Below are 144,179 nucleotides of genomic sequence, written 5' to 3'. Positions count from 1 at the left end.
AACCCTTCAAATGCACTGTGTGTGGGAAGGCATTTTCAGATTCATCTACTCTTAAAACACCAGAGAACACACATGGGAGAGAAACCCTTCAGGTGCACTGTGTGTGGGAAGACATTTTCAGGTTCATTTGCTCTTAAAACACACCAGAGAACACACACAGGAGAGAAACCCTTCAAGTGCAGTGTGTGTGGGAAGGCATTTTCACAGTCATCTGCTTTTAAAAAACACCAGAGAACACACACGGGAGAGAAACCCTTCAAGTGCAGTGTGTGTGTGAAGGCATTTTCACAGTCATATGCTCTTAAAACACACCTGAGAACACACACGGGAGAGAAACCCTTCAGGTGCAGTGTGTGTGGGAAGACATTTTCAGATTCATCTACTCTTAAAAAACACCAGAGAACACACACGGGAGAGAAACCCTTCAAGTGTAGTGTGTGTGGGAAGGCATTTCCAGATTCATATCATGTTAAAACACACCAGAGAACACACACGGGAGAGAAACCCTTCAAGTGCACTGTGTGTGGGAAGGCATTTTCAGATTCATCTAATCTTCAAGGACACCAGAAAACACACACAGGAGAGAAACCCTTCAAGTGCAGCGTTTGTGGGAAGGCATTTTCACGGTCATCTGCTCTTAAAACACACCAGAGAACACACACGGGAGAGAAACCCTGCAGGTGCACTGTGTGTGGGAAGACATTTTCAGATTCATCAAATCTTAAAATGCACCAGAGAACACAGAAGCATCAGAAGATCCACAAGGAGTACAGTCTGAAATCAGCGTGTGAAAGTCAAAGTGCCGCAATGAGCCCATCCCTCATGAAACACGAACCAGAAGAAAATCCCAGCTTGGACACTTTTAAAGGTATCGAGGTGAAATGTGAAGAGGTGATGGTGAAATGTGAAGAAGTGATGGTGAAGAGGGAAGAAGTGATGGTGAAGAGCGAAGAAGTGAAGGTAAAATGTGAAGATGAAGATTCAACTCCAAAATGGTACCTTCACATCGATGGAGGCAACGTGAAGCAGGAGGAGAATTCTGACTGTGAGGCAGAGCGACGCAACTCCCAGCAGTTTGTGGAAGTGGAGGTGTGGGTGGACTTCCTCCGAGACAATACAAAGTCAAGTGGAGACCCGGTAGATGTGTAAGCTTGAGATGATGTCGCTCCAATAGATGCACCTTTGTCAAAGGCCTTCAATGACAAGAATGTGAAGTTGGACACTCAGTTGCTAGGTTCAACCTGCAGAGTAAGGGCGGCCAGTCTTTGTGGACCTGTGGGTTGGGTAGATCTTTAACCAGGAGCGAGAGACAGTAAGCTCCCAAGCATTCACTATGTTATAATAATTGCATTTACACAGTGCTTGTTTAATCGCCTCAGCAACTCGGAGTTTTGTGTCGTACCTCGTCTGAAACACTCGAAGAGCATCCCCAAGTAGCAGCTGCCCCTGTGCGGCACAAGGTGGTGGCCCTGCACCAGCCTGCATGTGGACAAGAGCCTGTCAGTAGGGGGCGATGATTGATGCGTCATCTCAGTTGTGTAGTTTGTAGGCAATCTTGATTCGAAGCTTTCGTGACTGCAGGAATCCACACTCTTGAGTTATTTCGGTAAAGTCATCACGTGGGTAGAAACATAACAGACCACGGCGTTTAGATCGCAACACAAGCAATCGTCATGAGGTGGGACAACCACAGCAAGAGAAACTGCTGAAGTAGTAGGCGCCTACTCCAGCAGTTTCTTCTTCTTGCTGCTGTGCTTGTCCCACCTGATGACGATTGCTTGTGTTGCCATCGAAACTCCGTGATCTATTATTTGTAGCGTAATGTTTAGAATTTGCTACATTTTGACGCAGACGCCAGCATGCAACGGCCTACTCGTTTTGAATGACGCAACAATAGTACGTTGTACATACACTCTTAAGCAGACGGTGCGTATTTGTAAAATAGCTTTTTGTTAATACGATGTAACGTGATGCAGTCAATTTCGCTGCAGTAATTCAATGTTGTTAATATGCCCGTCAATGATTTAGAATGCATACTTGTCTGATTGTGCGTGTGCATGTAACATTTTGTCTGAGGGTCAAACATTGAATAAGTGATGGTAGGACAAAGTGCGTGTGTGTTTTGGAAGTAACCTGTACAGAGAACTCGGGTGAGACCCGTTGTTCTTGTGATACAGGTCAAAGGGTACTTTTGTGTTTCACGAAGCGTTTGCCTCTGAAGCAACTCATCGTCTTTGAAATAGGGAGCACGCTCGGATCATTCATCAGTTACAAGGCATACCACTTGAAAGTTACACGTTTAGGAGGAGGTACATTCTCTACAACACGAATTGTAGTTTTGTCTTATGTGTTGATGTAGATTTTGTCTAACTGGGACTAGAAATGCTCCTTGCTGATTCACGTCTGGATGTTCGTACCTATCGGTTGAAGCAAACCCCACTGCTGTTGTTGAGACGCTGTGCACCAATAAGGGTCCAACACATTGACGGCCTTCAGGCCAGGAAAGTCACAACATTTGCACATGAAGGACGCATTCACGCAAGTACCCCATGCTCCGTTTTGAAGTTTTAAAATGAAACATCTTTGAATTGTGTTGTGTTTTGAATTAGATGATTTTATTTCTTCATTAAAAGCTTGTATCAATTTACATGTGGAAGACTTCATTGAAAAGGACATTTCGTGTGAATTTTCTCTCGTCATTAAGTAGATGGCCTTGCCGGGGGGTTCGGTTCAATGCGGACACAAACAGTGTACACACACACAGTGTACACACACACAGTGTACACACAGCGTACACACACAGTGTATACACACAGTGTACACATACACAGTGTACACACACAGTGTACACACACACAGTGTACACACAGTGTATACACAGTGTACACACACAGTGTACATACAGTGTGCACACAATGTACACACACATTGTACACACACAGTGTACACACACATTGTACATACAGTATATACACAGTGCACACACACGGTACACACACAGTGTATATATACACACACAGTGTACACACACACAGTGACACAGTGGCACACAGTGTAGACACACAGTGACACACATTGTATACACATAGTGTACATACACACAGTGCACACACACACAGTGTATACACAATACTGTCCACGTTGTTGTAGCTGAGCTCACACACCCAAGGGAGGGAGCAATGGAAAATGAATCTAAATCAACTTAAACTCCAACTCTGTGACGTCACCACTCTGCATTACCTCATCGGCGTGAAACGCCAGGGGGAGGTTTCCCTCCGTAGTGACGTCATGTCACCAAGGTATTCATCAGTCCACCGCGTTCTTGAGCGTGACGTCACCTCCACCTGGGTCGCTGCCGATATCGTTCCAGTGGCAATCCTCATTTGGGCAAAACTACGCCCAGTGACTGGTGGCTCATTAACATAATGTATTCGTTAAAGCCGTCGCGAGTTTATTGCGACGGGTTCAGCGCCCACGCCCCCATCGCTCGACATATGGGACGGCCTCATTAACATAATGTATTCAGTTACAGAGCCGCTCGTGGGAGGGAAGTGACGTCATACTACTTCCTGCTGTCGCTAGGCAACAGGAAGCTGCCGTGTGCGCGCTTGCACTGAAATCCGAGGTGAGAAATTCTCATCGTTGTGGTGGTTGTTGTGGTGGTGGTTGTTGTTTACCAAGGTAGAGCCTCTCTCTCGTAGGGATGTCAGTTGAGTAGCAGCGAGCATGGGAATCGATGTCCAGGTTGGAACTTTACAACGCGGGGCCTTGCCTCCTGCCCTCGCCTGATTGCGTTCACTTTAATTATCTCGCTTAAGTTTAATTTGTCTTCACCCGGCTCGCCACTTTGTAACTTTGTTTTATTGTAAATATTCACGCAGTTTTTATTTTCTTTTGTTGCAGGCCAAGCCCGCTTGAGCTGCTATACCGCTCTTGTTATCAGAAGCGACCTGCCCACAACAACACAAGGTGGGGCTTTGTCAACGTGTGTGAATGTTTTGACTTAAAACTTTGGTGACTGCAGGAATTATTATTCTTGGTTCTTTCGGTAAAGTCACGTAGATAGAAAATAAAATAAAAATAACAAAATAAAAAATAGTAAATAAAGCAAAAAAAACCCACGTTTTGATTGCAACACAAGTAGTCTTTATTAAATTTAATTGTATTATCTGTTATTGTTATTATCTGTTATTGTTATTTCCTATCTACGTAACTTTACCAAAAGAACCAAGAATACGTGTGTCAATGTTTATCGGTCAAAGACGATAGACGGAGAGACGCACAAACTCCAAATATACAGCAGGCATCAGGGTCGGGATCGAACCCACGACTTCCTGTATACCAGGTGAGGTAGTTAACATCTCACCACGGAGAGAGACACGCAAACTCCAGTTAGCCTCGGCTATGTTAATTGATCCTCGATTAATTATTTGGTGGAGTGAGGAAGCATTCATGCCAAACAGATTAAGATGGCCAGGCGTGATTCTAGACACGCCACCGCCTGTTTACCCAGTGACGGTGTACAGTTTGTGTTTGCAGTAACGTCTATTAACTCTGTTGAACACGGAGGTTATAGCATAACAGTAGTTTACTTTTGTTTTCCTCTGGAACTCTTTATAAGAATGGAAACTGGAGGTGAACACAGCACACACATTCAGCTGAAGTCGGAACTGTTCATCCCAGCATTCAAGGACATCTGACCCTGGATTCACACCTCTAAGTTGTGATTGAACATTAATTTATGAATTTCTGCATAACACAAATAGTATTGTTTTCAACACCCTTTGCTATGTCAGCTGAATTTAGCTCTCATAAATATTCCTTTTGTAGCCAGACAGCCGAAATTGTGTGCTCGGGGTTTTGGGTGAACATTCATTTTGAAGAATCGAGGGCTTCCATGCATGTTTATGACCATTTGCCCTCTCATTGTGTGCCATAACAGCCCTGTGATGAATTTGGGAAAGTTTTTACTGCATCATGAATATATGAATAAGTATAGACGTGTAAGTCACATGTGACTATATATGCATTCTTCTGTGCCTCGATACTGTCGTGTAGATGGTGTGGATATTATTTTTTTCTGTCTGCAGCTGACCTGCAGAATTGGTCTGATGGAGCAAAGGCGCTCGGCGCAGCTCGGTATGACGAGTCAACAATGCGACCAGTGTGCATACAGCACGGATCGTACTGGAGATTTCACACGGCACCAGAGAACTCACACGGGAGAGAAACCCTTCAAGTGCAATGTGTGTGGGAAGGCGTTTCCACGTTCATCTGCTCTTGTAATACACCAGAGAACACACACGGGAGAGAAACCCTTCAGGTGCAGTGTGTGTGGAAAGGCGTTTGCACAGTCATCTGCTCTTGTAATACACCAAAGGACACACACAGGAGAGAAACCCTTCAAGTGCAGTGTGTGCGTGAAGGCATTTGCACATTCATCTGCTCTTAAAAAACACCAGAGAACACACACGGGAGAGAAACCCTTCTGGTGCACTCCGTGCAGGAAGGCGTTTTCACAGCAACAACATCTTCAAGTACACCAGAGAACACAGAAGCATCAGAAGATCCACAAGGAGTGGAGTTTGAAATCAGCTTGTGAAAGTCAAAGTGCCACAATAAGCCCATCCCTCATTATACCAGAACCGGAGGAAAATCCCAGCTTTGACACTGAAAAGGAACCGAGGTGAAATATGAAGAGGTGAAGGTGAAGAGGGAAGAAGTGATGGTGAAGAGCAAAGAAGTGAAGGTGAAATGTGAAGATGAAGATTCAACTCCAAAATGGGACCTTCATATTGATGGAGGCAACGTGAAGCAGGAGGAGAATTCTGACTGTGAGGCAGAGCGAGGCAACTCCCAGCAGTTTTAGATTTGAAGCTTTCGTGACTGAAAGGATCTATACTATTTGGTTCTAATCGGTAAAGTCACGTAGGTAAAAAATAAAACAACAAAAAAGGCCACTTGTGTTGTGGCCGAAACGTCGTGATTTTTTTTTATTTTTTACCTACGTGACTTTAGCGAATGGAACCAAAGAGCATGGATCCCAGCAGTTTGTGGAAGTGTGGGTGGACTTACTCCTAGACAATACAACATCAAGTGGAGACCCGGTAGATGTGTAAGCCAGAGACGATGTCGCTACAATAGATGCACCTTTGTCAAAGGCCTTTAATGACAAGAATGTGAAGTTGAACACTCAGTCCCTAGGTTCAACCTGCAGGGTGAGAGCGAGCGGCCAGTCTTTGTGGACCTGTGGGTTGGGTTGATCTCTATCCAGGAGCGAGAGCCAATAAGCTCCCAAGCATTCACTATTTTATCAATTGCATTTATATGGTGCCTGCTTAATCGCCTCTACGTGACTTTACCGAAAGAACCAAGGAGTATGGATCCCTGCAGTCACAAACTTCAAATCTAGATTGTCTCAGCAACTCGGAGTTTTGTATCCCGTTTCAAACACTCGAAGAGCACCCCCAAGTAGCAGCTGCCCCTGTGTGGCACAAGGTGGTGGCCCTGCACCGGCCTGCATGTTGGCAAGAGCCTGTCAGTAGGGGGCATTGGTTCATGTGGCATCTTAGTTGTAGAGTTTGTAGGTAATTTTTCGATTTAAAGCTTTCGTGACTGCAGGGATTCATCTTCTTGGTTCTTTCGGTAATGTCACGTAGAAGGGAAATAATAAGGTAATAAAAATAAAACATGAAATAAAATTCTCACGACGTTTTGGCTACTTGCGAACGTCGTGAGAATTTATTTGATTATTATTATTCTCTTATTATTTCCCTTCTACGTGACTTTGTAGGTAATGTTTATAATGTTATTAATTTTTACCGAGACGCCAGCGTGCAAATGGCAATAGTACGTTGTACATACACTGTTAAGTAGATGGTGCATATTTTAAAAAAAATAGCTTCTTGTTAATACGATGTAACCTGATGCAGTATATTTCACTGCAGTAATTAAATTTTGTTAAAATGCCTGTCAATTTAGAATGAATGCTTGTCTGATTGTGCGTGTGCATGTAACATTTTGTCTGAGGGCTAAACATTGAATAAGTGATGTTAGGACAAAGTGTGTCTGTTTGGAAGTAACCTGTACAGAGAACTCAGGTGAGACCCGTTGTTCTTGTGATATGGGTCAAAGGGTACTTTTGTGTTTCACGAAGCATCGGCCTCTGGAGTAACTCATCGTCTTTGAAATAAGGAGCACGCTCGGATCATTCATCAGTTACAAGGCATACCACTTAAAAGTTACACGTATAGGAGGAGGTACATTCTCTACAACACGAATTGCAGTTTTGTGTTACGTGTTGACGTCGATTTGTCTAACTAGGACTAGAAATGCACCTTGCTGATTCACGTCTGGATGTTCGTACCTTTCGCTTGAAGCAAGCCCTACTTCTGCAGTTGAGACGCTGTGCACCAATAAGGGTCCAAGCATTTTCGGGCCTTCGGCCAGGAAAGTCACAACATTTACGGCACACGAAGGACGCATTCACGCCAGCGCCCCGTGCTCCGTTTTGAAGTTTTAAAATGAAACATCTTTGAATCGTGTTGTGTTTTGAATTAGATGATTTTATTTCTTCATTAAAAGCTTATTTCATTTTACATCCGGAAGGCTTCGTTGAAAAGGACATTTCGCGTGAATTTTCTCTCCTCGTTAAGTAGACGGCCTTGCCTGGGGTTCGGTTCGTTGCGGACTTTCACCTGGTTGTCATTGCGGGATCGAGATAAGGTGACACGGAGCTGCTGGCCGTCTGCAGATCGATTCCAACGTAATTGAACGTCTGTCCCTGTGCCTCCGTCGGTACAGGGGGTGCTGGATAATGTTTGGAATTACCCCAATTTTGACCGTGACACCAACATGCGTTGTGAATGACGCAACGTTATGTTTTACATCTGCCGTTTAGCAGACTGCGCATATTGTTTTGAATGTTACCGGGGTAGCCAGGTGTGCCCGTCCGTCGTTCGCATGCAGGGGGTGCGTGTAGGTTTACAGCACCCCATGCGTGAAAACGACGGAAAGTGCAGCGTTCATCACGGATAAAGTTGTGCGCTTATGTTTTAAATGTTATTCTTTTATAAGGTGATGTTGATATCGAAAACTGACACATAGCTGGCATGCCATAAATAGGAAATTAACTCTGCTTATTCGAATCAATGTATTCATATATGTTGATAAACTGTTTTCAAGCAGATTGTCTCTAACGGCGACTACAGGGACCACGTGATTGTTTAAAAATGTCTTTGATTATAACTATAATTGCCTACAATTCGTCATGTGTAGCTTATTTAGACTAATTTATTCACTACCCAAAATGTATTTACTTGAAAACATAGAGCTGATATTTATTCTTGGTTCTTTCGGTAAAGTCACGTAGAAGGGAAACAAAATAACAATTAAATTCTCACGACGTTTCGACTGCAACACAAGCAATCATCATCAGGTGTCACACACAGGCACACACACAGAGACAGGCACACAAAGATACAGGCACACACAGTGTGTACACACACACATAGTGTACACACACAGTGTACACACATAGTGTACACACACACAGTGTAGACAGTGTATACACAGTGTACACACAGTGTATACACATAGTGTACACACAGTGTGTACACACAGAAACAGTGTGTACACACAGTAATGTCCACGTTGTAGTTCCTGAGCTCACGCACCCAAGGGGTCTCTGTTCAAGAGATGGAGCAATGGAAAATGAATCTAAATCAACTTAAACTCCATTCCCGCTCTGTGACGTCACCACTCAGCATGACCTCATCGCTGTGAAACGCCAGGGGGAGGTGTGCCTCGCTAGGGACGTCATGTCTCCAAGGTATTCACCCCACCCCGTCCACCGCGCCACTTGAGCGTGACGTCACCTCTGCTTGGTCACTGGCGATATCTGTTCCGGTACAATCCTAATTTGGGCAAAGCGACGCTCAGTGACTGGCGGCTCATTAACATAATGAGTTCGTGAAAGCCGTCGCGAGTTTATTGCGACGGGTTCAGCACCCACGCCACCATCCCTCGACATATGGCCCAGGCTCATTAACATAATTTATTCAGTTAGCCGCTCGTGGGAGGAGAGTGTCTTGTACCCCGGACTGACGTCATGTCACCTGCTGCTGCCGCGTGACGTCACGAGGTAACAGGAAGCGATCGCTTCGCTCTTGCACTGAAATCCGAGGTGAGAAATTTTCATCGTGTTGGTGGTGGTCGTTGTGGTGGTGGTTGTTGTTGTTGTTTACCAAGGTAGAGCCTCTCGCTCTCTCTCGTGGGGATGTCAGTTGAGTAGCAGCGAGCATTGGAATCGATGTCCAGGTTGGAACTTTACAACGCGGGGCCTAGCCACGCGGGGCCTTGCCTCCTGCCCTCGACTGATTGCATTCACTTTAATAATCTCGCTTAAGTTTAATTTGTCTTCACCCGGCTCGCCACTTTGTAACTTTGTTTTATTGTAAATATTCACGCAGTTTTTATTTTCTTTTGTTACCAGGCCAAGCCCGCTTGAGCTGCTATACCGCTCTTGTTATCAGAAGCGACCTGCCCACAACAACACAAGGTGAGGCTTTGTCAACGTGTGTGAATGTTTTGACTTAAAACTTTGGTGACTGCAGGAATTAATATTCTTGGTTCTTTCGGTAAAGTCACGTAGATAGAAAATAAAATGAAAATAAATGGAAAAAAATGTAAATAAAGCAAAAAACTCACGTCGTTTTGATCGCAACACAAGTGGTCTTTATTTAATGTAATTGTATAATCTGTTATTGTTATTTTCTATCTACGTAACTTTACCGAAAGAAACAAGAATACGTGTGTCAATGTCTATCGGTCAAAGACGCTCAGCGGAGAGAGGCGCAAACTCCAAATATACAGCAGGCGTCAGGGTCGGGATCGAACCCACGACTTCCTGTATACCAGGTGAGGTAGTTAACATCTCACCACGGAGAGAGACACGCAAACTCCTGTTAGCCTCGGCTATGTTCGTTGATCCTCAATTAATTACTTGGTGGAGTGAGGAAGCATTCATGCCAAGCAGATGAAGGTGGCCAGGCATGCATGATTCTAGACACACCACCGCCTGTTTACCCAGTGACAGTGCACAGTTTGCAGTAACGCCTATTAACTCTCTTGAACACGGAGGTTATATCATAACAGTAGTTTACTTTTGTTTTCCTCTGGAACTCTTTGTAAGAATGGAAACATGAAGTTAACACAGCACACACATTCAGCTGAAGTCGGAACTGTTCATCCCAGCATTTAAGGACATCTGAGCCTGGATTCACACCTCTAAGTTGCGATTGAACATTAATTTATGCATTTCTGCCTAACACAAATAGTATTGTTTTCAACACCCTCTGCTAGGTCAGCTGATTTTAGCTCTCATAAATATTCCTTTTGTAGCCAGACAGCCGAAATTGTGTGCTCGGAGTTTTGGGTTAACATTCATCTTGAAGATACGAGGGATTCCAGGCATGTTTATAACCATTTGCCCTCTCATTGTGTGCCATGACAGCCCGTGTGAGGAATTTGGGAAACTTTTTTACTACATCATGAATATATGAATAAGTATAGACGTGTAAGTCACATGTGACTATATATGCATTCCTCTGTGCCTCGATACTGACGTGTAGATGGTGTGGATATTTTTTTCTGTCTGCAGCTGATGCTGGTCTGATGGAGCAAAGGCAGTCAGCACAGCAGCTCGGTACGACAAGTCAACAATGCGACCAGCGTGCATACAGCACGGATCGGACTGGAAATTTGACACAGTACCAGAGAACTCACACAGGAGAGAAACCCTTCAAGTGCACTGTGTGTGGGAAGGCATTTGCTTGGCCATCTGTTCTTCAGACCCACCAGAGAACACACACAGGAGAGAAACCCTTCAAGTGCACTGTGTGTGGGATCGCGTTTGCACAGTCCCCACATCTTCTAGTACACCAGAGAACACACACGGGAGAGAAACCCTTCAAGTGCAGTGCGTGTGGGAAGGCATTTGCACAGTCATCTCCTCTTGTAGCACACCAGAGAACACACACAGGAGAAAAACCCTTCAAGTGCAGTGTGTGTGGGAAGGAGTTTGCACATTCATCTGCTCTGGTAACACACCAGAGAACACACACGGGAGAGAAACCCTTCAAGTGCAGTGTGTGTGGGAAGGCGTTTGCACAGTCATATGCTCTGGCAACACACCAGAGAACACACACGGGAGAGAAACCCTTCAAGTGCACTCTGTGCGGGAAGCCGTTTGCACTTTCATCACATCTTCAAGTACACCAGAGAACACACACGGGAGAGAAACCCTTCAGGTGCACTCCATGCGGGATAACGTTTGCGCAGCAACCACATCTTCAAGTACACCAGAGAACACAGAAGCATCAGAAGGTCCACAAGGAGTGGAGTCTGAAATCGGCTTGTGAAAGTCAAAGTGCCACAATAAGCCCATCCCTCATGAAACACGAACCGGAAGAAAATCCCAGCTTGGACACTTAAAGGTATCGAGGTGAAATATGAAGAAGTGATGGTGAAGAGCGAAGAAGTGAAGGTTAAATGTGAAGATGAAGATTCAACTCCAAAATCGGACCTTCACATCGATGGAGGCAACGTGAAGCAGGAGGAGAATTCTGACTGTGAGGCAGAGCGAGGCAACTCCCAGCAGTTTGTGGAAGTGGAGGTGTGGGTGGACTTCCTCCGAGACAATCCAAAGTCAAATGGAGACCCGGTAGATGTGTAAGCCAGAGACGATGTCGCTACAATAGATGCACCTTTGTCACAGGCCTTTAATGAAAAGAATGCGAAGTTGAACACTCAGTTCCTAGGTTCAACCTGCAGAGTAAGAGCGAGCGGCCGGTCTTTGTGGACCTGTGGATTTGGGAGATCTCTGACCAGGAGTGAGAGCCAAGAAGCCCCCAAGCATTCACTATGTTATAATAATTGCATTTACTCGGTGCTTGCTTAATCGCCTCGGCAACTCGGAGTTTCGTATCTCGTCTGAAACACTCGAAGAGCATCCACAAATAGCAGCTGCCCCTGTGTGGCACAGGGTGGTGGCCCTGCACCGGCCTGCATTTATTATTTTTTCCGCCTGAGGACGACCGCTTGTGTTACGATCGAAACGTCGTGATCTATTATTATTTTGTCTACCTACGTGACTTTACTGAAAGAACCAAAGAGAATGTGAACAAGAAGCTGTCAGTAGAGGGCAATGATTGATGTTTCATCTCAGTTTTGTAATTTGTCGCTAATGTTTAGAATTCGCCAGCATGCAATGGCCTACTCGTTTTGAATGACACTACAATAGTATGTTTTACATCCACTGTTAAGCAGACTGTGCGTATTTTTTAAATAGCTTCTTGTTAATACGATGTAACCTGATGCAGAATATTTCACTGCAGTAATTCATTTTTGTTAATATGCCTGTCAATAATTAAAAATGAATACTTGTCTGATTGTGCGTGTACATGTAACATTTTGTCTATGAGGGTCAAACATTGATTAAGTGTTCAAATCTAGATTGATTAAGTGATGTTAGGACAAAGTGCGTGTGTGTGTTTTGGAAGTAACCTGTACAGATAACTTGGGTGAGACCCGTTCTTCTTGTGATACAGGTCAAAGGGTAATTTTGTGTTTCACGAAGCGTCGGCCTCTGCAGCAACTCATCGTCTTTGAAATAGGGAGCACGCTCGGATCATTAATCAGTTACAAGGCATACCGCTTAAAAGTTACACGTATAGGAGGAGGTACATTCCCTACAACACGAATTGTAGTTTTGTCTTACGTGTTGACGTAGATTTTGTCTAGCTAGGACATGAAATGCTCCTTGCTGATTCACGTCTGGATGTTCACGACCAAGGGTTGAAGCAAGCCTGACCGCCAGCGGCGCCCCTCATAACCATTTGCGGCCTTGGGCCAGGAAAGTCACGAAAGAAATTGCACGCGAACAACGCCTCCACGCAAGCTCCCGATGCTCCGTCTTGAAGTGTGAAAATGAAACAGCTTTTAATTGTATTATGTCTTGAATTGTATAATTGTATTTCTTCATTAAAAGCTTATTCATTGAAAACGATATTTGGCGTGAATTTTCTCTCGTCGTTAAGTTAGACGATGGCCTTGCCGGGGGTTCGGTTCGATGCGGACTTTCACCTGGTAGGGGATTGCGGGATCGAGATAAGGCGACACGGAGCTGCTGGCCGTCTGCAGATCGATTCCAACGTAATCGAGCGTCTGTCCCTGCGCCTCCGTCGTTGGTACAGGGGGTGCGTGTCTCCGTTGTGGAGTTTCTGGGTAATGTTTGTAATTGCCACAATTTTGACCGTGACACCAACATGCAATGACCTGTGCGTTGTGAATGACACAACGTTATGTTTTACATCTGCCGTTTAGCAGACTGCGCATATTGTGGTGAATTACTGGGGTAGCCAGGTGTGCCTGTCGGATTTGAACCTCGGCAACGGATAGAGAATGCGCTACCATATTCCTGGTTCTCTCGGTAAAGTCACGTAGATAGAAAAATAAAAGATAAAAATAATAAATTAAAATTTCCATAATAAAATAATAACAAATAAAAATAATTAATTGAAAATAAATTGATGAAAAGATGCCATGGGTCGACTGAGATGACTGGCCTATGCACCACCTGTGCCCCCCACTACACACAGTGTACACACACACAGTGTACACACACAGTGTACACACACACAGTGTGCACACAGTGTACACACACACATTGTACACACACAGTGTACACACACACAGAGTACACACACAGTGTACACACACAGTGTGCACAGTGTACACACACACACAGTGTACACACACACAGTGTACACACACACACAGAGTACACACACAGTGTACACACACACACAGAGTACACACACAGTGTACACACACACAAACATAGTGTACACACACAGTGTACACAGTGTACACACACACACAGTGTACACACAGTGTACACACACACACACAGTGTACACACACAGTGTACGCACACATTGTGTACACACACATTGTACACACACAGTGTACACACACAGTGTACACACACAGTGTACACACAGTGTACACACAGTGTATATACAATAATGTCCACGTTGTTGTTGTAGCTGAGCCCACGCACCCAAGGGAGGGAGCAATGAAGATTAATCTAAATCAACTTAAACTCCAATCCCGCTCTGTGACGTCACCACTCAGCATTACTTCATCGGAGTGAAACGCCAGGGGGAGGTGTACCTCGCTAGTGACGTCATGTCACCAAGGTATTCCACCGCGCTCTTGATCGTGACGTCACCTCTGCTTGGGTCACTGCCGATTGAGTTCCAGTGCCATTCCTTATTTGGGCAAAGCTACGCCCAGTGACGGCAACTCATTAACATAATGTGTTCGTTAAAGCCGTCGCGAGTTTATTGCGATGAGTTCATTGCTCACGACATATGGGACGAGTTACATTAACATAATTTATTTATTCTGTAATTTATTTAGTTACGGAGCCGCTCATTGTGGGAGGAGCGTGTCTCGTACCCCGGATGTGACGTCACGTCACCTGCTGCTGCGTGACGTCACGAGGTAACAGGAAGCTATCGCTTCCTGCACTGAAATCCGAGGTGAGAAATTCTCATTGCGATTGTTGTTGTTGTGGTGGTGGTGGTTGTGGTGGTTGTTGTTGTTTACCAAGGTAGAGCCTCGCTCTCTCTCGTAGGGATGTCAGTTGAGTAGCAACGAGCATGGGAATCGATGTCCAGGTTGGAACTTTACAACGCGGGGCCTAGCCACGCGGGGCCTTGCCTCCTGCCCTCGCCTGATTGCATTCACTTTAATTATCTCGCTTAAGTTTGATTTGTCTTCACCCGGCTCGCCACTTTGTAACTTTGTTTTATTGTAAATATTCACGCAGTTTTTATTTTCTTTTGTTAGCAGGCCAAGCCCGCTTGAGCTGCTATACCGCTCTTGTTATCAGAAGCGACCTGCCCACAACAACACAAGGTGAGGCTTTGTCAACGTGTGTGAATGTTTTGACTTAAAACTTTGGTGACTGCAGGAATTAATATTCCTGGTTCTTTCGGTAAAGTCACGTAGATAGAAAATAAAATAAGGATAAAATTAAATGAAAAATTGAAAATAAAGCAAAAAACCCACGAGGTTTCGATCGCAACACAAGTGGTCTTTATCTTATTAAATTTAATCTGTTATTTTTATTTTCTATCTACGTGACTTTACTGAAAGAACCAACAATACGTGTGTCAATGTATCTATCGGTCAAAGACGCTAAGCGCGTGCCGCTGTTGACTCTGAATGTGTGGAGGGGAACACCTTCACCACGGGGAGAGAGAGACAGAGACACGGATAGCCTCCGCTATGTTGATTGATCCTCGATTCATTACTTGGTGGAGTGAGGAAGAATTAATGCTGAGCAGATGAAGGTGGCCAGGCATGGTGCTGGTCACACCACAACCTGTTTACTCATGCCAGTGTGTGACAGTGTCAAGTTTGTGTTTGCAGTAAAGTCTATTAACTCTGTTGAACACGGAGGTTATATCAAAACAATAGTTTATTTTTGTTTTCCTCTGGAACTCTTACTAAGAATGGAAACAGGAGGTGAACACAGCACACACATGCAGCTGAATTCGGAACTGTTCATCCCAGCATTCAAGGACATCTGAGCCTGGATTCACACCTCTAAGTTGCGATTGAACATTAATTCATGCATTTCTGCAAAACACAAATAGTATTGTTTTCAACACCCTTTGCTATGTCAGCTGAATTTAGCTTTCAGAAATATTCCTTTTGTAGTCAGACAGCCAAATTTGTGTGCTTAGAGTTTTGGGTTAACATTCATCTTGATGATATGAAGGCTTCCAGGCATATTAATGACATTTTCCCTCTCATTGTGTGCCCTAACAGCCCGTGGAGAGAAACCCTTCAGGTGCACTCTCTACGTGAAGGCGTTAGCACGTTCATCAAATCTGATGAATTTGAGAAACTTTTCATTACATCATGAATATATTAATAAGTATAGACGTGTAAGTCACGTGTGCATTCCTCTGTGCCTGACGTGTAGATGGTGTGGATATTCTTTTTTTCTGTCTGCAGCTGACGCTTCCTCTGCAGAATTGGTCTGATGGAGCAAAGGCACTCAGCGCAGCTCGGTACGACAAGTCAACAATGCGACCAGCGTGCATACAGCACGGACCGGACTGGAAATCTGACACGGCACCAGAGAAGTCACACAGGAGAGAAACCCTTCAAATGTACTGTGTGTGGGAAGGCATTTTCATGGTCATCTGCTCTTAAAAAACACCAGAGAACACACACAGGAGAGAAACCCTTCAAGTGTACTCTGTGCGGCAAGGCATTTTCAGATTCGTCTAATCTTAAAACACACCAGAGAACACACACGGGAGAGAAACCCTTCATGTGCAGTGTGTGTGGGAAGGCATTTTCAGATTCATCTGCTCTTATAAAACACCAGCGAACTCACACAGGAGAGAAACCCTTCAAATGTACTGTATGTAACAAGGCATTTGCATGGCCATCAGTTCTTGAGACCCACCAGAGAACACACACAGGAGAGAAACCCTTCAGGTGCAGTGTTTGTGGGAAGGCATTTTCACGGTCATCTTCTCTTAAAAAACACCAGAGAACACACACGGGAGAGAAACCCTTCAAGTGCAGTGTGTGTGGGAAGACATTTTCAGATTCATATAATCTTGTAACACACGAGAGAACACACACGGGAGAGAAACCCTTCAGGTGCACTCTGTGCGAGAAGGCGTTTGCACAGTCACCACATCTTAATATACACCAGAGAACACACACGGGAGAGAAACCCTTCAAGTGCAGTGTGTGCGTGAAGGCGTTTGCACATTCATCTACTCTTGTAATACACCAGAGAACACATACAGGAGAGAAACCCTTCAAGTGTACTCTGTGCGGGAAGCCGTTTGCAGATTCATCAACTCTTCGAAGACACCAGAGAACACAAAAGCATCAGAAGATCCACAAGGAGCGGCGTCGGAGTCTGAAATCAGCTTGTGAAAGTCAAAGTGCCGCAATAATCCCATCCCTCATGAAACAAGAACCAGACGAAAATCTCAGCTTGGACACTTTTAAAGGTATAAAGGTGAAATATGAAGAGGTGATGGTGAAATGTGAAGAAGTGATGAGCGAAGAAGTGAAGGTAAAAAGTGAAGATGAAGATTCAACTCCAAAATGAGACCTTTACATCGTAAAGCAGGAGGAGAATTCTGACTGTGAATCAGAGTGAGGCAACTCCCAGCAGTTTGTGGAAGTGGAGGTGTGGGTGGACTTGCTCCTAGACAATACAAAGTCAAGTGGAGACCCGGTAGATGTGTAAGCCAGAGACGATGTCGCTACAATAGATGCACCTTTGTCACAGGCCTTTAATGACAAGAACGTGAAGTTGGACACTCAATTCCTAGGTTCAACCTGCAGAGTAAGAGCGGCCAGCCTTTGTGGGCCCGTGGGTTGGGTAGACCTCTAACCAGGAGCAAGAGCGAATAAGCTCCCAAACATTCACTATGTAATAATAATTCCTTTTACACGGTGCTTGCCGAATCGCCTCAGCAACTCGGAGTTTTGTATCTCATCTCAAACGCTCGAAGAGCATCCCCAAGTAGCAGCTGCCCCTGTGTGGTACAAGGTGGTGGCCCTGCACCGGCCTGCATGTGGACAAGAGCCTGTCATCTTCTTTGGTTCTTTCGGTAAAGTCACGTAGAATGATAATAAAGTAATAAAATAACACAAAAAATTCTCACGACGTTTCGGCCACAACACAAGTGGCCTTCAGGTGAAAGGAACAAACCTGTCGGGACGACAGACCTACAATGAACGCTGCTAAGATTCTACGTGACTTTACCGAAAGAACCAAAGAAGATGAATCCTTGCAGTCACGAAAGCTTTAAATCGAAAAAAAGAGCCTGTCAGTAGGGGGCGATGATTGATGTATCATCTCAGTTGTGTAGTTTGTAGGTAATGTTTAGAATTTGCTACATTTTCACTCAGATGCCAGCATGCAATGGCCTACTCGTTTGAATGACACAATAGTATGTTTTACATACACTGTGAAGCAGACTGCAACTTTTTTTAAAAGCTTCTTGTTAATACGATGTAACGTGATGCAGTATATTTCACTGCAGTAATCGAATTTTGTTAATATGCCTGTCAAGAATTTAGAATGTATACTTGTCTGGTTTTGTGCATACTTGTAACATTTGATCTGTAAGGGTCAAACATTGAACAAGTGATGTTAGGACAAAGTGTGTGTGTGTGTGTGTTTGAAAGTAACCTGTACAGAGAACTCAGGTGAGACCCGTTGTTCTTGTGATACAGGTCAAACGGTGTTTTTGTGTTCCACGAAGCATCTGGAGCAACTCATTGTCTTTGAAATAGGGAGCACGCTCGGATCATTCATCAGTTACAAGGCATACCACTTGAAAGTTACACGTATAGGAGGAGGTACATTCTCTACAACACGAATTGTAGTTTTGTCTTACGTGTTGACGTAGATTTTGTCTAACTAGGACTAGAAATGCTCCTTGCTGATTCACGTCTGGATGTTCGTAACCATCGGTTGAAGCAAACCCCACTGCTGTTGTTGAGACGCTGTGCACCAATAATGGTCCATCACATTGACGGCCTTCAGGCCAGGGAAGTCACAACATTTGCACACGAAGGACGCATTCACGCAAGTACCCCATGCTCCGTTTTGAAGTTTTAAAATGAAACATCTTTGAATTGTGTTGTGTTTTGAATTAGATTATTTTATTTCTTCATTAAAAGCTTGTATCAATTTACATATGGAAGACTTCATTAAAAAGGACATTTCGTGTGAATTTTCTGTCAAGTAGATGGCCTTGCCGGGGGTTCGGTTCGATGCGGACTTTCAACTGTTTGGGATAGCAGGATCGAGATAAGGCGACACGGAGCTGGCCGTGCGAGAAGACCGCCGTCTGCAGATCGATTCCAACGTAATCGAACGTCTGTCCCTGCGCCTCCGTCGTCCATGCAGGGGGTGCGTAGGTTTGCAGCGCCCCCTGCATGAAAACAACGGAAAGTGCAGCGTTCATCACAGATAGATAAAGTTGTGCGCTTATATTTAAAATGTTATTCTTTTATAAGGTGATGTTGAAATCGGAAAGTGTTTAGCCAGTTGATGATTTCAATCAGATTGATTCATTTATTATTTATTATGCACCACATATCTGAGCTTTTGTGGTCCTGTTGAGCTAAAGTTGGAAAGAGTCCGTGACTATAACTTCGCTCAATATTGTAAACGTGTTTCTATTATTTAGTTATTGTTTAATACAAAGTACTTCAGATAAATGTTTCAAGATGTACTTGAATGGCACGTTCGTTCTTCCGGCGTTTAATGGCTTGGACGTCGTGGCAAATGGCTTCCATCGATGTGGAAGTCAATGGTGGATGATGATTTGACATTTCGGTGTTGATTTGGAGTAGATTGTTTAACTGTTGCATACCGGGTGGTGAAATGCTTTGCCAAGCACCTGAACTGTTTGACCTAGTGAATTCATGAGGAGTTCGATACGAGTTTGAGCATTAATATTCTTGCGGAACGACAAAGGTCGCATATAAATTTTGATTTAAAGCTTTCGTGACTGCAGTAATTCATATTCTTAGTTTTTTCGGTAAAGTCACGTTGAAGAGAAACAACAAAATAATAAAATATATATAAAACAATAAAAAATTCTCACGACATTTCGACCATAACTCAAACGGTCATCTTCAGGTGTGTTGGTTTGCATAAATTTATTTTTAAACAGCGCATTTTTTTTATATATATATATAAAAAACGTTAGCGTCACGCACAGCGATTTGGCAGTTTACCCAGGACTAGTCCATCTATATTTTGAAAAGAGGAGGGGGGAGACGATTTTTTTTATAATGTATGCTGTCTGAAAGCCACTATAAGCGTGAACAATCAATTAAGAACTGAAATGGTTTATCAAATCTTTCCAATGATTGCTAAGATAGAATCCATCTTCTCGGTTGAAATTGTCTCTGTGCTTGTATATGTGGATAGCCTCATGAACGAATCTCTCATGGAAGCCAGATGGCTTACAAAGAACCTCTGTCTTGGAAAAGTCAATGGCATGTGAGCCTACTGAATTAGAACAATGATCTGCTACGGCCGAGGTGTTGGTCCTACCGTGTTTAAGGTCTGCTTTGTGTTCACGAATGCGGTCCGAGACATGGCGTTTGGTTTCTCCAATGTAACTACTACCACAGAGGCAACTTAGTTTGTAGACCAATTCTTCGACCACATCAATTCCATACACCCAGCCATCAGATTTACCATGGAAGTCGAAATAGATGGCAAGATACCTTTTTTGGATGTCCTAATTAAAAAGAGACCTGATGGTCTCTTTGTTAACAACACGCTTGCGTAATGGATTAATATTCTGCTGGGGTTTTTTTTTGTCCTCCCTCCTTTACCAGCCCAGCCAACTCACTCTTTCTCTCTTCCCTTATGTGGCAACTTCTAATTTATACAATTATACTTCCAAATGTGCATATCTTGTCTCCCGCTTTTTTTTCATGTGTTCCAAATAAAGACCAATTACAGTTGGAAAAAAGGAGCGAATGAAGGAGGTGGTGAGGGAATGATGAGCAGAATGAAGAGTCTTGTGATGAGTAGTGGTGGTAGTGTGAGTAGTGGTGGTGGTAGTGTGAGTAGTGGTGGTGGTAGTGTGAGTAGCAGTGGTAGTGTGAGTAGTAGTAGTGTGAGTAGTAGTATTAGTAGTGTGAGTAGTAGTATTAGTAGTGTGAGTAGCAGTGGTAGTGTGAGTAGTAGTGGTGGTAGTGTGAGTAGTGGTGGTGGTAGTGTGATTAGTAGTGGTGGTGGTAGTGTGAGTAGTGGTGGTGGTAGTGTGACTAGTGGTAGTGTGAGTAGTAGTAGTGTGAGTAGTAGTAGTATTAGTAGTGTGAGTAGTGGTAGTGTGATTAGTAGTGGTGGTGGTGGTAGTGTGAGTAGTTGTGGTAGTGTGAGTAGCAGTGGTGGTGGTAGTGTGAGTAGTGGTGGTGGTGTGAGTAGTGGTGGTGATAGTGTGATGAGTAGTAGTGGTGGTGGTTGTGTGAGTAGTGGTGGTGGTAGTAGTGGTGGTAGTAGTGGTAGTACTAGTGGTAGTAGTGGTAGTAGTAGTGGTAGTAGTAGTGGTATTAGTGGTGGTAGTCGTGGTGGTAGTAGTGGTGGTAGTAGTGTGAGTAGTGGTGTGAGGCGGCCTGTGGTGATAGTCCACGGACTGAGAGATGGACCTGGCAACTACCAGACCCTGGCACGGAGGGTGAGGGAGGTGAGTGGTGGTGGTGAGTGTGGCGAGTGTGGGGTGAGGGTGGTGAGTGTGTGGTCAGTGAGTGGTGTGTGTGCTGTGTGTGGTCTGTGTGGTGAGTGTGTGCTGGGTTTATGGATCTCTGTGTGATGAGTCTATGGGTCTCTGTGTGATGAGTCTGTGGGTCTCTGTGTGGTGAGTCTGTGGGTCTCTGTGTGATGAGTCTATGAGTCTCTGTGTGGTGAGTCTATGGGTCTCTGTGTGGTGAGTCTATGGGTCTCTGTGTGGTGAATCTATGAGTCTCTGTGTGGTGAGTCTATGGGTCTCTGTGATGAGTCTGTGGGTCTCTGTGATGAGTCTGTGGGTCTCTGTGATGAGTCTGTGGGTCTCTATGTGGTGAGTTTATGGGTCTCTGTGATGAGTCTATGTGTCTTCGTGTGACGATTCTATGGGTCTCTGTGTGATTATTCTATGGATCTTTGTGTGATGAATCTATGGCCACTCAAGCTAATTAACACTGGGACTCACCCCTTACCAAGATGGCCTCTACAAACTCATAGTTCATAGTTCATTTATTTGGTATAGCCCTGTCCCTGTAAGCCATTCGGCTCTTGAATCGGGTGCAACCGCAACAAACAAAAAACATGAACAAGAAAACATCTTAAAGTGATTTTGTGACTGTGCAAACAGAAAATACAGGAAAAAAAATCAAAATATTCCTGAAATAGCACCGTACACCAACGCTGTGTGCAAAAATCCCAGTGGGATGCAAGTCAAACAACAACAACCACAAGACAACTAAGATTAAGGCCATCAGTCTTACTCCGTACTACAATAAACAAAAACATGGTCAAAACAAAAACACTTTTCGAAATCACCAAAATAAAAGCCATAAATGCAATGTAACAGTGATCATAGGGACTGTGACCGAATTTTTAACAATAAACTACATAAATAAATTATAACACCAAAATCTAGGGCCATAATTTAGGCCACTGAATAGCAGTGGCAGCTAGGGTTGTACAACTCCTCTAGAGCAGTTTTGAGTGAAGATCTCATAGGTAGTGATTCAAGTTGCAGTTTATTGGCAATAGCATTCCAGACCCTGAGGGCATCAATAGCAAAAGCTCTTCCTCCAGTTTTTGTACGGCAATAGGGAATGTGAAGCTGGTAAATGAGCGAAGACCTGAGGTCAAATTTGTTCTTTGAAACAGAGAGGAGATCCAGTAGGTAGTCTGCGGAATTTTTTGTAAGTACATCGTGAATAAATAAGATCTGGTGCACAAGCCGTCGAACATTAAGAGATGTTAAGTTTGACCCAATGTAGAGATCACAGTGGTGAGTCCTATATGGGCAGTTCAATGCAAATCTTAAGGCCGAGTGATAGATGGAATCAAGCTTCTTCAGTACAGTACTTGGGGCTGATTTATACACGATGTCACAGTAGTCAAGTAGAGGCAGTATGGTAGCTTTTATCAATTCCAAACGGAACATTCGGGGGAAGCAGTGCTTGTGTCGATACAGAAAACCAATTTTTATTTTTGTCTTTTTACCAATATAGTCAATGTGATCTTCAAAACTAAGTTTTGAATCCAGGATGACCCCAAGATACTTATAGATCTTGACTTGCACATTAACATTGGGACTCACGCCTTACCAAGATGGCCTCTACAAGCTAATTAACATTGGGAATCACCCCTTACCAAGATGGCATCTACAAAGCTATTAACATTGGGACTCACCCCTTACTAAGATGGCCTCTCCAAGCTAATTAACATTGTGATTCACCAGGATGGCCTCTACAAGCTAATTAACATTGGGAATCACCCCTTACCAAGATTGCCTCTACAAACTCATTAACATTGGGACTCACCCCTTACTAAGATGGCCTCTCCAGGCTAATTAACATTGTGATTCACCAGGATGGCCTCTACAAGCTAATTAACAGTGGGAATCACCCCTTACCAAGATGGCCTCTACAAACTAATTAACATTGGGACTCACCCCTTACCAAGATGGACTCTCCAAGCTAATTAACATTGTGATTCACCAGGATGGCCTCTGCAAGGTAATTAACATTGGGACTCACTCCTTACCAAGATGGCTTCGTGACGTTAAACAGCCAGCAGCGGCACCTCCCCTACTACCTAGAATGACGTCACGGCCGTCCACACATTGAGTCGGGATTAACGACGTCACGACTCTCCGAGCATTGACGCCTCCCCTACTAAACATGACGTCATGATCCGTATCAATAAACATTGAGACTCCCTCTACTAAAGATGACGTCATGACGCCCGTAAATAAACATTGACCCCAACCCTTCCGAGCGCGGATTAATGACGTCATACAATTACTATCGACAACCCCACCCTCCGGCTCGAGTGTTAATGACGTCATACAATGAACATCGACAGCCCTGCTCGAGTGTTAATGACGTCATACAATTCCTATCGTTACCCCCCTCCGGCTCGAGTGTTAATGACGTCATACAATGAACATCAACAGCCCTGCTCGAGTGTTAATGACGTCATACAATTCCTATCGTTACCCCCCTCCGGCTCGAGTGTTAATGACGTCATACAATGAACATCAACAGCCCTGCTCGAGTGTTAATGACGTCATACAATTACTATCGATACCCCCCTCCGGCTCGAGTGTTAATGACGTCATACAATGACCATCGACAGCCCCGCCCCACCTGGAGTCGACTTCCGCGGTTTGTTTTTTTGACAGCGGCCGCCTCGCTCCGCCTGGATAATTTATCTTTCATTCTTAGCGAGTCGACGGGGGAACGAAAGCAGGAGGGAAGGAGGGAGAGGGGAAGGAGGGAGGGAACGAAAGAAGGAGGAACGAGGGAAGGAGGGGGGACGAGGGAACGAAGGAGGGAGGGAGGGGGAAGGAGGGAGGGGGAAGGAAACAAGGAGGAACGAGGCAAGGAATGAAATGGAGAGAACGTCAGGGGCCAGAGTGGTGGTGGTGGCTGCGTTGTTGTTGTTGTTGCTTCCGTTCGTTCCTTGGCTCGCAGCGGTGGCGAGGGAAGGAGGAGGAGCGAATGAAGGTGGTGAGGGAATGATGAGTAGAATGAAGAGTCTTGTGATGAGTAGTGGTGGTAGTGGTGGTAGTAGTGGTGGTAGTAGTGGTGGTACTAGTGGTAGTAGTGGTGGTACTAGTAGTAGTGGTGGTAGTAGTGTGAGTAGTGGTGTGAGGCGGTCTGTGGTGATAGTCCACGGACTGAGAGATGGACCTGGCAACTACCAGACCCTGGCACGGAGGGTGAGGGAGGTGAGTGGTGGTGGTGAGTGTGGTGAGTGTGGGGTGAGGGTGGTGAGTGTGTGGTGAGTGGTGTGTGCTGTGTGTGGTGTGTGTGGTGACTGTGGTGAGTGAGTGAGTGGTGTGTGTGCTGGGTTTATGGGTCTCTGTGATGAGTCTATGGGTCTCTGTGTGATGAGTCTATGGGTCTCTGTGATGAGTCAATGGGTCTCTTTGATGAGTCTGTGGGTCTCTGTGTGATGAGTCTATGGGTCTCTGTGATGAGTCTATGGGTGTGGTGAGTCTATGGGTCTCTGTGTGATGAGTCTATGGGTCTCTGTGTGATGAGTCTATGGGTCTCTTTGTGGTGAGTCTATGGGTCTCTGTGTGATGAGTCTATGGGTCTCTTTGTGGTGAGTCTATGGGTCTCTGTGTGGTGAGGCTATGGGTCTCTGTGTGGTGAGTCTATGGGTCTCTGTGTTGTGAGTCTATGGGTCTCTGTGTGATGAGTCAATGGGTCTCTGTGTGATGAGTCTATGGGTCTCTTTGTGGTGAGTCTATGGGTCTCTGTGTGGTGAGTCTATGGGTCTCTGTGTGGTGAGTCTATGGGTCTCTGTGTGTGGTGAGTCTATGGGTCTCTGTGTGATGAGTCTGTGGGTCTCTGTGTGGTGAGTCTATGGGTCTCTGTGTGGTGAGTCTATGGGTCTCTGTGTGATGAGTCTATGGGTCTCTGTGTGGTGACTCTGTGGGTCTCTGTGTGATGAGTCTATGGGTCTCTGTGTGGTGAGTCTATGGGTCTCTGTGTGTGGTGAGTCTATGGGTCTCTGTGTAATGAGTCTGTGGGTCTCTGTGTGATGAGTCTGTGGCTCTCCGTGTGATGAGTCTATGGGTCTCTGTGTGATGAGTCTATGGGTCTCTGTGTGGTGAGTCTATGGGTGTCTGTGTGGTGAGTCTATGGGTCTCTGTGTGACGAGTCTGTGGGTCTCTGTGTGATGAGTCCATGGGTCTCTGTGTGGTGAGTCTGTGGGTCTCTGTGTGGTGAGTCTATGGGTGTCTGTGTGAGTGAGTCTGTGGGTGTCTGTGTGACGAGTCTGTGGGTCTCTGTGTGATGAGTCTATGGGTCTCTGTGTGATGAGTCTATGAGTCTCTGTGTGATGAGTCTATGGGTCTCTGTGTGATGAGTCTATGGGTCTCTGTGTGATGAGTCTATGGGTCTCTGTGTGTTGAGTCCATGGGTCTCTGTGTGGTGAGTCTGTGGGTCTCTGTGTGTTGAGTCCATGGGTCTTTGTGTGGTGAGTATGTGGGTCTCTGTGTGGTGAGTCTGTGGGTCTCTGTGTGGTGAGTCTATGGGTCTGTATGTGATGAGTCTATGGGTCTCTATGGGTCTCATCATGATGATGATACTACTGATGATGATACTACTGATGATGATGATGATACTACTGATGATGATACTACTGATGATGATGCTACTACTACTGATGATACTGATGATACTACTGATAATGATGATGATACTTCTGATGATGATGATACTACTGATGATGCTACTGCTACTAATGCTGCTGCTGCTGCTGCTAGTGCAGGCCCTGCCTGGGACCCCAGTCGTGGTGCTTGGCGCCTTCAGCGATGACGTCAGCATCATGGCTCTCTGGAGGCAGCTCAGGTCTTTCTGGAGGGAGATGGAGCGAGTCAACTCCAGCCACGGACTCACCATCATCTGTGTATCGCAAGGTGGTGGTGGTGATGGTGATGGCAGTGGTGGTGGTGGTGATGGTGGTGATGGCAGTGGTGGTGGTGGTGATGGTGGTGGTGGGGGTGGTGATGGTGGTGATGGTGGTGGTGGGGGTGGTGGTGGTGATGGTGGTGGTGATGGTGGTGATGGTGGTGATGGGGGTGGTGGTAGTGATGGTGGTGGGGGTGGTGGTGGGGGTGGTGATGGTGTTGGTGGTGATGGTGGTGTTGGTGGTGATGGTGGTGGTGGTGGTGGTAGCAGTGGTGGTGGTGATGGTGGTGATGGTGATGGTGATGTCGGTGGTGATGGTGATGGTGGTGGTGATGGCAGTGGTGATGGTGGTGGGGGTGGTGGTGGTGATGGCAGTGGTGGTGGTGGTGATGGTGGTGGCAGGGGTGGTGTGGTGGTGATGGGGTGGTGGTGATGGTGGTGATGGTGATGGTGGTGATGATGTCGGTGGTGATGGTGGTGGGGGTGGCGGTGGTGGGGTGGTGGTGATGGTGGTGGTGGTGTCGGTGGTGATGTTGGTGATGGTGATGTCGGTGGTGATGGTGGTGGTGGTGGTGGTGATGGTGGTGGTGTTGGTGGTGGTGGAGATGGTGGTGGTGTTGGGGGTGATGGGGGTGGTGTTGATGGTGGTGTTGGTAGTGGGGGTGGTGGTGATGGTGGTGGTGGGGTGGTGATGGTGGGGGGGTGATGGTGATGTTGATGGTGATGTTGACGGTGATGTTGATGGTGTTGATGTAGGGGCGATGGTGTGTCGAGCTATCCTCTCCATGGTTCACCATCACAGAGTTCACACCTTCATCTCCCTGGGAGGTCCACTGATGGGAGTCTATGGAGGAGGTGCGGACACACAGACACACACACACAGACACACACACATACAGACACACACACACAGACACACACACAGACACACACACACATACAGACACACACATACATATACATACAGACACACACATATACAGACATACACACACACAGACACACACACATACAGACACAAACACATACATACATACAGACACTCACAGACACACACAAAGACACACACACAGACACACACACAGACACACACAGACACACACAAAGACACACACACAGAGACACAGACACACACATAGAAACACAGACACTCACATAGAGACACAGACACATAGCCACACACAGAGACACTCGCACATAGATACACAGACACACACACAGATAAACAGACAGACACACATACACTCGCACACACACAGATACAGACAAACACAGACACACAGACTCAGAGACACAGATTCACACACAGATACAGACAAACATACACAGCACTCACACATACACAGAGACACAGACAGACAGATTCACACACAGATACCCCGAGATATACTCATACAGAGAATTTGTGTCTCACCGTGTATCTGTGTCTCCCCGTGTCTCACCGTGTCTCCCTATGTCTTCCCGTGTCTCAACGTGTCTCCCCCTATCTCCGTGTGTCTCCCCGTGTCTCCACGCCTCTCCCCGTGTCTCCCTGAGTCTCACCGTGTCTCCCCGCGTTTTTCCGTGTCTCCCCATGTCTCCCTGTGTCTCCGTGTGTGTCTCACCCTTTCTCCCCGTGTCTCCCTGTCTTCCTGTGTCTCCCTGTGTCTCCGTGTGTGTCTCACCCTGTCTCCCCGTGTCTCCCCGTGTCTCCGTGTGTGTCTCACCCTGTCTCCCCGTGTCTCCCCGTGTGTCTCCGTGTGTGTCTCACCCTGTCTCCCCGTGTCTCCCTGTGTCTCCGTGTGTATCTCACCCCGTCTCCCCATGTCTCCCTGTGTCTCCGTGTGTGTCTCACCCTGTCTCCCCGTGTCTCCCTGTGTCTCCGTGTGTGTCTCACCCTGTCTCCCCGTGTCTCCCCGTGTGTCTCCGTGTGTGTCTCACCCCATCTCCCCGTGTCTCCCCGTGTCTCCGTGTGTGTCTCACACCGTCTCCCCGTGTCTCCCTGTGTCTCCGTGTGTCTCACCCCGTCTCCCCGTGTCTCCCTGTGTCTCCGTGTGTGTCTCACCCTGTCTCCCCGTGTCTCCCTGTCTCCGTGTGTGTCTCACCCTGTTTGCCCGTGTCTCCCTGTGTCTCCGTGTGTGTCTCACCCTGTCTCCCCGTGTCTCCCTGTGTCTCCGTGTGTGTCTCACCCTGTCTCCCCGTGTCTCCCTGTGTCTCCGTGTGTGTCTCACCCCGTCTCCCCGTGTCTCCCTGTGTCTCCGTGTGTGTCTCACCCTGTCTCCCCGTGTCTCCCTGTGTCTCCGTGTGTGTCTCACCCTGTCTCCCCGTGTGTCTCCGTGTGTGTCTCACCCTGTCTCCCCGTGTCTCCCCGTGTCTCACCCTGTCTCCCCGTGTCTCCCCGTGTCTCCGTGTGTGTCTCACCCCGTCTCCCCGTGTCTCCCTGTGTCTCCGTGTGTCTCACCCTGTCTCCCTGTGTTTTCGTGTGTCTCACCCTGTCTCACCCTGTCTCCCTGTGTCTCCGTGTGTGTCTCACCCCGTCTCCCCGTGTCTCCCTGTCTCCGTGTATGTCTCCCTGTGTCTCCCCGTGTCTCCCTGTGTGTCTCCGTGTGTGTCTCACCCTGTCTTCCCGTGTCTCCGTGTGTCTCCGTGTGTGTCTCACCCTGTCTCCCCGTGTCTCCCCGTGTGTCTCCGTGTGTGTCTCACCCTGTCTCCCCGTGTCTCCCTGTGTCTCCGTGTGTGTCTCACCCTGTCTCCCCGTGTCTCCCCGTGTGTCTCACCGTGTGTGTCTCACCCTGTCTCCTGTGTCTCCGTGTGTGTCTCACCCCGTCTCCCCGTGTCTCCCTGTCTCTGTGTGTGTCTCACCCTGTCTCCCCGTGTCTCCGTGTGTGTCTCACCCTGTCTCCCCGTGTCTCCCTGTGTCTCCGTGTGTGTCTCACCCTGTCTCCCCGTGTCTCCCCGTGTGTCTCAGAGCCTCTGTGGGTTCAGAGCGCCTTCCCCTGGTTGCTGTCCGTGATCTCCGCCCTCTGCTACTGGCGTCTGGGACAGGAGGTGTCCGTTTGTAACTACTGGCACGGTACGCGTGGGGGGAGACTTGTGGGGGGGAGACTCGTGGGGGGGAGACGCGTGGGGGGAGACACCGGGGAGAGATGGGGAGACATGGGGAGACGCGTGGGGGGAGACACGGAGATACGGGGGAGACATGGGGAGACGCGTGGGGGGAGACACGGGGGAGAGATGGGGAGACATGGGGAGATGCGTGGGGGGAGACATGGGGGAGACGCTTGCAGACGCATTGGGGGAGACGCGTGGGGGGGAGATGCATGGGGGGAGACACCGTGAGGTGAGGGGGGAAGAGACACGGGGGAGATTCTGGGAGATGCGAGGAGACACGGGGGAGACACGGGGGAGACACGGGGGAGATGCTGGCAGATGCGTGGCGGGAGATGTGTTGGGGGGAGACGCAGGGGAGACGCGGGGAGATATGGGGAGACATGGGGGAGACACGGGGGAGACGCAGGGGAGACACGAGGGAGACACGGGGGAGACACAGGGGAGACGCGGGGAGATATGAGGAGACACGGGGAGACACGGGGAGATGTGGGGACACAGACCCAGTGATCCATGCTCATGTCTCTCTCCTCTCCCACCCCAGACCCAACCCAGCAGCAGCGTTACCTGCAGAAGAACCTGTTCCTGCCCATCATCAATAACGAGACGCCTCACCGCATGGCTCACGGTGATGGGCACACACACAGACGCCATCTTGCTTAGGGGACGGGCTGCCATCTTGGTCAGGGGATGGGCTGCCATCTTGCTCAGGGGACGGGCTGCCATCTTGCTCAGGGGATGGGCTGCCATTTTGCTCAGGGGACAGGCGGCCATTTTGCTCAGGGGACACGTGGCCATCTTGCATCGTGCTCAGGGGACGGGCTGCCATCTTTATAAGGGGCGGGTTGCCATCGTACTCGTCAGGATCGGGAGATCGAACCCACGACCTCTCGTGTACCAGGTGATGTAGTCAACATCTCCTAGCCACTGTGATGATGATGAGACAGAGATGCAGACTTGGTCTTGGATCGAACTCACATACCAGGCGAGGTAGTCAACATTTCACCACAAAGAGAGCGAGAGACGCAGACTCGGGGTCCGGGATCGAACCCACGAACCTCCCGCGTACCAGGCGAGGCAGTCAACATCCTCCCTCCTCCCTCTGCAGTGTTCAAGGGAAACTTTGTGCAGCTGAGGCGTCTCGTGCTGGTGGGAGGCTCGGGGGACGGGGAGCTGAGACCGTGGCAGACGAGGTGAGGTCCCTCTATGGGCTTTGTCCGCTGCTGGATTGAAGGCGCACCCGGTGCGGTGCCGGTACGGTGCCGGTGCGGTGCTGGTGCGGTGCCGGTGACAGTGCGGTGACAGTGCGGTTCGGTTGCTGATGTGGTAGTGGCGGTGGTGGTGGGTTCATTGTTAAAACGGTATGAATAGGCTGAAGATGATGGTTATGATGACGGTGGTGCTGATGATTCTGATGACGGTGGTGCTGATGATATTGATGATGATGTTGATGGTGGTGCTGATGATGATGGTGGTGGTGCTGATGATGCTGGTGGTGGTGCTGATGATGGTGGTGGTGCTGATGATGATGGTGGTGCTGATGATGGTGGTGCTGATGATGATGTTGATTATGATGATGTTGCTGCTGATGATTCTGATGACGGTGGTGCTGATGATATTGATGATGATGTTGATGGTGGTGCTGATGGTGGTGGTACTGATGATGATGGTGGTGCTGATGATGATGTTGATTATGATGATGTTGCTGCTGATGTAGATGATGATGTTGATGATGCTGGTGATGGTCCTGATTATGTTGATTATGATGTTGGTGATGTTGCTGTTGCAGTTTATTTGGATTCTTTGACAGCAACGCTTCTACAGTTATCGACATGGTCAATCAGCCTGTAAGAGACTCACACACACACTTACATACACAACAACAACCGCCATTCGCCATTACATACACACACACTCATACACTCATACACACACACTTACACAACAACAACAACCGCCATTTGCCACTAAGTGGCAGTGACGTCTCTACGACACTTATGCCAGGCTATGTGCACCTTGAGGCCACGTGAAGTGTCGAACGCCTGCTGGCAGGAGGTCACGGGGCAGACCCAGTTGCCACGGGTCGACTGACTGAGATGACTGGCTGATGCACCACCTGTGCCCCCTACTGTGCCAACTTGCTGTGCTTTTGCCACCCGGCGCTCCGCTCGTTGTTGTGAGCGTCGCTCCTCTCCCCTACGTTGTTGTTGGAGGGCGACTGCCTCCAACTGCCCAGTAGCGTCCTTCACGAGCCTCCTCCACAGAGGCCGATCTTCACACCGCTGGTACCAGTCATTGGCAAGTCCACTCAGCTCCACGTCCTCATGTACCACATCACTCCATCTCCTCTCTAGTCCGTCCCGCGCCCGTTTAGCCCCCTTTATCCGGCCGAACAAAAGCTGTTTCGGCATGCGGTGGCTGGGCATGCGGGCTACATGACCCAACCAACGCAGCCTTGCCTGCCAGAGGAGCTCACCGATGGGACCTTGCCCAGCTCTTTCAAGGATTTGTGAGCTCCTCACACAATCCAGCCTGGTTAAACCCAGGATGGATCGTAGGCAGGCCAGCTTAAATGTTTCTAACCGGTGAAGATGTTCCATTAGGGGGTTCCACGTTTCGCAAGCGTAGAGAAGGGAGGGAATGACTCTGGCCGAGAAGACCTGAAGCTTCGTGCGGAGCGACAGACCAAGTAGCTTCTACACAGCATTACGCAACCGATGAAAAGATAATGCCGCTCGACTGATTCGGAGTGAGACCTCTGCTGTTAAACCTTAAAGAGGGGGACCACCAGGGCATCCTTCCAGTCCTGTGGAACCCGTCCAGTGGTCCAGACTGTTGTTATGATGTCATGTAGGGCAGTCTTTGCACAAACGCCACCCTCCCTCAGCATTTCGCTTGGGAGATCATCTCTGCCCAGTGCCTTTCCTGGTCTTAGACTCTGGATCGCCTTCAGTACTTCCTGAACAGATGGCACCTCAGACAGCCACTCACAGGGGGTGACTTCTTCCGATATTTGAGGCACCGCAGCCTTGGCTGGGTCATGCCCACTTTGTCCCATGGTATTATCCTGGCTGAGGGATGTCCCCTCCCCCAGGACCTCACAGCAATGCTCATGAAATCTGCAAACCTATTCCTGGGGGTCGGAGATTGGATCACTGTTCTTTCCTCTGATGGTAATAGTTGTGGCTCTGCAGGTTACTTTTTGATGGAATTAAAGAGCGATTTGTGATCGCGGGCCACTGAGGCAGACTCATCTCCTCAGCAACCCGCGACCACCACCCGTCCTTGCAGCGCCTCATGGCTCTCCGAACCTCTGAGCAAAGGCTGCGGTAAGCCTCCTCATTCTCCCGACGTGGGATGCTGTAGCCGATGAGAGTGGGCCTGTCGCTTTTTCTCAGCCAGCTTGAACACCTCCTCTGTCAGCCAGGGTCTCTGGGGAGGTCTGGACCGTGTACCCAAAGCAGCCATTGCAGCCTCATGAGTCACAGTTCTAAACCTCGCCCATTTACCCTCGACATCAGGAGGAGTGGGAAACGATGCCAACCCCAGCCTCAAGCGATGATGAAATTCTTGCTTGCAACTTTCAACAACTAGCTGAGACCATGCCACTAAGGGTTTGAATGGGGTCCTGGGTGAACCCCCACCACTAGAGTGGAAGAATGGCAGGCACATCTTACAGATGACAAGTCGATGGTCAGTGGGCAGATCAGCTCCACGGTAGGTCCTGGTGTAAAGGACATGGGCCCGCATCTGCTGTTCCGTCACGATGTAGTCCAGCAGATGTTCTTGCTTGGACCCGGCATGCATCCATGATGTTGTGTGAATGCGCCGATGCCGGAACAGCGTGTTGGTAATTACAAGACCATGAGCTGCACCAAAAAACTAGCAGCCTCCTGCCGTTATTGAGCTGATCTGGCCCATGCCTTCCAATCACTCCAGACCAGGTGCCAGCATCATGACCAACTCGGTCATTTAAGTTTCCCAACAAGATGACTCTATCCCGAGGGGCCACTTTAGCTAGCACCTGTGACAGGAGGTCATAGAAGGCATCTGACTCATCGGCCTTGCCTGCATCCCTCCACGGATGTTCGTCTTCAGTGGGGGCATAAGTAACCACGACCAACTCTGGTTGATGGGAAGGCGAGCCCAAAGTAGCCTGGGGATTACAGGTTCCCACACCTCACCGCCACGCTCCCACGCCCCCTTCATTCTTTTATTCAGAAGAAGAGCCACAACCTGTTGTTTGGCAGTCTCCTGCCCCGAGTAGAGGACTGTCCACCCTTCATGGTGGCATGAGCCAGAGCTGGTCCACCGGACCTCCTGAATACCACAGAGATCCAGACGGTACCGGTCCAGCTCCCAACAGAGGAGTGGCAGCCTCTCATTTGCAGTGAGCGTTCGAACATTCCATGTGGCCACACGTAGTGGCTTTTTGTTGTTTCTAGAGGAGCCCTGAGGGTAAATATTCAATCTCCTGGCTCCGCCAAATGGGGTTTGGCCAGGAGATGTCATAGACGCTTGTCCACCCGGGGCCTCCGGCACAAGCTTATTAATAAATAAATAAACACATAAATAAATCCCCCGTGGTTTAACGGTAATTAATTGAAGGTGGAGGGGTTACCAGCCCCTCGCACCCGTCCAGAGCCCCCATTTGGCCGCTGTGGTGGTCACAAATGCCATGAGGGGAGGAGCCAATCGGAATTGGCAGCGTTGCCCGTCCGGCACCACGAGGAGGTAAGGGGTTGATTTGCCAGACATACACACACACTTACACACTCATACACTCACTCACACACTCGCAGACCCACTCACACACTCACTAACTCTGTATCTTTGTGTATCTTTATCTGTGTGTATGTGTCTGTATATATAATATATCTGTGTGTCGCTGTATATGTGTGTCTGTGTGTGTATGTGTGTACCTGTGTGGGGAGCGATAGTGTAGCGGTTAGCGCTACGCTGCGCTATGAACCTGGCGACCCGGGTTCGATTCTCGCTCACAACCAACACCAGTGTCGATTATCTGAACCGGTCCTGGGCTTCCCCTAGATCGACTCAGCCTGAAATGAGTACCTGGTGCGGTGTGTAAACATTGCCACTAGGGAGACAAAGGCGGTCGGGCGTGGTGCTGGCCACCCACCCCGTGTACCGTTTCGGCCTTCATAGGTGCTCGCTAACAGCACTTGCCCCTACAGTCTGTTAAGGCTATATGGGGGATCTTTGTCTTTTATCTTTGTGTGTACGTGTGTGTATGTATGTGTGTATGTATCTGTATTTATAATATATCTGTTTGTATCTGTGTGTCTGTATGTGTCTTTGTATCTGTGTGTCCGTGTCTACGCATCTGCATATAATGTATCTTGCGTGTATGTGTGTATCTGTATATAATGTGTGTATCTGTGTGTGTCTCCATGTGTTGTGTGTGTCCGTGTGTACGCATCTGCGTATAATGTATCTTGTGTGCATATCTCCCAAGCGCCACTTGCCGCTGGTGGCCTGCTTACACTACCTGGGGTACCTTTACCTGTGCCCCCCTCTTCCAGGTCTACGTCCAGGATCTGTTTGGCCTGCGGACGCTGGACAGGAGGGGAGGTCTGGTCACCTGCTCCGTGCCAGGGGTGGTGCACAAGGCGTGGGTCCATAGCGAAACGGCCTTCGTGCGATGTATACAGCCTCACCTCACGTAGACAGAGACCCGGGGAGAGAGACACGGGCAAGCAGACGCGGGGAGAGGTAGACACGGGGAGAGGGAGACACGGGGAGAGAGAGAGACACGAGGAGAGAGAGACAAGGAGATATGGGGAGACACGGGGAGAGAGACACGGGGACAGAGACACAGAGACATGGGGAGAGAGACACGGGGAGACACAGCGAGAGAGAGACACAGAGAGAGAGAGAGACACGGGGAGGAAGACAGGGGTAGTATGTGTCTGTGTGTCTGTCTGCATGCCTGTCTGTGTGTGTCTGTGTGTCTGTCTGTGTGTCTGAGTGTCTGTGTGTGTCTGTGTGTCTGTCTCTGTGTGTGTCTGTGTGTATGTGTGTGTAGAGATAGGGGTAGGAGTAGAGCGTTCATTTTGCTTCAGATGTCTCAATGGGGTTGCTGTAAATTCCCCCCCTGGGTAGAATCCACGTCAGTTACTGTCACGTCACGGCCATTTTCATAACGTTACAGGAACGCACGCACACACATACACACCCACACACACGCACCACGCACACACACACGCACCACACACACACCACACACCCACACCCCTCACACACCCACACGCACCACACACCACACACACGCACCACACACACACCACACACACGCACCACACACACCCACACACACGCACCACACACCCACACACACACGCACCACACACACACACACGTACCACACACACGCACACACATACACACCCACACACCCCACACACACGCACCACACATACACACCCACACCCCTCACACACCCACACCCCTCACACACCCACACACACGCACCACACACACCCACACGCACCACACATACACACGCACCACACACACACACCACACATACCTAACCAGTCCGTGTGGCCGCGTGTAAGAGCCTGTCCTGCAATAAAGTTAACTATAAATACTTGCCGGTCCGTTTCATTTTTATCTAAAACGCTGCCCAGGTCACCAACGACTGCACAAAAACAAAACATTTGGGTCCACGTTAAGAATGACCTGCGTCACCGTCATGTAATCAATATTACTGGCCGCAGAGCGGGGGCTGAACAGTGCTGCCCTTGCCTCTTTGGACCAGAGGTCACTGCAAGGGATGTGTCAGAAGTAGCTCTGTGGTATCCAATTCCGTGGGCCAGCCAACGTGAAAACGAAAGGTTGCACTGCTTTGCGAGAGATTGGAATACTTAAAGTCTCAAGATACCGATCGAGATAAAATGACATTTCATCTAAAGCTGTGCTAGTTTTGAAAAAAAGAAAAAGATTTGCCAAACACAAATGAGGGACTCCTGAATTAGCTTCTTGTCATCCAACTGCCGTCTGTACCCTGTCTTTTGGAAGACCAGCAGGCACTTGCTGTTGCCTGGCAATTCCACCTGAATAGAACGGGGGTAAGAAAAAGTTAAAGTACATTTTTAAAGATGGACCTCGTTCATACTGGTCAGTGCACACACCACACCTGATGTATATAACCTATATTCGCATTCTAATGTTACATTTCAGATAAACGGAGCAAAGAAACGAACACCTGCAATACAAAGGTTTAAAAAGATAGTATGCTTTTGAAATTGAATCGGCGCCACAAATTGCAGCAACTGATCAAACTGCCCAAGGTGCAAGGGGTGGGTGAGTAGCTGAACTCGGACTCGCCATCCTCTGGAGACGCAAGCCATTGGCGAGCGCCAGCTGCTGGAGCATGCTGACATCCTGCAGTCCCCACTCCGGGTTCCTGGCACGACAACCACAGGGGCTAGCAATCCTCACCTGCCATCAACGCCCATCCACCCACCCCGCCAGCGATGTGGCCCGCGTGGAGCTAGCTCTGAACACAAGCGCCATGACCAGCTAGAAGGACCCCATGGGGCAACCACCAAGCACATCGCTACCGCCTCCAAACACATCACTCGCATGGATTGGTTAACTGTGTGGAAACGCCTATAGACTTCAGCAAACGAGGCTGCTAATCACGATGCGGTGGAACGTTTGACATTCATATATTTTATTCAATAACTATAGTAATTTAAAGCCACTGCTAGACGAAGCCATTGCCACAGTATGTGTATTATGGTTGTTTGCCCATCTTCACCACACTACTGGCCAGTGCGGGATTGACGGAGTGAGGCCCAGGACCGGTTCTGATATCACTTGCCACCGATGTTAGCCATGGCCTGGAATGGAACTCGGGTTGACGGTTCTAAACCGCAGTACGTCGACCGCCGTGCCATCAGTCCACCCGCCAATCGTGGAGTACAATTTTAACCCCGTTATTTCAACAAGGTCCATTCTGCATGCATACATTAAAATATTTAATAAAATATTCAATGGAGTACAGCCTAGGCGTGGCCAAGAGCCTTGGAAGACCACAGACGGTAGACAGTGGATATCAGCACCCATACCGGTCGCGTACTTGGCCAGAGGCGAGACAATGTGCTCCCTTATCAATCACCCACCAGCATGGTGAGGTATGGTCAAACAACAACAACAACAACCACCGTGTGACACTCCTCAACTACAACCCCCGGTACCCAGAAGCTCTGAACCCACCAGCCGTGGCGTTGGTCACGATGTTGATGGCTCTGCTGGATGAACGAAAGCTTTGCCGAACCGCGAGCAGAATCGGCGAGGGAATGCTGAGCTCACCTCTCGCGCAAGACGGCGTCAAGATCCGCGTTGCTCTGCGGGAAGACGATCCCGTTCACTTGCGTAAGGCTGCGTGAGGAGGAGTTCAAACAGCCGTGAGCGCCTCTGCTCTTGTTTAACCCGGTGAGAACTAAGGCTGCTGCGTGAGGAGTGAAAACCGCTGTTGGCAAGCGTCATTTTTATGAACCTGCTGAGAACACCAAGCGATCAGGATGAGTCTCGTCTGCACGGGTGACCTGCGGCAGAAGTCTGCCAGTGGACCAGTGCCCGCCACGCGTCATCCCGATTTGAGCAATTTGCCGGCGATTCTCTGATTTGCAGCGTGCGGCGAGCACGCGGCCCTACTCTTGTTTAGAACGACGTCACGGGATCTTTGCCTTCCACTGTGAAGCAGGCGGTGCACATCTATGGTCTATACACCCGCAGTATTAACCAGGGTGGCTGCGTGTAGGAGGGGAGGGGGGGGGAGTGGTTTAAACGATGGACCTCTGCAACAAAAACAGCAAATCCGTTAGCGCTCGGTCACGCTCGGTAGCGGACGTACCCCTTGCAGAGCCAGGAGGCCGCTGGGCTTGAGCAGAACACCAGCATTGCTGAACAGACCCTGGAGGAGCACGCAAAGACAAATATTCCCCATGTATGCTACACGGAGTGTTAAGGCAAGCGCTTGCTGGAGAACGGCAATGAAGGTGGGCACGGCGCATGGGGGTGGTGTTGTGGCCAGCGCCGCACGCACGTGTGCACACGTGTGCGTGTGCACACGCACGCATGCATGTACATGCATGGCACGCGCAGTGCGTACACACACACGCTTGTGCGTGCGTGCACACGCACGCGCACATACGCATGGCACGCGCAGTGCGCACATACACACGCTTGTGCGTGCGTGCATACGCACGTACATGCATGGCACGCGCAGTGCGCACATACACACGCTTGTGCGTGCGTGCATACGCACGTACATGCATGGCACGCGCAGTGCGCACATACACACGCTTGTGCGTACATGCACACGCACACATGCATGGCACGCGCAGTGCGCACATACACACGCTTGTGCGTGCATGCACACACACGCACAAGCATTTAACCAAATGAGAAATCACGAGTGCAGGACACAGTCTGCGTCACGAAAATTAACAAAAGCTAAAATAAAAAAAACTACAGCTTGGAAACAAATTTTAAAAAATCGGAGAGAAATTTACTTCCACATGAGAAATGGAACAAAAATTACACGCACATAAATATATAAGTAAAGTAATAAGTTGCAACATCAGTTGACTCGGGCAGATTAGACTTATAATTGTAGAATGACGCGCAAAGACCCCCCCCCCTTATAAGGTCTTTAGCAGCCTGTCGGGGCCAAGTGCTGTGAGCCAGCACCTACAGAGGTCAGCACTGCGCACGAGGGAGGAGTGGAACCAAGACCACGGCCGCCTTTGTCTTCCCAGTGCCGATGCCGACACAAAGGACGGCCAAGGCACCGCGCTCAAGGCCGAGTAGACCCGGGGGAGGCCTAGGACCACTTCAGGCGTTCCTCACCGATGTTGGCCATAAGCCACAGCCGTGTGTACGTAGGCACGGACACATTCTCCAATAGACACGCAATCAGAGCAGTGAGCAGGGTGGCCATTGCCAAACTAAACACTGGAGCTCCGTGGCACAGGGCAATTAACGTGAAAGTCACGCAAATGACGAGCTGATCATTTGGTCAAACCTAGAGTCGCCGTGACCTGGCGATGCTGCGATGTATCGCGACAATATAAGTTCCGTTTTCATGACGGTAGTCATTCGGTGATTATCTTTGCGCGTATATTTTGTTCTAAAACATCGCATTTCCTGACGAAACGTTTATGAAATAACAAACCCAATGGTTAATGAAGCAAGCAAACATTCTATTATCCGTGAAATTAATGCTGTGTAAAACGTTTTCATGGGTATATGACGTGGCGATTCAATTATGTAATCAACTTCCGTAGTTAATTTACCCCTTCTGTTACTGTCCGTGTAACTGTCAGCACGTGTTTGCAGCATTACGGCGGGCACAGGCTGAGCGAACTGTAGTTGAATAACTATTGTGCAATCTCTATTCGCACCGAGACCAAAACGAAGTTTTAAAAAGGCGCAAGATAAAAGCGAAGCTACGAGTAAAAGTGACGTTGCGAAAAAACTGTCATCGCAAAACGTGTCACGTGGCACTGCCATCTGTCCGCCACATTGAATCCGCAGCTGAATTAAGGCTTCCCTGCGATGTGTCTGCTGCACTCGTCGTGACAAAGAGCTCACAGCGAATTGCGGGGTGCAAGGCAGCTTGAGTGTCTTACGGATCTGAACACCTACGTAGTTCTAGATTTAAAGCTTTCGTGACTGCTAGGATCCATACTCTTTGGTTCTATTGGGTAAAGTCACGTAGGTGAAAATAAAATAACAAAAAATCACGACGTTTCGGCCACAACACAAGCGGCCTTCATCAGGTGAAGGGACGAGACTGTCTGGAGGACAGCGCTGGAGTGGGAGAAGCCACGCTTAGATCGCGACCTTTAAGCTGTGTGAGAAGAAAAACACAAAGCGCCTTGACAAAGGAATTAGCATATAATTTAGCATTGAAATGGCTCATTGAAATAGCTAAGTTAAAGTATACACATCCGCAGAGGCACCCCTTGACAAAGGAATTAGCATAGAATTTAGCATTGAAATGGCTCATTGAAATAGCTAAGTTAAAGTATACACATCCGCAGAGGTACCCCTTGACAAAGAAATTAGCATAGAATTTAGCATTGAAATAGCTCATTGAAATAGCTAAGTTAAAGTATTTATTTTCACCTTCGCGACTTTACCCAATAGAACCAAAGAGTGTGGATCCTAGCAGTCACGAAAGCTTTAAATCTAGAATCGCAAAACGTGTCACGTGGCACTGCCATCTGTCCGCCACATTCAATCCGCAGCTGAATGAAGGCTTCCCTGCGATGTGTCTGCTGCACTCGTCGTGACAAAGAGCTCACAGCGAATTGCGGGGTGCAAGGCAGCTTGAGTGTCTTACAGATCTGAACACCTACGTAGTTACTTTAACTTGACGCTTGTTTACCCAGGAGCGTGTAACTTGAGTGCGAATACTGTTTCAGGAAAGCCCTGCCAAACTCTTTGGTTCTATTCGGTAAAGTCACGTAGGTAAAAAATAAAACAACAACAAAAATCATATCCTTAGCTCTTTCGGTAAAGTCACGTTGAAGGGAAACAATAATATATAATATATTTTATTATTTTATTGTTTCCCTTCAACGTGACTTTACCAAAAGAGCTAAGAATATGAATTACTGCAGTCACGAAAGCTTTAAATCAAAACAAAAAAATCACGACGTTTCGGCCACAACACAAGTGGCCTTCATCAGGTGAAGGGACCGTGCTGTCATGAGGACAACGCTGTCCTTGTGACAGCGCAGTCCCTTCACCTGATGAAGGCCACTTGTGTTGTGGCCGAAACATCGTGTTTTTTTTGTTGTTTTATTTTTTACCTACGTGACTTTACCGAATAGAACCAAACAGTGTGGATCCTTGCAGTCACGAAAGCTTCAAAGCCCTGCCAAGTTTCGCACAGTTGGAGTGCGATGCAATCATTGCGTGCGATTGAGTAATTTGCAGGCAATTTTGTAAAACTCGCAGGTATGTTTTTTAAGCATTCAGATGTTTGGCCAATTGAAGGTGGATGGTGGTGGAGAGACAGGATCGGAATCGCAATGTTCATTCTTCGCTGGAGGAATCCGATTGAGCTACAAAGCTCTTTTTTTCACAGATGTACGAGACGGGGCAGGTCAGAACGCTTCAACAATAGGCAATATAAAAACACATGATAGGAGTGCAAAGTGTAGGAAAGGTAAACAATAACTTACACAAATATAGACAAATACAGTAAAAACCTTGGATTGCGAGCATAATTCGTTCCCGAAACGTGTTTGTAATCCAAAGCACTACGTACATCAAAGCACTCGTAGTATATCAGTTGTGTGATCACGTGACGCTCGGCAGACAAAGCATCTACACGTGCTGCTCGTATTGCAAGACCCTCGCTCGTTTATCAAGTTAATATTTATTTATAAATTTTGCTCGTCTTGCAAAACACTCGCAGACCAAGTTACTCGCCATCCAAGGTTTTACTGTACAAGTTGTGTTTTTTCATCTTACCAGGTACGGCCCACTGAGCTATGAGCTTCCATTTCAGAAGCGACCTGGCCAGTCAGAGCAACCGCACGTAACGTCATCGTTGCCTTCTTCTCCTCTCACCAGCGACAGGTTCACGCTCATCTCTCACCGCCCCGATGCACAGACCACATTCTTAGCTACAAACGTGGCATTCCGTTTTGTGTTGCTTTTTCTTTCGTCTTGTCATTGGCTCAAGCCACACGATTCCCCGATAACTGACATTACGATGTTGCTTTAATATTTCTGCTGCTACAATGAGCCGGTTGGGCTATCATTCGTGGCCCAGATAAGTTAATAAATAGGCTTTACCTGGTAGGATGGGGATGGTTTGTATTTGTATGTTCATCATCAGGTGATTGCTTCTTGTGTCGCAGTCGAAACGTCGTGAGAATTGTATTGTTTTAATTTGTTTATTATTTTATTGTTTCCCTTCTACGTGGTGACTTTACCGAAAGAACCAAGAATATGAATCCCTGCAATCACGAAAGCTTTAAGTCAAAACATAGATGGACTCGTCCATCTGAACAACTGCCAAATCGCTCTCCGTGGTGCTGACGTCAAAAAAAACGCCACTTTTTTCAAATTTTCTTGCTGTGGTTTTCACACCTGATGATGATTGCTTCTTGTGTTGCTGTCGAAACATCGTGAGAATTGTATTGTTTTATATTTTTATTATTTTATCGTTTCCTTTCTACGTGGTGACTTTACCGAAAGAACCAAGAATATAATTCCGTGTTGTTAAGGTACTGCTCTGCGTGCGGGAGGGAGACGGAGTGACCCAGAGAAAAAAAAAAACTCGAGCGGACGAGGGGATTTCACTCTAAGTGGCACGCAGATCAATTAGCCAATTTGCTGCACTGCTTTCTCTTGGCCACCTTGCAGTCGGGCAGATTTGGGCATTTAACAAATCTGCGATCCACCAACCGTTGCTTCAAAACCACAGGGATGCGCCACAATGCCCGGTTGCTTAACGTGGCCTTAAAGTGCACGTAGCTTGGCACAAGAGTCGTGGTGACATCACCGCCGCGCAGTGGCGAATGGCGGGCGTAGTTGTTGGCAGCTTAATGCCTCAGCACGATTTCAGTTTTTCTTTCCTAACAAACTGTAACAGTGGAATAGGACTGTGGATGTCATTATTGTTTTGAATTCTGTACGTAACAAGCAATTGCTTTTTCACTCATACATACGCCATGGTGGAGCGGTGGGGCACTGGTTGACGTACTGAATTTTTTACCCGGTGACCAGACTCGGATTCGCTGCCACGGCTAACTGGTCCTCCGCCTTTACCAGCCCTTACTGACCATTGTGGTGAAGTATGGTCAAACACACCCCCAGAACTGTACGTACGTGTGATGAACTTCTATTCGCACCGTACGTAGCCAACCGCGCTAATCGAACACGCCATGGGGAGGCTTTCATCCATCAGGGAATTTACAGATGGCTGAAAATTATTATCATGGTTACATACTGCATGTTATTAGTTCTTGTAAATTATGCAGCCACTGTAAACTCCACATACACCACTGGCGCCAACTAAGACTTCAAGGATTACTTCTCATGCGAATTGCTGAACGTGTGAATGGCATCACTTCCCAACGCACGGCCTGGCGCTTGAACATATTCTTGAGACTCAAGGAGGTTTTCCTGAATGCATCAACATATTGCTGGGGGTGTAAACGATTCATCCATTAACGCGTGTGTGTGTGAAAATCGATTTTTTTAAATCACATTCGTTGTATGTCAGTTGGTCACGTGACCCCTGCTGCCACCAGAGGCGCGACATTCAGAGGCTTTAAAAAAAATGTGTTGAGTGCAATCGCAACCTCGAATCGCAAACAGGGCGAATGTTCATGTTCAAGGTGAATGCCCTGATGATGGCACGATTGTGGTGAGTAAAATCTTCCCCGATCTAAATGCGTGCTTCGGATCGAGTAGCAGGAGACCTCGTTGACAAAACACCGCAGTTTATTTCGGTTTTGCGCTCGATTTATCAAGATTGCAGCTCTTAAGAATGTAAATCTTCGGTTTGACTGCCATGCAACAATCCCATTGCAATGCATAGAAAGTGCGCCCCCTACTGTGTAAAGGTAAAAAGGGCACACGAAGGTTTCTTTGGTGAAAGTCCTGTAAAAATATCAATTCTGCAACTATTCTATGACACATGGGGTACACTGCTCTAACATTCTCTTACATGATCCTGTGTCTCAAGGCATTGCTGCCAATAGCACACAGGAAGAACGCTAAACTAAACTATTGTTTATTAAATTTTGATTTAAAGCTTTCGTGACTGCAGTAATTCATATTCTTAGTTTTTTCGGTAAAGTCACGTTGAAGAGAAACAACAAAATAACAAAATATATATAAAACAATAAAAAATTCTCACGACGTTTCGACCATAACTCAAACGGTCATCATCAGGTGTGTCGGTTTGCATAAATTTATTTTGAAAACGGCATATTTATTTATATAAAAATAACGTTTGCGTCACGCGCAACGATGGCAGTTTGCCAGGACTAGTCCATCTATTTTTTGAAAAGAGGAGGGGGGAGACGAAATTTGTTTTTATGTATGCTGTCTGAAAGGCACTGTAAGCGTGAACAATCAATCAAGAACTGAAATGATTTATCAAATCTTTCCAATGATTGCTAAGATAGAATCCATCTTCTCGGTTGAAAATTGAAATTTTGTCATCTGGCCACATGGCCGGCCTGCTCTAGACAAATTCTTCGACCACATCAATTCCATACACCCAGCCATCAGATTTACCATGGAAGTCGAAATAGATGGCAAGATACCTTTTTTGGATGTCCTAATTAAAAAGAGACCTGATGGTTCAATGAGCCACTCTGTCTACAGGAAAGCTACCCATACGGATGCTTATCTGAAACCGGATTCCCACCACCATCCATCACAGAAGAATTCTCTCATCAAGACTCTGTATCATAGAGCCCAATGCATATCCGACCAGGAACACATAAGCAGTGAACTCAAGCACGTACACCAAGCTCTTAGGGCTAATGGTTACTCCGACTATACAATCCGCAAAGCTATCACTCAAACCATGAAGAAGAACCCTCTTGAGGAGCCTTTCAAAACCATCACTTTACCCTACATTGCTGGGATCACAAAAAAGATCTCCAAAATCTTGAATAAACACAAGATCCAGGTCCGTTTCAACACATTACATAAAATCCGTGATCTGGTTCCGTCTGTAAAAGATGTGATTCCGGACATACAATACCCTGGTGTCTACAAACTAAGTTGCCTCTGTGGTAGTAGTTACATTGGAGAAACCAAACGCCATATCTCGGACCGCATTCGTGAACATAAAGCAGACCTTAAACACGGTAGGACCAACACCTCGGCCGTAGCAGATCATTGTTCTAATTCAGTAGGCTCACATGCCATTGACTTTTCCAAGACGGAGGTTCTTTGTAAGCCATCTGGCTTCCATGAGAGATTCGTTCATGAGGCTATCCACATATACAAACACAGAGACAATTTCAACCGAGAAGATGGATTCTATCTTAGCAATCATTGGAAAGATTTGATAAATCATTTCAGTTCTTGATTGATTGTTCACGCTTACAGTGCCTTTCAGACAGCATACATAAAAACAAATTTCGTCTCCCCCCTCCTCTTTTCAAAAAATAGATGGACTAGTCCTGGCAAACTGCCATCGTTGCGCGTGACGCAAACGTTATTTTTATATAAATAAATATGCCGTTTTCAAAATAAATTTATGCAAACCGACACACCTGATGATGACCGTTTGAGTTATGGTCGAAACGTCGTGAGAATTTTTTATTGTTTTATATATATTTTGTTATTTTGTTGTTTCTCTTCAACGTGACTTTACCGAAAAAACTAAGAATATTGTTTATTAAACAAGCAACGTGTCTTTGTTTATTTTACCAGGTGATTCCCACTGAGCTACGTAGCTCTTTTACAGAAGCAACCTGGCCACACATAACAGGTCGACGAAGTGGCTCCTCAGGTGGGAATTTATAGCGGCCAAATACTCTAAACGCGTGTTTCTAAATGCGGAGGCGAAAACCGGAGGGCCTGGTGAGAATTTCACGCGACCACGGGGAAAACATGCAAATTCTAAACATCCAAGTGTAGTGCATCAGGATTGGGATCGAACCCACGACCTCTGACATACCAGGCGAGGGGGTTAACATCTCTCCACCGTGGCAATACTGAGGGAGCAAGACCAAAACTGTGAACAAATAGAAACGTTCTTTGGTTCTATTCGGTAAAGTCATGTAGGTAAAAAATAAAACAATAAAAAATCACGACGTTTCGGCCACAACACAAGCGGCCTTCATCAGGTCCTCTGGACAGTCCGGTCCCTTCACCTGATGAAGGCCACTTGTGTTGTGGCCGAAACGTCGTGATTTTTTATTGTTTTATTTTTTACCCACGTGACTTTACCGAATAGAACCAAAGAGTGTGGATCCCTGCAGTCACGAAAGCTTCAAATCTCTTTAAAGAAACGTTTCTTGATTCCATGAGGTTGAACTCACGTGTGCATTTGGATGCCGTCTGTCAGCGAGTCGGGCAACCACATGTGTGCAGTGCGGCAGGTGCAGCGAGTGAGGGTCGAGCGAGGAGGAGGTGGGGGAGGAGGACTGTGGGGAGACCCTCGCATCCATCTCAGCTGACGGTCGTGTCACCCGCTAGGCCGTCCGCAGAGGCCTTGACTGCCAGGGTGAGACGCGCACACACACACACATGGCGGTATCGTGCGGCATGTGCGCGTGTGGAATTATCGCCGTCAGTTGAGCAACGGTCTTTTCAGTTGTGTTGTAACGCGCAGTTAAACCTAATGTCTAACACGCACACACACGCGCGCGTCAGATCTGACGAGGCTGAAGCGGGGAACGTAAGGATGAGGATGAGGCGCTCATTTGGAGGCTGGCTCGTGGAACCTGCGTCGACTTCCATCCTCAGGGTACGCATGCCTAATTGAATCCAGTTCAAATACTAAACTATTAATGAATTTTCTTACCACGCAAGGTCCACTGAGTGTGGAAATTTATAGCAGCCAAACACTCTTAAACAAGTGGTGACGTTGATCCCAAATGCGGAGGGAAAAACCAGAGGACCCGGAGAAAAATCCACGCAACCACGGGGAGAGAGAGAGAGAGACACCGCAAACTCCAAGCATACAGCAGCAGCAGGCATCATCAGGGTTGGGGTCCAACCCGCGACCGCTTGTGTACGAGGCGAGGCAGTTAACATCCTAGTGGTCATCATCACCACTGAGGCCACCGCGCCTCACCATCACTCTCCTCCTCATGCCGGTTATGCGACCGGACATTTCGTTGACGAGCCCTACCGTCGACGAATGCAAGCGAGGCAAGCGAGCGGCCCCCACATTGAAGCGTCTGCGTGTACGCGTGTACACGCACGGACGCACTCACCTGCGTGTACGCGTGTACACGCACGGACGTGCTCACCTGCGTGTCTGTGTGTACGCACAGACGCGCTCACCTGCGCGCGTTTATCTCTGCGTGCGCTCGCGCTCATGAGCGCACGTGCAAGGAGGTCGACGTGCACCTGGCCCGGGCACGGAGGAGGGCTCCGTCCACAGGTGCAGGTGCTCCTGCAGCGAGCGGCACCTGCGCAGCGGCTCCGCTCACCAGGTGAGGCATACGCCCCCACAACGCCACGCGCCGGGCTGCGCACGGCCACCATTTGCTGCGTCCGCTGCCATCTCTCACGTTCCAACGCTCTTTCCCTCGTTGCGCATTTCAACTTTTTTTTTGTTATCCGAAATATCCATTGGCTCACGATGTAAGTCACCTACGTGACTTTACCGAATAGAACCAAAGAGTGTGGATCCTTGCGGTCACGAAAGCTTCAAATCTAGAAGAGATGTAAAGCGCTTCAAGATATTTGATCTATTTATCCATTAATTTTAGTTTCGCGGAAAAGTAATCGTCAGTGACATCACGGTGCGCATTTTTTTGCTATCCGACATCGTATTTTATGGTGCGACGTCACAATGGTCATCGTCCTCCGTGCTCATCGTGTGCTATTCTCTACGCCGCGACTGCGCCCTTTGCCACCACATCAGAAACAGTCGAGGCAGAGGGTGCGCGTCACGACTGCTGTGTGTCACATTGCAAGCGAAACACCGATGTCGTTCTGGGTGGTGCCATGGCCCAGCGGTAACACGCTCGCTGCTCGGTGCAGAGGTTCGCGGTTCAAATCCAGCGGGGGCCACCCTGGTTATATTACTGTGGACGTATTATTACTACGCGCCATCGGCTACACCATGTCACGGTCAAATCCCGCGACATCATTCGCAAGAGGAGGCCATTGTGTCCCATTGGCGTCATGGCCCCGCAAATCACTCTGTCGGAATAGACGCAGCGATCATCGCCCCCTACGGCAAGAACTTGGCAAAGGAGGTCTAATGATGTAGATGCTCACCCCGAGCCCTCATTACTTTGATAGCGGCATTGTCTTTGAGCTGTGTGACGTCTTCTGGCGTCATCTGGTCGAGCACCAATTGGGTCGAGGCTCAAAAAGAAAGCCGTCACTTGGTGTGGACCAATCAGTTTCAAGGACAATGCATCATATATTATCATAGTGTGTTTTTTGTTTGCATTTTGACTGCAGGTATTGTGGTTAATGCAGTGACATGAATCCTTGTAAAAAGGTTTCAGCTTTGTTGCCAGAAAAAAGGGGAAAAACCCTCTTATTATTACAACTTGGCAGGATCTTCCTATGCAAGTCACACGGCACTCGGTGAACACAAGTGCAGCAGTAGTAGTAACAATAAAATGACGAGCTGAATTTCTACCGGGCCTGAAGCAATCAGACCCACGCCGTGCAGATCCGTTCCTGAGAAGGCCAAGCCCAGCTCAGGTTTCTACCCCGGGCCACTGGCTCGACCCCTCCCTTCCGCCCCCCTCCTCGCCATCACGGCGGAGAAGTGATCAGAATTGAAGGTTCAATGCATGTTTGGGGTTAGCCGGTGTTACCCCCGCCCCCCCCCCCCTCAAAGCTTTCGTTTTTTTAGCTCTTTCGGTAAAGTCACGTTGAAGGGAAACAATAAAATATATAATATATATAAAACAATAAAAAATTCTCACGATGTTTCGACCATAACACAAACGGTCGTCATCACGTGTGTCGTTTGTGTTATGGTCGAAACGTCGTGAGAATTTTTATTGTTTTATGTATATTTTATTATTTTATTGTTTCCCTTCAACGTGACTTTACCGAAAGAGCTAAGAATATGAATTACTGCAGTACGAAAGCTTTAAATCAAAATTTCGTTTTTTTACGTCGCTTTCGAGATTTTTCCGCATTCACTTTTTTGAACGTTGAAAAACGCGGATCCGTGAGTCGACATAACCGACAGACGCCGTTAGCAAACGCGCATCTTTGCCGTGAAGCCACGAGGCTTTCCGAGGGTCGGGCCCCGCTCAGAGTGGCTGGAGCCCCCCGCCGTTGGCGAAGTGGGCCATGCGGCCCACGTGAAATGATGACGCCGAAAATTACTCGGGCAGAGCTCGCGGACTTTCGTGGGAATTTGTGATTTGCGACTGTGCGTTCGTGTCTGAACTTGCCTGCATTATCACCAGCTGTGGTCTCAACAGGGGTTTCCCCCTGGGTGTGTAATAAAGTAAACCTGTCAACCTAAAATAACCATTTGTCACGTTAGACGTGGCTTAAAAACGTGCGTTGACGGAGACAAACTTGTACGCACGCACGTTGAACTTCTTTAGCACCGTACGTAGCCAACCGCGCTAACCGGAGGCGCGGTCGGCTAAATCGCCACCCGACGTCCGTGCGGCACAGGGCCCAGTCTACCGCGTGCCGCGGCCTCCCTTCGAGCCGGGAATCTTCCCGAGCGGCTCCTCCGACGGGAGCGTGCGGCTGTGGGAGGGTGGACCACGACGTCCCCCCGTGCCCACCCTGCGGTGCGGCGGTCAGGCTGCGCTGGACGCCGCCTGGTCCCCCCACAGCTCCGCGCTCGCTTGTGGCCGCGCTCGCCGCGGAGGCTTCGCGCGCGCGGGAACTGTCCAGCGGCACGTGCGTCAGGCCGCGTGCACGCCGCAGTGGCCGGGGTGTTAACCACACCTCGCCCGTTATGCAGCTCGCGGTGCGATCCCGAGGCCTGCGTATTTGGAGTTTTGCAGGCCTCTCTCCCCGCGTGGTTGAGTGGATTTTTCCTCCGGCTCCTCCGGTTTTTCCCTCTGCACGTAGGAAACATCGCGTCGGTCAGCTTCACAGTGGAACAGACTTCAGCAGCAGGCCACGATGCCAAGGAGCGTGAAAGGCAGCAGCGGAGAGGCCAGTCGTCGCCGTGCCGGTTTTCTGTCGACGCTAGAAGCTAGCCGCTATGAGGGCGCTGAAGGCGACGGTCTGTCAGCAGCGGCCACGGCCGGTTCTGGATTCTGGCTCGTTCGGGAGGCAGTTACGGGTCGATGATTGGGGTCAAGTCTAGCGAGCAATGGCACGATCCATCGGCTTGGAGGTGGGCATCAAGCGGGACAGCCATGGCCGACAATTACCCCGATGGATTTAACCCTGTACGGTAATATACTGAACATGCATGGGCATACCAAGTACTTGCACCATATATTGATAGACGTTATGCTGTTTTAAAGCGTGGATTCTTGGGGACTTTTTTATGCGCCATCAGCCATCACGACAATTTCCGTCTGCTTATGACAGCGTAACGTGCCGACTTATCCCGAGATCCACAAACAAAAAATATTTTGCGATCCACCCATGAATCACGATCCACGCATTGGCCACCGCTGACCTGCTCGCGCAACAGAATTGTTAACCGGTATGAAGCAGGAGATGTTTTGTGGACCACTCAAAATCCAGGGCCCCGAACGGCAGCCCCGGCTGCCCCTGGCGATTGTTTACGTACAATCCTTTTCACTTCAGTCGTAAAATTAAAGATTTTTTGTTAAACAATGGGCAGTGCCACCCGTTCCCAAGTTTGGTGTTTCCCGACTCCAGGGCGGTGCGGAGCGATCCTGAGAGATGCTGACAGATGCTGAGACACGTACCGCGTCGCCCTCTACCCTGTCCGTGCATCAATCCTGAGAGACGCTGGCAGATGCTGAGACACGCACCGCGTCGCCCTCTACCCTGTCTGTGCATCGATCCTGAGAGACGCTGACAGATGCTGAGACACGCACCGCGTCGCCCTCTACCCTGACCGTGCATCGATCCTGAGAGACGCTGACAGATGCTGAGACACGCACCGCGTCGCCCTCTACCCTGTCCGTGCATGTCTCGACATCTTAAGGCGTGAAAATTATTTCTAGCCAAGGGGGGGGGGATGGTTTGGCACACAAAGTACGTAGATTTATTTATCCCACATATGCACAATGTCTTAACAGCTGCAAAAAAACTGTCAATTTGTAATGAACGCCTTTTCAAAGGAGAAGTTTTTCATCAGCAAAGAAATGTCCATAATACAGGTTAACTCTCCAATGAGTGACACTTTTTGACAATACATTCAATGTGTATGTATTATACAGTTTTTCAGTACAAACAATGTTAGAAATAACATTTTTTTTTGGCGTGACATCAAACGTGCAGTGTGCAAATGTGTGACCGTGTGCGTCTATGGATGTCCTTTGTGGTTTCACGTCACGTGGCCTCAACGTGCACATAGCCTGGCACAAGCGCCGTGGTGACGTCACCGCCACTTAGTGGCGAATGGCGGTTGTTGTGTTCTATGTTTGTACGCGTGGCTCTGGTTCTGTGTCTTTTGATGTCCTTGTCTGTGAGTGCAGAAATTGTGGCACTGTCGGATGTCATCGGTACCATAACGACCTCCCACAATGAGCAAACAGCAGCGATGGGGGAAACGTCGTGAACCAACCGCACTGCATCATCATACCTCGTGACGTTATGCCCTGTGGCAGCTTGTCATTACACTTTGGCTGGGGCCTAGACTTTGACTCAAAATTGACAGAAATTATTTACAATGCGTATTTTTATTCTTGGTTCTTTCGATAAAGTCACCACGTAGAAGGGAAACAATAAAATAATAAAAATATAAAACAATAAAATGTATCACGACGTTTAGACTGCAACATAAGCAATCATCATCAGGTGTGAAAACCACAGCAAGAAAATTTCAAATTGTTCTTGCTGTGGTTTTCACACCTGATGATGATTGCTTCTTGTGTTGCAGTCGAAACGTCGTGAGAATTGTATTGTTTTATATTTTTATCATTTTATTGTTTCCCTTCTACGTGGTGACTTTACCGAAAGAACCAAGAATATGAATCCCTGCAGTCACGAAAGCTTTAAATCAAAATTTAATGCATATTTTGTTTTTCTGAACAAAAATACGAGCGTGTTGTGTGTTGAATCCTAGGGTCAGAGTCTATGCCACACGTGCAGTCTCAAGTTACCTATTGACAACTTTTACTCAGCCTACCCTGTCAACTCCCATCGTTCACTTTACTGGACTTCACCCAAGCTCGACTGCCAAGGTCTACACAAGTCTCACAATTTATCGATTTAAAGCTTTCGTGACTGCAGGGATTCATCTTCTTGGATTATTTCGGTAAAGTCACCACGTAGAAGGGAAATAATAAAATAATAAAATAAAATAATATTTTATTATGTTTTATTTGTATTACTTATGTTTTATTTGTATTATTGATGTAGTGGAGTAGATAATGCGCATGGGAATTGGCCGTGTACAGTACATACAGACAGACAAGGAGAACGGGTCACACGAGGGCGAACAGGTGGTCGAGTCGCAAGTGCCGTAACCAAACCCAAGTAATTAAGAGAGTTGTGACACGAGGGCTGTGATTGGTCGAGAGGCTGTTAGCGTTAAGTGGTGGCGTTGGAATGTCTGATGAGGGGGACAGGTGCGGGCTGGCGGGAAACGGCCAGCGAGCCACGTGGCAATTAATTAAGGCTAATGCGAGAGGGGATAAAACGCGAGGTGGTTTGAACAGAGGGGGGTTGCTGTTGGGGAGTTACGGTTGGAGAGTTGCTGCTGGGAAGTTGTTGCTGGGCAGTTGTTGGCGAGAGGTGAAGAGATACGGAGAAGACAGCTGGAAATGTTCTGGAAGAATAGATAGAGAGCCGGATCCCAAAGACAGTAAATAGCGATAGGGAGAGTCAGCGTTAGCGGAGATAGATAGAGTCACTGTGTGTGGATAGATGGAAGTCACTGCGTGTGAAGAGATAGCAGCGATACTGTGTGTGAGGAGATAAAAGGTGAACCACTGTGTGTGGAAGAGATAGAAGACGAACCACTGTGTGTGGAAGGGAAGACACTGTGTGTGAAGAGATAGGCGAAGAAACACTGTGTGTGGAAGGAGATGCACGGACGATGCTGAAGTAAATCGGAGCGTCCGAGTTGGCGGAGCACGGAGAGAATTACTGTGTGTACGGAACGATGGAATAAAAGTGACGGCGGAAAAAGAGACGGTTGTCGTCCGGGTGAATTCACGGCACTACATTTGGTGTCAGAAAAAGTACGGAACACGCCACAATGTCAGGAAAGCGGCAAAGAAGAGAAATGTGCCAGTGGACTCGAGCGGCGACAGCGACAACAACGATTTGCAGCCCGGCCAGATGGCCGGCAGTACTCCGGACGGTGACAGCGGTTCGGGTGGTGCTGAAGGCCCGGGATCGCCGGAAGATTGGGTGAGTCCTCATGACCCAGTGGGAGGCCAGAATGGAGAAGTTGTTGGAGGAATTCCAGAACTTCTTGACGGAGAACCGCATTCAACTACCCGTACCGGGTCCACCGCCGGAGGTTGCCGCTCAGCCGGAGCGGTTGGAAGAATCTGACGACGAAGACGACCCGTCGGAGGGACCGCCACGACGGCTACACGTACAACGATTTGAGGCCAAGGTGGGAGATTGGACGGCCCCTGCCGGGGCTGCGAGCACGGTGGCGGTGGTGGTGGACGAGGCGCCGCCGATGGCAGCGGTGGCCGGGGTGTCGACCGGAGACCGACGGCGTCGTCCCGGGGCATATGGAGATGGCGTGCATCGGACATGCTACGAGTGCGGGCGGAGGGGTCATCTCGCCCGCGACTGCTGGAGATGAAGAGGTTGTCCTCCATGGGCGCCGAACTACTACAGCGGGCGGTTCCCCCAAGACCAAGGATCCCGGGTGAGTCGAGATGCATTCAATACAGGGCCGCCCTATCCACATCACTCATCCGCGTCATCTCACCCGTATTCATCGGGTTCGGATACAACGCATGGCCGGGATACGTGGGGCGCGTTGGTACATCGTGTGTTGGGGGCCGCGCCAGGATCGTTGGATGTGATGGGGCGTCGGCGACTCTCATTTCGTTGCAAACTTTTCGGTCGCTGCCGACGTCACCTGGCTCGTTAGCGCCAGTGGAAGGGCCATGCGTAGCGGCAATCGGGGGTAGTTTGGGCATTATGGGCTGCGTGGTTGCGACAATTCAAATTGGGGAGGTGATTGTGACGGGAAGTGTTTTGGTTTCAACGGCCTTGGCGGTACCGTGTTTGTTGGGCACAGATTTCTTGCAAAAGATGCCAATTAAGATTTCAGTGGAAAGAGGTTGTTTGGAATTACCGTCGGGGAGATGTATGAAATTTTTGGGGACACCTTCGAAATTTGCGGTGGCGAACGCTGTGGTGCAGGCCGTGGTGAGCCGCACCGTGCGTGTCCCACCTGCATCGCAAATATTGATACCTCTACGGTTAAAGAAGGAATTGCCTTGGGATGAGCTGCAGGAGGGATTGCTGTTAACACCCTCAAATGCTGTATCGAGAATGCCCACCGTGGTAGGGGCTTTGACCACAATGCCAACGTATTGCGATCCTTTCATTCAAATTGTAAACACGGGGCACGAAGAGGTTGTTATTCAAGAGGGCACTACGTTGGCGCACGCGATGGGTGCGCCGGGTCCAGAAACGAAAACATGCTTGCCTAGGGGACAGGATGAAATGTTGTCAAGGGAGGAAGACGATCCGGAATGGTTAAGGGATCTTTACAAACAAAACCCAGAGTTATTGCCTGTGCAGCAGTCGGGTTTGCATGCGTTGCTAGTGGAATTTAAAGATGTGTTCAGTTCAGGGAAATACGACGTGGGTCGAACGACGTTGTTGCAGCATCGTATTGACACGGGGAACGCACCCCCGATCAGGTTAAATTCGCATCGTGTAGGTCCTCTTGAGAAAGAATGTATTCGGCGATCTGTTGATGAAATGCTAGAGCACGATATTATCGCCCCATCGTCCAGCCCCTATTGTCCTCGTTAAAAAACGTGACTGAACCATGCGATTTTGTTTTGACTATCGGAAATTGAATAAAGTTTCGGTGGCGGAAGCGTACCCGCTTCCATGAATTGATGATTCGCTGGACGCCCTGTCCGGCGCCAGAATCTTTTCAACCCTCGATTTGTTGTAGGGCTTTTGGCAATTGCCCCTGGATAAAGAGTCAAAACCTAAAACGGCATTTCGGACACCACAAGGATTGTATCAATTTAACGTGCTCCCGATGGGACTCCACTCAGCGCCGGCGACCTTCCAGCGATTAATGGAACTCGTGTTGTCGGGCCTGCAGTGGGAGTCGTGCTTGATATATTTAGATGATGTGATTGTTTTCAGTAGGAATTTCGATGAACATTTGCAACGGCTGCGCGCCGTTTTTGGCAGAGTGCGGCGCGCTGGATTGAAATTTAAACCACAGAAGTGCCAATTGTTGAGAACATCGGTGAAGTATTTGGGGCACGTCGTTAGTGCGTCAAGAGTGGCCACTGATCCGGAAAAGACGAGTTGTGTGCGTACATGGCCAGTGCCGAAAACAGCAGGGGAAGTGCGTAGCTTTGTGGGCTTTGCATCGTATTATCGGCGGTTCGTTAAGGATTTTGCCACGATTGCTCGACCATTGCATACGCTGACCGGGAAAGGTGTAAAGTTTCAATGGGGGATTGCTGAACAAAAATCGTTTGAAGCGTTGCGGGCCGCACTGGCGGACGCACCGCCGTTGGGATACCCGGATTTTACGAAGCAATTTATACTTGACACGGATGCCTGTGATACGGGCATAGGCGCGGTTTTGTCACAAATGGTTGATGGCGTCGAGAGAGTGGTGCCATATGGCAGCCGGGTGTTATCGCTGGCAGAGCAAAAATACTGTGTGACGCGTAGGGAATTATTGGCGATTGTCCATTTTGTGTGCCAGTACCGACCGTATCTATACGGCAGGGAATTTTTGATCCGCACTGATCACGCGGCGCTACAGTACTCGCTGCGCATAGGTCAGCCATCGGGGCAAATGGCTCGCTGGATTGAGACCCTCCAGGAGTACTCTTTCACGATCCAGCATAGGAAAGGGACGCACCATGTAAACGCGGATGCTTTGTCGAGGTTGCCGCGACCGGCTGAGACGTGTCGGTGCAAAGAGGGCTCGCTGCGTTGCGGCCCGCCGCTGCAGGAGGTTCCGCAAACGGTCGCTGCAGCGGGTTCGGGGGTGCCAGGGATAATCCCTGGAGCAGAAATTGGACTGTTGGGGTTGTCATTGAAGCAGTGGAAGCAACTGCAGGTGGAAGATTCCTCGCTGACCAGGATGAGGCTGCGTGCCTCTCGTTCAAGGGAATCGGAGGATCGCCCATTTTTGATGTTAACGGAGGGGTTGCTTGTTTGCTGGGATGTGGAAGCACAAAAATTTTGTATTGTTGTCCCGAAGGTGTTGCGGGGGAAACTGATTAACGAGATACATGAGAAATTGATGCATCTGGGGGAGAAGAAGACCGCGTTGATGGTGGGGAGTGAATTTTACTGGCCGGGAATGTTTAACGATGTGAAACAGCATGTAAAAGCGTGCCAGGAATGTGCACGGAGGAAAGCGCCGGCACGGCCATATCGTGTCCCTTTGCAATCGATTCAAGTTTCGAAAGTGAACGAAATTGTGGCACTGGATATTTTTGGTCCGTTTCCCGTCACCCCTCGAGGGCACAGATATTTGCTCGTCGGGGTGGAATATTTAACTTGTTGGCCGATGGCATGGCCACTAGTAGACCAGTCAGCGACGTTGATCGCTGAGGCTTTCTTGAATGGATACATATTAGATAAGGGGGCCCCGGAACATTTGCTTCCTGACCAAGGCAGAAATTTTTCATCGAAATTGATTAAGGACGTGTGTGACTCGCTGGGGAGCAAAAAGATTCGGACGTCCCCGTACCACCCGCAGACTGACGGGATGGTCGAGCGGCGGCATAGGACGCTGACGTCCATGCTTTGTCACCAAGTAAACACCACTCAAGATGATTGGGATCTGCATGTTGCAGTGACGCTGGCCGCGTATAGATTGGCCCCGCATGCCTCAACGGGGTACTCGCCATTTTTTCTGATGTATGGACGGGAACCGGAATCGCCGGCTATTGTGAAATTGGGAATTCGAAAACGGGAGAAATCTACGACGGTGCCTGCTCCGATGCAGGTGGCTTTGGACCGTCTAAGAGAAGCCGAGAGGCTGCATTGAAAAATACGGCACGATGACAAGCCGCTAACGAAAGATTGTTCGGCAGGCAGTGGCCACGAGAGCCGTGGAGTGTTGGAGATAAAGCCTGGTTGCACTGCCCCATGGTGCCGGTGGGAACGTCCCCGAAATTTCACCGCCCCTGGCAGGGGCCCGTTGATATTGTGGAGGTTTTACGGGATCAGAGTGTGCGAATAAAATTCGGTCGTCGGACATGGTTTGTTCACCCGTCGCGCCTGAATAAATTTGTGTTACCATATGATGCGTCATCCCCCATCCGAGAGCGGCCTGTATTGGATGTGTCCGACGAACCTGTGGGGAGGTCACAAGTGCGCGTGTCCCAGAAATCTGCCCCCCGTATGCCTGCAGGATCGCCCTTTTTGGGCAGGGTTACCGACCGGACGCCGATTGAACAGCCACAGATCCGGACCAATGGCCGTCCCGACCATGAACGACGGACAGCCCCACCAGCTGAGTGTCGCGGGGACAGGGATGGGCGCAGGGTTCATTGGCAAGACGAGCAAGGCCCTCCCTTACCGAAGAGATTCCCGTGCAGAGGAGATGGACCGGCAGCGGGAACCCGTTCCAGGAGGAATGCAATACATTGACTTTGGGGGTTGGGAATTCTGTATAAAGGTCTTGTGTGCTTGTCGTTGCGTGAGTGTACAAAATGGTTGTATATTGCAAATGCGTTATGTATATATGTTGTCATCGTTCCGTCCGCTTCACTCCACTACTCCAATTCGAGTATATCGTAGCCGGGGACGGCTAGGTTCTTTCATCACGGGGTGGGGGGGGGGGGGGTGATTTAGTGGAATAGAAAATACACATGGGTAAATTGGCCATATACAGTAAATACAGAAAGACAAGGAGAACGGGTCACACGAGGTCGAACATGATGTCGAGTCACGAGTGGCGTAAACAAACCCAAGTAATTAAGGGAGTCGTGGCACGAGGGCTGTGATTGGTCGAGAGGCTGTTAGCGTTAAGTGGTGGCATCTGAATGTCTGATGAAGGGGACAGGTGCGGGCTGGCGGGAAATGGCCAGTGAGCCACGTGGCAATTTATTAAGGCTAATGCGAGAGGGGATAAAACGCGAGGTGGTTTGAACGGAGGGGGAGTTGCTGTTGGAGAGTGGCTGCTGGGGAGTTGTTGCTGGAGAGTTGTTGCTGGGCAGTTGTTGGCGAGAGGTGAAGCGATACGAAGAAGACAGCTGGAAATGTTAGGGAAGAATAGATAGAGAGCCGGACCCCAAAGACAGTAAATAGCAATAGGGAGAGTCAGCGTTAGCGGAGATAGATAGAGTCACTGTGTGTGAATAGATAGAAGTCACTGCGTGTGAAGAGATAGCGGCGATACTGTGTGTGAGGAGATAGAAGACGAACCACTGTGTGTGGAAGAGATAGAAGACGAACCACTGTGTGTGGAAGGGAAGACACTGTGTGTGAAGAGATAGAGGAAGAAACACTGTGTGTGGAAGGGGATGGACGGACGATGCTGAAGTAAATCGGAGTGTCCGAGTTGGTGGAGCACGGAGAGAATTACTGTGTGTACGGAACGATGGAATAAAAGTAAAACTTTTATAATATCACAAAATACACAACCTCAATCCAGATTGTATGTTACATTTCCATATTTAGTAAAACTTTTATAACATCACAAAATATACAACCTCAATCCAGATTGTATGTTACATTTCCATATTTAGTTAAACTTTTATAACATCACAAAATATACAACCTCAATCCAGATTGTATGTTACATTTCCATATTTAGTTAAACTTTTATAACATCACAAAATAAACAACGCCAATCCAGATTGTATGTTACATTTCCATATTTATTAAAACTTTTATAAAATCACAAAATATACAACACCAATCCAGATTGTATGTTACATTTCCATATTTATTAAAACTTTTATAAAATCACAAAATAAACAACGCCAATCCAGATTGTATGTTACATTTCCATATTTATTAAAACTTTTATAACATCACAAAATACACAACGCCAATCCAGATTGTATGTTACATTTCCACATTTAGTAAAACTTTTATAAGATCACAAAATATACAACGTCAATCCAGATTGTATGTTACATTTCCATATTTAGTAAAACTTTTATAACATCACAAAATACACAACCCCAATCCAGATTGTATGTTACATTTCCATATTTATTAAAACTTTTATAAAATCACAAAATATACAACACCAATCCAGATTGTATGTTACATTTCCATATTTATTGAAACTTTTATAACATCACAAAATACACAACGCCAATCCAGATTGTATGTTTCATTTCCATATTTAGTCAAACTTTTATAACATCACAAAACAAACAACGCCAATCCAGATTGTATGTTACATTTCCATATTTATTAAAACTTTTATAACATCACAAAATAAACAACGCCAATCCAGTTTGTATGTTACATTTCCATATTTAGTAAAACTTTCATAACATCACAAAATATACAACCTCAATCCAGATTGTATGTTTCATTTCCATATTTAGTTAAACTTTTATAACATCACAAAATAAACAACGCCAATCCAGATTGTATGTTACATTTCCATATTTAGTTAAACTTTTATAACATCACAAAATAAACAACGCCAATCCAGATTGTATGTTACATTTCCACATTTAGTAAAACTTTTATAACATCACAAAATATACAACCTCAATCCAGATTGTATGTTACATTTCCATATTTAGTTAAACTTTTATAACATCACAAAATAAACAACGCCAATCCAGATTGTATGTTACATTTCCATATTTAGTTAAACTTTTATAACATCACAAAATAAACAACGCCAATCCAGATTGTATGTTACCTTTCCATTTTTAGTAAAACTTTTATAACATCACAAAATACACAACCCCAATCCAGATTGTACGTTACATTTCCATATTTAGTAAAACTTTTATAAGATCACAAAATATACAACGCCAATCCAGATTGTACATTACATTTCCATATTTATTAAAACGTTTATAACATCACAAAATACACTAACTCAATCCAAATTGTATGTTACATTTCCATATTTAGTAAAACTTTTATAACATCACAAAATATGCAACCTCAATCCAGATTGTATGTTACATTTCCATATTTAGTAAAACTTTTATAACATCACAAAATATACAACCTCAATCCAGATTGTATGTTACATTTCCATATTTAGTTAAACTTTTATAACATCACAAAATAAACAACGCCAATCCAGATTGTATGTTACATTTCCATATTTATTAAAACTTTTATAAAATCACAAAATATACAACACCAATCCAGATTGTATGTTACATTTCCATATTTATTAAAACTTTTATAAAATCACAAAATAAACAACGCCAATCCAGATTGTATGTTACATTTCCATATTTATTAAAACTTTTGTAACATCACAAAATACACAACGCCAATCCAGATTGTATGTTACATTTCCACATTTAGTAAAACTTTTATAAGATCACAAAATATACAACGTCAATCCAGATTGTATGTTACATTTCCATATTTAGTAAAACTTTTATAACATCACAAAATACACAACCCCAATCCAGATTGTATGTTACATTTCCATATTTATTAAAACTTTTATAAAATCACAAAATATACAACACCAATCCAGATTGTATGTTACATTTCCATATTTATTGAAACTTTTATAACATCACAAAATACACAACGCCAATCCAGATTGTATGTTTCATTTCCATATTTAGTCAAACTTTTATAACATCACAAAACAAACAACGCCAATCCAGATTGTATGTTACATTTCCATATTTATTAAAACTTTTATAACATCACAAAATAAACAACGCCAATCCAGTTTGTATGTTACATTTCCATATTTAGTAAAACTTTTATAACATCACAAAATATACAACCTCAATCCAGATTGTATGTTTCATTTCCATATTTAGTTAAACTTTTATAACATCACAAAATAAACAACGCCAATCCAGATTGTATGTTACATTTCCATATTTAGTTAAACTTTTATAACATCACAAAATAAACAACGCCAATCCAGATTGTATGTTACATTTCCACATTTAGTAAAACTTTTATAACATCACAAAATATACAACCTCAATCCAGATTGTATGTTACATTTCCATATTTAGTTAAACTTTTATAACATCACAAAATAAACAACGCCAATCCAGATTGTATGTTACCTTTCCATTTTTAGTAAAACTTTTATAACATCACAAAATACACAACCCCAATCCAGATTGTACGTTACATTTCCATATTCAGTAAAACTTTTATAAGATCACAAAATATACAACGCCAATCCAGATTGTACATTACATTTCCATATTTATTAAAACGTTTATAACATCACAAAATACACAACCTCAATCCAGATTGTATGTTACATTTCCATATTTAGTAAAACTTTTATAACATCACAAAATATGCAACCTCAATCCAGATTGTATGTTACATTTCCATATTTAGTAAAACTTTTATAACATCACAAAATATACAACCTCAATCCAGATTGTATGTTACATTTCCATATTTAGTTAAACTTTTATAACATCACAAAATAAACAACGCCAATCCAGATTGTATGTTACATTTCCATATTTATTAAAACTTTTATAAAATCACAAAATATACAACACCAATCCAGATTGTATGTTACATTTCCATATTTATTAAAACTTTTATAAAATCACAAAATAAACAACGCCAATCCAGATTGTATGTTACATTTCCATATTTATTAAAACTTTTATAACATCACAAAATACACAACGCCAATCCAGATTGTATGTTACATTTCCACATTTAGTAAAACTTTTATAAGATCACAAAATATACAACGTCAATCCAGATTGTATGTTACATTTCCATATTTAGTAAAACTTTTATAACATCACAAAATACACAACCCCAATCCAGATTGTATGTTACATTTCCATATTTATTAAAACTTTTATAAAATCACAAAATATACAACACCAATCCAGATTGTATGTTACATTTCCATATTTATTGAAACTTTTATAACATCACAAAATACACAACGCCAATCCAGATTGTATGTTTCATTTCCATATTTAGTCAAACTTTTATAACATCACAAAACAAACAACGCCAATCCAGATTGTATGTTACATTTCCATATTTATTAAAACTTTTATAACATCACAAAATAAACAACGCCAATCCAGTTTGTATGTTACATTTCCATATTTAGTAAAACTTTTATAACATCACAAAATATACAACCTCAATCCAGATTGTATGTTACATTTCCATATTTAGTTAAACTTTTATAACATCACAAAATAAACAACGCCAATCCAGATTGTATGTTACATTTCCATATTTAGTTAAACTTTTATAACATCACAAAATAAACAACGCCAATCCAGATTGTATGTTACATTTCCACATTTAGTAAAACTTTTATAACATCACAAAATATACAACCTCAATCCAGATTGTATGTTACATTTCCATATTTAGTTAAACTTTTATAACATCACAAAATAAACAACGCCAATCCAGATTGTATGTTACATTTCCATATTTAGTTAAACTTTTATAACATCACAAAATAAACAACGCCAATCCAGATTGTATGTTACCTTTCCATTTTTAGTAAAACTTTTATAACATCACAAAATACACAACCCCAATCCAGATTGTACGTTACATTTCCATATTTAGTAAAACTTTTATAAGATCACAAAATATACAACGCCAATCCAGATTGTACATTACATTTCCATATTTATTAAAACGTTTATAACATCACAAAATACACAACCTCAATCCAGATTGTATGTTACATTTCCATATTTAGTAAAACTTTTATAACATCACAAAATATGCAACCTCAATCCAGATTGTATGTTACATTTCCATATTTAGTAAAACTTTTATAACATCACAAAATATACAACCTCAATCCAGATTGTATGTTGCATTTCCATATTTAGTAAAACTTTTATAACATCACAAAATATACAACCTCAATCCAGATTGTATGTTACATTTGCATATTTAGTACAACTTTTATAACATCACAAAATATTCAACCTCAATCCAGATTGTATGTTACATTTCCATATTTAGTAAAACTTTAATAACATCACAACACGTACCACACTCCAGGCTTGTTGACACCCCAGGCTGTACACGTTACATCTTCACGTTGTGTGGTGAGCGCCGTGTCCTGGCCATGGCAGGAACCACCTGACAATCCCACACCACCCAATGGGGGTGAGTCAGCTGTGGGTAAATCACCTGGGGGGGTGAGTCACCTGGGAGGGGGGTGAGTTAGCTGTGGGGGGTGAGTCAGCTGGGGGGGTGAGTCAGCTGTGGGGGGTGAGTCAGCTGTGGGGGGTGAGTCAGCTGGGGGGGGGTGAGTCAGCTGTGGGGGTGAGTCAGCTGAGGGGGGTGAGTCAGCTGTGGGGGGTGAGTCAGCTGGGGGGGGTGAGTCAGCTGTGGGGGGTGAGTCAGCTGGGGGGGTGAGTCAGCTGTGGGGGGTGAGTCAGCTGGGGGGGGGTGAGTCAGCTGTGGGGGTGAGTCAGCTGGGGGGGTGAGTCACCTGGGGGTTGAGTCAGCTGGGGGGGGTGAGTCAGCTGTGGGGGTGAGTCAGCTGGGGGGGTGAGTCACCTGGGAGGGGGGTGAGTCAGCTGGGGGGGTGAGTCACCTGGGAGGGGGGTGAGTCAGCTGTGGGGGGTGAGTCAGCTGTGGGGGGTGAGTCAGCTGGGGGGCGTGAGTCAGCTGTGGGGGTGAGTCAGCTGTGGGGGTAAGTCAGCTGGGGGGGTGAGTCAGCTGTAGGTAAATCACCTGGCGTGGTTGAGTCAGCTGTGGGGGTGAGTCAGCTGTGGGGGGTGAGTCAGCTGGGGGGGTGAGTCACCTGGGAGGGGGGTGAGTCAGCTGTGGGGGGTGAGTCAGCTGTGGGGGGTGAGTCAGCTGTGGGGGGTGAGTCAGCTGGGGGGGTGAGTCAGCTGAGGGGGGTGAGTCAGCTGGGGGGGTGAGTCAGCTGGGGGGAGGTGAGTCACCTGTAGGTAAATCACCTGGCGTGGTTGAGTCAGCTGTGGGGGTGAGTCAGCTGGGGGGGGTGAGTCACCTGGGGGGGTGAGTCAGCTGAGGGGGGTGAGTCAGCTGAGGGGGGTGAGTCAGCTGGGGGGAGGTGAGTCACCTGTAGGTAAATCACCTGGCGTGGTTGAGTCAGCTGTGGGGGTGAGTCAGCTGGGGGGGGTGAGTCAGCTGGGGGTTGAGTCAGCTGGGGGGGTGAGTCAGCTGTAGGTAAATCACCTGGCGTGGTTGAGTCAGCTGGGGGGCGTGAGTCAGCTGTGGGGGGTGAGTCAGCTGTGGGGGGTGAGTCAGCTGGGGGGGGTGAGTCAGCTGTGGGGGGTGGATCACCCAGTGGTACTGGATCTGGGGGTTCATCATCCAGGGGTGACTCAGCTGCTGAGCCAGCTGTGGGCGGCTCACAAGCTGGGGGTGACTGACAGGAGCCTGGCGATACACCGCCTGGGAGCGACTCCCCCAGGGGGGGAGATTGACCCCAGGTTGAGTCAGGCCGCGTTGACTCCTCACCGGGCGGTGAGTCAGCTGGGAGGGGAGTGGGGACAGAGGGGGCAGAGAGAGAAGATGAACATCAGGTAGGTCACCACCACACTCACCACCACACTCACCACCACACTCACCACCACACTCACCACCACCACACTCACCACCACCACACTCACCACCTGCTTCTGCTGTTGGCGCTCTCCTTCTTGTCCTCCCACGGTGGTGGTGGCCCCCAACCCCCCCACCTCCTCTAGCTCCTCCTCCTTCACCTCCTCCTTCATCTCCTCCTTCACCTCCTCCTTCATCTCCTCCAGCTCCTTCACCTCCTCCTCTTCCAGCTTCTTCACCTCCTCCTTCACCTCCTCCTTCATCTTCTCCAGCTCCTTCACCTCCTCCTCCTCCAGCTGCTTTACCTCCTCCAGCTCCTCCACCTCTTCCACTCCCTCCTCCTCCACCTCCTCCTTCACCTCCTCCTTCATCTCCTCCTTCACCTCCTCCTTCATCTCCTCCAGCTCCTTCACCTCCTCCTCCAGCTGCTTCACCTCCTCCAGCTCCTCCACCCCCTCCTCCTCCACCTCCTCCTTCATCTCCTCCTTCACCTCCTCCTTCACCTCCTCCTCCTCCTCTTCCAGCTCCTTCTTCTTCACCTCCTCCTTCATCTTCTCCAGCTCCTCCACCTCCTCCACCCCCTCCTCCTCCACCTCCTCCTTCACCTCCTCCTTCATCTCCTCCTTCACCTCCTCCTTCATCTCCTCCAGCTCCTTCACCTCCTCCTCTTCCAGCTCCTTCTTCTTCACCTCCTCCTTCATCTTCTCCAGCTCCTTCACCTTCTCCTTCACCTCCTCCTCCTCCTCCAGCTGCTTCACCTCCTCCAGATCCTTCACCTCCTCCCACGTCTCCCCCCTGCACCTGCTGGTGTCTCTGTAGCACGTCACCGATCGTGGCACCACCATAGACACCAAATAGCCACCACCAGAGACACCTCCGCTATAGCTACCACCATGGACACCACCATAGACACCTCCGCTATAGCTACCACCATAGCCACCACCAGAGACACCTCCGCTATAGCTACCACCATAGACACCACCAGAGACACCTCCGCTATAGCTACCACCATAGCCACCACCATAGCCACCTCCGCTATAGCCACCACCAGAGACACCTCCGCTATAGCTACCACCATAGCCACCACCATAGACACCACCATAGACACCTCCGCTATAGCTACCACCATAGCCACCACCATAGACACCTCCGCTATAGCAACCACCACCACTGCCATCATAGCGCCACCAGGCCCCCTCTCTGGCAAGTGCACACCACCCTCCCCAACCAGCCCACATCCACGCCCAAGCTTCTTCACCTCCTCCAGATCCTTCACCTCCTCCTTCACCTCCTCCAGATCCTTCACCTCCTTCCACGTATCCCCTCTGCACCTGCTGGGGTCTCTGTAGCACGTCACAGATCGTGGCACCACCACCACCTCCACCACCACCATAGACACCTCCACTATAGCCACCTCCACCACCACCTCCACCACCATAGCCACCACCATAGCCACCACCACCACTGCCATCATAGTGCCACCAGGCCCCCTCTCTGGTAAGTCCATGCCACCCTCCCCAACCAGCCCACATCCTCGCCCAAGCTTCTTCACCACCTCCACCACCTCCACCACCTCCTCCACCACCTCCACCACCTCCACCACCTCCTCCTCCTCCCCTTCCTCTCTGATGGTCGCCACCTCCGGCCCTCCTCATCTCCTCCTCCATCCTCGTGGTCCGAGGGGCACCTGGGAGCGAGACAGAGAGATACAGACTTCAAACATTCAGTAGCAGCAGCAGAAGGTGTCGCCAGGGTCGGGATCGAACCCACGGACCTCTGTAGACCAGGCGAGGGAGTTAACATCTCCTAGCCAACCGCGTGGCGAGGATCTCTCACATTGCTACATTTTAAGTTGTCGTGACGTAAAAGGTAAAAAAACAACGAGCCTACTTTTTTCCTACCTTTTACCTTACCACAATACAATCACTCTATCTACCTTTTACCCTTCAGCAGGTAAGGAAAAAGGTTAAAAACAACGAGCCTACCTTTTCCCTACCTTTTACCTTACCACAATACAATCACTCTACCTACCTTTTACCCTTCAGCAGGTAAGGTTAAAGGTTAAAAACAACGAGCCTACCTTTACCCGACCTTTTACGCTTACCCCATACAAATGACCCCATTACAGGGTACTAATTACTGGGGTACTACTACACATGCAGGTACATGCTAGGTAGAGTGCTTTATTCATATAGAATACTCTCAATGATACTTGAGTTTGGAGCTTTCGTGACTGCAGGAATTATATTTAGTGTGCTCCCACGTTTCTCTCTCGCTGTATCCCCTGTTGTATCTGTGTCTGTACATATATCTGCGGTTACGTGTCTCCTCGCTCTCGTAAATTTAGCTCTTCTGTACCTGATGATGATTGCTTGTGTTGCAATCGAAACGTCATACACTATTATCTTATGTTATTATTTCTACGTGACTTTACCGGAAAAACCAAAGAATACTCTCAATGATTCCAATTGTACACGCTTTCTTTTAACTCACTCTGTCTGTCGTTGTATCTTCAAATCTTGTAACTCAATTTTAACCCACTTCCCAATGTGGTATCGACTGCAAGCTCGGTATACTTATGTCATACTGATGACAATACCATATTCTATCATTAAAAATAAAATAAAAATATATCTTAAACATTATTTTGTACATGTTATGTTTCGGCTTGCGTCTAATTGCCCACGGCCCCTTACGTCGTGGCGAGCTCGGGCCCACTGCCCGGAGTCGTGGTGGAGTTCTCATAGTTAGTTCATAGTTTCATTTAGTTTGGTATAGCCCTGTGAGCCATTCGGCTCTTGAATCGGGTGCAACCGCAACAAACACAAAAAAACATGAACAAGAAAACATCTTAAAGTGACTTTGTGTGACTGTGCAAACAGAAAATCCAGGGAAAAAAAAGCATCAAAAATATTCCTGAAATTGCACCGAACACCAACGCTGTGTGCAAAAAATCCCAGTGGGATGCAAGTCAAACAACAACAACCACAAGACAACTAAGATTAAGGCCATCAGTCTAACTTCGTACTACAATAAACAAAAACATGGCCAAAACAAAAAAAAACTTTTCGAAATCACCAAAATAAAGCCATAAATGCAATGTAACAGTGATCATAGGGACTGTGACCGAATTTTTTTACAATAAACTACGTAAATAAATTATAACACCAAAATCTAGAGCCATATGTTAGGCCACTGAATAGCAGTGGCAGCTAGAGGTGTACAACTCCTCTAGAGCAGTTTTGAGTGAAGATCTCATAGGTAGTTCTGACATTACTACTCGCACATTTCATTAAAGCGTGTTTTTAATAAAACATTTTTTTAATATTACTTATTAAATGTAGGCCACGGACAGGGCCACGGAGCTTTGTGGCGGTAAACAAGGCACCGTATTTACCGGGTGATACTTCACCTTTACCTTTACACTTTTACCCAGTGGCAAAGGTAAATTACCTCACCTTGCCCAAGCCAAGTCGCCAGTTTCGTAGCGCAACGCAGCGCTCACCACTACACCCACCGCTCCCCAAACAAAACAATGGATAATCGATTCGTGGAATCGATGATAGTTTCATATAATCGGTTCCACCGCCCCCTTTGTTGAACGGTGGAAGAATCGATTTATGTTTAATAGGAATCGAGCATCGATTACTAGTACGTGCTGGTGGACAGTACGTGCACCTAGCCTGGCACCTACAGTTGGACGTTCGGCCGAGAGCTTCCCACCCCCACACTTTACCCCCCCGCCCCCCTAACCAACACCACCGCCTGGCCCATCGTGGACTCTACAGAAATGCCTCTAGCAGCCCTTAACGTGAGCTACACCTCGCGGGGCGAGTAACAAGCAGCAGCAGCCCGGTACCTGCGTGTGGCGCCGAGAGAGACAAAGGCGGCCGGGCGGGAGTTGTCATTGTGGGTCCCCTTCCTGGTGGTGTCAACAGCTGGGCCATCTTGCTCAGAGCCACTTGCCACGTGCTCTACGGCCACTCCCGCCTCCACTCTAAGCCTCTCCCCCTCCACTCTAAGCCACTCCCCCCTCCACTCTAAGCCACTCCCCCCTCCACTATAAGCCACTCCCCCCTCCTCTCTAAGCCACTCCCCCCCGGGGGGGTCACTTGCCCACGTGCTCTACGCCACTCCCCCCTCCACTCTAAGCCACTCCCCCCTCCACTCTAAGCCACTCCCCCTCCCGGGGGTGGGGGGAGGGTCGAAATCCCCGGGCGCTGATTGGCCGAAGCAGCAATATTAAAAATGAAAGCAAAATCCCTAATGAAACGCAGCTGTCGTGAATGTTAACACACGGCAGACTGCATTTTGATCTGATTCTGGAGACTGCAGTACGTCCATTGCCTGGGCTACAGCCCTAAGAAGACACAGACACGTGCCTGCTAGCCTTCACGGCCTCAGCAAGGTGCTGTCTGACATGGCGTTCAAGGTCTGTTTTACCAATCCCCTTGTCACTGTTAACTCTGCACCGTCGCAGATTGAGATCCTTGGTGGAATTCTGGAATTGCAATCAGTTCAGTTTATTTTGGTATAGCCCTGTGAGCCATTCGGCTCTTGAATCGGGTGCAACCACAACAAACACAAAAAACAAAAACACGAACAAGAAAAACATCTTAAAGTGACTTTGTGTTGACTGTGTAAAAACAGAAAATCCATAGGGAAAAAAAACAGCAAAAACATTCCTGGAAAAAGCACCGTACACCAACGCTGTGTGCTATAATCCCAGTGGGATGCAAGTCAAACAACAACAACAACCACAAGACAATTAATTGTTATTTTTTTTGTTATTTTATTTTCACCTACGTGACTTTACCCAATAAAACCAAAGAGTATGGATCCTAGCAGTCACGAAAGCTTTAAATCTAGAAAAGACAACTTAGATTGAGGCCATCAGTCTAACTCCGTACTACAATAAACAAAAACATAGTCAAACCAAAAAACTTTTCGAAATCACCAAAATAAAGCCATAAATGCAACGTAACAGTGACCATAGGGACTGTGACCGAATTTTTAACAATAAACTACATAAACAACATGTAACACCAAATCCTAGAGCCATAGCTGGCTACATGAGTTACTCCACAAACAACAGGAGCATCGGTCGGAGTATCACATTTCTCAATGCACCTTTAAGATCGGCACGCTAAATCAAAACGCAGATAATACTTTGCGGCTGTTCATCCGGAGCGAAACATTTTATTCTTCGATTTAAAGCTTTCGTGACTGCAAGGATTCATCTTCTTTGGTTCTTTCGGTAAAGTCACCACCACGTAGAATGAGAATAAAATAATAAATTGATAAAATAAAATAACACAATAAAATTCTCACGACGTTTCGGCCACAACACAAGCGGCCTTCATCAGGTGAAGGGACGAGACTGTCTGGAGGACAGCGCTGGAGTGAACAAAGCCACGCTCAGATGCCGCGACTCTAAGGCGCTTTGTTTCTTCTCACACAGCTTAAAGGTCGCGATCTGAGCGTGGCTTTTTCACTCCAGCGCTGTCCTCCAGACAGTCTCGTCTAGAGCAGTATCCACGGGTCCATCACCACAGTGAATGAATCAAGAGATCGCGTGTGGTGGAGTAAACCGCGTGGTACTGCCACCGCTTCCAAGACATCTGACCAACGTGGAAGAGGCAGCTTGGGAATCCCCTTTAGAGGGGGTCTACAGAGCTCCACCCTCCATACTCTTTGGTTCTATTCGGTAAAATCACATAAAAGACAACAAAAAATAAAATAACAAAAAATCACGACGTTTCGGCCACAACACAAGTGGCCTTCATCAGGTGAAGGGGACCGTGCTGTCACGAGGACAGCGTTGGAGTGAAAACAGCCAAGCCCAGGACGCGTCCTTTAAGCTGTGTGGGAGGAAGCAAAACGCTTTGACAAAGGAATTAGCGTAGAATTGAGCACGATGTATGTAGGAGGTGCATGGGCCATGATGGACCAGGGGCGGGTGGGGAGCACGACGGACCAGCAGTAGCACGAGGGGCTGCACCCTCCTCCTCGAGTGAATCCACTGACACTGCGCTAAGGCGGGTGTGCCATCAACGTCAAGTGCCGAGAAAGCAGCGAGCTAGGCGTCGTCACTAAACTGTATTACACCTTATATATGCGTAGCGATGTATGACGTCACTGCCGTGTCGGGTCCGGTGCGCGCGTGACGTCACTGCCGTGTCGGGTCCAGTACACGCATGACGTCACTGCTGTGTTGTGTCTGTACACACATGACGTCACTGCTATGTTAGGTCTGTTACGCGTGACGTCACTATGTTGGGTCTGTTACGCGTGACGTCACTGCCTGTTCCGTGTGGAGGCTGTTGACAGTTAGGGGCCGTCCGTAAATGACGTCACGCACCTAGGGGGGGGGGTCAGACATTTGTGACGATGTGTGACAAGGGGGGGGGTGGGGGGTTTGAGAAATGTGACGTCACATCAAATTGCGCAACTTTAAATAGACAACACGTTCTACTTAATTAAATAGACTTTTTAATGTTTACACACTACACTATAGTACACACCACACTACAGTACACGCTACACTATAGTACACACTACACTATAGTACACACTACATTACACACTACACTATAGTACACACCACACTACAGTACACACTACACTATAGTACACACTACACTGTAGTATATAGTACACTACACTACACACTACACTATAGTACACACTACACTATAGTACACACTACACTGTAGTACACACTACACTATAGTACACACTACACTATAGTACACACTACACTATAGTGCACACCACACTACAGTACACACTACATTACAGTACACACCACACTACAGTACACTATAGTACACACGACACTATAGTACACACTACACTATAGTATACAGTACACACTACACTATAGTACACACTACAGTATAGTATATAGTACACACTACACTGTAGTATACAGTACACTACACTATAGTATACACTATAGTATACAGTACACACTACACTATAGTACACACTACACTATAGTATATAGTACACACTACACTATAGTACACACTACACTATAGTATATAGTGCACACTACACTGAAGTATACAGTACACTATAGTATACACTACACTATAGTACACACTATAGTATACACTACACTATCGTACACACTACACTATACACAACACTATAGTATACACTACACTATAGTACACACTACACTACAGTACACTATAGTACACACGACACTATAGAACACACTACACTATAGTATACACTATGGTATACAGTACACACTACACTATAGTACACACTATAGTACATAGTACACACTACACTATAGTATGCAGTACACACTACACTATAGTACACACTACACTATAGCATATAGTACACACTACACTGTAGTATACAGTACACACTACACTACAGTACACACTACACTATAGTATATAGTACACACTACACTGTAGTATACAGTAGACTACACTATAGTACACACTACACTATAGTACACGCTACACTATAGTACAAACCACACTACAGTACACACTACACTATAGTACACACTACACTGTAGTATATAGTACACTACACTATAGTACACACTATACTGTAGTATATAGTACACTACACTACAGTACACACTACACTATAGTACACACTACACTATAGTACACACCACACTACAGTACACACTACACTATAGTACACAATATACTGTAGTATATAGTACACTACACTACAGTACACACTACACTATAGTACACACTACACTGTAGTACACACTACACTGTAGTACACACTACACTATAGTGCACACCACACTACAGTACACACTACATTACAGTACACACCACACTACAGTACACTATAGTACACACGACACTATAGTACACAGTACACTATAGTATACAGTACACACTACACTATAGTACACACCACAGTATAGTATATAGTACACACTACACTGTAGTATACAGTACACTACACTATAGTATACACTATAGTATACAGTACACACTACACTATAGTACACACTACACTATAGTATATAGTACACACTACACTATAGTGCACACTACACTATAGTATATAGTGCACACTTCACTGAAGTATACAGTACACTATAGTATACACTACACTATAGTACACACTATAGTATACACTACACTATAGTACACACTACACTATACACTACACTATAGTATACACTACACTATAGTACACACTACACTATAGTATATAGTACACACTACACTATAGTATACACTACACTATAGTACACACTATAGTATACACTACACTATAGTACACACTACACTATACACTACACTATAGTACACACTACACTACAGTACACACTACACTATAGTATACACTACACTATAGTATACACTACACTATAGTATACACTATAGTACACACTATACTATAGTATACAGTATACACTACACTATAGTATACACTACACTATACACTACACTACAGTAAACACTACACTACTGTAGCGACTCACTCCGAGACGGGGTTCTTAAGACACCGCCTTCATTTCTACACGTAAGGGAACCCCAGACGCCCTGCGCGCTGACTGCAAGTCAGCCGCACGTCCATCGCGTGGAGGTACTGCCTCGCTAGCGCAGTCGGCAGGCTGCCTGGCCAGCCAGCTAGCGACGTCGCCTAAAGGTGGTCGAGACCTGGGACGTGCGGTCACGGGAGGCAGGGGAGGCAGAGCCTTTACCTGTCATGCCACAATGAAAATAAGCTGTTACTAAAAGTAAAAAAAAATCTGATCAAATAAAGATTACGTTTGTCCCACTGATCTGTGTTATGCCATTTCTGTATGACTACACGATCATTTTTTACAGTTAAAATCGCCAAATTTGCGGAGCTCCGCTGCAAATACAGGGAGGGGTGAGAGGTGAGGCAGCGACGAGCTCAGCCTCCCCTCTGATTGCGCAACCCCTCAATAACTGGATGGAGCGCGGGCAATAAGCGCGTGCCTGTTACTGTCTCAATATGTCACTAATGTAATGTTTGTAGACCCCTTCATTTCATGTCCTCGCCTTCCATAGTCCAGGTAACTTACTTCACGTATGTGTATAAAGATATTTAGACTCGCTGGTCTCATCGTGAAACTGCAATGAAAAAGCATCGGGGGAGGCAGCTATCACATCTGCCTCACTGAGGGGGACGTGTCTAACACGCCTCCTCAGTGAGGCCACGCCCCCTCTCAGTGAGGCCACGCCCCCCTCAGTGTGTGAATCTGGCTCTGACACTGGCCAGTGCCTGCCTAGCCATTGACCTCACCGCACGTCACTGGTCGAGACGAAGGGCGACACTGCCAGCAACGGCCCCGGGCCCCTCTCATATCCTGGCAAGGGCGGGGCGAGGTCACGCCCTAGCCACGCCCTACATAGCCACGCCCTACCTAGTCATGCACTACCTAGCCGTGCCCTACATAGCCGCGCCCTACATAGCCACGCCCTACACAGCCACGCCATACCTAGCCACGCCCTACCTAGTCGCGCCCTACCTAGCCACGCCCAACCTAACCACGCCCTACCTAGCCACGCCCTACCTAGCCACGCCCTACCTAGCCACGCCCTACATAGCCACGCCCCCCCTTCTAAAAGCGACTTGCGGGTTCTCAGCTTCCAGATGGACCCCTGTCCTGAGCTCCCCACGTGATCTCCTCACGCCAACGTGTGCACTGCCCCCTGCCGTCAGTGCCCCTTACACCGTCACAAACCCGCGTTATTACACTACACTATACACTGCAGTACATACTATAGTACATACTACACTACAGTACACACTATAGTATACAGTACACACTACACTATAGTATACAGTACACACCACACTACAGTACACACTACACTATAGTACACACTATAGTATACAGTACACACTACACTATAGTATACAGTAGACACTACACTAGAGTACACACTACACTATAGTATATAGTACACACTACACTGTAGTATACAGTACACACTACACTATAGTACACACCACACTACAGTACACTATAGTACACACGACACTATAATACACACTACACTATAGTACACCCTACACTATACGCTATAGTATACACTATAGTACACGCTACACGTATAGTTCCAACGTGCACACACACTGCAGTGTAGTGAAATATGCCGTGCGCACAGTTGGCCGAGGGGCAAGTCGATGCGCAGTGTGCAACACGTGAGGGTCGTTGATGTGGGTGGTGGTGATGATGGTTGATGTGGGTGGTGGTGATGATGGTTGATGTGGGTGGTGGTGATGATGGTTGATGTGGGTGGTGGTGATGATGGTTGATGTGGGTGGTGGTGATGATGGTTGATGTGGGTGGTGGTGATGATGGTTGATGTGGGTTGTGGTGATGATGGTTGATGTGGGTGGTGGTGGTGATGATGGTTGATGTGGGTGGTGGTGATGATGGTTGATGTGGGTGGTGGTGATGATGGTTGATGTGGGTGGTGGTGATGATGGTTGATGTGGGTGGTGGTGATGATGGTTCTTGTGGGTGGTGGTGGTAATGATGGTTGATGTGGGTGGTGGTGATGATGGTTGATGTGGGTGGTGGTGATGATGGTTGATGTGGGTGGTGGTGATGATGGTTGATGTGGGTGGAGGTGATGATGGTTGATGTGGGTGGTGGTGATGATGGTTGATGTGGGTGGTGGTGATGGTGGTTGATGTGGGTGGTTGTGATGATGGTTGATGTGGGTGGTGGTGATGATGGTTGATGTGAGTGGTGGTGATGATGGTTGATGTGGGTGGTGGTGATGATGGTTGATGTGGGTGGTGATGATGTGGGTGGTGGTGATGTGGGTGGTGGTGATGATGGTTGATGTGGGTGGTGGTGATGATGGTTGATGTGGTGGTGGTGATGTGGGCGGTGGTGGTGGTGATGGTTCATGTGGGTGGTGGTGATGATGATGGTTGATGTGGGTGGTGGTGGTGATGGTCGATGTGGGTGTATAGATGTTGTGTGTGTAGTGTATAGTGTAGTGTATGTGTTGATAGCTATGTATATAGATGTGTGTAGTTTATAGTGTAGCGTATAGTGTAGTGTATGTGTTGATAGCTACACTACACTATAGTACACACTACACTAGAGTACACACTACACTATAGTACACACTACACTATAGTACACACTACAGTACACACTACACTATAGTACACACTACACTGTAGTATACAGTACACTACACTATAGTACACACTACACTATAGTACACACTACACTATAGTACACACCACACTATAGTACACACTACACTATAGTACACACTACACTGTAGTATACAGCAGACTATACTATAGTACACACTACACTATAGTACACACCACACTACAGTACACACTACACTATAGTACACACTACACTGTAGTATACAGTACACTACACTGCACACTACACTATAGTACACACTACACTACAGTATACAGTACACTATAGTACACACTACACTGTAGTACACACTACACTATAGTACACACTACACTGTAGTACACACCACACTACAGTACACACTACAGTACATACTACACTACAGTACACTATAGTACACACGACACTATAGTACACACTACACTATAGTATATAGTACGCACTACACTGCAGTATACAGTACACACTACACTACAGTACACACCACACTACAGTACACTATAGTACACACGACACTATAGTACACCTTACACTATACACTATAGTATACACTAGAGTCTACACTATAGTACGCGCTACACGTATAGTTCCAACGTGCGCACACACACACACTGTAGTGTAGTGAAATACGCCGTGCGTACAGTTGACCGAGGGGCAAGTCGATGCGCAGTGTGCAACACGTGAGGGTCGTTGATGTGGGTGGTGGTGATGATGGTTGATGTGGGTGGTGGTGATGATGGTTAATGTGGGTGGTGGTGATGATGGTTGATGTGGGTGGTGGTGATGATGGTTGATGTGGGTGGTGGTGATGATGGTTGATGTGGGTGGTGGTGATGATGGTTGATGTGGGTGGTGGTGATGATGGTTGATGTGGGTGGTGGTGATGATGGTTGATGTGGGTGGTGGTGATGATGGTTAATGTGGGTGGTGGTGATGATGGTTGATGTGGGTGGTGGTGATGATGGTTGATGTGGGTGGTGGTGATGGTGTGATTGATGTGGGTGGTTGTGATGTGGGTGGTGGTGATGATGGTTGATGTGGGTCGTGGTGATGGTGGTTGATGTGGGTGGTGGTGATGATGGTTGATGTGGGTGGTGGTGATGATGGTTGATGTGGGTGGTGGTGATGATGGTTGATGTGGGTCGTGGTGATGGTGTGGTTGATGTGGGTGGTTGTGATGTGGGTTGTGGTGATGATGGTTGATGTGGGTGGTTGTGATGTGGGTTGTGGTGATGTGGGTGGTGGTGATGATGGTTGATGTGGGTGGTTGTGATGTGGGTGGTGGTGATGATGGTTGATGTGGGTCGTGGTGATGATGGTTGATGTGGGTGGTTGTGATGTGGGTTGTGGTGATGTGGGTGGTGGTGATGATGGTTGATGTGGGTGGTTGTGATGTGGGTGGTGGTGATGATGGTTGATGTGGGTCGTGTTGATGGTTGATGTGGGTGGTTGTGATGTGGGTGGTGGTGATGGTGTGGTTGATGTGGGTGGTGGTGGTGGTGATGATGGTTGATGTGGGTGGTGGTGGTGATGGTTGATGTGGGTGGTGGTGATGTGGGTGGTGGTGGTGATGGTTGATGTGGATGGTGATGATGATGGTTGATGTGGGTGGTGGTGATGTTGGTGGTTGTGGTGATGGTTGATGTGGGTGGTGGTGGTGATGGTTCATGTGGGTGGTGATGATGGTTGATGTGGGTCGTGGTGATGATGGTTGATGTGGGTGGTTGTGATGTGGGTGGTGGTGATGGTGTGGTTGATGTGGGTGGTGGTGGTGATGATGGTTGATGTGGGTGGTGGTGGTGATGGTTGATGTGGGTGGTGGTGATGTGGGTGGTGGTGGTGATGGTTGATGTGGGTGGTGGTGATGTTGGTGGTGGTGGTGATGGTTGATGTGGGTGGTGGTGGTGATGGTTCATGTGGGTGGTGATGATGATGGTTGATGTGGGGGTTGGTGGTGACGGTTGATGTGGGTGTATAGATGTTGTGTGTGTAGTGTATAGTGTAGTGTATGTGTTGATAGCTATGTATATAGATGTTGTGTGTGTAGTGTATAGTGTAGTGTATGTGTTGATAGCTATGTATATAGATGAGTGTAGTTTATTATGTAGTGTATAGTGTAGTGTATGTGTTGATAGCTATGTATATATATGGTGTGTATAGTTTATAGTGTAGTGTATGTGTTGATAGCTATGTATATAGATGTTGTGTGTAGTTTATAGTGTAGTGTATAATGTAGTGTATGTGTTGATAGCTATGTATATAGATGTTCTGTGTATCTTCTTTGGTTCTTTCGGTAAAGTCACGTAGAATGAGAATAAAATAATAAATTGATAAAATAAAATAACACAATAATATTCTCACGACGTTTCGGCCACAACACAAGCGGCCTTCATCAGGTGAAGGGGGCGAGACTGTCTGGTAGGACAGCGCTGGAGTGAGAGAGCCACGTTCAGATCACGGCTTTTAAGCTGTGTGAGAGGAACAAAAAAAATGTTCTGTGTAGTTTATAGTGTAGTGTATAATGTAATGTATGTGTTGATAGCTAAATAGAAGCATTGTTTCACTCTGTCCCATGTGTGTGTCTCTCTCTGTGTCTCTGTGCTGGCTCTCTCTGCTTGGATGTCAGTATACGTGTCTGTGATCTGTACTCTATCACTCTTAACCTATAATTTAGCAATCTTTGAAATAACTTAATCAGCCAGACCATGCGTTAATTGTGTTTTGACCGACCCTTTGTGCTGCATTATATTGTTTCCAAAATTTTACTAAATCTTGTTTCAATTTGATGTGCTTCTCCATCTCTCTGTGTTTCCTCTCTCCCTTAAATTTAGCTCTTCTATACCTGATGATGATTGCCTGCTTTGCAATCAAAACGTCGTATGCTATCATGTAATTTTATTTCTTTATTATTTCTACGTGACTTTACCGAAAAAAACAAAGAGTATTTTCAACCGCAAGTTCAAAAGTTCAAGTTTCAACCGCAAGTCCAAAATTTCAAGTTTCAACCGCAAGTCCAAAAGTTCAAGTTTCAACCGCAAGTCCAAAAGTTCAAGTTTTAACCGCAAGTTCAAAAGTTCAAGTTTCAACCGCAAGTCCAAAATTTCAAGTTTCAACCTCAAGTTCAAAAAGTTCAAGTTTCAACCGCAAGTTCAAAAGTTCAAGTTTTAACCGCAAGTTCAAAAGTTCAAGTTTCAACCGCAAGTTCAAAAGTTCAAGTTTCAACCGCAAGTCCAAAAGTTCAAGTTTCAACCGCAAGTTCAAAAGTTCAAGTTTCAACCGCAAGTTCAAAAGTTCAAGTTTCAACCGCAAGTTCAAATTTCAAGTTTCAACCGCAAGTCCAAAAGTTCAAGTTTCAACCGCAAGTTCAAAAGTTCAAGTTTCAACCGCAAGTCCAAAAGTTCAAGTTTCAACCGCAAGTTCAAAAGTTCAAGTTTCAACCGCAAGTTCAAAAGTTCAAGTTTCAACCGCAAGTTCAAAAGTTCAAGTTTCAACCGCAAGTTCAAAAGTTCAAGTTTCAACCGCAAGTTCAAAAGTTCAACTTTCAACCGCAAGTCCAAAATTTCAAGTTTCAACCTCAAGTTCAAAAAGTTCAAGTTTCAACCGCAAGTTCAAAAGTTCAAGTTTTAACCGCAAGTTCAAAAGTTCAAGTTTCAACCGCAAGTTCAAAAGTTCAAGTTTCAACCGCAAGTCCAAAAGTTCAAGTTTCAACCGCAAGTTCAAAAGTTCAAGTTTCAACCGCAAGTTCAAAAGTTCAAGTTTCAACCGCAAGTTCAAATTTCAAGTTTCAACCGCAAGTCCAAAAGTTCAAGTTTCAACCGCAAGTTCAAAAGTTCAAGTTTCAACCGCAAGTCCAAAAGTTCAAGTTTCAACCGCAAGTTCAAAAGTTCAAGTTTCAACCGCAAGTTCAAAAGTTCAAGTTTCAACCGCAAGTTCAAAAGTTCAAGTTTCAACCGCAAGTTCAAAAGTTCAAGTTTCAACCGCAAGTTCAAAAGTTCAAGTTTCAACCGCAAGTTCAAAAGTTCAACTTTCAACCGCAAGTCCAAAATTTCAAGTTTCAACCTCAAGTTCAAAAAGTTCAAGTTTCAACCGCAAGTTCAAAAGTTCAAGTTTTAACCGCAAGTTCAAAAGTTCAAGTTTCAACCGCAAGTTCAAAAGTTCAAGTTTCAACCGCAAGTCCAAAAGTTCAAGTTTCAACCACAAGTTCAAAAGTTCAAGTTTCAACCGCAAGTTCAAAAGTTCAAGTTTCAACCGCAAGTTCAAATTTCAAGTTTCAACCACAAGTCCAAAAGTTCAAGTTTCAACCGCAAGTTCAAAAGTTCAAGTTTCAACCGCAAGTCCAAAAGTTCAAGTTTCAACCGCAAGTTCAAAAGTTCAAGTTTCAACCGCAAGTTCAAAAGTTCAAGTTTCAACCGCAAGTTCAAAAGTTCAAGTTTCAACCGCAAGTTCAAAAGTTCAAGTTTCAACCGCAAGTTCAAAAGTTCAAGTTTCAACCGCAATTTGAAAGGCACCACGGGCGTGAGGTGGCGGCTCTCCCTGCTGGTGGAGTTGGCATGGTGGGCAGCTCTGCCAGTCGCCCCCCCACCCACCCAGTCAGTTGACCTCCCCACCACAATCCGAATTGTCTTGCGACCTCCTGCCGCGTGAGCTTCTGCCATTCCACTTTGGCTCCTCGCTCGTTCGTTCCGCCACAGGTTGCCATTGCGACGTCGCTCCGTGACATTGCCACTAGGCGGGGCTTCCCATGAAAGTGATAAAACTGTCTCATCTACCGGCGGCGGGCGCTTATAGACAATACTACTTTTTTTTTGAAACACGACAAAACAATTTGCGGGAAAAGTTAATTTTTTTATTAGAAAAGTAATTTGTCATCTCGAGCTGCTTTGTGGGGCGATGTCCCAACTCCCCCTTAGTGGATGAACCAACGCAGCAGCCCCCAGGTAGTGATTACATAAAGAGCCTCAACTCAGCGCACAACTCAAACGCCTGGAGACGTGGCAGCAGCAGCAGTCGAATCACGGCCGCACGCAGCAGCAGCAGTAACGGCGTCATCCAGCAGCGGAGAGAGGAGCTGACCAGGGATTGTGTAAGTCGTCGGCCCTGCCTCCACTATAGTCTGTGTGGTTAGTAAAGAACACGAAGAGACGATGTGATGCAGCCACGACCGTCAATTACCCCTACAGGCCGGCAGGTGTCACCCTGTCATTACACAAGTTAAGGGATCAAAGAGGAGGCACGCGAACAACAAACGAGCACGGGGAAGACGCAGGTCGTCGCGAGCGGGGGAAAAACAATAGAAAGTGTTAAAACCGACGGGGGAGCGCCGTGAGAAAAACCCAACGGGACACGAGAGGCAAACGCTGAGACCCCGAGTGGAGGACGCGCCAGCGAACACGACTACAACCGAGTGGGAGGAGACGGCGGCGGAATCGGCGTTGGCGTTGGCGGTGAGAAGGCGTCGCCGTGAATGGAGGCCACCGCCGCCGGAGACGACAAGCTGGGCAGGGGGAGAGAAGGGAGTGGAAGGTGACGAGGGTGGAACACCGACCACCGGGCAGACCCTCATTGGGACCGTGAGAAGGCCAAAGTGGTCGCGAAGTTTGTGCCGCCCGCTCTCGTTTCCTGTTTTTGTTTTACCGGGAAGCGGTGCGCGTCATCATCACGTCGCCCCAGTGCTAGCGATGCTTACTACACAACGCACCGGGTACTCGTTTGAGGCCGAGTCGACCTAGTGGAGGCCCAGGACCAGTTCAGATAATCGTCATTGGTGTTGGCCGTGAGCGGGAATCAAATCCGGTGTCGCCGGGTTCGTAGGGCGGCGTGCTGACCACTATACCACCGCTCCCCACACGCACACACACACATACACACATACAAAGATCAAAGATCCCCCATATAGCCTTAACAGACTGTAGGGGCAAGTGCTGTTAGCGAGCACTTATGAAGGCCGGAACGGTACACGAGGGGGTGGGTGGCCAGCACCACGCCCGACCGCCTTTGTCTCCCTAGTGGCAATGTTTACACACCGCACCAGGTACTCATTTGAGGCTGAGTCGACCTAGGGGAGGCCCAGGACCGGTTCAGATAATCGTCACTGGTGTTGGCCGTGAGCGGGAATCGAACCCGGGTCGCCAGGTTCATAGTGCAGTGCGCTAACCGCTACACTATCGCTCCCCACTACATACACACACACATACACACACATATACACACACACATACACTATCGCTACACTATCGCTCACACATACACACATGCACACACACACATACATACACATGTACACACATACGTACACACATACATACATACACACATACATACATACACACATACACACACATACATACACACACATACACACACACATACACACACACATACAAACATACATACAAACATACACACACATACACACATATACAAACATACATACACACATACACACACACATACACACACATACACACATACATAACAACAACCGCCATTCGCCACAAAGTGGCGGTGACGTCACCACGACGCTTGTGCCAGGCCATGCGCACCTTGAGGCCACGTGGAGTGTCTAACGCCCGCTGGCAGGAGGTCACGGGACAGACCCAGCAGGTGCCACGGGTCGACTGACAGAACATGCTCTTCTGTCACTATGTAGTTCAGCAGATGTTCTTGCTTGCATCCATGATGGTGCGTGGATGCGCCGATGCCGGAACAGCGTGTTGGTAATGACAAGCCCATGGGCTGCACAAAAATTTAGCAGCCTCCTGCCGCTGTTATTGAGCTGATCTGGCTCATGCCTTCCAATCACTCCAGACCAGGTGACAGCATCATGACCAACTCAGGTGAGCACCTTTGACAGGTGCTCACCTGACTCATCGGCCTTGCCTGCATCCCTCCACGGATGTTCGTCTTCGGTGGGGGCATAACTAACCACGACCACCACTCCTTGCCTCCGGTTGATGGGAAGGCGAGCCCAAAGTAGCCTGGGGCTTACAGCTTCCCCCACCTCACCGCCACGCTTCCACGCCCCTTTCATTCTTTTGTTTAGATAGAAGAGCCACTCGCTCTCTGTTGTTTAGCAGTCCCCTGCCCCGAGTAGAGGACTATCCACCCCTCATGGTGGCAGGAGCCAGAGCCGGTCTACCGGACCTGCTGAATATCGCAGAGATCCAGGCGGTTCCGGTCCAGCTCCCGACAGAGGAGTGGCAGCCTCTCCTCCGCAGTGAGCGTTCGAACATTCCACGTGGCCACGCGTAGTGGTTTTTTGTTGTTGTTTCTGGAGGAGCTCCGATGGTGAGGATTCAGTCTCCCGGCTCCGCCAAATGGGGTTTTGGCCAGGAGATGTCATAGATGCCTGTCCTCCGGCACAAGCTTATTAATAAAAAATTTCATTCATGATTTAGTCGTAATTAATTGAAGGTGGAGGGGTTACCAACCCCTCGCACCCGTCCAGATCCCCCATTTGGTCGCTGTGGTGGTCACAAACACCATGAAGGGAAAGGCCAATTTAAATTGTCCCTCCTCCCACGGCACCGCCCACGACAGCGTTGCAGTCCGGCACCACGAAGAGGTAGGGGGTTGTTTTCTTGCTCCCCACACACACACAGACACACGCACACACAGACAAACTCACACACACACAGACGCACACACACAAACGCACCTGGCCGTGTCGTGCAGCGCGTCAGTGACGGCGGTAACGAGGCGGCTGAACGAGGGCCGCCAGGAGCTCTCCTGCTGCCAGCAGCTCAGCATGAGGCGGCGGAGAAGCATGGGGCAGTCCATGGGGCACGGCAGACGCCAGCCGCCCTCTACTGCCTCCATCACCTGGGGGGTACGAGACCCATAGACTACTCACACAGAGACCCATACAGTACTACTCACACAGAGACCCATAGAGTACTACTCACACAGAGACCAATAGAGTACTACTCACACAGAGATCCATAGAGTACTCACACAGAGACCCATAGAGTACTCACACAGAGACCCATAGAGTACTACTCACACAGAGACCCATAGAGTACTACTCACACAGAGACCCATAGAGTACTCACACAGAGACCCATAGACTACTCACACAGAGACCCATAGAGTACTCACACAGAGACCCATAGACTACCCACACAGAGACCCATAGACTACTGACAGAGACCCATAGAGTACTACTCACACAGAGACCCATAGACTACTCACACAGAGACCCATAGAGTACTACTCACACAGAGACCCATAGAGTACTACTCACACAGAGACCCATAGAGTACTACTCACACAGAGACCCATAGAGTACTACTCACACAGAGACCCATAGACTACTCACACCGAGACCCATAGACTACTCACACAGAGACCCATAGACGACTCACACAGAGACCCATAGACTACTCACAGAGAGACCCATAGACTGCTCACACAGAGACCCATAGACTACACACAGAGACCCATAGAGTACTCACGCAGAGACCCAGAGACTACACACAGAGACCCATAGAGTACTCACGCAGAGACCCATAGACTACTCACACAGAGACCCATAGACTACTCACAGAGACCCATAAACTACTCGCACAGAGACCCATAGACTACTCACACAGAGACCCATAGACTGCTCACACAGAGACCCATAGACTACTCACACAGAGACCCATAGAGTACTCACACAAAGACCCATAGACTACTCACACAGAGACCCATAGACTACTCACACAGAGACCCATAGACTACTCACACAGAGACCCATAGACTACTCACACAGAGACCCATCGACTACTCACACAGAGACCCATAGACTACTCACACAGAGACCCATAAACTACTCACACAGAGACCCACAGACTACTCGCATAGAGACCCATGGACTACTCGCACAGAGACCCATAGACTCACCACACAGAGACCCATAGACTACTCACACAGAAACCCATAGACTAATCACACAGAGACCCACAGCCGCACACAGAGACCACAGACTACTCACACAGAGACCGCAGACACACACACAGAGACCCATAGACTACTCACACAGAGACCCATAGACTACTCACACAGAGACCCACAGCCGCACACAGAGACCACAGACTACTCACACAGAGACCCATAGACTACACACAGAGACCCATAGAGTACTCACACAGAGACCCATAGACTACACACAGAGACCCATAGACTACTCACACAGAGACCCACAGCCGCACACAGAGACCACAGACACACACACAGAGACCCATAGAGTACTCACACAGAGACCCATAGAGTACTCACACAGAGACCCATAGACTACTCACACAGAGACCACACACACACACACAGAGACCACACACACACACACAGGGGTGCCGGTGCTGAACTCACGTCCCGGTTGCTCATGTCCCAGTACGGCCGTTCGCCGTACGACGTCACCTCCCACATGACGATGCCGTAGCTCCACACGTCGCTCGCCGACGTGAACCTGAGCTGTGCGATGGCCTCCGGGGCGGTCCAGCGGATCGGGATCTTCCCCCCCTGGTGGGGAACATTCACAACGGGACCTCGCCCTCGGGTCCGGCACGCGGGGCTCTCGCGGCCCGACGTCGTCGGCACGCGGCGAAGGGTTTGCCGGGTCAAAGCCGGCGTCGCGAGTTCGCGCCGCCTCAACGCGCCGAGCGGCGCGCCGGACCGCCACCTCGCGAGCGACGGACGCCCCGACGGTGGCGTTGTCCTCGTGCCGTTCGCCCCTCGGCGTCGTTCCCCGGTGTGACGTCGGCGAGACGAGACCATCAAGAAACCCGTCTCCGGTGTGGACCCGTGAATCCCAAAGACAACGGCACCGTACGCTGCACGTTCACACTTTCACCGCGCGTGTGTGTGTGTGTGTGCGCGTGTGTGTGTGTGTGTGTGTGCGTGTGTGCGTGTGTGCGTGTGTGTGTGCGTGTGTGCGTGTGTGTGTGCGTGCGTGTGCGTGTGTGTGCGTGTGTGCGTGTGCGCGTGTGTGTGTGTGCGTGTGTGTGTGCGTGTGTGTGCGTGCGTGTGTGTGTGTGCGCGTGTGTGTGTGCGCGTGTGTGTGTGCGCGTGTGCGTGTGTGTGTGCGTGTGTGCGTGTGTGTGTGTGCGTGTGTGTGTGCGTGTGTGTGTGTGTGAGGTTAATGCATTTCGCTCGACGCACGGCGGCGGCAAGTACTTTCGGCGAAAAACGGAAGCCCCTTAGGGAGCGGTAACGCCGAGCCGACACACGCCGGGCCGGTGTGGCTTTGCCTTCTCCTCGACTCCGGCCGAACGTCGGCCGAACGTCGGCCGAACGTCGGCCGTTGACGACGCCGGCAGTTCTTTTTTCCTGCCCCGCCTTACCCGGGAGGTGTACGCTCCCTCGGGGTCGGCGTCCAGTAGAAGCGTCCGCGAGAGGCCAAAGTCGGACACCTTGCACGTCAGCTCGCCACTCACGAGCACGTTGCGGGCGGCCAGGTCGCGGTGCACATAGCCCCTGCGGGACAGGTACTCCATGCCCGATGCGACGTCACGCAGCATCCCGAGCAGCTGGGTCACCACAAGGTGCCCCTTCTTCATCTACGCCGTGCCCGGTCAGAGGGGGGAGGGAGGGAGGAAGGGAGGGAGGAGAGAGGAGGGAGGAGGGGAGGAGAGGGGGGAGAGGGGGGAGGAGAGGGGGGAGAAGGAAGAGGAAGGGAGGGAGAAGAGGAGGCGATGAGGAGCCGCCTGGGTGACGTTGTGCTGCTTGTGCGGCCGTCTGGAATGCTCTTCCGGGAGCTGCTATGTGCGTTTAAGTCATCGTTGTCTATACTAATTTGTTTAGAACTCTCGCTTGTTGTGTTTAGTTTGTCCCCCCCCCCCCCGCGCCAGTTGGCTACGTAAGGTACAAAGGAAGTTTGACGCAGACGCGTGCAGTTGTCACCACAAGCGGAGCCCCGGTTAGTAGGAACTACGGCACACACACACACAACAACGCCACCGTGTGCTCTCCATTTGTGGACAGTTACACACACAACCGCTGAGGAGTGTGAGACTGCAACACACCGATGATCGCATCATTTGGCATTGCCACTTCTTACCCTGAGGAATAAATCCAAGGAATGGTTTTCCATGAATTCGGTGATGATCATGACAGGTTTACCTTCGTCGAGAGGACAAGAAAACCAAACGTTAGCAATCCACGCACAGCATTCACGACTTATACCGTAACATCATCACTTGGTCACATACACACCTTGTATCTCTGACAAGATGCGTCGCTGTGGGTTCATACACAGGGACTCCTCTACTTACGAATGTTCCTCTTACGAACTCTCAGAGGTACAAACAAACCTGTTCGTACGTCCGGTTGCCCGTTCTGAACCGAGAGTCAGAGGTTCAACCTCTGCGCAATAGATGGTGGTGGCATCTGCATCTGCAGAACGTGAAGAACCAGTGGCATCTACATCTGCAGAACGTGAAGAACCAGTGGCATCTACATCTGCAGAACGTGAAGAACCAGTGGCATCTACATCTGCAGAACGTGAACCAGTGGCATCTACATCTGCAGAACGTGAAGAACCAGTGGCATCTACATCTGCAGAACGTGAAGAACCAGTGGCATCTACATCTGCAGAATGTGAAGAACCAGTGCATCTACATCTGCAGAATGTGAAGAACCAGTGGCATCTACAGCTGCAGAATATGAAGAACCAGTGGCATCTACATCTACAGAACGTGAAGAACCAGTGGCATCTACATCTGCAGAACGTGAAGAACCAGTGGTATCTACATCTGCAGAACGTGAAGAACCAGTGGCATCTACATCTGCAGCACGTGAGGAACCAGTGGCATCTACATCTTTAGAACATAAAGAACCAGTGGCATGTAGTGTATAGTAGTGTATAATGTAGTATAGAGGAGTGTAGTGTATAGTCGTGTATAGTGTTGTGTATAGTGTAATGTGCAGTGTGTATAGTGTAGTATAGAAGTACACCACACCGGTGTGTTGGAGAGCAAATCCACAACATTTCCAATCTGAGTACAATCACCAGTGATTACAACAACGGGCATAATCAGCTGGACAGCCAGCTACATAACAGACTTGCCAGTTTTAAACTTGGTTCGAAGCTTTTGTGACTGCAGGAATTAATCTTTGTTTTTTTCGGTAAAGTCACGTATAAACAAGAAATAATAAAATAACATAATAGCGTCCGACGTTTCGGTTGTATACATCTGGGGTTATGTATTTCCCCTCTCTCTTAAATTTAGTTCTTCTGTACCTGATGATGGCTGCTTGCGTTGCAACCGAAACGTCGTACGCTATTATGTTATTTTATTACTTCTTATTTATATGTGACTTTACCGGAAAAAACAAACAAAGATTAATTGCCAGTTTTTAGTTTGTTTAAAATGCGTGTGGCATCGATTGGACGTTCTCGAAGCTCACTCTTGGTGACGACGCCCTCCAGGCGGACGATGTTGTCATGCTCGAACTGGCCCATGATGCTCGCCTCACACAGGAAGTCCTGCTGCTGCTGCTGCTTGCTGGATCCGCCCTTCAGCGTCTTGATGGCCACGCGCACTGTCGCCGCCCCTCCGCTGCTGCCCTGGCGCTTCAGGTATCCGACGTGCACCTTCCCAAACTCTCCTGCGGGCCGAGGGGTCGATGACAGTGGGTAGCACGTAGAGCAGGTGTGAGGACCCCCCCCCCCCCCGTCCAGCTGCTAAGTAAGGTTCGTCACGTGAATAAAACGTGCCGATTGCTTGCTGGTTGTGCACTGGCCGGTCGCTGTGTGGTGCATGTGTTGGGGAGTGTGAACCCACGGCAAACGACGGGGTGCTGCAAAACAATGTTAACACTTTTCGATTTGAAGCTTTCGTGACTGCGAGGATTCATCTTCTTTGGTTATTTCGCTAAAGTCACCACCACGTAGAATGAGACTAAAATAATAAATTACTAAAATAAAATAACGCGGTAAAACTCTCACGACCTTTCGGCCACAACGCAAGCGGCCTTCATCAGGTGAAGGGGACGAGACTGTCTGGAGGACAGCGCTGTCCAGACAGTCTCGTCCCCTTCACCTGATGAAGGCCGCTTGTGTTGTGGCCGAAACGTCGTGAGAATATTATTGTGTTATTTTATTTTATCAATTTATTATTTTATTCTCATTCTACGTGACTTTACCGAAAGAACCAAAGAAAATGTTAACACTTATATTGGACTATTGGTTTTTCATGGAAAGAGAACGGATAATAATAATACTACGCTGTAACATGATAACAAATCCATAATGGAGATTTTTTTTCTCTGGTTAGTGCACGTAAATTTATAAATGTATGGTTAAACTCGCCACCACCCGACCCAGCCAACTAGTAAGGCTTGTCACGTATGGATGATCTGGGTTCGCGAAAGCCTACGTGTTAAACATGATAACAAATGTAACGTTAATAGCTTCCAAAAGTCAAAGAGTTTCTCCCACTCGTTCGCCGTCGTTGTCACCGTGCGCCTGGAACCTTCTCCAGGCGGTCTCCAGAGCCCCGGAGGCACAAACATTTCTTGCGGCGGCGTTGCAAATTCTCAGCAGTGTCAACATTTGAAGTGGGCGCCCTGTGAGTAAGTTTTAGTTAACGGGTACCACGGTACAGACGTGCCCGCCCCCGTCCCCCCCCCCCCCCCCCCCCCCCCGTTCACCTGCTCCGATGACGCGTCCAAGTTTGATTCGCGAGGCGTCGATTTCCGTCGCGAACTCGCGGAGAGCATCGCTGGGCTCGTCGTAGTCGTGTGGGTCAATGTACAGCCTGAAGCCCGGCATCTTCACTGTGGGTGGCAACGGCGAAATCAACCGTGCACAGGGTGTGTGTGTGTGTGTGAGTGTATGAGGGGTGGTGTGTGAGGGGTGGTGTGTGTGGGGTGGTGTGTGTGTGAGTGTCCGGCAAAACAACCCCCTACCTCCTCGCGGTGCCGGACGGGAAACTCTGTCGTGGACAGTGCTGTGGGGGGAGGGCCAATTCCGATTGGCCCCTCCTCTCATGGCGTCTGTGACCACCACAGTGGCTAAACGGGGGCTCTGGACGGGTACGAGGGGCCGGTAACCCCTCCACCTTCAACATTTTCACCACGAAACTACGAATAAAAAATTTAACTAATAAGCTTGTGCCGGAGGCCCCGGGGGGACAGGCGTCTATGACGTCTCCTGGCCAAACCCCAATTGGCAGAGCCAGGAGATTGAATCTCTACCCTCGGGTCTCCTCCAGAAACAACGAAAAGCCACTTCGTGTGGCCACGTGGAATGTTCGAACGCTCACTGCGGAGGAGAGGCTGCCACTCCTCTGTCGGGAGCTGGACCGGTACCGCCTGGATCTCTGTGGCATTCAGGAGGTCCGGTGGACCGGTTCTGGCTCCTGCCACAATGAGGGGTGGACAGTCCTCTACTCGAGGCAGCAGACTGCCAAACAACAGGGTGTGGCTCTTCTTTTGAACACAAGAATGAAGGGGGCATGGGAGCGTGGTGATGAGGTGTGGGAAGCTGTAAGCCCCAGGCTACTTTGGGCTCGCCTTCCCATCAACCGGAGACGAGGAGTGGTGGTCGTGGTTACTTATGCCCCCACCGAAGACGAACATCCGTGGAGGGATGCAGGCAAAGCCGATGAGTCAGATGCCTTCTATGACCTGTCACAGGTGCTGGCTAAAGTGGCCCCTCGGGATAGAGTCATCTTGTTTGGTGACTTCAATGCCCGAGTTGGTCATGATGCTGGCACCTGGTCTGGAGTGATTGGAGGGCATGGGCCAGATCAGCTCAATAACAACGGTAGGAGGCTGCTTGATTTTTGTTCAGCCCATGGGCTTGTAATTACCAACACGCTGTTCCGGCATTGGCGCATCCACACAACATCATGGATGCATGCCGGGTCCAAGCAAGAACATCTGCTGGACTACATAGTGACGAATCAGCGGATGCGAGCCCATGTCTTTGACACCAGGACCTACCGTGGAGCTGATCTGCCCTCTGACCATCGACTAGTCATCTGTGAGATGCGCCTGCCATTCTTCCACTCCGGTGGTGGGTGTACACCCAGGACCCCATTCCAACCTAAAGTGGCCTAGTCTCAGTTATCTGATGAAAGTTGCAAGCGAGAATTTCATCATCGCTTGCGGCTGGGGTTGGCATCGTCCCCCACTCCTCCTGATGTCGAGGGTAAATGGGCGAGGTTTAGGACTGTGACTCATGCAGCTGCATTGGCTGCTTTGGTTACGCAGTCCAGACCTCCCCAGAGACCCTGGCTGAAAGAGGAGGTGATCAGGATAGTTTAGAAAAAGCGACAGGCCCACTGTCATCGGCTACAGAATCCCACATCAGAGAATGAGGAGGCTTACCGCAGCCTTCGCTCGGAGGTTCGGAGAGCCGTGAGGCGCTGCAAGGATGGGTGGTGGTCGTGGGTTGCTGAGGAGATGGAGACTGCCTCAGTGGCCCGTGATCACAAATCTCTATTTAACTCCATCAAAAAAGCAACCTGCAGCGCCACACCTATTACCAACATTAGGGGAAAAAACGGTGATCCAATCTCCGACCCCCAGGAACCGGTTTGCAGATTTGCTGAGCATTTCTGTGAGGTCCTGGAGGAGGCACAAAGTGGGGATGACCCTGCTGAGGCTGCGGTGCCTCAAATATTGGAAGAAGTCACCCCCTGTGAGTGGCTGGCTGAGGTGCCATCTGTTGAGGAAGCACTGAAGGCGATCCGGAGTCTGAGACCAGGAAAGGCACCGGGCAGAGATGATCTCCCAAGCGAAATGCTGAGGGAGGGTGGCGTTTGTGCACAGACTGCCCTATATGACATCATAACAACAGTCTGGACCACTGGACAGGTTCCACAGGATTGGAAGGATGCCCTGGTGGTCCCCCTCTTTAAGAAGGGGGACCGCACAGACTGTAACAACTACAGGGGCATCTCACTCCTCAGTGTGCCGGGAAAGGTCCTGGCAAGGATTATTCAACATCGCCTTGCCAGGCACGCTGAGGAGAGGCTTGCGGAGCCCAAATGCGGTTTCAGGAAAGGGCGGTCCTGCACAGATGCGATATTTTCTGTCCGTCTGCTACAGCAGATGTGTAGGGAATTCCAGCAAGACCTACATCTCTGCTTTAGTGACCTGGTCAAGGCCAGGTCACACCGCCCTCTCCAGCTGCGACATGATTCCCAGTCGCACGCTCGTTGTCACGCGCTTCGCTCCGTCCCCGTTGCTCGAGGGTGAAGATGGCAATGGCGGTAACGGTGATTGTGGTTGGTGTGCTGGTGGCAGGTGGGGTTTTTGCCACCTCTTCGTGGGAAGAGGAAGAACACTGTCTCTCAATAGTGGAGATGCGGAGAGCGACTTGTGTATGCATCAATGTCTTGAGTGGCGTACCACTACCACCACCAACATCGGAGGGTGGAGGAGCGATACTCACAACAACGAGCGGAGCGCCGGGTGGCTAAAGCACAGCGGGTTGGCACAGTAGGGGGCACAGGTGGTGCATCAGCCAGTCATCTCAGTCAGTCGACCTGTGGCACCTGCTGGGTCTGCCCCGTGACCTCCTGCCGGTGGGCGTTCGACACTTCGCGTGGCCTCAGGGTGCACATAGCCTGGCACAAGCGTCGTGGTGACGTCACCGCCACTTAGTGGCGAATGGCGGTTGTTGTTGTGAGTGTATGAGGGGTGGTGTGTGAGGGGTGGTGTGTGAGGGGTGGTGTGTGTGTATGTGTGTGAGAGGTGTGTGTGTATGAGGGGTGGTGTGTGTGTGTGTATGAGGGGTGGTGTGTGTGTATGAGGGGTGGTGTGTGTGTGTGAGTGGTGTGTGCGTGTGTATGAGGAGTGGTGTGTGTGTGGGTGTATGAGTGGTGTGTGTGTGTGAGGTGTGTGTGTGTGTATGAGGAGTGGTGTGTGTGTGTATGAGTGGTGGTGTGTGTGTGTGTGAGAGGTGTGTGTGTATGAGAAGTGGTGTGTGTGTGTGTATGAGTGGTGTGTGTGTGTATGAGGAGTGGTGTGTATGAGGTGTGTATGAGAGGTGTGTGTGTATTAGAGGTGTGTGTGTATGAGTGGTGTGTGTGTGTGTATGAGTGGTGTGTGTATGTGTGTGTATGAGTGGTGTGTGTGTATGAGGTGTGTGTGTGAGAGGTGTGTGTGTGAGTGGTGTGTGTGTATGAGAGATGTGTGTGTGTATGAGATGTGTGTGTGTGTGTTTTAGAGGTGGTGTGTGTGTCTGTGCGCACGAGGTGGAGCAGCGTTTACCCCGCACGCTGTAGAAGCGAGGTCGTCTCTCTTCGCGAGGCTCCGACTCTGCTGCTTGCCAGTGACCACTCCTCCTCCTGCTCCTCCTCCTTCAAACGCAACGCGATGCACGCAGCCATCAAGGCGGCGGCGGCGGCAGTGCTGAAGAAGCGAGTTCGCTCTGGAGGATGCCGCCTCTTACCCAACGTTCAGGGAGATTGCCTCTTGGTGGTGCAGCCAGATCACGTGGGAACACTCAGAACGCCCGTGGGACCCCCCCCCCAGTGTGACCCCCCCCCAGTGTGACCCCCCCCCAGTGTGACCCCTCAGTGTGACCCCCCAGTGTGACCCCCCCCAGTGTGACCCCCCCCCCCAGTGTGACCCCCCCCACCTCTTCTTGACGATGATGCAGGCAGCAGCGATGAGCAGCATCAGCCCCACGAGGCCAGCGGACAGCAAGGAGGCCCAGAGGGTCACTTCCTGAGTCGCTTGTGCTGGGGGAGGGGGAGGGAAAGAGTTACAAACACATCCTTCACTTACTACAACAACCACAACAACCACAACAACCACAACAACAAACACAACAACTACAACAACACCACAATAACCACCAACACAACAACAAACAACAAGACAACACCTACAACAACAACCACAACAACTACAACAGACAGGAGGGGTGGGGTGGTGGTGCTGTTGGTGGGGTCGTGGTAGGTTGGTAGTGGGGTTGGTGGTGGCGTAGTGGTTGGGTGGGGATGGTGCTGGTGAGTGGTGGTGGTGGTGGGTGGTGGTCCTTGTGGCGTAGTGGTTGGGTGGGGATGGTGCTGGTGAGTGGTGGTGGATGGGTGGTGGTGGTGGCGTAGTGGTTGGGTGGGGATGGTGCTGAGATGATGGGGATGGTGCTGGTGAGTGGTGCTGGTGAGTGGTGGTGGTGGGGTGGTGGTGGTGGCGGCGTAGTGGTTGGGTGGGGATGGTGCTGGGGTGGTGGTTGGTGGTGGTGGGGTTGGTAGTGGTTGGTGGTGGGTGGGTGGTGATTGGTGGTGGGTGGTGGTGGTGCTGGTTGGTGGTGGTGGGGTGGTGGTTGGGGGTTGGTGGTGGTGGGGTTGGTGGTGGTTGGTGGTGGTGGGGTTGGTGCTGGTTGGTGGTGGGTGGGTAGTGGTTGGGTAGTGGTTGGGTAGGGTTGATGCTGGTTGGTGGTGATTGGGTGGTGGTGGCTGGTGGTGGTGGGTGGTGGCTGGATTGGGTGGTGGTGATGATTGGGTGGTGGTGGTGATTGGGTGGTGGTGGTGATTGGGTGGTGGTGGTGGTGATTGGGTGGTGGTGGTGATTGGGTGGTGGTGGTGATTGGATGGTGGTGTTGTTGCTCACGTGCGGGAGACGTCTGGAAGTGGAGTGTGGGGCTGTAGTCTCCGTAGCCGGCGGCGTTGCGAGCGCGGACCTGCAGTGAGTAAACCGCGGCATGCCGGAGCCCCGTCACGGTGATGCTCGGCACGCTGGAGATCAGCCTCATTACCTCTCTCTCGTCGTCGTCATCCTGGTGGGGGGGGGGTACAGATGGGGGGGGGGGTACAGATGGGGGGGGTACAGATGGGGGGGGGATGGGTTCAGACTCATCCCACAGAGACCCATTGAACCTGGGTCACGTGGTTCACAGCATATTGTTGTGTTAACTCTACTGCCCTCCACTTGCTAATGCAAAGACAAAGAACCCCCGTATAGTGTCAGCAGACTGTCGGGGCGAGTGCTGTTAGCGGCCACCTATGGAGGCACACGAGGGGGTGGGTGGTCAGCACCACGCCCGGCCGCCTTTGTATCCACAATGGTGATGTTGTTGTATACGGCCCTTTTTCCACAATTAATATCCATAAGAATATTTACGGATGCATACACCTAGATTTCTTTTTCCTTTCTTTCGTGACAAACAATTTATATTTTTTAATGAATAAAACCCGTAAGCCAGAAACACAAAAAACCAGATGTCGGTCATAAACAGGCCATATATATATAAAGAAATAATAAAACTCTCAAGGCGAGGATGTAACAGCTATCGGCAAAAATCTCCAGGTGAACAAGAGTTTGATGGGCCCTTAGGAAAGGTCCCTCCGAGGTCAGAACACCAAGAGAGTAGACACGGAGACGCCAACAGGGTAAATCGTATACATATTCTTTTCCTTATTTGCCAGTAAAAAAAAAGGCAACAACAAGAATAAGATAGAATTAGCGATCCTAACGCTCACTCCAATTAAGAACAGGCCACCAGACACATCAGTGAATTATTATCCAATGATTAATTCGCTATCAAATGATTTTCACCTTTAATACTTTTACTGTTAAAACAAAGCTTGGAGCAGGAATACCGAGTCACATCAAAGGTTATCGAGAAGGAATGAGACAATGGGTAAACTTGCAAAAGAATTTAAACAATATCCCAAGCAACCCCGACCACCTTTGTCCCTCTCACAGCGCGGAGAAGCAGGAATTACACCTTATCACAAGGGGCCATCTGGAAAAGCCAGCCGGGTTTGATGAGGAGACACACCCCACCCCACACACGGCAACCAGGCAAAGACAGTTTTAAAGAAAATTGCAATATAATATTAATAATAACGTGTTAACCTTACATGACATTCCATTATAGAACCTTACAGAACCAAGGGATATGGATTCCAACAATCAAGAAACAGACCTCTTAAACTCAGGATGATAATTATTTTTCTTTTTAATAATTCTATCATAACAATTCGAACCTCGGTAAAACTGAGAGGTGTCGGGAGGACGTAGTTACAAACACGAGTCTTGGCGAACATGGGACCAAATGGTATTTGAGAAATATAAGTCGAAAGTATAAAGAGGTGCTCCCGACCACCTTTGTCTCTCCCAAAGAGCACGAGAGAGGAATTTCACGCCAGGGCAAACAGATCGTTATCGCGGGGACCATCTGCCACACACGGGACTTAGTAGTGGCCCCCACCCCACCCTGCACACGGGCAGCAAAAGAGCGTATCTACTCGTTCACCAACGTCCGTCGAGTCCGAACCAACTACTGAAAGAAGAATCAACTGATACGTATGATACACTGCCCCCCACTACACGACAAACCAGACGTCTGCTTGACGCAAAGAATCGATTCCGAACATTGGCCTACTCTTTCACCACTCATACCATTCAACACACACACACACGGGTCATTAACAAAGCCTAAAACCTCAAGCCATTGAACCATCCGTGATTGTGGAAACATCGCAACGACCGAGTGAATAATCCATCGTTTTTAAGAGTGTTCATAATTTTCCTCTGTAATATTGTGCTGGGGCTGTACTTCTAACCGCATAAATTACCAACTGACCCATTAAGAAGGATTAATTCTTGGCACCTCACCACGGAGCGCCGCTCGCGGGGGTGAAGAGCGTGCTCAACCGGTTCCCTGTCAGGGATCTGGCCACAATTAATTAAAAAATTAGCCCGAGATAAGGATCTAAAAAGGAAACATCGCCACCCATTGAGTCGCGTTGAGAAGTCGATTAGAAATACTTGAGTCGTTCGTTAATATTTTCTTTCTACATAATCTTGCTGGTATCCACGAATGAAATAACGAATTCAAACGCATATTTGTGCCTCCAAGAATAATACTGGTTGGAGTGCCCTTTCAACGAGTAGCGTTGCATAATAATTAGGCATCCTATTGTTAACAACGTGACAATAATTGCATTAAGGGCCGCGCATGATCAATGACCGAATGCTGTGTTGTGTGACAATTCAAGTAACGAAGCATTGCGGCCATCGAGTGTTGTTGATAAGGTAATTAGAAGTATTTCAGTCGAACGCTTTAAATTCATAATCGTTATGAATCAATGAACGAACATCAACGTGGTACTGTGCTGACGATTTCAAGCATAATAACTTCGCATATCAGAATGTATTAAGGATTGGATACGAATCAAAGACCAAGTGCCGTATTGTGTAATAATTCAAGTATACGAGTTTGCATATTATAAAGTTAAGGTTTGATAGAATAGTTCGCATATTTTTAATCTCTCTCTCAACAACCGATCGATTGCGTTACGCGTCGGGAATTAACCACAGGTGCCGCTATCGAGGTGAAACAACGCAATCGTGATGTTATCATGTTAACGCTGTGTTGAAATTCCAAATCCCGAGATTGAGTTTTCATATTATCCAAAAATTAAAGTTAGCTAGAAATAAAATTGATAAAAGCAGAACGTTTGTGTGTGATTCTTCCTGAAATCCTGCATAATATTGTTCTGCGTATGAGATCTGAATCCTGGGGACCTATCATAAGTACACTATCACCACACATAATCCATAACACACATAATTCATAATGTTCAATCGAGAGTAATCGTATCCTTATCGATAATACGGAATTAAAGAGCAGAGTCGAATCGACTCTCTCTCATTCACGCTCACAACGCCTGCGTCACTGCATACGATTAATTGCGTTATTCCAATTCATAACACAATCCTCGTCACCGAGGCTCGACCTTATAATCCATAACGACCTGCATTATCATAACCACGCCCACTCGCATAAATTAATACGATTATCTCTCGAATCAGCATAATTTATGCGCATAATTACACTGATTAACATAATCTCGGATAAATTATGCGAATCTCAAATTTCATTTAATTTTCATTATTTTCATCAATTTTCATAACACCTATATATACAACAATGTTTACTACACACCGCACCAGGGTACTCAATTTGAGGCTGAGTCGACCTAGGGGAGACCCAGGACTCGTTCAGATTATCGTCACCGGTGCCGGTTGCCGTGAGCGGGAATCGAACTCGAGACGCCGGGTTCGTAGCGCAGCGTAGCGCGTACCGCTGCACCACCGCTCAGCACGCACGCGCGTGCACATTCACACGCACACGCGCGCAAGTAAAATGGATAATCGCGAGCCGCTACGCACCTCGTCAAAGCATTTGACTTCATAGTCCATAACGATGCCATTGGGCTGCTCCGGCTCGGCCCAGGTCAACAGGACGGCGTCTTCAGAGACGTTCTCCGTGTGGACACGCACCACGGGTGACGGTGCTGCGGGCAATCACACCACGTGGTCACGCGCTAACTCATTTGTTTACCCCCCTGGCCAACGTCTCGAGGTGCGGTGAGTGACAATCGGTGTGCGTTTCCCCTTGCTGCTGAATGAAATACGAGTTGCGGTGAGATGTTCAAACACCAAGCAGACGGACGCCGCTTTGCGAGCAATCAACTCAACTTGCAACAGCCACACACGCGGTGCTTTGTGGTGAACATGCGAACATGGCTATGATGATGATAATTATAACAGATGATGCATTGTCTTTAAGAATAATAATTAGAGTGGTATATGCATTAAGAATAATATAATTATAATGTTACATGTGTAGTGGAGTAACGCGCGTGCTGGGGGGGTTTGCAAGCGGTGTGCACGGATGTGTGAGGTCGCATCGGGGCGAACAGGAGCAGCGAGAGACGCCCAAAAAAGATGCAGAGCAGTGATTGGCTGGCTGCAAATGCAGGCGGACAATTTAGATGCAGAGCGGTGATTGGCTGGCTGCAAATGCAGGCGGACAACTAAGATGAAGAGCGATGATTGGCTGGCTGCAAATGCAGGCGGACAATTTAGATGCAGAGCGGTGATTGGCTGGCTGCAAATGCAGGCGGACAACTAAGATGCAGAGCGGTGATTGGCTGGCTGCAAATGCAGGCGGCCAATTTAGATGCAGAGCGGTGATTGGCTGGCTGCAAATGCAGGAGGACAATTTAGATGGAGAGCGGTGATTGGCTGGCTGCAAATGCAGGCAGACAACTAAGATGCAGAGCGGTGATTGGCTGGCTGCAAATGCAGGCGGCCAATTTAGATGCAGAGCGGTGATTGGCTGGCTGCAGATGCAGGCGGACAACTAAGATGCAGAGCGGTGATTGGCTGGCTGCAAATGCAGGCGGCCAATTTAGATGCAGAGTGGTGATTGGCTGGCTGCAAATGCAGGCAGACAATTTAGATGCAGAGCGGTGATTGGCTGGCTGCAAATGCAGGCAGACAATTTAGATGCAGAGTGGTGATTGGCTGACTGCAAATGCAGGCGGACAATTTAGATGCAGAGCGGTGATTGGCTGGCTGCAAATGCAGGCGGCCAATTTAGATGCAGAGCAGTGATTGGCTGGCTGCAAATGCAGGCGGACAACTAAGATGCAGAGCGGTGATTGGCTGGCTGCAAATGCAGGCGGACAACTAAGATGCAGAGCGGTGATTGGCTGGCTGCAAATGCAGGCGGCCAATTTAGATGCAGAGCGGTGATTGGCTGGCTGCAAATGCAGGCGGCCAATTTAGATGCAGAGCGGTGATTGGCTGGCTGCAAATGCAGGCGGACAATTTAGATGCAGAGTGGTGATTAGCTGGCTGCAAATGCAGGCGGACAACTAAGATGCAGAGCGGTGATTGACTGGCTGCAAATGCAGGCGGCCAATTTAGATGCAGAGCGGTGATTGGCTGGCTGCAAATGCAGGCGGCCAATTTAGATGCAGAGCAGTGATTGGCTGGCTGCAAATGCAGGCGGACAACTAAGATGCAGAGCGGTGATTGGCTGGCTGCAAATGCAGGCAGCCAATTTAGATGCAGAGCGGTGATTGGCTGGCTGCAAATGCAGGCGGACAACTAAGATGCAGAGCGGTGATTGGCTGGCTGCAAATGCAGGCGGCCAATTTAGATGCAGAGCGGTGATTGGCTGGCTGCAAATGCAGGCGGACAATTTAGATGCAGAGCGGTGATTGGCTGGCTGCAAATGCAGGCGGACAACTAAGATGCAGAGCGGTGATTGGCTGGCTGCAAATGCAGGCGGCCAATTTAGATGCAGAGCGGTGATTGCCTGGCTGCAAATGCAGGCGGACAATTTAGATGCAGAGTGGTGATTGGCTGGCTGCAAATGCAGACGGACAACTAAGATGCAGAGCGGTGATTGGCTGGCTGCAAATGCAGGCGGCCAATTTAGATGCAGAGCCGTGATTGGCTGGCTGCAAATGCAGGCAGACAACTAAGATGCAGAACGGTGATTGGCTGGCTGCAAATGCAGGCGGCCAATTTAGATGCAGAGCGGTGATTGGCTGGCTGCAAATGCAGGCGGACAATTTAGATGCAGAGTGGTGATTGGCTGGCTGCAAATGCAGGCGGACAACTAAGATGCAGAGCGGTGATTGGCTGGCTGCAAATGCAGGCGGCCAATTTAGATGCAGAGCGGTGATTGCCTTGCTGCAAATGCAGGCGGCCAATTTAGATGCAGAGCGGTGATTGGCTGGCTGCAAATGCAGGCGGACAATTTAGATGCAGAGTGGTGATTGGCTGGCTGCAAATGCAGGCGGACAACTAAGATGCAGAGCGGTGATTGGCTGGCTGCAAATGCAGGCGGCCAATTTAGATGCAGAGCGTTGATTGGCTGGCTGCAAATGCAGGCAGACAATTTAGATGCAGAGCAGTGATTGGCTGGCTGCAAATGCAGGCGGATAACTAAGATGCAGAGCGGTGATTGGCTGGCTGCAAATGCAGGCGGCCAATTTAGATGCAGAGCGGTGATTGGCTGGCTGCAAATGCAGGCGGACAATTTAGATGCAGAGCGGTGATTGGCTGGCTGCAAATGCAGGCGGACAACTAAGATGCAGAGCGGTGATTGGCTGGCTGCCAATGCAGGCGGCCAACTAAGATGCAGAGCGGTGATTGGCTGGCTGCAAATGCAGGCGGAGAACTAAGATGCAAAGCGGTGATTGGCTGGCTGCAAAGGCAGGCGGATAATTAAGATGCAGAGCGGTGATTGGCTGGCTGCAAATGCAGACGGCCAACTAAGATGCAGAGCGGTGATTGGCTGGCTGCAAATGCAGACGGCCAACTAAGATGCAGAGCGGTGATTGGCTGGCTGCAAATGCAGGCGGACAACTAAGATGCAGAGCGGTGATTGGCTGGCTGCAAAGGCAGGCGGATAATTAAGATGCAGAGCCGTGATTGGCTGGCTGCAAATGCAGACGGCCAACTAAGATGCAGAGCGGTGATTGGCTGGCTGCAAATGCAGGCGGCATTGTCTTTAATCATAATATAATTATCATGTTTTTGCATAGCATTTAAGAATAATATTATTATAATGTTACGTGCATGTTATAGCTTTTAAAAAAGGAGAATGTATTTAAAAAAAAAATATTTTAAAAAACCATTTAAAAAAAGATAGAAAAAAAATATTTGACAAAAGCAACTAAATATCTAAAGATGAAAAAGAGATTTCAAAAAAAGAAAGACGATGGCCGTGAGCGAGAGGAGGAGGGGGGGGACGACGACTCACGATCCCGTGACGTGGCGACGTGGACGGCCGCGAACGCCGAGGGGACGCCGCTCAGGCGGGAGACGCCATTGGTGGCGTGCACCTCCAGGGTGTAGGCGGCGTTCTCACGCAGGCCGCTCACCTCCACCTTGGCGTTCGTCAGCGGGAGCGGAGGCCGGAACCTCACGGCCGGGCCGCACGGCGGCGCCGGCTCCTGGCCCCTCTCCCCACCCCCCCCCCGCAGGGGGGGCGGGTGGAGCCGGCACACGACGGAGTAGGCGAGGTCGGAGCGCCCGCCGGGATTCGCCGGCGGGCTCCACCGGAGCGTCACCGAGGCGGCGGCGGAGAGTGGCGAGGTGACGACGTCCCTGGGGGCCGACGGCGGCTCTGGCCGGGGGGGGGGGGGCGGAACGGAGTTTATAGAGTAGTGTAGTAGGTAGTGTATAGTGTAGTGTATAGTGTAGTGTATAGCGCAGTAGTGTATAGTGTAGTGTAGTACTGTATAGTAGTAGTGTATAGTGTAGTGTATAGTGTAGTGTATAGTGTAGTGTATAGTGTAGTGTAGTAGGTAGTGTATAGTGTAGTGTATAGTGTAGTGTATAGTAGTGTATAGTGTAGGGTAGTAGTTTATAGTGTAGTGTATAGTGTAGTGTAGTAGGTAGTGTATAGTGTAGTGTATAGTGTAGTAGTGTATAGTGCATAGTAGTGTATAGTGTAGTGTATAGTATAGTGTATAGTGTAGTAGTGTATAGTGTAGTGTACAGTGTAGTAGTGTATAGTGTAGTGTATAGTGTAGTGTATAGTATAGTGTGTAGTGTAGTGTAGTAGGTAGTGTATAGTGTAGTAGTGTATAGTGTAGTAGTGTATAGTGTAGTGTAGTAGTGTAGAGTGTAGTGTAGTAGTGTATAGTGTAGTGTAGTAGTGTATAGTATAGTGTAGTAGTGTATAGTGCAGTGTAGTAGTGTAGTGTATAGTGTAGTGTAGTAGTGTAGTGTATAGTGTAGTGTAGTAGTGTATAGTGTAGTGTATAGTGTAGTGTATAGTGTAGTGTGTAGTGTAGTGTAGTAGGTAGTGTATAGTGTAGTGTAGTAGTGTATAGTGTAGTAGTGTATAGTGTAGTGTAGTAGTGTAGAGTGTAGTGTAGTAGTGTATAGTGTAGTGTAGTAGTGTATAGTATAGTGTAGTAGTGTATAGTGCAGTGTAGTAGTGTATAGTGTAGTGTATAGTGTAGTGTAGTAGTGTAGTGTATAGTGTAGTGTAGTAGTGTATAGTGTAGTGTATAGTGTAGTGTAGTAGGTAGTGTATAGTGTAGTGTATAGTGTAGTGTAGTAGTGTATAGTGTAGTGTAGTAGTGTAGTGTATAGTGTAGTGTAGTACTGTATAGTGTAGTGTAGTAGTGTATAGTGTAGTAGTGTATAGTGTAGTGTATGGCGCATAGTGAACGAACTTGCACAGGCCACAGACTGGGGCTCGCCGCTGGGCCGGAAGTATCCATCGTGGCAGGTGCAGGACGTCGCTCCGATGACGCTGCCCGTGCTGTGTGGCGGACACCGGGAGCAGAAGCTGTCTTGGGCCGTCTCCTTATAAGAGCCCTGCTCACACACTGCACGCACAAAGGTCCCGCCCCCCGACCTGTAGCCTTTACAGACTCAGTTTAACACCTTTATTATGAACCTTTACAGACTGTTGGTGCTGTCAGTAGCGAGAGATGGGGAGAGAGATGAGCAGATGGGGAGAGAGATGAGCAGATGGGGAGAGAGATGAGATGGGGTGGGTGAGAGAGTGCATGGGTGGGTAAGTGGTTGGGTGAGTGAGAAAGTGGGTGAGTGAGTGGATGAGTAGGTATGTGGGTGGGTGAGTGGGTGAGTGGGTGAGTGGGTGAGTGAGTGGGTGAGTGAGTGGTTGGGTGAATGGGTGAGTGAGTGAGTGGGTGGGTGGGTGAGTGAGTGAGTGGGTGGGCGAGTGAGTGAGTGGGTGGGTGAGTGGTTGAGTGAGTGAGTGGGTGAGTCAGTGGGTGAGTGAGTGAGTGGGTGGGAGGATAAGTGGTTGGGTGGGTGGGTGAGTGAGTGAGTAGGTGGGTGGGTGAGTGAGTCGGTGAGTGAGTGGGTGAGTGGGCGAGTGAGTGTGTGGGAGGTCCGCTGGGTCTTTCCACATCTCTCTCGAGGGTAAGCGATGATGAATCTACTAAAACAAATCCCAACGCGTCACCTTGGCAGGCGTTCCCCGCCTGCTGGTACCCGGCACGGCAGACGCAGCTCCCGGGGTGGCCCTCCCACTCGCCGTCGGCGTTGCAGAACATCGCCGGCTCCGGCTCCCCCTCGGGCCGGAGTGCGTGGCCCACGCACGCCCCCGTCACCTCCGACAGCGCCCACGGCCCGTCGCCGGCGGCCGGAGCGTCGGGGAACTCGGCGAGGCGGACCGCGAGGGCCGGGCAGCGCCTGCGGTAGACGCGCACGGACGCCAGCCACGCGCAGGCCCCCGTGTCGCGGAACGCCAGACGGAGGCCGCCCCGGGAGAGGGGCCCCACGTCGCCCGCCGCCTCGACCTCCGACCCGCCCGAGCCGACGACGTCGACCTTGGAGAAGAGCCGCCGCTCGTCGTCGGCGAAGACCCCGGCGGCGACGTCGCCGGGGTCGTCCGACTCCCGGTAGTAAACGTCCAACGTGTCGTCGTCGCAGCCGGCGGCGGAGGCGGCGGCGGCCGGGAGGCGACGGGGGCACCGGCGCCGTAAGCTGAAGCGGAACTCGAGGAAGATGCGGCGAGCGTCGCCGCGCGGGATCCAGGCGGTGCGCAGCCACTTGTCCTGCCTGGGCACGGCGGGGCGGCACTGCGCCTGGTACAGCCTGGGCCTTGAGCGTTGGCCACTCGTAGCCTGCTGCCACTGCGGTCGTGGTGAGGGGAGAGGGAGTGGAGTGTGGGAGGGAGTGTGGGGGGGAGTGTAGATGTCACAGTGATTCTGAAACATTGTTCTCCACTCCTTGAATCAATTTTTATAACCTGTAAACCGTTTTACTCGCCTCGCGAGTTCGCGTCGCTCATTTTGGTCGGAGTTTATTTGCCGCCATGTCCTCAGGTTAAAGAGGCCCAACGCATGCTCGCCGATCAGATTCTGAGTGTGGAGCGAGCAAATCCAGATTCGTTGGTTATCGTACTTGGCGACTTTAACAAAGGTAATCTCAGCCACGAACTCCCCAAATACATACAATTCATTAAATGCCCAACCAGAGAAGGGAACACTCTGGATCACTGCTACACTACAGTCAGTAGAGCCTACCACGCCGTCCCCCGAGCAGCACTAGGACACTCTGACCATGCCATGGTCCACCTGATTCCTGCATACAGGCAGAAACTAAAACTCTGTAAACCTGCTGTGAGGACATCTAAACAGTGGACCAGTGAGGCTGTGGAAGATTTGCGGGCGTGCTTAGACTGTACTGACTGGGATATGTTCACGACTGCTACCAATAGTCTGGATGAACTCACAGAGGCTGTGACGTCCTACATCAGCTTCTATGAGGACTGCTGTATCCCAACACGTAACAAGGTGAACTTTAACAACAACAAGCCCTGGTTCTCAGCAAAGCTCAGAAGGTTGAGGTTGGAGAAGGAGGAAGCGTTTAGGAGTGGAGATAGAGACAGATTCAAGGAGTCGAAGAACAGGTTTAGCAAAGCGGTGAGAGAGGCTAAACGACTGTACTCAGAGAGACTAAAACACCAGTTCTCTACTAACGACTCTGCTTCTGTCTGGAGAGGGCTCAGGCAGATCACCAACTACAAGCCCAGAGCTCCCCACACCACTAACGACTCCCGCCTGGCCAACGACCTGAACGAGTTCTACTGCAGATTTGAAAGACAATTGGACTGTCCTGAACTACCCCTTCCCACTCAAGAGGCCCCCTCCCCCACCCATACTACAGAGACGACTCTCTCCTTTCAGGAGGGAGACGTTAATAGACTTTTCAAGAGGCAGAATCCACGCAAAGCAGCCGGGCCGGACTCTGTCTCTCCAGCCACCCTCAGGCACTGCGCTGACCAGCTGTCTCCGGTGTTCACCTACCTCTTTAACACCTCCCTGGAGACATGCCATGTACCAGCCTGTCTCAAGTCCTCCACCATCATCCCTGTGCCCAAAAAGCTAAGGCCAACAGGACTAAATGATTACAGACCGGTCGCCCTTACATCTGTGGTAATGAAGTCTTTTGAGCGCCTGGTCCTGGCACACCTCAAAGCCATCACAGACCCTCTCCTGGACCCCCTTCAGTTTGCCTACAGAGCCAACAGGTCTGTGGACGACGCAGTTAACATGGCCCTCCACTTCATCCTACAGCATCTGGACGCCCCAGCATCCTACGCTAGGATCCTGTTTGTGGACTTCAGCTCTGCCTTCAACACCATCATCCCTGCCCTGCTTCAGGACAAGCTCTTCCAGCTGAATGTGCCCTACTGGATCACAGACTTCCTGTCTGACAGGAAGCAGTGCGTTAAGCTGGGAACACAAGTCTCTGACTCCAGCTCCATCAGCACCAGAACTCCTCAGGGCTGCGTCCTTTCCCCACTGCTCTTCTCTCTGTATACCAACAGCTGCACCTCCAATCATCTGTCCGTCAAACTCTTGAAGTTTGCGGACGACACCACCCTCATTGGGCTGATCTCTGGTGGGGATGAGTCTGACTATAGGTGGGAAGCTGACAACCTGGTGACCTGGTGTAGCCAGAACAACTTAGAGCTAAATGCTCTAAAGACAGTTGAGATGGTTGTGGACTTCAGGAAGAATACAGCCCCACTCACCCCCATCACCCTGTTAGACTCCCCAGTCAAAAGTGTAGAGTCCTTCCGCTTCCTGGGCACTATTCTCTCCTGGGACCTCAAGTGGGAACTGAACATCAGCTCCCTCACCAAGAAAGCTCAACAGAGGATTTACTTTCTATGGCAGCTGAAGAAATTTAACCTGCCAAAGACAATGATGGTGCAATTCTATACAGCAATCATTGAATCCATCCTCACCTCCTCCATAACCGTCTGGTACGCTGCTGCCACTGCCAAGGACAAGAGCAGACTGCAGCGTATCATCCACACTGCTGAGAAGGTAATTGCCTGCAATCTACCAACCCTCGAGGACCTGCACACGACAAGGACCATGAGGCGAGCGAGGAAGATTGGGTTTCCTGCCGGTAAGGCATCACTCTCGACAGCCCAGGGGGGGGAACAGGAGCGCGGCGGCCCTTCCCCGCCCGGTGAGGAGTGCAGCGGCGGCAGCTCCCACACTAGTGGAGAGTCTGGGGGCGTCGGTACTTCGCGGGCAGGGTCGCAGGCAGGAGAGATCCCGGGGGCCGACGACCCTAACATAATCATCATCAGGTGTGAAAACCACAGCAAGAAATTTAGAAAAAAGTGGCGTTTTTTTAACGTTAGCACTACGGAGAGCGATTTGGCAGTTCAGAAGGACGAGTCCATCTATGTTCGGAAAAGAGGAGGGGGGAGACGAAAAATAATGGATGAGGTCTGAAGGCCACCGTAAGCGTGAACAATCAATTAAGACCCGAAATGGTTTATCAAATCCTTCCAATGATTGCTAAGCCAGAATCCATCTTCTCGGTTGAAATTGTCTCTGTGTTTGTATATGTGAATAGACTCATGAACGAATCTCTCATGGTAGCCAGATGGCTTGCAAAGAACCTCTGTCTTGGAGAAGTCAATGTCATGTGAGCCTACTGAATTATAACAGTGATCTGCCACGGCCGAGGTGTTGGTCCTACCGTGTTTCAGGTCTGCTTTGTGTTCACGAATGCGGTCCGAGACATGTCATTTGGTTTCTCCAATATAACTACTCCCACCGAGGCAACTTAGCGTTGTCTGTATTTATTTAAAGTTGCGCATTTTGATGATGTGACGTCACATTTCTCAAACCTCCCTCTCTCGTCACGCATCGTCACAAATGTCTGACCCCGCCCCCTAAGTGCGTGACGTCATCTATGGACGCCCCTCCCCCCCCGAACATCCACGGAGGTCTCGTGGCCTCCACGCTCGACTCACCCCGTCGGGCGGGGAGGCGACCCAGCCAAGGTCGCCCTGCGCGGTCTCCGTGTCGAGCAGGTCCACTGCGGCGGGGTGGGTGGGTGGGGGGAGAGACGCGCGCACACAGAGAGAGACGAAGTTTCAAGTTTGTTAGGTACGAGCTGTACTACCCGGCTACGCCCGGGACGAGGATTCACCACGTCCCCCCAGTGGCGATGTTCACACAGCAGAGCAGGTACTCGTTTGATGCCGAGTCGACCTAGGGAAGGCCCAGGACCGGTAAAAAAATAATCGTCACCGGCGGTGGCCGTGAGCGGGAATCGAACTCGGGTCACTACACTACGCGCTACGCTTCCACGTGCGCGGGTCACGTGACAGATTTGACGTCACAGCTCACTTGACGTGCAAAAAAAATAGATGCATTATTGAGCTACCCCCCTAAAGAAAAAGCAAAAGTGTATTTTTATAATTTTAGGATGGTGTACAGTCTGGAAAGCACCCACGTGGCAAATTTCCAGTTTGTTGCATGTCGGGAAGTACGCTAAACATTTTGAACAGACACGCACAATCACAACTTTGCCTTTTATATCTATGGAGATAGCGTTGTGAGCCATGCGGCTCTCAAGTCGGGTGCAGCCGCAACAAACAAAATATGAACACAGAACATCTTAAAGCGACAACGCGTAACAGAAACATCCTGGAAAAAAACAGCAAATATTTAATATAAAACGCCGCGTGCAAAAAATCCCCACCATCGTGTACACGACGGCTGTCACGGACTGCCGGGGCAAGTGCTGCTGCTGCTCGCGAGTAGCAGCACCTACCAAGGCTACCGGCACTGTGGCACACGAGGGCGTGGGTGGCCAGCACCACGCCCGGCCGCCTTTGTCTCCCCAGTGGCGATGTTTACTACACACCGCACCAGGTTACTCATTTGAGCTTGAGTCGACCTAGGGGAGGCCCAGGACCGGTTCAGAGAATCGTCACTGACGGTGTTGGCCGTGAGAGGGAATCGAACTTGGGTCGCCGGGTTCGTAGCGCAGCGCGCTAACAGCTACATACACACACACAACAACTGCCATTCGCCACTAAGTGGTGGTGACATCACCACGACGCTTGTGCCAGGCCATGTGCACCTTGAGGCCACGCTGGCAGGTCACGGGGCAGACCCAGGTGTCACGGGTCGACTGACTGAGATGACCGAAATGACTGGCTGGTGCACCACCTGTGCCCCCTACTGTGCCAACCTGCTGTGCTTTAGCCACCCGGCGCTCCGCTCGTTGTTGTGAGCGTCGCTCCTCCACCCTCCGTTGTTGTTGGAGGGCGACTGCCTCCAACTGCCCAGTAGCGTCCTTCACGAGCCTCCTCCACAGAGGCCAATTTTGACACCGCTGGTACCAGTCATCGACAAGTCCACTCAGCTCCACGTCCTCCCGTACCACATCACTCCATCTCCTCTCTAGCCCGTGCCGCGCCCGTTTAGCCCCCTCGATCCGGCCGAACAAAAGCTGTTTCGGCATGCGGTGGCTGGGCATGCGGGCTACATGACCCAGCCTTGCCTGCCGGAGGAGCTCATCGATGGGACCTTGCCCAGATCTTTCAAGGATTTGTGAGCTCCTCACACAATCCAGTCTGGTTAAACCCAGGATGGATCGTAGGCAGGCCAGCCTAAATGTTTCAACCGGCGAAAATGCTCCATTAAGGGGGTCCACGTTTCGCAAGCGTAGAGAAGGGAGGGAATGACCGTGGCCGAGAAGACCTGAAGCTTAGTGCGGAGCGACAGACCAGGTAGCTTCCACACAGCGTTACGCAACCGATGAAAAGATATTGCCGCTCGACTGATTCGGAGTGAGACCTCTGCTGTTAAACTGGAGCCAGTCATAAGCACACTGCCCAGGTATGGGAAACTCTCCACTCTCTCCACAACTGCCCCATCACCGATTGGGAGTTGTGGGGGTGGAGTGTCCGATGGTACAAAATATCCAGGCAGGTGCTTAGTTTTGGTGTGGCTGAAGGTAAGGCCCCCATCTCTTAGTGGCACGCTCCAGTCTCAGCAGCAGCGTCTCCAACTCCTCCTCTGAATGAGCAGCTATTACCAAATCATCAGCATACATAACGTGGTTGAGCAATAGGGAGCCATCCCTTGACCGCACCCGGGCATCGATCAGCCTCCCATTATAGCTGTACCAAATGGAGATTCCCCCGGTACAGACACACACACACTCACACACGTACACAGACACACACTCACACGTACTCAGACACACACTCACACGTACACAGACACACACTCACACGTACATACATGTACACACACTCACAGACACACACTCACACACGTACACAGACACACACTCACACGTACACTCACACGTACACTCACACGTACACAGACACACTCACATACAAGACAAGACAAAGATCCCCATATAGCCTTAACAGACTGTAGGGGCAAGTGCTGTTAGCGAGCACCTATGAAGGCCGAAACGGTACACGAGGGGGTGGGTGGCCAGCACCACGCCCGACCGCCTTTGTCTCCCTAGTGGCAATGTACTCATTTGAGTCTGAGTCGACCTAAGGGAGGCCCGGGACCGGTTCGAATAATCGTCACTGGTGTTGGCCGTGAGCGGGAATCGAACCCGGGTTGCCAGGTTCATAGCGCAGCGCGCTAACCGCTACACTATCGCACATACATACACACGTACACACACGTACACACACTCACACGTACACAAACACACACACTCACACGTACACAGACACACACTCACACGTACACAGACACACTCACGTACACACACGTACACAAACACACACGTACACACACGTACACACTCTCTCATGTGGTCGCATGGATTTTTCCCTCCGTGTCCTCCGCTTCCCCCACCACCCCCACCCCCACATCGAGAATGGACGTGGCCGCCACGCGGGGCATCATCATCAGTTTGTGGTCACCGCTCGCTGTGCATCATCTCAGCACGCGGTGAGACGCTTCGAGCGGCGTCGGCGTCGTCTAAACAAGCGAGCAGCCTCGCCTGCTAGCGTCAAAGGCTCCGTCGGAGCGCTCCATCTCGGCGAACGAGTTGACTCCGCGGGGAACGAGAGAGACGCGGAGAGAGACGTGGAGCTTTCAAAGAGCCATCGTTGTGCGGAGCCACGAGCCGCTTTGTGTTTTTGTCACCTTCAGTTTATCAGATGTTTTTTTTCTTCAGTTTCAGTTTATTTTGGTTATAGCCCCTGTGAGCCGTTCGGCTCTTGAATCGGGTCCAACCGCAACAAACACAAAAACACAAAAACACGAACGAGAAAACAGAGTGACTATGTGGTGACTGTGTAAACAGAAAATCCGTGAAAAAAAACGCATGCAAAAATATTCCTGAAAAAAGCACCGTACACCACCAACGCTGTGTGTGTACCACCAACACTGTGTGTACACCACCAACACTGTGTGTACACCACCAACACTGTGTGTGTACCACCAACACTGTGTACACCACCAACACTGTGTGTACACCACCAACACTGTGTGTACACCACCAACCCCTGGTGCACCACCAACCCCTGGTGCACCACCAACACTGTGTGTACACCACCAACACTGTGTGTACACCACCAACGCTGTGTGTACACCACCAACACTGTGTGTACACCACCAACACTGTGTGTACACCACCAACGCTGTGTGTACACCACCAACACTGTGTGTACACCACCAACACTGTGTGTACACCACCAACACTGTGTGTACTCCACTAATACTGTGTGTACACCACCAACACTGTGTGTACACCACCAACACTGTGTGTACACCACCAACACTGTGGTGTACACCACCAACACTGTGTACACCACCAACACTGTGTGTGTACCACCAACACTGTGTGTACACCACCAACGCTGTGTGTACACCACCAACGCTGTGTGTACACCACCAACGCTGTGTGTGTACCACCAACGCTGTGTGTACACCACCAACGCTGTGTGTGTACCACCAACCCCTGGTGCACCACCAACGCTGCGCCCACCTTCATAAGCAGCGGCCACCGCCAAGACGGCGACGATGCCAACGGCGACAGGAGATGGAGCCAGACTCCTGCAGCTGCGGAGGGGCGCGGAGACGGAGCCTGGGGACATTTCTGCTGGTGCTGGTGGTGCTGTTGGTGGTGGTTCTGTTGGTGGTGGTGGTGCTGGTGGTAGTGCTGGTGGTGGTGGTGCTGGTGGTGGTACTGCTACTGGTGGTGGTGGTGCTGGTGGTGGTGGTGCTGGTGGTAGTGCTGGTGGTGGTGGTGCTGGTACTGTTACTGGTGGTGGTGGTGCTGCTGCTGCTGGTGGTGCTGCTGGTGGTGGTGCTGGTGGTGCTGCTACTGGTGGTGGTGCTGCTGCTGCTGCTGGTGGTGCTGCTGCTGTTGGTGGTGGTGCTGGTGGTGGTGCTGGTGGTGCTGGTGGTGCTGCTGCTGGTGGTGGTGGTGGTGATGCATGGATCGGCTCGGTTCACCAACCCTCCTCTTTTCCTCCTGCGAGGGAGACGAGCAGGCGAGAGGATTTAAAAGAATGGAATGAGTCAGAGTGAGTGGGGTGTGTACGATTAATGATTGACCCAGCTGGAGAAGACACCAATGAATTATTAACCCTGGCAGAAGTGAAGGTTTGCTGAGGCTTTCGGCTCCCCTCCCACCTCCCTCCATCCAAAACCACTCCACACATCTCTCTCCTTGTGTGTAACTGTGAGTGTGTGTACGTGTGAGTGTGTGTACGTGTGAGTGTGTGTACATGTGTACGTGTGAGTGTGTACGTGTGTGTACGTGTGAGTGTGTGCAGGTGTGAGTGTGTGCACGTGTGAGTGTGTGTACGTGTGTACGTGTGTGTACGTGTGAGTGTGTGTACGTGTGAGTGTGTACGTGTGTGCACGTGTGAGTGTGTGTACGTGTGAGTGTGTGTACGTGTGAGTGTGTGTACGTGTGTGCACGTGTGAGTGTGTGTACGTGTGAGTGTGTGTACGTGTGAGTGTGTACGTGTGTGCACGTGTGAGTGTGTGTACGTGTGAGTGTGTGTACGTGTGAGTGTGTGTACGTGTGTGTACGTGTGAGTGTGTGTACGTGTGAGTGTGTGTACGTGTGAGTGTGTACGTGTGAGTGTGTGTACGTGTGAGTGTGTGTACGTGTGTACGTGTGAGTGTGTGTACGTGTGAGTGTGTGTACGTGTGTGCACGTGTGAGTGTGTGTACGTGTGAGTGTGTACGTGTGAGTGTGTGTACGTGTGAGTGTGTGTACGTGTGAGTGTGTACGTGTGTGTACGTGTGAGTGTGTGTACGTGTGAGTGTGTGTACGTGTGTGTACGTGTGAGTGTGTGTACGTGTGAGTGTGTACGTGTGAGTGTGTGTACGTGTGAGTGTGTGTACGTGTGAGAGATACACGGGGAGAGATACACGGGGAGAGATACACGGGGGAGAGATACAGGGGGAGAGATACAGGGGGAGAGATACACGGGGGAGAGATACAGGGGGAGAGATACAGGGGGAGAGATACACGGGGAGAGATACAGGGGGAGAGATACAGGGGGAGAGATACACGGGGAGAGATACACGGGGGAGAGATACAGGGGGGAGAGATACAGGGGGGAGAGATACACGGGGAGAGATACACGGGGAGAGATACAGGGGGAGAGATACAGGGGTAGAGATACATGGGGAGAGATACAGGGGGAGAGATACACGGGGAGAGATACACGGGGGAGATACACGGGGGAGAGATACACGGGGAGAGATACACGGGGGAGAGATACAGGGGGAGAGATACACGGGGGAGAGATACAGGGGGAGAGATAAACGGGGAGAGATACACGAGGAGAGATACAGGGGGAGATACAGGGGTAGAGATACACGGGGAGAGATACAGGGGGAGAGATACACGGGGAGAGATACACGGGGGAGAGATACACGGGGAGAGATACACGGGGAGAGATACAGGGGGAGAGTTACACGGGGGAGAGATACACGGGGGAGAGATACAGGGGGAGAGATACAGGGGGAGAGATACACGGGGGAGAGATACACGGGGAGAGATACAGGGGGAGAGATACAGGGGGAGAGATACACGGGGAGAGATACACGGGGAGAGATACACGGGGGAGAGATACACGGGGAGAGATACACGGGGAGAGATACACGAGGAGAGATACACGGGGAGAGATACACAAGGAGAGATACACAAGGAGAGATACAGGGGGGAGAGATACACGGGGAGAGATACAGTTAGGGAAAAAAAGTATTTGATCCCCTGTTGATTTTGTACGTTTGCCCACTGACAAAGAAATGATCAGTCTATAATTTTAATGGTAGGTTTATTTGAACAGTGAGACACAGAACAACAACAACAAAATCCAGTAAAACGCATGTCAAGAATGTTACACAGGGAGAGATAATGCAATCAATTTATAACATTCTTGACATGCGTTTTTCTGGATTTTTTGTTGCTGTTATTCTGTATCTCACTGTTCAAATAAACCTACCATTAAAATTATAGACTGATCATTTCTTTGTCAGTGGGCAAACGTACAAAATCAACAGGGGATCAAATACTTTTTTCCCTCACTGTATAAAGCGCCTGCATGTTTGTTCGGGTGTGGTCTCAGGTCGAGTTGGGACTTGAGCTGTGTGTGTGTGTAACATAATCACATCCTGTATGTGTGTGTGTAACATAGTCACATCCTGTATGTGTGTGTAACATAGTCACATCCTGTGTGTGTGTGTAACATAATCACATCCTGTATGTGTGTGTGTAACATATGCACATCCTGTATGTGTGTGTAACATAGTCACATCCTGTGTGTGTGTGTAACATAGTCACAGCCTGTATGTGTGTGTGTAACATAGTGACATCCTGTGTGTATGTGTGTGTGTAACATAGTCACATCGTGTGTGTGTGTGTGTAACATAGTCACATCCTGTGTGTGTGTGTAACATAATCACATCCTGTATGTGTGTGTGTAACATAATCACATCCCTGTAGCTGTGTGTGTAACATAATCACATCCTGTTTGTGTGTGTGTAACATAGTCACATCCTGTTTGTGTATGTGTAACATAGTCACATCCTGTATGTGTGTGTGTAACATAATCACATCCTGTGTGTGTGTAACATAGTCACATCCTGTGTGTGTAACATAGTCACATCCTGTATGTGTGTGTAACATAGTCACATCCTGAAGCTGTGTGTGTAACATAGTCACATCGTGTGTGTGTGTGTAACATAGTCACGTCCTGAAGCTGTGTATGTGTGTCACATAGTCACGTCCTGAAGCTGTGTGTGTGTGTAACATAGTCACATCGTGTGTGTGATGTGTGTGTAACATAATCACATCCTGTGTGTGTGTGACATAGTCACATACTGTGTGTGTGTAACATAGTCACATCCTGTATGTGTGTGTAACATAGTCACATCCTGAAGCTGTGTGTGTGTAACATAGTCACATCCTGAAGCTGTGTGTGTGTAACATAGTCACATCCTGTGTGTGTGTGTAACATAATCACATCCTGTATGTGTGTGTAACATAGTCACATCCTGTATGTGTGTGTGTAACATAATCACGTCCTGTATGTGTGTGTGTAACATAGTCACATCCTGTATGTGTGTGTAACATAATCACATCGTGTGTGTGTGTAACATAATCACATCCTGTATGTGTGTGTAACATAGTCACATCCTGTATGTGTGTGTGTAACATAATCACGTCCTGAAGCTGTGTATGTGTGTGTAACATAGTCACATCCTGTATGTGTGTGTAACATAGTCACATCCTGTATGTGTGTGTGTGTAACATAGTCACGTCCTGAAGCTGTGTGTGTGTAACATAGTCATGTCCTGTATGTGTGTGTGTAACATAGTCACATCCTGTGTGTGTGTGTGTAACATAATCACATCGTGTGTGTGTGTAACATAGTCACATCCTGTGTGTGTGTGTAACATAATCACATCCTGTATGTGTGTGTGTAACATAGTCACATCCTGTGTGTGTGTGTGTAACATAGTCACATCCTGTATGTGTGTGTGTAGCATAGTCACATCGTGTATGTGTGTGTGTAACATAGTCACGTTATGTGTGTGTGTGTAACATAGTCACGTCGTGTGTGTGTGTAACATAGTCACATCCTGTATGTGTGTGTAACATAATCACATCCTGTATGTGTGTGTAACATAGTCACATCCTGTATGTGTGTGTGTGTAACATAATCACGTCCTGAAGCTGTGTGTGTGTGTAACATAGTCACGTCCTGAAGCTGTGTGTGTGTAACATAGTCACATCCTGTGTGTGTAACATAGTCACGTCCTGAAGCTGTGTGTGTGTAACATAGTCACGTCCTGTAGCTGTGTGTGTGTAACATAGTCACGTCCTATAGCTGTGTGTGTGTGTAACATAGTCACGTCCTGAAGCTGTGTGTGTGTGTAACATAGTCACGTCCTGAAGCTGCGTGTGTATAACATAGTCACGTCCTGAAGCTGTGTGTGTGTGTCACATAGTCACGTCCTGAAGCTGTGTGTGTGTGTAACATAGTCACGTCCTGTAGCTGTGTGTGAGTGTAACATAATCACGTCCTGAAGCTGTGTGTGTGTAACAAAGTCACATCCTGTAGCTGTGTGTGTGTGTAACATAGTCACGTCCTGTAGCTGTGTGTGTGTAACATAGTCACATCCTGAAGCTGTGTGTGTGTTTAACATAGTCACATCCTACAGCTGTGTGTGTGTGTGTGTAACATAGTCACGTCCTGAAGCTGTGTGTGTGTAACATAGTCACGTCCTGAAGCTGTGTGTGTGTAACATAGTCACGTCCTGTAGCTGTGTGTGTGTGTGTAACATAGTCACGTCCTGAAGCTGTGTGTGTGTGTAACATAGTCACGTCCTGTAGCTGTGTGTGTGTGTAACATAGTCACGTCCTGAAGCTGTGTGTGTGTAACATAGTGACGTCCTGAAGCTGTGTGTGTGTGTGTAACATAGTCACGTCCTGTAGCTGTGTGTGTGTGTAACATAGTCACGTCCTGAAGCTGTGTGTGTGTGTGTAACATAGTCACGTCCTGTAGCTGTGTGTGTGTGTAACATAGTCACGTCCTGAAGCTGTGTGTGTGTGTGTAACATAGTCACGTCCTGAAGCTGTGTGTGTGTGTAACATAGTCACGTCCTGTAGCTGTGTGTGTGTGTGTAACATAGTCACGTCCTGAAGCTGTGTGTGTGTGTAACATAGTCACGTCCTGTATGTGTGTGTGTGTGTAACATAGTCACGTCCTGAAGCTGTGTGTGTGTGTAACATAGTCACGTCCTGAAGCTGTGTGTGTGTGTAACATAGTCACGTCCTGTGTGTGTGTGTAACATAGTCACATCCTGTATGTGTGTGTGTGTAACATAATCACATCCTGTGTGTGTGTGTGTGTAACATAGTCACATCGTGTGTGTGTGTGTGTGTAACATAATCACATCCTGTATGTGTGTGTAACATAGTCACATCCTGTGTGTGTGTGTAACATAATCACATCCTGTATGTGTGTGTAACATAGTCACATCCTGTGTGTGTGTGTAACATAATCACATCCTGTATGTGTGTGTAACATAGTCACATCCTGTATGTGTGTGTAACATAGTGACATCCTGTGTGTATGTGTGTGTGTGTAACATAGTCACATCCTGTGTGTGTGTGTGTAACATAGTCACATCCTGTATGTGTGTGTGTGTAACATAATCACATCCTGTGTGTGTGTGTGTGTAACATAGTCACATCGTGTGTGTGTAACATAGTCACATCCTGTGTGTGTGTGTGTAACATAATCACATCCTGTGTGTGTGTGTAACATAATCACATCCTGTATGTGTGTGTGTGTAACATAATCACATCCTGTGTGTGTGTGTAACATAGTCACATCCTGTATGTGTGTGTGTGTAACATAATCACATCCTGTGTGTGTGTGTAACATAGTCACATCGTGTGTGTGTGTGTAACATAGTCACATCCTGTGTGTGTGTGTGTAACATAATCACATCCTGTATGTGTGTGTAACATAGTCACATCCTGTATGTGTGTGTAACATAGTGACATCCTGTGTGTATGTGTGTGTGTGTTTAACATAGTCACATCCTGTGTGTGTGTGTAACATAGTCACATCCTGTATGTGTGTGTGTAACATAATCACATCCTGTGTGTGTGTGTAACATAGTCACATCGTGTGTGTGTGTAACATAGTCACATCCTGTGTGTGTGTGTAACATAATCACATCCTGTGTGTGTGTGTAACATAATCACATCCTGTATGTGTGTGTGTGTAACATAATCACATCCTGTAGCTGTGTGTGTGTAACATAGTCACATCCTGTGTGTGTGTGTAACATAATCACATCCTGTATGTGTGTGTGTGTAACATAATCACATCCTGTAGCTGTGTGTGTAACATAGTCACATCCTGTTTGTGTGTGTGTAACATAGTCACATCCTGTATGTGTGTGTGTAACATAGTCACATCCTCTATGTGTGTGTGTGTAACATAGTCACATCCTGTGTGTGTAACATAGTCACATCCTGTATGTGTGTGTGTAACATAGTCACATCGTGTGTGTGTGTAACATAATCACATCCTGTGTGTATGTGTGTGTAACATAGTCACATCGTGTGTGTGATGTTTGTGTAACATAGTCACATCCTGTATGTGTGTGTAACATAGTCACATCCTGAAGCTGTGTGTGTCACATAGTCACGTCCTGAAGCTGTGTGTGTGTGTAACATAGTCACATCGTGTGTGTGATGTGTGTGTAACATAATCACATCCTGTGTGTGTGTGTAACATAGTCACATACTGTGTGTGTGTAACATAGTCACATCTTGTATGTGTGTGTAACATAGTCACGTCCTGAAGCTGTGTGTGTGTGTAACATAGTCACATCCTGAAGCTGTGTGTGTAACATAGTCACGTCCTGAAGCTGTGTGTGTGTGTAACATAGTCACGTCCTGTAGCTGTGTGTGAGTGTAACATAATCACGTCCTGAAGCTGTGTGTGTGTAACAAAGTCACATCCTGTAGCTGTGTGTGTGTGTAACATAGTCACGTCCTGTAGCTGTGTGTGTGTAACATAGTCACATCCTGAAGCTGTGTGTGTGTTTAACATAGTCACATCCTACAGCTGTGTGTGTGTGTGTGTAACATAGTCACGTCCTGAAGCTGTGTGTGTGTAACATAGTCACGTCCTGAAGCTGTGTGTGTGTGTGTAACATAGTCACATCCTGAAGCTGTGTGTGTCACATAGTCACGTCCTGAAGCTGTGTGTGTGTGTAACATAGTCACGTCCTGAAGCTGTTTGTGTGTCACATAGTCACGTCCTGTAGCTGTGTGTGTGTGTAACATAATCACGTCCTGTAGCTGTGTGTGTGTGTAACATAATCACGTCCTGAAGCTGTGTGTGTGTGTAACAAAGTCACATCCTGTAGCTGTGTGTGTGTGTGTAACATAGTCACGTCCTGTAGCTGTGTGTGTGTAACATAGTCACATCCTGAAGCTGTGTGTGTGTAAGATAGTCACGTCCTGAAGCTGTGTGTGTGTGTGTAACATAGTGACGTCCTGAAGCTGTGTGTGTGTGTAACATAGTCACGTCCTGTAGCTGTGTGTGTGTGTAACATAGTCACGTCCTGAAGCTGTGTGTGTGTGTAACATAGTCACGTCCTGTAGCTGTGTGTGTGTGTAACATAGTCACGTCCTGAAGCTGTGTGTGTGTAACATAGTGACGTCCTGAAGCTGTGTGTGTGTGTGTAACATAGTCACGTCCTGTAGCTGTGTGTGTGTGTGTAACATAGTCACGTCCTGAAGCTGTGTGTGTGTGTGTAACATAGTCACGTCCTGTAGCTGTGTGTGTGTGTAACATAGTCACGTCCTGAAGCTGTGTGTGTGTGTGTAACATAGTCACGTCCTGAAGCTGTGTGTGTGTGTAACATAGTCACGTCCTGTAGCTGTGTGTGTGTGTGTAACATAGTCACGTCCTGAAGCTGTGTGTGTGTGTAACATAGTCACGTCCTGTATGTGTGTGTGTGTGTAACATAGTCACGTCCTGAAGCTGTGTGTGTGTGTAACATAGTCACGTCCTGAAGCTGTGTGTGTGTAACATAGTCACGTCCTGTGTGTGTGTGTGTGTAACATAGTCACATCCTGTATGTGTGTGTGTGTAACATAATCACATCCTGTGTGTGTGTGTGTAACATAGTCACATCGTGTGTGTGTGTGTAACATAGTCACATCCTGTATGTGTGTGTGTGTAACATAATCACATCCTGTGTGTGTGTGTAACATAGTCACATCGTGTGTGTGTGTGTAACATAGTCACATCCTGTGTGTGTGTGTGTAACATAATCACATCCTGTATGTGTGTGTAACATAGTCACATCCTGTATGTGTGTGTAACATAGTGACATCCTGTGTGTATGTGTGTGTGTGTTTAACATAGTCACATCCTGTGTGTGTGTGTAACATAGTCACATCCTGTATGTGTGTGTGTAACATAATCACATCCTGTGTGTGTGTGTGTAACATAGTCACATCGTGTGTGTGTGTAACATAGTCACATCCTGTGTGTGTGTGTAACATAATCACATCCTGTGTGTGTGTGTAACATAATCACATCCTGTATGTGTGTGTGTGTAACATAATCACATCCTGTAGCTGTGTGTGTGTAACATAGTCACATCCTGTGTGTGTGTGTAACATAATCACATCCTGTATGTGTGTGTGTGTAACATAATCACATCCTGTAGCTGTGTGTGTAACATAGTCACATCCTGTTTGTGTGTGTGTAACATAGTCACATCCTGTATGTGTGTGTGTAACATAGTCACATCCTCTATGTGTGTGTGTGTAACATAGTCACATCCTGTGTGTGTAACATAGTCACATCCTGTATGTGTGTGTGTAACATAGTCACATCGTGTGTGTGTGTAACATAATCACATCCTGTGTGTATGTGTGTGTAACATAGTCACATCGTGTGTGTGATGTTTGTGTAACATAGTCACATCCTGTATGTGTGTGTAACATAGTCACATCCTGAAGCTGTGTGTGTCACATAGTCACGTCCTGAAGCTGTGTGTGTGTGTAACATAGTCACATCGTGTGTGTGATGTGTGTGTAACATAATCACATCCTGTGTGTGTGTGTAACATAGTCACATACTGTGTGTGTGTAACATAGTCACATCTTGTATGTGTGTGTAACATAGTCACGTCCTGAAGCTGTGTGTGTGTGTAACATAGTCACATCCTGAAGCTGTGTGTGTAACATAGTCACGTCCTGAAGCTGTGTGTGTGTGTAACATAGTCACGTCCTGTAGCTGTGTGTGAGTGTAACATAATCACGTCCTGAAGCTGTGTGTGTGTAACAAAGTCACATCCTGTAGCTGTGTGTGTGTGTAACATAGTCACGTCCTGTAGCTGTGTGTGTGTAACATAGTCACATCCTGAAGCTGTGTGTGTGTTTAACATAGTCACATCCTACAGCTGTGTGTGTGTGTGTGTAACATAGTCACGTCCTGAAGCTGTGTGTGTGTAACATAGTCACGTCCTGAAGCTGTGTGTGTGTGTGTAACATAGTCACATCCTGAAGCTGTGTGTGTGTGTCACATAGTCACGTCCTGAAGCTGTGTGTGTGTGTAACATAGTCACGTCCTGAAGCTGTTTGTGTGTCACATAGTCACGTCCTGTAGCTGTGTGTGTGTGTAACATAATCACGTCCTGTAGCTGTGTGTGTGTGTAACATAATCACGTCCTGAAGCTGTGTGTGTGTGTAACAAAGTCACATCCTGTAGCTGTGTGTGTGTGTGTAACATAGTCACGTCCTGTAGCTGTGTGTGTGTAACATAGTCACATCCTGAAGCTGTGTGTGTGTAAGATAGTCACGTCCTGAAGCTGTGTGTGTGTGTGTAACATAGTGACGTCCTGAAGCTGTGTGTGTGTGTAACATAGTCACGTCCTGTAGCTGTGTGTGTGTGTAACATAGTCACGTCCTGAAGCTGTGTGTGTGTGTAACATAGTCACGTCCTGTAGCTGTGTGTGTGTGTAACATAGTCACGTCCTGAAGCTGTGTGTGTGTAACATAGTGACGTCCTGAAGCTGTGTGTGTGTGTGTAACATAGTCACGTCCTGTAGCTGTGTGTGTGTGTAACATAGTCACGTCCTGAAGCTGTGTGTGTGTGTGTGTAACATAGTCACGTCCTGTAGCTGTGTGTGTGTGTAACATAGTCACGTCCTGAAGCTGTGTGTGTGTGTGTAACATAGTCACGTCCTGAAGCTGTGTGTGTGTGTAACATAGTCACGTCCTGTAGCTGTGTGTGTGTGTGTAACATAGTCACGTCCTGAAGCTGTGTGTGTGTGTAACATAGTCACGTCCTGTATGTGTGTGTGTGTGTAACATAGTCACGTCCTGAAGCTGTGTGTGTGTGTAACATAGTCACGTCCTGAAGCTGTGTGTGTGTAACATAGTCACGTCCTGTGTGTGTGTGTAACATAGTCACATCCTGTATGTGTGTGTGTGTAACATAATCACATCCTGTGTGTGTGTGTAACATAGTCACATCGTGTGTGTGTGTGTGTAACATAATCACATCCTGTATGTGTGTGTAACATAGTCACATCCTGTGTGTGTGTGTGTAACATAATCACATCCTGTATGTGTGTGTAACATAGTCACATCCTGTGTGTGTGTGTGTAACATAATCACATCCTGTATGTGTGTGTATAACATAGTCACATCCTGTATGTGTGTGTAACATAGTGACATCCTGTGTGTATGTGTGTGTGTGTAACATAGTCACATCCTGTGTGTGTGTGTGTAACATAGTCACATCCTGTATGTGTGTGTGTGTAACATAATCACATCCTGTGTGTGTGTGTGTGTAACATAGTCACATCGTGTGTGTGTGTGTAACATAGTCACATCCTGTGTGTGTGTAACATAATCACATCCTGTGTGTGTGTGTAACATAATCACATCCTGTATGTGTGTGTGTGTAACATAATCACATCCTGTGTGTGTGTAACATAGTCACATCCTGTATGTGTGTGTGTGTAACATAATCACATTCTGTGTGTGTGTGTAACATAGTCACATCGTGTGTGTGTGTGTAACATAGTCACATCCTGTGTGTGTGTGTGTGTAACATAATCACATCCTGTATGTGTGTGTAACATAGTGACATCCTGTGTGTATGTGTGTGTGTGTTTAACATAGTCACATCCTGTGTGTGTGTGTAACATAGTCACATCCTGTATGTGTGTGTGTGTAACATAATCACATCCTGTGTGTGTGTGTGTAACATAGTCACATCGTGTGTGTGTGTAACATAGTCACATCCTGTGTGTGTGTGTAACATCATCACATCCTGTGTGTGTGTGTAACATAATCACATCCTGTATGTGTGTGTGTGTAACATAATCACATCCTGTAGCTGTGTGTGTGTAACATAGTCACATCCTGTGTGTGTGTGTAACATAATCACATCCTGTATGTGTGTGTGTGTAACATAATCACATCCTGTAGCTGTGTGTGTAACATAGTCACATCCTGTTTGTGTGTGTGTAACATAGTCACATCCTGTATGTGTGTGTGTAACATAGTCACATCCTCTATGTGTGTGTGTGTAACATAGTCACATCCTGTGTGTGTAACATAGTCACATCCTGTATGTGTGTGTGTAACATAGTCACATCGTGTGTGTGTGTAACATAATCACATCCTGTGTGTATGTGTGTGTAACATAGTCACATCGTGTGTGTGATGTTTGTGTAACATAGTCACATCCTGTATGTGTGTGTAACATAGTCACATCCTGAAGCTGTGTGTGTCACATAGTCACGTCCTGAAGCTGTGTGTGTGTGTAACATAGTCACATCGTGTGTGTGATGTGTGTGTAACATAATCACATCCTGTGTGTGTGTGTAACATAGTCACATACTGTGTGTGTGTAACATAGTCACATCTTGTATGTGTGTGTAACATAGTCACGTCCTGAAGCTGTGTGTGTGTGTAACATAGTCACATCCTGAAGCTGTGTGTGTAACATAGTCACGTCCTGAAGCTGTGTATGTGTGTAACATAGTCACATCCTGTGTGTGTGTGTAACATAATCACATCGTGTGTGTGTGTGTAACATAATCACATCCTGTATGTGTGTGTAACATAGTCACATCCTGTATGTGTGTGTGTAACATAGTCACGTCCTGAAGCTGTGTATGTGTGTGTAACATAGTCACATCCTATATGTGTGTGTAACATAGTCACATCCTGTATGTGTGTGTGTAACATAGTCACGTCCTGAAGGTGTGTGTGTGTAACATAGTCATGTCCTGTGTGTGTGTGTGTGTAACATAATCACATCCTGTGTGTGTGTGTGTGTAACATAGTCACATCCTGTGTGTATGTGTGTAACATAATCACATCGTGTGTGTGTGTGTAACATAGTCACATCCAGTGTGTGTGTGTGTAACATAGTCACGTTCTGAAGCTGTGTATGTGTGTGTAACATAGTCACATCCTGTATGTGTGTGTGTGTGTAACATAATCACATCCTGTATGTGTGTGTGTAACATAGTCACATCCTGTGTGTGTGTGTGTAACATAGTCACATCCTGTGTGTGTGTGTGTGTAACATTGTCACATCCTGTGTGTGTGTGTAACATAGTCACTGTGGGGGCTACCGTCCCCCGCCATCACTGAATTGTCGGGGCCGTTGCCCACCGACTCCCCCGTTCCATTCATACCGCTACCTCCCGGGCTGCTCTGTCAGGTCCAGACTACCGACCCCTAATGCCTCGCCCCCCTGTACCTCTGCCTGGGATGTCGACCGCGTTTGCGTAGCTTAATAAACGGCTCGTACGCTTTGCGCTCGCGATGCGCTACCCTGTTCAACGCCGGCGTGTCGCGGTGAGCGCGCTCGCAAAGCAAAACCCCGTCCTGCACGGGAATAAACAGGCGCGGCGCGCCCCCGTGGGATTCCCTCCCACCTACGCTCCACGCGCTTAAGCAAAAACAACCACGCCGCAATTACTTTGCTCCGATTTAACGGGCTGTTTACACAGCTGCGTATTCACACACGCCAGGCGCTTAATTCGCTATTAGACAATAGCGCGAGTGCGCGACCACCACCCCGTCACACAGGCGCGCGAGCGCAAAGCGCTACTGTAGGCTATTGCGCAGGTACACGAGCGCTGGGCACCACCGAAGATATTCGTGTAGGTACGCGCGCGCTGAACAATACTGTAAACGACCGTACAGGTACCGGCACTAAGCACGTTCTACTCCCTTATTCGCTGCAAACAGCCGCGTATGCGCGAACACAAAACACTCTGTACACACTCGTACCGGTATGCGAACACCAAACACTCCGTCTCCCTCCTCGCACTCACAGTGACCACGACACAGCTTTATCCTATTAGTGGTTTTATTCCCCGCGAGTATCGAACTAGACTGTGCGTGTCAGTACGGACCAGCAGGACAGGTCTAACCTATCTCGCTACTGCCTGATACTTAATGGACCTGTCTGCCCTCTATTTTCTCTCCGAATTTCGTCCCTTTGTCTTACCTCTCTCCCTCGTACTTACGGTCCGACCTCGCAGCAATGGAGGTCGCGGATAGATGATGCTGTAAACAGAATCTGGCTGTTCTCTGCCCCATCTCACGGACGTGCGAGTAACAGTCAGGTGACGGCTCCCCGATCCCTCCCTCCTGTTGATCTCCAGTCAAGTAAAAAAATGGCCCCTTGCTTCCCCAAAGCATCCCCTTTTATGCTCCTTTCAAAGCCCTCGCAGCGCCCATCCGCGGTGCATCACGGGTCAGGCCGTTAATCCGCGGTGCATCATGGGTAGGGCCGTTAATCCGCGGTGCATCATGGGTAGAGACGCTAGCCCGCGGTGCACCATGGGTAGAGACCCTTAACCCACGCTGCCCCGCTCCCCACCTGTCTGCTGGTCCGCGTGTGTCCTGGGCATCTCCTCAATGCGGTTCTCAGCGAGTTCTCCGTGGTCATTTAATTCTAAGTTAAGCCACGGTGCCGCAGTGCCATTTGGCCTGGGGGGGGGGGGTGCCTGCCAATTCCCTGACCCTGAGAAACCGTGGAGCACCCCCACGAGGGGGCCTCTCGGGTAAAAATTCAGGGCAGGTGCCCCCCTCCCTCCCCATGAGGCCCTACTTGAGTGTGTGTGTGTGTGTGTTAAGGTGGGGGGGGGGAGGGGGTGGCGGTTGAAGTGCTGTGATGGGAGCCGGGTGGCTTCTCGGTCGCAGCAGCACAGCGACGGCCCCTATTTCGACGGAGCGGCTTCGCTGTTGTGACACAACAATTACATCCAGCATCATCGGGCAATTCACCAGAATGGTAAAGCCCTCGCTTGCTCCCAGTCTTAAATAGAGCAGCAGGCTGACGTCATCATTTAACTCATATCAGGTGCAGTGATTAGAGGCGGATGGGGGGTATTGTAATTATATAATCGATTGGTAATCAGTCAATGGTTATGATTAGTAATGAGTTGTAGATTAGTAATTAGTTGTAATGTGTGTTATTGTGATTATATGCTACGTTAGTAATCCGTTTATTAGTATGTGTTTCCCCCATAAGGAATTGTAATATGTACCGCACTAAGCCTGTAGCTGTCAGAGCGATTAAAGTTATTTCTATTCCTCTCAATTTCAATGGATTCTCTAATTAGTCTTTGCCAGTAATAATTAGTTTTACACAACACTTCAACGTTATCAAAATCAATTCAGTGTCCTTGTTGAAAAGCATGTTCTGCCACTGCCGACAGTTGTGTATGAGATAATTTAATATTTCTTTGATGTTCTTTTAGTCTTATGCTGATGTTACACCGGTTGATAATTTAGGTAATGCGTCTTTAGTGCAAGATACTAGTTTTTTAATTTTGTGTACTGTACCAAATCATACTGTAATGTTTTGCTTTTGCAAAACACGGGCTAATTTGTCAGTTACTCCTGAGATATATGGAATATTTATTGTTTTAACAATCTGATCGCTTTCAGCAGTATTGCTTTGCGATCGTGATTTGGCATTCAGTGCACTGTTAATTTGAGCATTATTGTAGCAATTCTGTCGTAGTGCTTCTGTAGAGGTGTTAACTACGCGCTGTTGCGTAACCTGCATTGCCACCAGGGCAGTGCAGCATTACCCCTGGGTAAAACGGTTGGGGTCAGTTGAGGTGAAACGGATCGTGGCCAGGGTTTGGTGCGAACCAATCAGACGGTTCCACGTGGGAATGTATGATTGGTTCTACCCGGCCACGAAGGGGTATAAGACGGGTGACCCAACGGACCTCGGGGAGTTCTCTCCCTGCACGAAGATAGAAGACTGGGCTGAAGCCTAGCTAGGACCCTGGACCAGCCTTTCAGCCCTTCTAAGGGCTAAGGCTCGGCATACCCAGTGGTCAGGACCCACCGGGCCAGCGGTGGGACAGATAGCCTCCCCTAGGTCCTAGCCGGAGGACTAGGATAGCGGTAGACGTGTGAGTCCTGCCAAGTCCGGAGGTTGTACCTCCTTAGGTATCAAGGAGGTTAGCGGTAGACGTGTGAGTCCCGCCAGGTCCGGAGGCTGTACCTCCCTAGGGTATCGGGTGAGGGGACCGAATATCCCTCTGTGTGTGTTAAGCGTTGTATAAGGAAATAATACAATAAACAGAGTGTGCCTCCTAAAAAAGTTTGCTCGTCCTTACAACACTGCAACTGGTGTCAGAAGTGGTTGGAAATGGAAACCAGAAGTTCAGCCCACGCGCGGAGCCAGAACGAAGATAACGCTGCCTCACCTGCAAGCACCGCCAGCTCCGCTGAAAACGCTGCCACGTTGACAGCCGCCCAGCCACCGGTTGAGCAGCCAGCCGGTCGCTCCCCCTGCCATGGGGGACGGACTCAGGGCAGCACACGGCCGTCTCGCTCAACTCGTACATGCCGCGGCCTCCATTCTCGAAGAGATCAACTTGGAGGTCGCGAGCAGGCCGAGTCAACCGCCGGCAGACATTCCCGCCATCGGCCGGGGCGGACATTTTGATTTTCCCGCCGGAGAACCACGTGATCCCGCCGGAAGCGGAAGCCAGGGGCATCCTGGGAACGCGGGGGGCCAATCACAACCCGCAACGTCATCGGCACGCGATGCTGCGAATTCAAGTTCCTCAGCGGACGCCGCGTCATCACTGTACCGACATGGTACAGTAGACTCTATCGGCCGGGAAATCACCGATCTCCGGCTCGAGATGGTGCAAGCTGAGGGGGAGACGACGTCCGCCCTCCAACAACGCCTGCCCATCTTCCGGGAATTCTCATCTGAAGGGGGTGACTGGGCGGCGTTCCAGCGTCGCTTCCTGAGCCACCAAGAGATGGTGGGCTGGTCGGACGCACAGGCACGAAAGGGCGACTCTTCAATCGGCCCTCCGACGGATGTCCGACGTCTACGGGCCTCCATCCAACGTCCGCAGCCGATTTTACGACAGGCGACGCCGCCCTAAAGAGTCTCCGTTGGCATTCCGGACCGCTCTACTGGCGATGGCAAGAGCGGGTTACCCTCGCATGGATGACGAGGCCATCGACGCCATCGTTCTCCAGAAGATGCTGGAGCTGGCGCGCGAGCTGCGCATCGTCATCCAAGCAGTGGACGACGACAGTATGTGCTCGCTACGAGCCGCTCGGTGCATCCACGCACATCTGCTGCTCCACACGGAATCGACCATCGCCGCCTCGGCTTCGACGTCGGAGCCTGCCAGCAGGGACGCCGAGTTCTCCCCCGACCGGGCCTTCATGGCGACCAGGTCAACGGGCCGGCGATCGTCAGACCACGCTGGTCGCCGCAACGACCAGCAGCGGGGACGGCCTGCTCCACGCGGCGACGTGACGTGCTTCAACTGTGGCCAACGAGGCCACATCTCCTCTGACTGCCGTGCGCCTCGACGACGCCCCTCCGCATCCCGGGGCCAGGACTACAGGACGTCCACGGCATCGCGGCAAAACCAGGCAAGTCGCGACGCCTCTCACGCTCGGCCCTCATTCACACCATACACACTGCAACGCACCATAAGAAGGGCTCGCGATTCGGCGTGTGATGGGGGGTATTCTGGCGTTTGTTCGCGGCCACTCGGACCTGGGCAGTGGTCTGAGTTGGCCCATAGGGTAGTCGCGGCGACGGCAGGTTCGTCCGTGGTTGTCGGATCAATCGAGGGTGTGGAATTTCGCGTGTTGGTCGATACTGGTGCGTTGGCTACGATCATTTCGGATTTGATTTACAATATACTGCCCGTACGATGCCGCCCCTTGGAATGGGTTTCTATCCCGTGTTTCGCCGCTAATGGCAGTTCACTTGGCATTATTGGGCAAATTCGGGCGCAAATTTCGATTGGAGACATTAAATTGGCAGGGCCTATTTTGGTCTCTTCTTCCCTCGCCGTGCCGTGTTTGTTAGGCACTGATTTTCTCGCAAAAATGCCTATTAAGATCCTTGTAGATCAAGGCTGCATCGAACTCCCGTCGGGTCGACGGATGGCGTTCTTGCCCACACCCTCACATCCGCGCATGGCTAGTGCCTCGGTGCAGGCGTTTGTCGCGAGCACAGTCCGCATTCCGCCAGGGACACAAATGCTCGTGCCCTTGCAACTTAAAAAGCCGCTAGCCCCGGAGGCCTTGGCACATGGCATTTTGCTGGGGCCTTCAAACGCAGCTGCTAAGGGGTTAGATTTGGTGGCTGCACAGACCCTCGTAGCAGCCGACAGGGAGCTGTTCTTGCAGGTTTTGAATGTCGGATTGTCCACAACCGTCATTTCGCAAGGAACTGTGTTCGCTCACGCGACCCCGGTGCCGTTGGGGACCGGAGTCGTGGGACACGTGCATGACACGCCGCAGGTCCCACCTCCTTCCGAATCGGATGAGAGATGGTTGGACGCGCTCTGCACAGACACGGGTGATCTGTCTCATTCGCAGCGAATTAAATTGCGCGCTCTTCTGCGAGAATTTTCCGATGTCTTCAGTAAATCTAAATTTGATATTGGCTGCACCAAGCTGCTGCGTCACCACATTGATACTGGTGACGCTGCCCCGATTCGACAAAACCCGTTTCGGCTTAGCCCGGCGGAGAAACAGCATGTTAAATCGGCTGTGGATGACATGCTGAAGGCCGATATAATTTCTCCCTCCACTAGTCCCTGGGGTGCTCCAATAGTGCTGGTCAAAAAGCACAATGGCAGTCTCCGTTTTTGCGTTGATTTTCTGCGCCTAAATAAAATCTCGGTAGCGGACGCCTACCCTCTCCCTCGTATGGACGAGTCATTGGATGCCCTGGCAGGGGCGCACTATTTCTCCACCTTGGACCTTCTGTCGGGGTTTTGGCAACTCCCCCTCGACGAATCATCAAAACCTAAGACTGCTTTTCGGACACCACAGGGCCTTTTCGAGTTTAATAGATTGCCCATGGGTCTCCACTCGGCCCCAGCGACGTTCCAGAGGCTCATGGAGCTGGTCCTCGCTGGGCTCCAGTGGGACTCATGTCTCATTTATCTTGACGACGTCATCGTCTTTAGCCGCAAGTTCGGCGAACACATCGAACGGTTGCGTGCTGTCTTCTTGAAAATGCGGGCCGCTAACTTGAAATTCAAGCCGCAGAAGTGTCACCTTCTGCGTGAGTCTGTGCGCTATCTGGGGCACAGTTAACCCCTACATCTGTGGGCGATGTTCGTAGTTTTATTGGTTTTGCGTCGTACTACCGCCGGTTTGTTGCTGGCTTCGCGACGATTGCCAAGCCGCTCCACGCCCTTACGTCAAAAGGGGTGGCGTTTCATTGGGGGGACGCAGAACAGTCTGCGTTCGACTCCTTGCGGAACGCGCTCGTGACGGCACCGTCCCTTGCGTACCCCGATTTTTCCGTGCCATTCGTGTTGGACACCGACGCTAGCAATACGGGTATTGGGGGTGTTCTGTCCCAAAAAGTTGATGGCATTGAAAGGGTTGTTGCCTATGGTAGCAGAGTCTTGTCTCTTGCTGAACAAAGATACTGTGTGACCAGACGTGAGCTGCTGGCCATTGTTTTTTTTATTCAGCAATACAGGCCGTACCTGTATGGTCAGCATTTTACCGTGCGATCTGATCATTCGGCTTTACAGTACGCTCTGCGGGTTGACCAACCGTCCGGGCAGCTTTCTCGGTGGCTCGAAGTCCTTCAGGACTACGATTTCAATGTCACTTACCGTAGGGGTGCACAACACACGAATGCCGATGCGTTGTCTCGCCTTCCGCCGGCTCAAAAATGTGCGTATTTTTTGGGCTCGGGCCGTTGTAAGCCGCCATTGCCTGCGCAGGTTGCGCCTCTCACAACGGTGTCAGCCACGCTTCCCGCCGCCTCAGCGCCGATGTTCGATCATGCAGATCCAATGGCCAGTGACGATTTGCTGGAGCTAACTTTGGCCGAATGGGGTCGGCACCAGGGCGAGGACATGTCGTTTTTGAGGTTGCGTCGCCACGCGAATAATGCGGTTCCAAGACAGGGCAAATTTAATTCATTTGTCATGAAGCACGGCTTGTTGATGCATTGGGATGCTGACTCGTGTCAACATAAAATCGTCGTGCCATCCGCCTTGCGATGCAAGGCCGTATGGGCGGCGCATGAGCGTTTATTGCACCTGGGTGTTCATAAGACCATTGGGTTGTTGCGGTTGCAATTTTTCTGCCCGGGCATGCTGCGCGACGTCACTGACATTTTGCTGGGATGCACCCATTGTGCGCAACGTAAACCGCCGGCTAAACTGGCATGTCCACCCCTGCAACCCATTTCGGTCTCTCGTATAAATGAGTTGGTGGCTCTCGATATTTTGGGCCCTTTTCCTACTACGCCACGGGGTAATAAGTACCTTCTGGTTGGGGTAGAGTATTTTACACGGTGGCCTATGGCCTGGGCCCTCCCCAACCAGTCGGCGGCGGCCGTTGTGGACGCCTTTGTTCAGGGCTACGTCCTGGACAAGGGCGCACCAGAACGGTTGCTGACCGATCAGGGAAGAAATTTTCCGGGAGCCTTGCTGAATGATGTGTGCCGCCTGTTGGGCACTAAGAAAGTGCGCACTTCACCCTACCATCCTCAGACCGACGGCATGGTGGAGCGCCTTCATAGAACTCTCACCGCTATGTTATGCCATCAGGTCGATGAATCCCACCTCGATTGGGAGTTGCAGGTTCCGGGGGTGCTCGCCGCATACCGTATGGCACCTCACGCGGCAACGGGATTTTCCCCGTTCTTTCTAATGTACGGCAGGGATGCCTTTCCTCCCGCCGACGTTCGGCTGGAAATCGAACAGCCACCGCAAAAGTCAAAGCTCGTTGACCACTTGCGATTAAACCTCCGTAAGTTGGCCGAGGCACGGGAGGCCGCCATTGAAAATTCGGCTTCCCGCCAACGGGCGAATTTGCGACTGCGTGACCCCCGGACGTACACGCATCGGTGGGCACCGGGAGACAGGGCATGGCTCCACTGCCCCCAGGTGCCGGTGTCCACGTCGGCCAAACTCCTCAGACCATGGCGAGGCCCGGTTGAGGTAGTGGAAGTCCTGCGTCCCCAATTTGTTAAAATTAGCTGGGGACGGCGTCGCTGGTGCGTTCACCCCTCTCGGTTAAAACCCTTCGTCACGCCACGCATCCCTCCACAACACGCACGACACGGGGGCCGAGTGCGCGACGCGTCCGACGAGCCGGATGTTGCCCCGTTGGTGCCTAACCCACAGCGCAGGCGTGTCAGTCCTCCTGCAGATGACGCGGGAGTGACGGCTCCATGCAGGCCATGTTCGGCCTCAATGGACCGTGGAGCAGCGGGTGTCCCCGTGGAGATGCCTAAAGGCCCACCGGATGCTCTGGCTCATCCTCCTCCTTCCCTTGTGCCGCCGACAAAGCCTGCCATCCCCTACGATGGTCCCGCGAAACACACGCGCGCGAAATCTCGCCGGTAGTTATAATTTTTTTTGGCATGTCTAGTGCCTTGTACATACGTTATGTTGTTAAGGGGGGTATTTATAGGGGTTTTATTGTTCTTGTTGTTCGTGAGGCACACTCACAATTATTCTACCGTTGGTAATTTCGGAGTTTCCCATTGTTGCAGCCGGGACGGGTGGAGCTTCCGAAGGAGGGGGTGATGTAGAGGTGTTAACTACACGCTGTTGCGTAACCTGCATTGCCACCAGGGCAGTGCAGCATTACCCCTGGGTACAACGGTTGGGGTCAGTCGAGGTGAAACGGATCGTGGCCAGGGTTTGGTGCGAACCAATCAGACGGTTCCACGTGGGAATGTATGATTGGTTCTACCCGGCCACGAAGGGGTATAAGACGGGTGACCCAACGGACCTCGGGGAGTTCTCTCCCTGCACGAAGATAGAAGACTGGGCTGAAGCCTAGCTAGGACCCTGGACCAGCCTTTCAGCCCTTCTAAGGGCTAAGGCTCGGCATACCCAGTGGTCAGGACCCACCGGGCCAGCGGTGGGTCAGATAGCCTCCCCTAGGTCCTAGCCGGAGGACTAGGATAGCGGTAGACGTGTGAGTCCCGCCAGGTCCGGAGGCTGTACCTCCCTAGGGTATCGGGTGAGGGGATCGAATATCCCTCTGTGTGTGTTAAGCGTTGTATAAGGAAATAATACAATAAACAGAGTGTGCCTCCTAAAGAAGTCTGCTCGTCCTTACAACACTACATAATTACTAGCGAAACGTCGTACTCAGATTGTAAATGTTGTGATTGTGCGCTCCAACGCTCCGATGTGCTGTACCAGTAACGAATTGGCACGTTCTGTTCACGTGACAAACCTTACTTATTGGCTGTGTCGGGTGGTGGCGGGTTTAACGACACAACATTTATATATTGACACGATCTAACGCAAAAAAAATCTGTATTATGGGATGATATTGGTCACGAAAGCCTACCACGTGTTAAACCAAATACAAGGCAGTTTACATTTTGATTTAAAGCTTTCGTGACTGCAGGGATTAATATTCTTGGGACTTTTGGTAAAGTCACCACGTAGAAGGGAAACAATAAAATAATAAAAATATAAAACAATAAAATTCTCACGAAGTTTCGACTGCAACACAAGCAATCATCATCAGGTGTGAAAACCACAGCAAGAAAATTTGAAAAAAGTTGCGTTTGTTTTTAACGTTTACGGTGACTTTCAGACCGCATCCATTATTTTCGTCTCCTCCCCTCCTCTTTTCCGAACATAGATGGACTCGTCCATCTGAATCACTGCCAAATCGCTCTCCGTGGTGCTAACGTTAAAAATAACCGCCACTTTTTTCAAAATTTCTTGCTGTGGTTTTCACACCTGATGATGATTGCTTGTGTTGCAGTCGAAACGTCATGAGGATTGTATTGTTTTATATTTTTATTATACTGGTAGGAACGAAGTTGTAAACTGAGTGTACCAGCCTGCAATAGATTAATGTGTCCGTCCGTCCGTCCCCTTTCAATACTTTAACGAAGTGAAATCTCGTGCTGTTGGGTGTAAAATCAGCAATAGACAGCGCAGAGACTTGATATGTCTTATTGCACCCAACATTTGGGAGTAACAATGTCATCAAATTGCGCAAAATTCCAATGTTCCTACCAGCCCACCCTGCAGGGACCTGTTTTTGTTGTGTCTCTTCTACGCGGTGGTGACTTTACCGAAAGAACCAGGAATACAAGGCAGTTTGTTCATATTATTTAAATCACGTACAATTTGTCAAAAAAATACGAAGTGTTTTCTTGCTCACGTAAAAAGCATCGAGTGACTCTCATCACCAATGCCAGCAACCAAACAAGGTGAAATTTCCACATTCCCATAATAGGGGGCTACGTTTGTTCACAGGATGAAAACTTTTCAATCATCATCATCAGCAGCTATGCCCAAATAACCCAGAATGTACCCGATCTAGTCAAATCCTGGAAGATAATCAGGTTTTAACTTGGATGTTGCTGGCGCAGTGCTGACCACACGCATAGCAGGTTGGCATGGGCAGCTGCAGGGGTGCAAGGTGGTCAGCTGAAGGATCCATTGTTGTACTGTACTTATATGCTCTACTCGCACTTGTGCCCATCCATTTTGTGTTCCGCTTTCTGTCTCGCAGTGAAATTCCCAACGTGTGCGATTGTTACATTTGATTTGTCAGCGTGAGTTCCGTTCCTGATCATTGTTTCTGATCACTCGCAAGACAATTGAGAGATGGACATTGGAAGGCCTTCTTCCAGAAGCGGATAGAGAATGACTTTGATGATAAGTCATTTGACTCTCAATTCTATTTCACATTTGCTTGGTTATGGTATTTACTAAAATGCAAAATAACCCTCCAAGCTTTGTTTATCATTCAAATAATTTGAAACGAGCATGCAACCAAGATTTTGCTGCATATTGTTTTATTTGCATGTTTCATTTATAGGCTGCTATATACTGGTGGGGAGGTGGAAAGGGAGAAGTGGGGGGGGGGGGATTGGGAGGATTTGTGTGCTGGGGGGTGGGCAGAAGCTTGTGCAAGCTGTTTTTTCTACATAACTCAATTTACTTTCTTTCATTTGTCAAACTTGCAACATTTAAATTGTTGATTTAAAGCTTTCGTGACTGCAGGGATTCATATTCTTGGTTCTTTCGGTAAAGTCACCACCACATAGAAGGGAAGAAAATAAAATAATAGAGAATTTTATTGTTTTATATTTTTATTATTTGATTGTTTCCCTTCTACGTGACTTTACCAAAAGAACCAAGAATTTGCAACATTTAGTTGATATACTAAGCGACCTCTCGCGGTCTTTACATAACGTCTTGACATGTAACCTACTCCGATCATTTGTCCCCAAGTTAAAATCGCCCTAAATGCATGGAAATAATTTGACAGCACCCACGACCACTGAAAATAAGAATGCTTGATTAAAGCACTGATGTGCGTTTATTGTTGTAACTGTTGACGATGAAAAAAGAAGCAATCCGAGCACAAAGCAACACATGGATGCACATGCAATCAGGGAATCATGTCGCAGCTCCGATTATAGCACGGCTGGCTACGTACGGTGTGAAAGACGTTCTCCACGCATACTAAATTAAATTTCACATTTGTAACGTATTTGTTGCGCAAGGTGAAAAAAATATTAACAGATGTGCACACGTATGTATTAGAATGTGAATCAATTATTGCATTATCCAGTTCATATCATGTACTCGGTAATGACACACAATGTTTGCTTTGTGATTGTATATTATGGATATTTTTTGGTCTATAATACGGTATCTTCCTCCACATTTTCAAAAAGCTAAGCAATGAGAGATCAGCACATATAAATCATTAAAAGATCATTGTTTACCCAAGCTCATATTTAGTGTATCGTGATGTTGATGAAGATATATTATTGTTGTTACATGCAAGTGCTGTTGCTGAACAACTGAGAGATCAAAACAATGTCAATTAGCAAATTAATCTCCTGAACAACACCATATGGTGGGACCAGAATTATTTGTAAAGTAACCATTGTTAACAGGCATGGCAGTCAAAGAATGTAACGCATCAGTTGGGAGATGGAGCAATGAAATCAGCTCGTGTGCAGGTCATAGTTGGATTATTACATCATAGCATCGTCAAAGGTGGTGGGTTGGGGAGGCCTCCATTCATTGACCATGGCTGATGATGATGACGATGATGATATATAAAGGTGTCTCAGTTTTATTTTTGTATTATTTTCCATTAAAAAAAGTAAATACTGCATATCAACATTGTCGTCGTCATCATCATCAAGTAACATAGTATTGTATTTCTAAATCATTATGGTGATGTAAAAATAACACTTCTGCTGCACAGGAAAACTGTGTGAATTGCTCAATGCAACCTATGACCAAAAATGCACCTTGGAAAAACGCTTTGAACCTGGTAGAATATAATTAGAGACCAAAGCATCCCACAAGGAAAAATGCATTCTTATAAAATGGGATTAGCAATGATTTTTAGCCAAGGAATTTTATTTCACTCAAGAGCTTACTTATCCGGTGACAGGTACAGTGAGGGAAAAAAGTATTTGATTCCTTGCTGATTTTGTACGTTTGCTCACTGATAAAAAAATGATCAGTCTATAATTGCAATAATAGGTTAATTTGAACAGTGAGAGACAGAATAACACCAAAAAATCCATAAAAACGCATGTCAAAAATGTTATAAATTGATTTGCATTTTAATGAAGGAAATAAGTATTTGACCCCTCTCAATTAGAAAGATTTCTGGCTCCCAGGTGTCTTTTATACAGGTAACGAGCTGAGATTAGGAGCACACTCTTAAAAGAAGTGCTCCTAATCTCAGCTTGTTACCTGTATAAAAGACACCTGTCCACAGAAGCAATCAATCAATCAGATTCCAAACTCTCCACCATGGCCAAGACCAAAGAGCTCTCCAAGGATGTCAGGGACAAGATTGTAGACCTACACAAGGCTGTAATGGGCTACAAGACCATTGCCAAGCAGCTTGGTGAGAAGGTGACAACAGTTGGTGAGATTATTCGCAAATGGAAAAACACAAAAGAACTGTCAAACTCCCTCGACCTGGGGCTCCATGCAAGTTCTCACCTCGTGGAGTTTCAATGATCATAAGAACGGTGAGGAATCAGCCCAGAACTACACGGGAGGATCTTGTCAATGATCTCAAGGCAGCTGGGATCATAGTCACCAAGAAAACAATTGGTAACACATTACGCCGTGAAGGACTGAAATCCTGCAGCGCCCGCAAGGTCCCCCTGCTCAAGAAGCACATATACATGACCGTCTGAAGTTTGCCAATGAACATCTGAATGATTCAGAGGACAACTGGGTGAAAGTGTTGTGATCAGATGAGACCAAAATGGAGCTCTTTGGCATCAACTCAACTCGCCGTGTTTGGAGGAGGAGGTGTGAGTGAGCCAGTGTGAGTGAGGAGGTGTGAGTGAGGGTGTGAGTGAGGAGGTGTGAGTGAGGAGGTGTGAGTGAAGGGGTGTGAGTGAGGAGGTGTGAGTGAGGGAGTGTGAGTGAGGAGGTGTGAGTGAGGGAGTGTGAGGGGATGTGAGTGAGGGAGTGTGAGTGAGGAGGTGTGAGTGAGGGAGTGTGAGGGAATGTGAGTGAGGGAGTGTGAGTGAGGAGGTGTGAGTGAGGGAGTGTGAGGGGATGTGAGTGAGGGAGTGTGAGTGAGGGGGTGTGAGTGAGGAGGTGTGAGTGAGGAGGTGTGAGTGAGGGGGTGTGAGTGAGGGAGTGTGAGTGAGGAGGTGTGAGTGAGGGGGTGTGAGTGAGGAGGTGTGAGTGAGGGGGTGTGAGTGAGGGGGTGTGAGTGAGGGGGTGTGAGTGAGGGGGTGTGAGTGAGGGGGTGTGAGTGAGGAGGTGTGAGTGAGTGAGGAGGTGTGAGTGAGGGAGTGTGAGTGAGGAGGTGTGAGTGAGGGGGTGTGAGTGAGGAGGTGTGAGTGAGTGAGGAGGTGTGAGTGAGGAGGTGTGAGTGTGAGAGTGAGGGGGTGTGAGTGTGAGTGTGTGAGTGAGGAGGTGTGAGTGAGGGTGTGAGTGAGGAGGTGTGAGTGAGGAGGTGTGAGTGAAGGGGTGTGAGTGAGGAGGTGTGAGTGAGGGAGTGTGAGTGAGGAGGTGTGAGTGAGGGAGTGTGAGGGGATGTGAGTGAGGGAGTGTGAGTGAGGAGGTGTGAGTGAGGGAGTGTGAGGGAATGTGAGTGAGGGAGTGTGAGTGAGGAGGTGTGAGTGAGGGAGTGTGAGGGGATGTGAGTGAGGGAGTGTGAGTGAGGGGGTGTGAGTGAGGAGGTGTGAGTGAGGAGGTGTGAGTGAGGGGGTGTGAGTGAGGGAGTGTGAGTGAGGAGGTGTGAGTGAGGGGGTGTGAGTGAGGAGGTGTGAGTGAGGGGGTGTGAGTGAGGGGGTGTGAGTGAGGGGGTGTGAGTGAGGGGGTGTAAGTGAGGGGGTGTGAGAGAGGAGGTGTGAGTGAGTGAGGAGGTGTGAGTGAGGGAGTGTGAGTGAGGAGGTGTGAGTGAGGGGGTGTGAGTGAGGAGGTGTGAGTGAGTGAGGAGGTGTGAGTGAGGAGGTGTGAATGAGGAGGTGTGAGTGAGGAGGTGTGAGTGAGTGAGTGAGGAGGTGTGAGTGAGGAGGTGTGAGTGAGGAGGTGTGAATGAGGAGGTGTGAGTGAGGAGGTGTGAGTGAGTGAGTGAGGAGGTGTGAGTGAGGAGGTGTGAGTGAGGGGGTGTGAGTGAGGGGGTGTGAGTGTGAGTGAGTGAGGAGGTGTGAGTGTGTGAGGAGGTGTGAGTGTGTGAGTGAGGGGGTGTGAGTGAGGAGGTGTGAGTGAGTGAGGAGGTGTGAGTGTGAGTGAGTGAGGGTGTGAGTGAGGGGGTGTGAGTGAGGAGGTGTGAGTGAGTGAGTGAGGAGGTGTGAGTGAGTGAGGAGGTGTGAGTGAGTGAGTGAGGAGGTGTGAGTGAGGGGGTGTGAGTGAGGAGGTGTGAGTGTGTGAGTGAGGGGGTGTGAGTGTGTGAGTGAGTGAGGGGGTGTGAGTGAGTGAGGAGGTGTGAGTGAGGAGGTGTGAGTGTGAGTGAGGAGATGTGAGTGTGAGTGAGTGAGGGGGTGTGAGTGAGGGGGTGTGAGTGTGTGTGAGTGTTCGTGGCTGCGCAGGTGACCGAGTGTGTGTTTACAGTTGTGCGAATGTAGTCGTGGTTTCCCCCGGAGCATCGTCACCTCTGGCGGGTGCAGCACGTCCATCAGCTGCTTGGGATTCCGCTGAGCCATGAGCACGCGCTCACCCGCCGACGGACACCCTCCGCACGGCAGGCAGTGGCTCACCAGCAGGGCCTGCGTCCGCTCCTCACCCCCACACTCACCCCGGCCCGCTTCCTCTTGGAGCATTCCTGCACACAGCGGAGACGGTGAGCCAAGTCTAATAATATCGGTCTAAAATGTATGTGGCGGCGACGCTGCTGCATTGGCAGTGGTGTCACGAATAAACTTCAACATATTCGTCAAGAGGACTGTTACCTTAAAAAGAAAGGGTATATTTACTGGCGACGTTTCAGGCAATGGCCCTTCTGCACAGCACATAGAGAAAGCAGAGAAGTGGGGTTCCAATAGACGGTAAATTACTATACAGTATTTATTTAACAAGGTAAATCCCACCGAGCTGTAAAGCTCTTTTTCAGAAGCGACCTGGCCACAAATTATAGCTCAACAAAGTGGCTCATTCACGTGGAAATGTATAGCAGCCAAATACTCTAAACGCACGTTGATTATGTAAATGTGGAGGGAAAGCCAGAGCCGGAGAAAAATCTACGTCAGGGTCGGGATCGAACCCACGACTTCCTGTACACCTGGCGAGGTAGTTAACATCTCACCACACAGAGAGAGACACCGCAAACTCCAAATACACAGCAGGCATTGTCAGGGTCGGGATCGAACCCACGACTTCCTGTACACCTGGCGAGGTAGTTAACATCTCACCACACAGAGAGATGGTGGTGACGGTGGTGGTGAGCTGTCACCATGGTGACGGTGGTGGTGAGCTGTCACCATGCTGATGGTGAGCTGACGGTGATGGTGAGCTGACTGTCACCATGGTGATGGTGAGCTGACGGTGATGGTGAGCTGACTGTCACCATGGTGGTGGTCAGCTGACTGTCACCATGGTGACGGTGGTGGTGAGCTGACTGTCACCATGGTGGTGGTGAGCTCACCATCACCATGGTGACGGTGGTGGTGAGCTGCTGATCGTCTTCGTGCCTTCAATGTCTCCCCCAGCTCCTCCACGACTTCCACCCCAAGAAGAAGCAGAAGACCAAAGGCGTCTACAAGGTGAGTGGCTGGTGAGCGGGCCGCTGGTTAGCAGGTGAGCGGGTGGGTGAATGGGTGGGTGGGTGAGAGGGGTGAGCGGGTGGGTGAGTGGGCAGGCGGGCGAGGAGGTGGGTAGATGAGCGGGCGAGCGAGCCGCGGGTGACGAGGCGAGTGAGCGGGTGAGCAGGTGAGCTAAGTGGGTCTCATGGTGGTGGTGGTGATGGTGGTGGCGGCGATGATGATGGCTGTAGTGGGTCTCATGGTGGTGGTGATGATGATCATTTGACTGCTTCCCTCCCCCCCCTCCCCCCGTAGACGAAGAGCGGGCAGCCGCTGTGCACCAGCCAGATCTTCGCGCAGGACGAGCACACGGCTCAGACGGAGCTCTTCTCTGCCAAGTTTGAGCTGGCGCGGAGCAGCGCTGCCAAGCGCAGGATGTCACTCAAACCCGTGTGGGTGCCCGCACGCTCACCCACCCACTCACTCGCTCACCCACTCACTCACTCACCCACTCACTCACTCACCGACCCACTCACTCACCCACTCACTTACTCATCCACTCACTCACCCACCCACTCACTCACCCACTCACTCACCCACTCACTCACTCACCCACTCACTTACTCACCCACTCACTCACCCACCCACCCACTCACTCACCCACCCACTCACTCACCTGCCCACTCACTCACTCACCAACTCACCCGCCCACTCACCCACCCACTCACCTACTCACTCACCCACCCACCCACTCACCCACTCACTCACCCACTCACCCACCCACCCACTCACTCACCCACCCACTCACTCACCCACCCACCCACTCACTCACTCGCCCACCCACCCACACACTCACCCACCCACTCACTCACTCATCCACTCACCCACTCACCCACCCACTCACTCACTCATCCACTCACTCACCCGCCCACTCACTCACCCACCCACTCACTCACCCATTCACTCACCCACCCACCCACACACTCTTCCACCCACTCGCCCACCCACCCACACACTCTTCCACCCACTCACTCACCCACTCACTCACCTACCCATCCACCCACTCACTCACCCACTCACTCACTCACCCACCCACTCACCTACCCACTCACCCACCCACCCACTCACCCACCCACCCACCCACTCACTCACCCACTCACCCACCCACCCACTCACTCACCCACTCACCCACCCACTCACCCACCCACTCACTCACTCATCCACTCACTCACCCGCCCTCACCCACTCACCCGCCCACCCACCCACACACACACTCTTCCACCCACTCACCCACCCACTCACTCACCCACTCACTCGCCTACCCACCCACTCACTCACCCACTCACCCACTCACTCGCCCACTCACCCACTCACTCACCCACAAACTCACCCACCCACCCGCTCATCCACTCACTCACCCGCCCCCTCTGACGTCGCGTGTGCGTGCGTGCGCGTGTCTACGTGTGTGTGTGTCTGCGTACGTGCGTGTGTCTGTGCATGTCTGTGTATCTGCGTGCGTGTGTCTGTGCATGTGTGTGTGTCTGCGTGCGTGTGCGTCTGCGTGCGTGCGTGTGTGTCTGTGCATGTGTGTGTGTCTGCGTGCGTGTGTGTGTGTGTCTGTGCATGTGTGTCTGCGTGCGTGTGTCTGTGCATGTGTGTGTGTCTGCGTGCGTGTGTGTCTGTGCATGTGTGTGTGTCTGCGTGCGTGCGTGTGTGCGTCTGCGTGCGTGCGTGTGTGTGTCTGTGCATGTGTGTGTGTCTGCGTGTGTGTGTGTGTGTGTCTGCGTGCGTGTGTGTGACTTTGTGTGTGTGTGACTGTGTGTGTGTGTGCTGCGCTCTTTTCAGGTTGGGGACAAATCTCTTCCAGAAGAATCCCAAGCACGTGTCGGTGCCGTCGGAGAGGTGAGCACCCCACACCGCTGATGGTGATGATGGTGTTGATGATGGTGTTGATGGTGTTGATGATGGTGTTGATGATGGTGTTGATGGTGTTGATGATGGTGTCGTCAGGGTCGGGATCGAACCCACGACTTTCTGTATACCTGGCGAGGTAGTTAACATCTCACCTCCGCAGTGCCCCTTCCAACATCACTCACTACCAATATTCGCAGCATTTCTCCCATCACCATTCACATCATCACGGCACTGCTCACAACATCAAGTCTTACACAATCACTCCCGTCACCTACTCCACTATCACTCGAACCATGACTCCCACCATCCCTCGCAACACTTACACCACCACATCATCATTTCCATATCATCGTCATGTGCACCATTACACCACAACCATCACATTATCACTCACATCATTCTCCCCATTATCACACTATCTCTCACACGCTGCATCACCCCCCCCCCCACCCTCAACACACACACGAACAACACTCAAACTATCACACCCACACATCACAATCACCTCCACACCATCACCCACCCCTCCACACACACGAACAACACTCAAACTATCACACCCACACATCACAATCACCTCCACACCATCACCCCCACCCTCCACACACACGAACAACACTCAAACTATCACACCCACACATCACAATCACCTCCACACCATCACCCCCCACCCTCCACACACACGAACAACACTCAAACTATCACACCCACACATCACAATCACCTCCACACCATCACCCACCCCCCTCCACACACACGAACAACACTCAAACTATCACACCCACACATCACAATCACCTCCACACCATCATCACCTCCACTTCACCGTCACCCACCAACCCCAACATCTACACCCGCAGCGCCGTCTTACGCCATCATCACCACGCGTTGTGATCATCTTCCACATCACTCATCATTTTACACGACATCACCAACATCGCCCTCCTCCTCCTCCTCACCGCCTTTGTGCTGTTGGTCACACGTCCTCACGTATCCCCTTCACGTATCCCCTCACGTATCCCTCACGTATCCCCTCACGTATCCCTCTCACGTATCCCCCTCACGTATCCCTCACGTATCCCCTTCACGTATCCCCTCACGTATCCCCCTCATGTATCCCCTCACGTATCCCCTCACGTATCCCCCTTCACGTATCCCCCTCACGTATCCCTCACGTATCCCCCTCATGTATCCCTCACGTATCCCCTCACGTATCCTCCTCACGTATCCCCTCACGTATCCCCTCACGTATCCCCTCACGTATCCCCCCCACGTATCCCCTCACGTATCCCCCTCACGTATCCCTCTCACGTATCCCCTCACGTATCCCCCTCGCGTATCCCCTCACGTATCCCCTCACGTATCCCCTCACGTATCCCCTCGCGTATCCCCTCACGTATCCCCCTCACGTATCCCCTCACGTATCCCCTCACGTATCCCCCTCACGTATCCCCTCACGTATCCCCCTCACGTATCCCCTCACGTATCCCTCACGTATCCCCTCGCGTATCCCCCTCATGAATCCCTCTCACGTATCCCCTCACGTATCCCCCTCATGTATCCCCCCATGTATCCCCCTCACGTATCCCCCTCACGTATCCCCCCACGTATCCCCTCACGTATCCCTCACGTATCCCCCTCACGTACCTCTCACGTATCCCCTCCCTTCAGCCAGGTCACGCTGACCCTGACCCCGTCTCTCTGCTCGAGGTCGTCACCAAT

General features: G+C 48.8%; 2 protein-coding genes across 2 annotated transcripts; one reads left to right on the top strand and one right to left on the bottom strand.

Moving 5' to 3' along the window:
- Window positions 1-24,215: 24,215 nt before the first annotated feature.
- LOC142920770 (lysosomal thioesterase PPT2-like) lies at window positions 24,216-35,983 on the top strand. Its single transcript, XM_076062843.1, has 8 exons — window positions 24,216-24,593; window positions 26,147-26,294; window positions 27,043-27,141; window positions 29,234-29,338; window positions 29,918-30,001; window positions 30,482-30,566; window positions 31,163-31,220; window positions 34,917-35,983. Exons 1-8 carry the CDS (start codon window positions 24,255-24,257, stop codon window positions 35,058-35,060), a joined length of 1,062 nt encoding a protein of 353 aa, XP_075918958.1. The 5' UTR covers window positions 24,216-24,254; the 3' UTR covers window positions 35,061-35,983.
- A 45,089-nt stretch (window positions 35,984-81,072) lies between these two features.
- On the bottom strand, window positions 81,073-139,625 carry LOC116937721 (ephrin type-A receptor 3-like). The gene is made up of 15 exons (XM_076062839.1): window positions 139,458-139,625; window positions 103,941-104,613; window positions 103,180-103,335; window positions 101,754-102,119; window positions 98,360-98,484; window positions 94,790-94,955; window positions 93,813-93,915; window positions 93,443-93,531; window positions 89,870-89,995; window positions 88,625-88,825; window positions 87,276-87,337; window positions 86,560-86,775; window positions 85,589-85,738; window positions 83,898-84,061; window positions 81,073-81,734 (listed from the first exon to the last, which is right to left on the bottom strand). The coding sequence occupies exons 1-15, from the start codon at window positions 139,623-139,625 to the stop codon at window positions 81,635-81,637; spliced, it is 2,865 nt and encodes a 954-aa protein (XP_075918954.1). The 3' UTR covers window positions 81,073-81,634.
- Between the last annotated feature and the right edge of the window lie 4,554 nt (window positions 139,626-144,179).

Source organism: Petromyzon marinus, unplaced genomic scaffold (genome assembly GCF_048934315.1).
Source record: "Petromyzon marinus isolate PM22_M1 ecotype Great Lakes invasive population unplaced genomic scaffold, UKy_Petmar_22M1.pri1.0 PM_G_Scaffold_75, whole genome shotgun sequence".
NCBI lineage: Eukaryota > Metazoa > Chordata > Hyperoartia > Petromyzontiformes > Petromyzontidae > Petromyzon > Petromyzon marinus.
The sequence above is the reverse complement of the archived record's forward strand: the minus strand, read 5'-3'. Positions and strand labels throughout refer to the sequence as shown.

Bases quoted from the DNA above. Each gene is read 5' to 3' on its own strand.
- LOC142920770 (XM_076062843.1), top strand. From the start codon at position 24,255: ATGGAGAGAACGTCAGGGGCCAGAGTGGTGGTGGTGGCTGCGTTGTTG. The intron at 30,002-30,481 runs GTGATGGGCACA...CTCCCTCTGCAG, and splicing joins GCCTCACCGCATGGCTCACG to TGTTCAAGGGAAACTTTGTG. The intron at 31,221-34,916 runs GTAAGAGACTCA...CCCCTCTTCCAG, and splicing joins TCGACATGGTCAATCAGCCT to GTCTACGTCCAGGATCTGTT.
- LOC116937721 (XM_076062839.1), bottom strand. From the start codon at position 139,625: ATGCTCCAAGAGGAAGCGGGCCGGGGTGAGTGTGGGGGTGAGGAGCGG. The intron at 98,485-101,753 runs GTGAGTCGTCGT...GATTGCCCGCAG, and splicing joins CGTCGCCACGTCACGGGATC to CACCGTCACCCGTGGTGCGT. The intron at 94,956-98,359 runs GTGCGTAGCGGC...CCCCCCCACCAG, and splicing joins AAGTCAAATGCTTTGACGAG to GATGACGACGACGAGAGAGA.